General features: G+C 40.9%; 4 protein-coding genes across 6 annotated transcripts; 1 reads left to right on the plus strand and 3 right to left on the minus strand.

Moving 5' to 3' along the window:
* Positions 1-29,678: 29,678 nt before the first annotated feature.
* On the minus strand, positions 29,679-36,085 carry desi1a (desumoylating isopeptidase 1a). The gene is made up of 6 exons (XM_053337774.1): positions 35,446-36,085; positions 35,115-35,136; positions 34,527-34,596; positions 34,078-34,187; positions 33,648-33,770; positions 29,679-32,783 (listed from the first exon to the last, which is right to left on the minus strand). The coding sequence occupies exons 1-6, from the start codon at positions 35,534-35,536 to the stop codon at positions 32,693-32,695; spliced, it is 507 nt and encodes a 168-aa protein (XP_053193749.1). The 5' UTR covers positions 35,537-36,085; the 3' UTR covers positions 29,679-32,692.
* Positions 36,086-36,662: 577 nt separating this feature from the next.
* Positions 36,663-49,897, plus strand: flii (FLII actin remodeling protein). The gene is made up of 31 exons (XM_053337773.1): positions 36,663-36,974; positions 38,306-38,416; positions 39,265-39,336; positions 39,897-39,977; positions 40,146-40,393; positions 40,573-40,676; positions 40,863-41,038; positions 41,275-41,432; positions 41,531-41,615; positions 41,773-41,920; positions 42,045-42,175; positions 42,314-42,421; positions 42,607-42,711; positions 42,879-43,058; positions 43,328-43,410; positions 43,525-43,599; positions 43,716-43,799; positions 43,957-44,128; positions 44,276-44,383; positions 44,505-44,696; positions 44,791-44,889; positions 45,098-45,187; positions 45,328-45,467; positions 45,671-45,908; positions 46,005-46,159; positions 46,271-46,331; positions 46,456-46,584; positions 47,637-47,743; positions 47,858-47,963; positions 48,100-48,165; positions 48,280-49,897. The coding sequence occupies exons 1-31, from the start codon at positions 36,912-36,914 to the stop codon at positions 48,412-48,414; spliced, it is 3,810 nt and encodes a 1,269-aa protein (XP_053193748.1). The 5' UTR covers positions 36,663-36,911; the 3' UTR covers positions 48,415-49,897.
* A 285-nt stretch (positions 49,898-50,182) lies between these two features.
* On the minus strand, positions 50,183-83,547 carry llgl1 (LLGL scribble cell polarity complex component 1). 3 transcript variants are annotated; one of them, XM_053337856.1, is made up of 24 exons: positions 83,267-83,547; positions 79,391-79,488; positions 67,900-67,981; positions 67,594-67,754; positions 67,361-67,507; positions 64,420-64,582; positions 64,030-64,165; positions 63,533-63,587; positions 63,185-63,339; positions 62,786-63,006; positions 61,507-61,574; positions 59,751-59,925; positions 58,249-58,353; positions 57,430-57,722; positions 57,109-57,259; positions 56,882-57,020; positions 56,452-56,765; positions 56,161-56,352; positions 55,942-56,014; positions 55,698-55,812; positions 55,132-55,196; positions 54,174-54,309; positions 53,995-54,077; positions 50,183-52,496 (listed from the first exon to the last, which is right to left on the minus strand). In XM_053337856.1, exons 1-23 carry the CDS (start codon positions 83,345-83,347, stop codon positions 53,999-54,001), a joined length of 3,204 nt encoding a protein of 1,067 aa, XP_053193831.1. In that variant the 5' UTR covers positions 83,348-83,547; the 3' UTR covers positions 50,183-52,496; positions 53,995-53,998. The 3 variants fall into 3 exon arrangements, with proteins under 3 accessions (XP_053193831.1, XP_053193830.1, XP_053193832.1); XM_053337855.1 differs by having other exon boundaries at positions 50,183-52,504; XM_053337857.1 differs by lacking the exons at positions 67,361-67,507; positions 67,594-67,754; positions 67,900-67,981; positions 79,391-79,488; positions 83,267-83,547 and adding an exon at positions 78,814-78,892 and having other exon boundaries at positions 50,183-52,504.
* A 1,910-nt stretch (positions 83,548-85,457) lies between these two features.
* myo15aa (myosin XVAa) lies at positions 85,458-117,353 on the minus strand. The gene is made up of 64 exons (XM_053337967.1): positions 117,271-117,353; positions 116,967-117,030; positions 116,660-116,769; positions 116,104-116,178; positions 114,279-114,369; positions 113,979-113,984; positions 113,608-113,711; positions 113,451-113,514; positions 113,259-113,372; positions 112,974-113,135; positions 112,384-112,497; positions 109,234-109,292; positions 108,878-109,001; positions 108,590-108,685; positions 108,367-108,498; positions 108,134-108,259; positions 107,778-107,855; positions 107,486-107,643; positions 107,259-107,304; positions 107,004-107,128; positions 106,507-106,624; positions 106,244-106,419; positions 105,863-105,947; positions 105,655-105,708; positions 105,450-105,531; positions 104,918-105,054; positions 104,294-104,389; positions 103,692-103,927; positions 103,264-103,454; positions 102,780-102,852; positions 102,351-102,542; positions 102,120-102,235; positions 101,503-101,597; positions 99,901-100,036; positions 97,221-97,285; positions 96,474-96,605; positions 96,261-96,321; positions 95,639-95,786; positions 95,444-95,537; positions 95,214-95,334; positions 94,972-95,087; positions 94,599-94,658; positions 94,083-94,158; positions 93,820-93,935; positions 93,500-93,618; positions 93,035-93,176; positions 91,798-91,909; positions 91,579-91,653; positions 90,680-90,882; positions 90,322-90,428; positions 90,113-90,176; positions 89,844-89,916; positions 89,585-89,658; positions 89,344-89,426; positions 89,097-89,227; positions 88,920-89,014; positions 87,906-87,983; positions 87,599-87,695; positions 87,331-87,491; positions 86,949-87,082; positions 86,529-86,662; positions 86,266-86,399; positions 85,700-85,840; positions 85,458-85,559 (listed from the first exon to the last, which is right to left on the minus strand). The coding sequence occupies exons 1-64, from the start codon at positions 117,351-117,353 to the stop codon at positions 85,458-85,460; spliced, it is 6,966 nt and encodes a 2,321-aa protein (XP_053193942.1).
* Between the last annotated feature and the right edge of the window lie 15,551 nt (positions 117,354-132,904).

Below are 132,904 nucleotides of genomic sequence, written 5' to 3' on the forward strand. Positions count from 1 at the left end.
CTTCCCATCAGCAGAGACAATGCCATTGTGTTGTCAGTTCCCATTGCCCTCCAGCCCTCCGGAGAGTGAGATATCAGCCTGGCAATTCATACCAGAGAGGAGGGCAGGGGGGTTATTCATCTCATTCCAGGGGCAAATGAGATGAGAAGGATCTGAACCATGTACACATACACACACACACTCACTCACTACACACTTGTCAAAAACTACAGAAGGTTCCCAGCAGTGTCAGAGACCACAGGCAGCTCCCCACTGACACACAAAGAGTCACACACTCTCGTCTCACCACACACACACACACACACACACACTGATCCTCGGAAACTGGGGGAAATGAATAAGCAAGCTCTCCTGTTGGTATTTGTGGTGGTTATTCAGCTGCTAATTTCAGCCCCAGTCTCATGTGTTGCTGTGGATGTGTTACTTTGGCTGTATCCAGGAAGGTCATTACAAAGTCATTGCACTCGCTTTTCCTCTCTGCTCCACACTGGGTTTGTGTCAGAGAAATGGAAGCCAACACAGGCGAAGTACGATCTTGAATTCAAATCATGTATAGCCCCCAAGGTGTACTTAATTGCATTTGAGCAGCAGATCCATAAGTTTGCAAGAAAATGAATTCATAATCAAACTCTAATCGAAGAGAAAGCAGTGATGCATACATACAACACTTTTTCCCCATATGGCTAGTCCTAAAGACAGCGGCAGAGCAGTTATATGCATGTGCTTACTGTCGCAATGCTAACCTAATGTGAGAGGCTGAAACCACTTATCACGGCACTGCAATTTACTACACTCCCTGTTAATGTTTTCTTTTGGCATGCAAATTGTCCATAAGTTATAATATTGGCAGAAAAGAACAGTTATTGATGATTTCAGCTAACAAATGTAATATTGTTTTCATCCTTCAAAAACCCCTACTGTAACTCTGCACCGCATATTCTCACATCCACTTTCACCACAGAGAACGGTCCAACAGACAGTCTGGCTCACTGATTGAATTCACCTTCATTTGTTATCGTGAGGACACCAGTTATGCCGCAGTGCATATGCCTGGCAACATGCTACAGTACATCAGACAGGTGGTGGAACCTAATCAAACTGCAGCGTTTACCACAGTCACACACTATTTAGCACTTTTTCTGGCTCCCTCTCTCTCTGTCTGTCTTTCACTGTCTTTCTATTCCCTTGCAGCCTCTCTAACAGACTGTCTTCATTCCCTACCACCCCCTCCTCACCCACCCCAAAACTCCCTCTGTGCATCCATGTCGACGGAGGGTTGAGCGATGGGTACCAAGCACTTGTTTAGTGTTTGGTACCCAATGCTCCAAGCTGTTGTAAACCGTGATATTCTCAGTGGGTTCTCTTTGCATGTGTCTTGGTGTATGTGTGTGTATGGGGAGAAAACTATAATTAATGACAGAGCTCAGCAAGGCAAGCTCCAGATTTACTCCCTGATACACGACACACTCAAGCACATGCAAGCACTCAGACAAACTCTGGGGACATTACATAGACTTACATTCATTTCCTGGAGACTTACCCTGACTTTAACTTTAACCACTGACCCAAAAATCATGTTTTTTCCCAATTCGTTATACAGCTGTTGTCCCCAGTTGACCAAGACATCCCTAATTAACTGATCTTGTCCCTGAACTGTGTCCCTGAAAGTAGGCTAATGCCGGGATCAGACTACACAATATTTCTTTCTTTCACAATGGTCACCATGTGGGATTAAACAATCATAATGCCATTAATGCTTGCCATGTTTTGGGCAGGAGACTAGCAACATTACAAGTATGACCCCGACCAATCATTGTTCACAACCTTGTGTAAGTTCCTTGTAATTGTACACTTAAATGAAGATACAATGATATGTTTTAATTTTAGGTGTCACAATCACTATAACTGAAATGCTTTCTGGGGCACATATGTAAACATCAATACGGAAAGTCAAAGCTCCAGTGGCTGTTAGATGGTGAGGAGAGCAGTGGCTCGTCTCCGCCTCCTCCACAGACTGATTCGGGCAGGAAAACCTGCCGTCAATCATCAGTGACCGTTAACCGAAATCAAGAAAATGGTCACTGATGACTAATGGCAGGTTTTCCCTTTTTAGCCAGCCTGTGGAGGAGACGGAAATGAACCGCTGCTCTCCCTACTGTTAATGCGGCTCAACTCAGCGAGACAACCACTGGAGCACAACGTTGACTCTGTTTTGGTGTTTACATATGTGCATCAGAGAGCATTCTGTGATCATATTGGTCAATGTCAAGTAACAAGTCGTAGGAGATGTCAAACTAGACAGAAGATATAAACAAGTCTGACATGTTAGACTTTTCATCCGGGCGTTGTAGGGTGTCCCAGATGCCTCACAACTGTTCTTTGATTATGTCACACTACACAAGACCCGTTTGTCATTCTTGACGTAATAATCATAATTGAGCCCAAAGCTGGTAATTTGCTGGCAACAACAAATCATGTCAAAATCAGGCTGGATTCATATAGTCTAATCCTGGCATAAGTCAGACCCACACACACAAGGAAACAAACACAAACTAGGGTACACAAATACAGACTGGGACATAAATGATCACACGCCTTTGCAATATATTATTCACATCTGTAGTTGGCAGTGGCAGTCTGCTACCTTCAGAATGAAGCAAGTGGATTTTTATGTAAAACAGATTTAAATTTTTGAATTCATTGATTTTTCTTGCAAGTTGAAATTTGCCCAATTTGCATCTCAAATTCTACAGAGCTGTGAATGTAAACAAGCAAACAAAGTGAGCGAGAGAGTAAAACTTTAACGAGAGAATAAATTAGCAATATAATGCATGTTTGTAATGCCGCAATGGCTTCCTCCACTTTACCTCTCCAAGATGTGAAAAACCTCTTAGGCAAGCTGTTGGAGTGGTGCTCCGAGCTGCTGGCATGCTTTTGTAATAAGGGATCAGCCTGAGAATGGGGATCATGAATACAAAAGCATTAATGGGATATGCATGGTGTGAATATGCATCAAACACATCTGCGCTTATGCTCTTGCCAGCAATGCACAGCATGTAATGCACCATGTTGCAGGTTTCTTCTCCATGGCTTCCCCTGTCTCTGTCTGACTTTGATTCCCATGAGGCGCCACACTTTTAGTGGGTCACTTCATATGAAATGCGAAAAGCTCTTCGGCCTTTAAAAGCCCAACCAAAATATTCTGTGGGGTCTGTCCTTAATCACTCGGATTGCATTAGAAGCTGAGAACAAACGAGGAATGACAGCGAATAAACAAGCAATATGTGTCAGTAAAGCAATAAGCACCCCACCATCTTCACCCTATCTTTATCTCTTTGTCTGTCTGTCCGTCCTGAGCCCTTTGGAGTCTTCAGAGTTTAGGGGGCGGGTGGTAATGAGGGTGCAGGCGTTAAAACTGAGGGGAGATTTGAGTAAAAGACTCAACTCTGCAGAGGGCTTTGGAGAAGATGAAGGAGATGAGACAGAAAAGAGACATGGGGTTTCCATGGACACTGCTGATAATGACGAGGGTTGGTTCTCCTTCTGATATGTCTGGATCGTCTAAAAACATTACGGCTTTCTCTCTGATGTACTCAAACAACCATCTTTTCAAAAATATTCTGTGGCTGTAGCTGCAAGGGGAAGTTGGTCTGTACTCGCACAATTTCAGCATCTTACACAAGTTTCTATCAAATTATTGTTGTGGTTGGGTCTTACAGGATTATTTCATACTCCAACAACACTGGCTGACCTCTGGGCTTGTAATGCTAGAAAGGGTAAACCTGGAGGTTTAACACAACAGCAACACTGGTTCCAGAATTCACAATTAAGGAGCCGACAGTAAGCCCTTCAGGACACACAGAGCCTGAGGACAAGCTACCAGCAAGTTAAAGAAACATATTTTCAACTTTCCTCAAATATGTTGGTTGATACGGCTCACAACGATTGGCTGGCAGAGTTTGAATGGGCACGGTGAATGACTGATTCTTTTGAATATCCTCTTGCTCTTTGGGAGAATCACATCGGAGGTGCCACAGTCACAAAAATGCTGATGTACTTGTGAGCAGTGATACATTTCAGTGTTAATTTCCCTGTGGTCAGACATCCTGGATCTAGGAAGCACTGCAGGATTTTTTTTTTTCTTCTTCAGTGCTGGATGGACTTCTATGAATCCCTTCAGGCAAAGGATTGCCTAATAAAAACAGAGCATTGCCTCTGTCATGGACAATGTAAATACTTGAGCACACGCACAAACATACACGCACATACACACGAAACAAGACACGGGAGCCACAGAGGTGTAACACTAATTATATCTTCCATACACTGTCCACAACTTTGTGGTACAAAACAGGACCAAAAGCCTTGAATCAGAGGAAACTGAGTACACCTAACTGATGTTAAGACATCCAAAACAGTGAGAATGCTGAGACTGTTTTGGATCATCAGTTTAGAGTGCATTTACTCAATCTCTCCTGATTAATGACAGACTATGGCGTCACTTGCTCGTCTCAGAGCTAATTGACTGTTGTTTGTAAAACTTCCTCCCTATAAAAGGAACAATGCAAGTATTCTACCGCAGGTTATCTGAATGCAACCTGGTAGACATACTTGGGCTCCATGATCCCTAGCAATATATAGATTATGGTGTATGGTTCTTTGTTTTCTGTCAGTTTGTTTTTTGTACTGTGTTTTTTTCAAGGATTGAGCTCCTGTCAAAAACAACAAAAAAAGTTCATTTGACCAACGGAAAGTTGAAAGTGCTTCCAGATTTTAGACTCCATGCTGTGCACTTTTCAGCCCCCAAACCGACCCCCAACTTGTCCCTAGCCCCCCCACCCCACCCCACCCCCAACTCACCCTCCCTTACCACCAGATGATGTCATATGTTTAAAGCTTGTGATCTTTTGAGTTACATTGTATGGTATACATACACTCATGTGATTAATGTGAAAAAATTTTGCATCGTATCCAAGTGCTTTGCCAACACATTAGCGGAAAGATGAAAGGAAGATTCTTGTACAGCTTTTGCATCAGCAAAAAAAAAAAACAAAAGGGAAAAAAAAAGAAAAAAAATCATGCGTTGTTTCATGATAATTTGTAATAGGCAGCAATAGGCTGCCTTGGATTGCTATATATTACTTGTGTATATATGTATGCTGTACCACTTGTCTGCTGTGAAATTTGTTGACTACTCAGCTTATATAAGGGCTTTTTATAGATATTAAAGCAGACTGGGCAATCTGACGTCACTCTCTGTAACTCCAGACCAATTTCTCCAGAGGTTTTTTTTTTTTTTTTAGGGATGGAGGAATATGAACAGAATTTTCATGCATACAAAATGCTATATGAATAAAGTTTTGACTGACTGACTTACCGACTGAAATGTCTATAGGCACTCAAACGCCGTTGGCCCATGTGTTCTGTTTGAATAAATCTTTCAAGAAATATAACAATCATTTGTTCATTATACCTGTGTGTACTGACTGTTTCTGTTAAGGAGTAGTGTTATGTTAAGAGCTCAAAAGACATTGTACATTTTGTGGTTGCCAAATGTCCAGTTCACAACATTTACTACTATAAATCTTCATTCTTAAGATGCTGCATCGTTTGAATCCCTCATGCATGTGAAGGCAGGCATCACCATTAATAACAAAAAATACTATATAGGGAGTTAATGAAATTATGTTAGTATAGTGAATGATACATTGTATCAAAAACAGATATTCAATTTATTATAACTTTAAAGGGAAAAATGCATCTCTTTTACAACAGCAGTCACTGGCCTTGTATCATTCTAATATTGGATTTGATGGTGCGTTTGGATTGTCGGTTAAGCAGACATGAAGTGACATCATACTGAGACATTTTCAGGACATGTTTAAGTAAGAGTGACAGCAGAAAATATCTTAAAACATCATTAGTAATTCTTCTGTGATGTAGAACCATCGTACATGACGAAATCCATCAAAGAAGAGGCAGAGATAAGAAAGGAAGGCTGAACTGACTCTTCATGTTAATCCTTCAGCTGAAATTCATCAAGTTCAGGCTTTCTGGGTTTGTCAAAATAGATCCTGGGAAATACAACAATTCACTAATGAATGAAGAAATGCTTCATCGCAAAAATAACCACTTAAGGTGTTGGCAGATATGAACATTTCCCTTAAAATGATCACATAAATGAAATGGTTGTGACAACAACAGTGATGGAGGTGTTAGGAAGGAAACTGCCTCCTCCTACAGCAGCTTTAAAGATCTGCTGTAAGCTTTCATTTGACCCAGTTTGGAGATCTCAAGTTTGATTCCCTGCAGAATAGGTTCATCAAGGAAAGAAAGTCACAAAATCTACCAAAAAGATGGATGAAATGTAACAATATATTTAAAAATGTGGCAGACTGGCTGGAGATAGAGAGAAGGGAGCGCCAACTTCACAAGATCATGGAAAGAAAACAACACTCGCTCTCTTTCTTTCCCTCCTCTTTGTACCTCTTTTCTCTTCCCCTCCCCTTCTCTCTTTGTCATACACAGCCCGAAGTACGGGACTCTGAAAGAGGCGTGTTGCCGCTTAATTTGTTCTGACATCATCTGGGATTTAACAGGATGTGTTTCCTGTGGGTTGTGAGCTGGCAACGCGTGTTTTAGAGCCCCTAAGTGCGTGATGTCATCTGACAGCACGTAAAACCTTTCACGTTGCCTTGTTTCTTGCGGCCTGTCCAAAGACCAATCCCCTCTGCACACAAACACACACACACACACAAGAAGTAAACCTCCATGCATTAGACAACTAAATGGTCAGTTTAATCAAGTAGCCGGAAGTAAGACAAACGGGACCGCAGGAGTCAATATAAGACCTTTATCATTTAGGGAAATCATAATGAACACTGCCCATTGTATTTAACTGATTTACTGTAAGTAATTGTTATAGTGGAGTGACATCACCACTGGGTCAATAGACTAATCCGGTTAACAATGTTGAGACAGTCATCTGACTTTTAGCTGGCTGAGTTATTGGTTTTGACATTAATAATATGATCGCCCATTCTTCCTGGAATAAAGACATACAACATCATTGTTCCTGAGAAGACAGTACAGATGAAGGGTGAGTAAGAGAACTTGACCTCCAACAGCAACGTGTTGTCGTTATGTTGTACACACAAACATTAGAATGGCTAATGCTGTCCCTTATGCAGATGGCCAAAAGAAATAGAGCAAAATAAGCATATCTAATGTGCAAAAAGTAGTAATGTGTAAAAGATGTGAGTAAAATGGGCACAGATGTTCACACATGAGCACCCAGTGCAGCGGAGCACAGAGCAAACGAAACAAAACAGTGTCATGTTTGTATTACATCCACACAAACAATGTCAAGCCTTGCAGATCCACAAACAGGCAGTCGACAAGCAAACCGAGAGGTACAACAGGATGTGTGTCCAAGGGCGTCAGTTTGGTTTTAGAAGTGGTGGGGACAAAAAACGTAACGCCCCCCCCCCCCCCCCCCCCCCCCCCCCCTATCCACAATGAGTCTTGAATTAGTGCAGCGGTTCCAAAACTGTTGCCCCACGACCACCCACCATCCGACACAAAAGTAACGCATTCTATTGATGTAGCTATTCCAGCGTCATGTTTAATAAGCTGCCCTTTTTTTGATGAACACCTACACAGTTTATAAGTGATATCCTTTAATTTCATGTTTCCATATCGTTATGATCCGATTCGAAATTATGTATTTATTCATGAATTAATTACAAAAGATTTAAAAAGTTAATTTTAACACCTGTAACAATTAATTAAACTGTAACCGCAAACAGTTTGGCTACAACGTGGTCTTGCCTAGCTAGCCTTTGCTCTGAGGAAACATTGTTACACAAACTGATAGCAGCTAATATGATTCACGTTCGCTCACTCCAAATTAGTCAACTGTAGCCTAACCGGCGCCGCAAACAATTTGGCTACAACGTGGTCTTGCCTAGCTTGCCTTTGCTCTGAGGAAACATTGTTACAAACAAACTGTTAGGAATAATTACCTTGTACATTTTTGAGGAGTCGACTTTCTTGTCGTCTTCAATGCTGCTGCGAAGTGGGTGGAAAGTGTCTGTAAAACAACTAGCTGCTAGGCATTAGGCTGCCATCCAGAAAATAGACGGCCTGCCAACTGTCAAGTGTAGTAGGCCTGCTGGAATGAATGCCCACAGGTGCGCGCGCGGCGCACCACGCCACTGGATGAGGTACTGATGATCACAATCCCCTCCCGCTCATTTGCTCCACACACAGCCAGGCAGGTGTGCATGCATTGAGGATGTCATAGTGCGCGCCTATCGCATGATTTAGACTCGACGATTTCGGTTGAGTATGTGGGGATTTTTTTTCGGTCGCAATTGGTTTGCACATTTTAAAAGTGGTGGGGACAAAATTCAAATTATAAATAGTGGTGGGGACATATCCCACCCGTCCCCCCCGTAATCTACGCGTATGTGTGTGTCACTGGCCAACAACACTGCCACATCTAGCATCTAGCCCTATAGAAGACAAAATGGATATGCACTTTTGATTTTTTTTTCATATAGCACTCTTTATGATGATACTGCTTCCTGCAGTTACTCCCTGAGGCATCAAAGACAAAATCACAACGATTCTGCATATTTAAATTCAAAGTACTCACAAAAATCACAAAAAGATGAAAGTAGAAGAGAATAAAGCTCCACTATAGCCTCAACACATATGCTATGGTTGGGAAAACCTTACCCATACAAATGCAAGTATTTCAACCCATTAAAAGAGTTGTTAACTTTGAATTAATTTTTGCAAGAGAGTGACAAAATACTAATAGTAATAATATTATTAATAATGGATATGCTTGAGAATAAATATAAGAAAGAACATTTAGGTGTTCATCAAACCTGCAGCCTAAAGGACAAGATATTTACAGATTTACAAACTGGAAACAGCTGTCCATGGAAGCAATGTACTGGATTTGTGTGTGTGTGTGTGTGTGTGTGTGTGTGTGTGTGTGCGTGCGTGCGTGCGTGCGTGCGTGCGTGCGTGTGTGTGTGTGTGCAGGCAGGGCAGTAGGCAATGGGCATCATCTCCAGCTGTCATAGATGTCACAGTTCATTTATGTGTCTCAAGGGTTTGGACCAAATCCATCACGGAGAGCAAAAAGCCAAATGCCACAAACCATGTCCACAATAATTTTCTCTCTCTCTTTCTCTCACTCTCTCTCTTTCTCTTGCTCTTTCTCTCTGACTCCCTCTCTTTCTCGCCCATGGCGAGCATCCTGGGCGTAAGTACCAGTGTATAAATGTTCTTATTCAGGTCAGAGGATACTGGAATATTGCATTACCATTACTTATTCAACCATCTTGCTAATACTAATGCAGGGTCTCTGCATTCTAGCAGCAAAGCAAACAAAGTCAGCAACCTTTTAGCACAGAGAGGAAACAATATTAATGTTATCTAGGAATTTAAAACACAAAAAACTATTCTGCATCCAATCTGTGGGCATTTTTATGCAGCAGACATTTGACTCATACCACAAAAAGTGTGAGTCCAGTAATGTCTTTAAAGTGTGACAATGAGCCTGCATGAACAATACCAGGACCCTGAAACTGAAGAAGCTAAATGGAATTCAGCCATCATTCATTTTATTATTTACACCTGTGCTTCTCTTACTGTGACATGCCAAAATGTGTGCTGTGGAAAAGGAGGACAGAGAGGTGAATATTTCAAGTTTTATCAGACTATATTAAGAGTGTGTTAAAATATAAAACAATAGATGAGTTTATTTCATCTATGATTAAAAAAAAAGCAGTCTCATTTATTTAAAACTTCTACAAGCTACTTCAAAAGCAAAGATAGCCAAGTAATTACCTCCAATCCAGTAGTTTGATGGATGACTTTTAAACTAGAATTATGAATATGATAAATCATTTAATATTGCCAAAATGTCATATAATAATATTTTACAGCTGGCCTAATCTATTTCTTTGCAGTATACTATCATCAAAATTCACTCATTATTCTACTTTATGTTTATTATTGAGATCATAGTAGATGGTGGTAGTGTACTGAAGTGCATCATATTGTAGTGTTTCTAGTATTATGTCAACTCCATCAATATACATGAGGGTGACAAAATATTAGGAACATTTGTATTGCTTTGGTTCTCGCTCCCTCGCTCTTATCAACCTTGTTTCCAGTAGCAACAAACATTATTTTCATCAAAAAAGCTCTGATCCCCATTGAACACTACCTGCCAAGCAATAAACAGTTAGTTAGTTCACAAAGCTAGCGCGACTAATGTGGTGGTGAATATAGTGAAGCATTTATTATGATATGATAAGAGACAGATATACTTCTATTAATGTTGGATTTGTATTGGATTATAGTCCAAGTTTCTGTTTATAAGAAAATAAAATACTAGTGAAAACTGGTGTGTGTGCTGTGAATGTCAATTTTACAGGACATTATAGTGTAGCAGATTGAATTGGACAGTTAGAGTATAAGTAAAGTGAACACATTCTTGAGGTAAAAGAAATCGTACAGGCACAGACGCATGGCTTCTTTCACTGTTGATAGACAGGTAGATCAGATGAAGATAAACTGAGCGAGAGAGCGGGAGTGAATCAAGTCACATTTAGTGCCAAGTGGTACAGTGTGTCCATCCAAAAACTATGCCTCCCAGATGGAGGCAGCACTGGCATTTTACCAGCACACCTTTGTGCATCCTACCAATGAATGGATTTTAACCGGCACCTGAAAGAACCAGATAAGGCAGAAGCGGCCACACAGAGCTACTCACTGCAGTTGATAATGACAGGATAGAAACAAATGAATGAAGGGGAGAAAATACCAAAAAGCCAGAGGAGGAGGGTGAGTGAGGGGTTGGGAAGAGGGGAGGAAATATCCTCCCTCTGAAGAATTATTGTCAAAAAGAGATCGCAAGAATGAGACCGCGCTAGATAATAGCAGGAGAAGAAAGGAAGGACAAAAGGAATCGGGGAGAAAAGGGAGATGACATTTCCAGCTGCACAGGGAGAAGGAAGGCGAGAGGCGTACGCTTGATGCAGAACTAACAGAATGTAACATAAGCTGTGGAAAGCCAAAGAGAGCTGGACTGGCAGAGGCAGGGACCAAACCAAAGGAAAGCTTTACGTCTGCTGCTGCAGGAGAGAGACAGACAACCAGAGTGAGCAGCAGGAGTATGGAGATTAATCCAGCTAATGCTGCGGTTGACTGGGGAGTTCACAGCTGGAAAATGGGGCCATGGAGAGCTGAGGAAGTGCCGAACCCGGTAGTTTTGGGGGGTTAAGTGATACAGAGGGCAAATATTCCACTTTAACACTCTAATTATATATTATTATTATTATGAGGATTGTTTTTCTTCCTTTCCTACCAATTTTTCTCTTTATATATGTGTGGATTTATATCCTGATCTTCACTGTTTTGCCAGATTAGGAATATTCTGCAATCTGCATTAATTTTCTTTCATTAATAATGAAAAAGAAGCTCAACACAACTAGTAGGGTTAAATCAGAGTTAATAAGATGTACTAAGGCGCTGAGCTATGTGCAGGAAATTATAATCACAGGGGCAACAGTGTGACACTGAATATCATCTGCAACAGAAGGAAACTGTCAATCTATGTGCACATGAAAAGGCACACGCTGGTGCACACTCACACAGCCTTTTCACTACATTCACACATATATTCACTCTCCTATTTTATTCATACAATATGCATTCATTAGCATATAATTTACCATCTTTCTCATTGCTGGGCATCCCACAGATATTGCCCTCTTTCTTACTTGCTCTCTAATCTTCAATCGATAAATTTGCTCTTGTACAAGCACACATGCACAAACACACACACACACACTCACACACACACACACACACACACACACACAGAAACCAGCGCAACCAGGCACATTCACACGCATGTGAATCTGCAACTCTGCAGGCCTGGGCAGCGACAGCTCCATCAATCTGGTCAACTCTCTGTCTGCAACCAGCTGTCGAAGCACAGTCAGGAACGTAGCAGGCTGACAAAAGAAGAGGTTTAATTGTAAGTGTGTGCAATTGTGTAGCTTACTGTACATGGATATGGTTGTGCGTATTTAAACCAGAATATTTCTATGCATGCATTCGAGCAAATTTAGTAGTAAGCACTGCAATAAACTTTCTCTGCTGACAAAAATGCCCAATTTAGATGGAAACGAGGATGGAGGTGTGTCATTAGAATAAAGGGCTCATCGCGTATAGAATCTGAGAAAGGGAAAATGAAGAGATGAAATGAGGTGGAAAAAAAAGGCAGGTGAAAAAGGGAGAGAACAAAGCTTAGGGTGGACACAGAGAATAGAAATGCATCATGTAGAAGAGATCGGCCATACGGAAAATAAGAAGAGATGGTGCAAAGTGTAAAAGTGGGGATGTTATGTGAAGTACCCATCCAGAGAGTATTAAAGAGAGTGTGAGGGTGTACAGAGGATAGGAGGAGGATAAAAGAGGGATCTTGGAACACGGACAATAAGTGAGATGACTAGAGGAGGAATAAAGGAGGAAAAAGGGAGAAAAAGATCAGGTGAGAGATGGAGAGCGAGAAGGACAGAGATCTGCAGAGATCATGGTGCTATTAGATGGATGTCCTCCATCAATCTGCTCCATCCACTGTTTCATAAACTCAATTAAACCACAGGCCTCTTGAGGACGAACACTCTCCTTCTCCATCTATCTATCTAAATCTCACTCTCCATCCCACCTCCCCTTGAGTCTGGCGGGAAATCTACCAGTTTGTGTCACAAATACTCCACCCTTTCCCTCGTCAACAGCACACCCTGCTTCAACTGTGAGAGGCAATATAACGAAGGAAATTAAAAAATACCACTGACTGTTCATAGATCATCTTCTGGACACCTTTTGTTGACCTCATTTATCATGACTTGAAGTAAAAGCAGAGCCAATTTTTGCAGGACTTATCTGATTCTTCTTCGCTTACTTTCATTGAAAAAAAAAAAGACATTTAAGTCCAAATTTGATGGATTTTGATGGAAGGGACATTTGTGGTTATTACCTCAGCGACAAGTCAAAAATTCCACTTGCTATCAGCGCTACACAACAACTGGAGATATAAAAGATTAAAAAAAAACACAGACAGGCACTCCGGACTACTTCATAAAACCACAAGCCCCAATCAATACATCTGCTTTAAAGGGGAAATGATAGGAGATGGAGAGGTGGGTGGAAGACAGCACATAAAACCTGATGGATAGATAGAGCCAAGACCTGCCGCACAAAATTAATTAAACTTAAGGAAATTCATGGTGATTGGACACATCCATAATTACTCTGGCTTGATCTGTGTCTGCATGTGTGTGTGTGTGTGCATGTGTGTGTGCGTGTGTAATGGATGGCCGTCTTATCACAGCTACAGATTAAGAGAGGTTGTGTGTAGCTGGAAATTGAGTGTGGTGTGTATATGTGTGTGTGTGTTTGTGTGTCCACCTGACATGTGCTCTTTTAAATTAACTCTTCAGAAGTGGAGTACCTCACTCCCAGTCAGTAACTCCACCAGTAAACCAGTCAGTCATTGGATAGTACTCCAGTCACTCTGACCTGACCTGAAACATCCACCACAATCTATCAGCGACTGTCGGCTGGGAGTGTTTCTTCCCATATGTTAGATTTTATTTCTCCAGGAAAGATTTGCTGAGTATGTTCCTGTGGCACCATCTTTCTTCACTTTTTTTTTTACTGTCACACTACCTGCTGTCACCCCGTTGACCAGCTGGGAGTTTGGCACATTGCTTAAGGAGACAACAGCTTTATAGTAATTGCTGAGAGAGAGAGAAGCTGCAGACTTCATTCAGTTTTCTAGCCTGCATGGGGATCTAACCGCCAATCTTCCAGACCAAAACCTGCCTTGAGGTTACTGGCAAATATCCAGTTGCTGATTTCCAGTTGACTTCCATGACTTATCCTAGCAGTGTAGCCCTCTGTGTAGCAAAGTTTATCTATCGGTCAGATGGTTGATCCACCACTATGGTCCAGACTTAAATATCTCAACAACTATTAGATGGATTGCCATCAAATCTGACACAGACATTTGTGGTTCCCAGTGGGTCAAATCAAATATATTGCTTGTCATTGGTATACTTCCAATTAAAGTGCGAGGGGAACAAAATCCACAGTCTCCAGTGCCTGCAAAAATCTATTCTTAATTTTATCTTGACAAGTTAAGTTGGTCAAATCAAGTGGATATCTTCCCAAAGTTACTGTCTTCTTAGTTTAAAACTTTCTCTTAATGCTTCCCTGGACAGTGTTTCCTTGTTGAGCTACAGTCAAAGCATAGTAACACCAGGAAAATCTGAAATTCAGATTCAGCAGAACAGTTGCCTCAAGGTGAGAGATCTTACAACCACAAAGGCACTGGAGTGGCATTTAACATTTTACATTTGCATTTGTGTAATTACAGTAGCTGGACAGACAATCGTTTCCATGTCAAGTAATTAAAAGAGTGAGACAAGTGTAGAATAAGTTCAAAGTTTTTGTAGTGGCACCAGTGCTTACCTGCAGATGCTTCAGAAGCCTCACAGACCATTTCAATTAAAGAGACATTCCACCAATTTTATACATTTCCCACCTCCTTTGTGGTTCTGGGGAAGCTGTCCAAAGTTTTTGGATACGGCTTGACCCATGGGCTGAGTAAAAGTCAGAACATCCCGGTCTTGGTTGATCTTTTTTCTTTTAATCTTTCTTCTGTTAGTCTCACAACAAATAGAAAACTGGAAATAAAAAAAAAAAATGGATATAATACATCAAACGTATCTGCTAAAATGGCTTAATGTGGCATGCAAATGATTCAGAATTAATATCGTACATGAGTCAATACACACTTTGCTGAGCAGTCACCACCAAACATAGATTTTAAGAATAATCCTGCCTCCCTCAACTTGTCTTCCTACCTTCCTACCCAGTGCTCATAGCTCCAACCCACAGAGCTACTAAATACAATATACAGCAGCACAAAACAGATCATTAGTGAGTAATCGCTCAGTGATTATGACTGAGTCCTGTCACTCTGCATCACTACCCCCTTACTGTCACTTTGAACTAATATACTAGGGCACCACTACAGTAAGACATGATTGCAGGAGCTGCAATTTTTCCACTCAATTACCGCCATTAATCTGCTTCATCTGAAGCTTTTATGTTCCATCTCCACAATAAATAACCTGTCTCCCACAGCGATTCAGTCAAGCAGCTCTATTATAGTAAAAAGCTTAAGTTTTAAACAGGCCAAATGGTATCAGTCAAAAATAACACAACGGTAAAAATTTAACTTGTTTACATTATTCTTATTTTATTAACAATGTCCTTGTTAATATGTCATTGCAAACATATTATGTCCTTTATCTTAATAAAAAATATTACATTTTATTTTTAGACCATACAGCCTAACAATCAATGACATTTTCTAGGTCAATACTTTTGACCTTTCCGCCCACTTCACCAAGTGGAGTTGACTGAATCTATCAGTTTGCAATCATAACATGAAATAGCAGTGTCTCAGTTGAAAAAGCGATTGATCCAATGAGCACTGCAGGGGGGCTAACGATTAGCCAATCAGCACCATGGAAAGGACTAACACTGTTGTCCAGATATGTGCCAGAAAGAAAGAGAAGCAAAATGAGGCAATGGTCATCAAATATGAATGGATAGTCTGTTACTGCATTACCTATTTCTCACCTCACATGTTTTCAGAAATATATTCTAATGTGCTGTTTAGCTGTAATATGAGACCATTTGTGACCCATGTTGAAAATGACTAAACCAAAATCAGGCAAAATTAGGCTTTAAATTCCTATTTCAAATCATGTTGAGTGATTTACAGTTAAATACAATTTGTTTTAAGATTAGATCAATAAAAGAACTTCTCGTTGTTACTATAGAGGGACGAAAGCAACACCTGTTTGAATCCAGAGCCTAACGTTAAACCTAACGTGCTTTTATACTGAAAATCTCTGATATGGCAAAATTCACCTGCGTGTGTTAAAGTACAAAATAATCTGTCACATGATCATGGCTATGATGCATTGAACAATAAACACAACTTGTCATTCAAAAAAATTTACCACTTGAGTGAATTTAGGGTATTGCTGTCATTAAAAACAGCTATTTGGATGAAACGAAAGTATGACGTATCCATCCAATTTATTTATAGTTCTTGTAAGTGTTGTTCATTGTTAAATGGTCCTGGAAAAAAATCAAATACATTTTGATTTTGTTCCTTACATGTCACAATTCAAATTCATAAAGTATTACGTTTGACTGAGAAAAACACACAAGGCCACAGATCTTTTCAAATACTACTGCTGATTATACTGACTGTGAATGGTGGATCTTTAAAAGCAGAGATGCTACTCAAGTCACACTCAAGGTGAAAATAAATTGGCTTTTGACTAAAAAATGAGAAAACATTTATTTCTCCAACTGCTGTTTACCACTACCATACAAAATATTACCTGTGTATTTATGCATTTTCATATCTTCCATATTCATATGCATCTTATCACCCTCAATCTGAATTTAAGAAGAAAAAAAAGCTAGACATTTTAAAGGTGAAACATGGTCACAACTTAAGAGGACGTCATTCATCTGCAGTAAAATGTCAAGAAAAAGACATTTATCATTAAATAGGAACCATTATGAAGACTTAATGAGCCTAAGTACTGGAAGAAAGGTACACTAAAGGAAGTTCAGTAATAGTAATGTGTCCACTAACAGCTTGCCTCACAGCAGATGTGTCTTTAGTTTTGACATTGGAATGAAACTGCACTCTTACTTTTTCTCACCTGAAGAACAAACAGTTGCTTTGACTTCTGCTGTTTCCACTTACACTCATTTACCACAAGGCTTGTCAAAACATTACTGTTAGAAATGTGAAAAATCTGTCATTTGAGAAGAAATACACTGTAGTTTTAGCTCATCAGATAGATAAAAATACAGCTCTTAGAACATCTAAAAATAACTCAGCAAGTATTGCAGAACAAGAAACAAAAATACCTCATCTTTTGTCTACAATTACACATAATTCAGAGACACACAGTTCCTTCAAGATTACAAAACATTAGTTCAAATTCAATTACTGAAGGCACGCCAATTATAAGTCAACTTCCACATTTCTCACACATTTCCCATTCCCAAGTGGTCTCTTTTATTTAAATGGAACGTCAGATTAGATTTACATTTAGATTTACAAAATACTATTGTTCTGATTCCCCATGCAGGTCCCACCTTTTAATCAGCCACACTTGGCAATACATCTGGCACCTGCGAGCAGCTGAATTAATTTATTACACTCTGCTTTTCAGTCAGTTGGCCTGGCTCTCCCTCTGTACCACAATGAACATTTCGATCCCTTTCACTTGAGTTTTAAATCAATTCGATCCAACTGTCTTTGTGATTGCTGAATGAGAAACAATAATTCCAAGGCATCCAAGCACATAATCAACGTTGTTTTAGAGACCAAATGAATCCTATCCCCAGCTCTTGTAGTGGAGGATTAGAGATTAAAGAATGCAATCATGTAGATTATTATTGTCACACTTTGACATCCTAGTGTTCATAACTTGTAAATAACATGGTAAGCTTATGTTAGATAATTATTATCAGAGCATGCAACTAAAACATGGAGCACTAGCAGAGAGTGGAGCAGAGTTCAGTCTCTTGTCAGCTGGTTACCCAAATTAACCAGAACAAAATATGCATAATTAATGTGTTGCAACTACACTTAAATGATGAGTTCACACTTTTTCATATCTGTCTTAAAGGGGACATAATATCCTTTTAATGATTTTCTGTCATTTATATACTGTTATCATGTCGGATGTCTTTGTTAAGAAAACTTACAAAATTTGAGGTCCTTAGGTCATAATCACAGGTTTCTAAGCTACTCTGAATGCATCTATTTACCCATCAATGAGCGCACCCACACAAAGGCTGTCTACTTCATAGTCTTTGTTACTAAGGTTTTTTTCGTAGGCTGTTTGTATTGTCCACTGGCATAACTAGGATCAGATTTGGGCTTGAAAATGTATAGATGCATTTCAGAGGTTTATATCCTTCGTAACGAATAGGTGAAAAGAAAAAAGAAAAACCTGACGACTATTGTTTGTTTACCTAGCGGAGAAGTCTGCTGAGGGACAAGGTGGGCTCACGAGGAGAGGACCTTAAAGAGACAGGAGCTAAACAGTCTGTTTCAGACAGAGGCTGAACTGAGTGGCTGCAAAAAGAGCAAGTATAAGACAAATAAGTTTCTTTAAACTGTAAATTATGCAAAGATTTTACATTAGAGAGCTAAATATAGACCTGGGAATGTGCATGATATGTCCTATTTAAAATAATCTTCAAGTCTATATAAATATACAAGTTGTGAAAAGCTGCAAATGTTCCTCCTGTCCATACTGACCCTGAAGGGATCATTTATAGCATAATTCCAATGTACTGTAAGCAATGTGGAATAAAACTCTGCAGTCATTGTTTTGAGCAAAAAAGCATTCAAAAGTTCAACCAAACCCAGAATGAGACTTCAGCAGTATGAATCAGTTGAATCAAGTAGAGAGCAAACACTGAAGTTGCAGCACATAGAAAAAAATTCATATTAAGATAGTGGTCATTTTGGGAGAAGCCCAGCTGATGTAAATTAGACTGACTTCTTTTATCCTGTTAACCTGGTTATAATTCATTCTCTCTCTCTCTCTAGAATATTTCATCACTCAGCCCCAGTCAGTCCTTCTCATTACATTTTCTTTCTGTCCTCTCTGCCGTCCATTGTCTATTATTGTGCGCCTCTATCTCCTTGTGTGTGTGTGGGTGTGTGTTTGGGGCGGGTATGTATCTGTTCTTTTGGGGTCATGTTGAGAGAATTTGACTGCTGTGTTGAGTTGAGTTTTGCTCCAATTAAAACAACAACACTTGACAGCAGCAGAATACTAAGTCGGAGATGCTGCAGCTCAGTGCTCTTTATTTCCCTGCTATCCAATTCTCTCTCTCTTCTCTCTTTTTTCCTCGCTCTATCTCTCTGTGATAAGATCAATCTTTCATGATCTGGGTTGGGGGAAAATGCCACATTGCAGCAGCAAATAGTGAAAGGCTATGGCAGAGAAGATGATTGTGACAATAGGAATAGACTAAATTTGGGTATATGAATGACAACAATGTCTCACTGGATACAATGTATGAAGTGGTGAATGGCATACAGAATACAACATATACAGAAAAATGTGCAGAATAATGACAACACACCCAAAATATGTGCAGTAAGGAAAGTATACACATAGATATCAAATGGAGAATGCACCATACTGCATATAGAACATAGAGATTTGAATTTGTCTAATACTAGCTGTTTATATATTTATGTATGTATCCCTCCCCTTAGGTCTGTTTCTTTGTGTTCCTCTATCTAATTCTCTTTGTGTCCTCCTCTTTCTTTCTTTCTTTCTCATTCTCTTGACTCAGCTCTCTGATTCTTCATTGTGCCTCTGTATCTTTTGCTTGCTGCGATGTCACTTAGTAGCTCAGGGCTACTTGTTTCAGCTTATAAGTAAAGTCAACTATACAGTACATGGCTCAGGCTGTCTGTATGTAGCTCTCTGGTTCTTTGCTCTCATCTGAGTAAACATCCAAAAGTTTTCATGGACCCAGCTGCTAAATTTATCTACCACATAAGCAACCGTACCACACTTTCAAAGATCTTTTTTTTTTTTTTTGCTTATCATTTAGATGTAAATTGTTGATAACTTACAGATTGAGGTGCAGGAAATGTATTTTGGCTGCATAAGAAATTGTTTTCCATCTATTTGTCTTATTTTTAATAATTTTTCGATTTGCCTCTATCGCAGGACGACACTATTTTCTATTTTCTTCACCTTCAAAAACTGTATTAAACCACTGTTGAAAAAGAAAGGCTAAAGTCAAGTTTTTGTTAAGTCTGGGCACAAAAACGATTTTGATAGGGCAGGGAAGAGGATGATTTCAGTTAAAAGTATTACAGGTACCCTTGTTGTCATGGTTACAGCAATAACCACAATGTTAGCCCAAACTTTTGCAAGATTTGTACACAAACCATTAACATAACCTAACCTTAACCCTAACCTTAATCTTAAACCTATTCTTGTCTTTCCACCAACCAATGTTTAGGAAAAGCGATCTCCCAACAGTCCCACAGCAGTTCCTCCATCCCATCCATTTGTGTATGTGGACACGCATTTCCTTTTTTTTCATGACACTCAGCACGACTTTCAAACTAACATATTTCAATCAGAAGTATCTTCCGTGCTTTCACCACAGTTTTCCCAGTCAGTTGGGACTTAGAAACCATTACAAATCACTCTTGAAGCTCAAAACCACTTGGTTAGTGTTAATAGTCTTAAATTATAAAGTTGCCAACATTACTTCCTTAAAGTTGGGCGACCTTCGTTGTCATTGCAACATAAGCACCACAACAAGGTGATCTCCTACAGCAAAGTCCACTATTGCCACTTATCTATCCAACCTCACCTCCAATCATGTAAATTTAAATTTGTATCTAGACGTCATACCTGATGTAGACACGAAATATACTTCCAGCTGAAATACATTAGTTTCAAAGTCATGCCGGGAAAAAAAAGGAATTGTTAAAGTTGTGTCCATGTACCCAAATCTATAGATTAAATGACATGACTATTTCACTTCAAACTGCTGTGAGACTGGACTGGATCTCCTGTGCTTCACTAGATTAATGCATCAGTGTTCAAGTGTCAGTTACATGTTCTCAAATTGTAAAAACAAAGCCAAAAGCAGTTGGAAAATGAAAATGAGCTGTAGGCTGCATGTTTGTACATGAAAGACATGATCAATATACATTTTAGCTCTAATCTCAGAAAAGTTTAGTCAGAGAAAAAAGCAGCATTTTTTGGCTCCTCTGTGTGCATGTGGCTGTATCCAGATGTGCTGTCAGTAAATGGAATAATAAATAATAATAAATAATAATAATAAATTGAAGCTACAAATTGATTTCACCCATAAAGTCCGACTTTAAACATAAACATGTTCTGGGGCAGTGATTCTGTTGTTATTCCTGAGAGGACAGTCTCTTGACAGTATGAAAGTGCACATGATTGTTTTCTCGTGTCAGACTGTGTGTGAGCTCATCACTCATTCATGATTATATTAAATCTTTCTGCAACTCTTTCAGCAGATATTCTTCATGTGGTTTACTGTGTAGCAAGAAGAACAAAATATTTTTGGTAGCAGTTCATATTTTTTACTTTTGTAACATCGCCCTATTTTTAGAGGGGGAACTATCCTCAGTTTACATTAAAGGAATTCAGCATTCAAAAGAAGGTAGATTATCCAAAAGGGACAGATGTTCTCAAAAAAAGCTATTTAACATTACAACTTGTCTGTTCGCTCTTTGTTATGCATCCTTTTTGCCTCCAACATCTAGAACTTCTCTCCCACTTTCTTGCTTCTGATCTTGTTTCCTTCTTTATCTTGTCATCTAGGGACACCATTTACCTTTTTTTAAACTTAGTTTTTCTACATGCACTTCTTCTTACCTTACCCAGCTTTGTGGAGGTAGTTGTCTATCACTATTGCCATGTGTTTATCCTCTCTACCCTATCTCCTTTTATGTTAAAATTTAAGGTATCCGATACAAAGATGGTTTTATTCTTTAACCTTTTCAGTTAACAAATAGACACAAACAGAACCTAAACAAACATAGCAAAAGGGTTGATATCAATTATTGTCATCACGGTCTAAACAAAAGATTTCTGCAGCATACTATTCTAATGCATTTGTATCACTGCTATCGCTGTGACTATGCCCTCTAAACAGCTTAAGTTCTCTGCTGACCTGGTGAAACCATGTCTGTCAGGATGTTGTTGCGTGTCGTGCCCTCGTCTCTCCGATGGACGGGCTCCAAAACGCTTCACTACCCAACTGCCCATGCAAATCATTAGTCCAAACTCTACCCACATGTCATTGAATTCATGTGTGTGTGTGTGTGTGTGTGTGTGTGTGTGTGTGTGTGAAGACATTTTGGTCGCCTGGTCCAGCTGGATCTCTGTGACTACCTGTTGTAGTGGAAAGTACAGCTATTAATAATGGCTCAATGACAGAACCTCAGTGTGAAAGGACACTTACTGTAATACATAGCTGATGTTGCAGCACATACAGTATATGTATATAAGAATACCTCTGTAAATGTATTCTTTTTATGAAGGGATGTAGATCTGAAAGTAAGTGGTACTATTTCTCATTTATCCCTGTTTCTTAGTCTGTTACTCTGTATTCTGTGTGATTTGTCAGATATTGCCAGTGAAAACATATTTTGCCAAAAGAAAACAAATTGGTGTGTGTTTGTGTGTGTGTGTGTGTGTGTGTGTGTGTACGTGTGTGTGTGTGCATGTGTATTTTACTCATGCTGGTGCCTTTCACAAAGAACTGTTGTAATTACAGGTAGCATATTTGGCAGCTCTTAATGATGTCTTAGTGTATTTGTAGCCAATGTTTCTTGATCTTGCAGGACAGAAGAGAATAAAGAGAGCCCATTGTCCATGCTCCATCTATTTTCAGTGACAGATTTTTCTCTCTCTCTGAGGAGATATTACTGTGTGGGTTGCAGAGATTTGCCTTCATGACGACTGCCAGCTGGCTCAACCTAAAGCATCTTTCCCTAAAATGCCCCGGAATCTGTCCACGCTCTCCCTGTCAGAGATTTGGTGGCCCACTAGCTCCTCTCTTAGCCTGTCTGCACAAAGCATTAGCTCAGACATCCATGGCCTTGTAACTGTAAAAAAAAAAAAAAAAAAAAGTTAAATACACACTGCAGCTGTCAGTTGTAGGCTGTGTGATTGTTCTGTTATATATAGAGAAAAATGTAGATCTGCTATTAGATGTATCTATGTATGTATAGCCTATGAGTATAGAGCACTCACTGTTCAGCTTTCATCCTACAATTTATAATTTGCACTCAAAGCACAAAAAAGACTTGATGTACATGTTTACAAATGAGGGTGACCAAAATACCAATACCAATGCCCCATACAACTAACTGGACTCAAAAATCACCATACAGTTTCAAACCAAAAAGCATTGGTTCATAAGGCCAGACAGAAGTTGAGTTGGTCAATTGACCATTAATAATGCTAGTTTTATTATGAATTATGGACAAAAATAAGTACTAGGAAAGTACCTCCCAGGGAATAAATCTCACTCCAAGCTGAAGTCAAAACTTGGCAGCCCTGCTCATTACTCTGCATTTATGTGTAGCTCTACATCTTTTTAACAGGGCATTGTATTTTAATAGGAGATTACTTCTACTTTCAGTGTGCCTTAGTGTGAGCTCTTCACAGCGCAGACTTATCTAATGCATTGGAGTGAAGGAAGCAGTGTCACATCTTTTCAGATAGTCTACAATGACACCCTCAGTTACAGGTTGCATGAGTGCAGAACCACTCCTCTCAGTGTCTGCATGAGTGAGCACAGGGTGTATATGTGCCATAGCTGATTCTAATTGTACTAAAAGCTTGTGTACTTTTCCTCTATACATTGAGGAACATGTTGACAGTTTAGTGTCAAATGAGGACATACTGTACTGTATGTATAGTAGCTGGATAGAGCTCCACCACTCAGCCCACAGAGCACCATTGTGAAAGAGATGTATGTAAAACAGGACACCTGGAACTGCAGACACTGTCAATGATTTCTCTGTCTATTACCATTTTTTATCATGGAAATTTTATATTAGTAAAACTTTCGTCGAGCTAAGAAAATCAATATAAAAATCTATAACATCATCACAATTTAAAGTCTATGTGCCGAGCAGGAACTCACAGCAGGTAATACACCACTGCACATTTTCAGTTGCCCACACACGCAGAAGCACCATGGAAGCTAGAAACATTTTTTGGCATGTGCGCCAGGTGAGTAATTATTAGTGGACTGAACGGGCAATATTTTCAGTCCAGTGTCAAGCTCCTATAATACATTCATTATGCAGCTCCCTGTCCAATGCATCTCCTAATAGAATCATTAGCCTTTTAGTTTAGCTTAGCACAACAACTGTGCCTGGTCGAAAAATAGACTTTATGTTATCTTGATGTTATGTTAGGATTAGCTTCATATTCATTGTACACCCAGAGTGGTATCAGGAGAAAATAATACATTAAGAGAAGTCAACCTAGTAACAAACCTGCAGCATTTTCATTCATAATCAGAATCCAAAATGAGCCTAAAGCCCCAAGTGATCATTATTTGCTATATTATGATTCACTTCCAAGAGTCCAAGAGTGTTAAAACTTCAAACAGTGTTGCTATTTACCCAGTCTGCAGCGTTATTATAAACTTGCAGTGTGGGTGAGGTTTTTCTCTTACATATTCCTGTGATGTCTTTCAGTTTGGTGGAATTCATATTAAGAAAACCCAAACAAATTTTGAAAATACAATCCCAGTAGTATATTATACCTTCCAGACAAACACAATCAACATTCAACTGAAATTACAACCATAACAGCTGCATATTACTTCTGTATCCAAAATATTGTTTGTGGTAAGCACTGCTCTGCGCTGGTGGCATCAAGTGGAATGTGTGAGTAATGTAAAACAGGTACTGCTGCTACTGGGGAATTTAAAGCTCTTGTTCTAATTTTAGCATATCACAGTCTAAATCAAAAAAGCCTCTACTATGCCAACATGACTGAAACTGTCTTGATATGATGTCTAGAAGTTCCTTTTGAATTCAGAAAATATGCATATATAGTATTTGATGAGAGACGGGGGTGGCCCAGTGAGTCACATTGTTGCAACCAAGAGATCCATTACTGTCCATTCAGTCCTCTGCAATCATGTTATCATTCTGGTTCTGAGGCCAGAAAGAACCTGACATGGTTTCATTTAGCTCTTTTTTTTCTCATCCATCTATTTCCTCTCTCACCTCCTATTTTTCTCTTTCTTTTCTTGACCTCCTCCTCATCTCCATACCTCTCCAAAACCCTTTTTTTTCTGCCCTTCCTCTCAGCCTTCCAGGTCCACAGGCACCAAATAAGGTCCCTGTAGACTCAGTCATGACAGTTGTGCAACTACACGCTTCCCCTAATGAGGAACAAAATGGGTTTGCAGTCCTGATTCAACCATAACACCATAGCTCTGTAGCGGATACCACCGTAGATCAATTTGTGACTGTGTGTGTGTGTATGTGTGTTGTAGAAAGATACACAAAGGCAATTTCCTGGACAGGAGCTGCAATGTGCACAATGCATTTAGATTGTTTTAACCTGCATGTGTGTTTGGAAAACTTGCTCACCGTTGACTGATCTTATGATGATAAAAAGGCCAGTTGAGGTCACTTGATATTGCACACAGGTACACATCCAAATAAATCGCACACATGCAAGCAGATACACATTTACTCATCAGCGTGCACACACACACACACACACACAGGCACACAATGTCCAGATGGGACAACCCAAGGGCATCCCAGGAAACGGCTGTAAATGGTGAGTGATGCGGCAGAAGGTCTCGAGGACAGTTCACATGTATTTATGCATCTATGTATTTATGCAAGGACACGGCAGTTATCCTGGCCTTGGCTTGACACAGACATGGAACACACAGCAGCTGTTGACCCGAGTGATTCCAAAAAACAGCGACCTTGCCAGCTGGTTGGCAGTCCAGTACCGGTTACCCATGGAGGGAAACTGACAAGTTAGAAGTGGAAGTAAAGGAAGTGGAGGTAGAGGTGGTCAGAGGGAAGAGATAGAAAGGCAGATTAGAAAGCTGGAACAGAGGAAAAGCAAGTCTGTCACACCCTTGTTTCCTCTGTAACTTAGAGATGACTTCAGAATGAAAAATGTCCCTTAACCCTTATAAGATGCAGATTGTCTAACTATTTAAATCTGTTTCTGCATGAGATGAAAACAAGAGTAGAAGCAACTCGTAACTCGTAAATGAATATTCTGGCTGTGAGTGTGCTTGTGTGCATGTGTGTGACAAAACAAAAAAACATGAGAGACAAAAAAAGAAAAGAAGAAAACAGCGATGTGGTGCATGCCTGGTTGTTTATGTGCTTTTACTTTTGCGGCGAGTTCCTTTCTAAAGTTGTCTTCAAAAACTTTACAGAGTGCTTTGTGACAGTCTGTGAAAGTCTAAACCCTTTACAGCCACAGAGCAAAATGGATGATAAAAAATGATAAAGGTTGAGGAACAAGGTCAAGAGAGTCAGGAAGAGAGGAGGCGAAGAGAGAAATGAGAGGACGTCTGGAAAAGCGGAGGAGGCGCAGCCAAGCAAAAACTCCCTGGGTAATTAAGGATTTCAAGAACAAATCAGGGGGGAGGGATGAAAAGGGACTGAAATGCGGGTGCGAGAGGATGAAAGATGAGCAGAAAGATAGGAGATAGAGGTCTGAAAAGTGGAAGAGAAGGTTAGTATGTTTGGTAGCTGTAGATAAGCAGAGGGATAAGAAAATGGCAAGAAAGGGAAAAATAAAGATGGAGGAGAAGCAACAGGACTGGGATGCAAGATGATAGAGGGAAGCAATAAAAGAGCAAGGGGAGGCAAAGAGAAGAAGAAAGTGAGTTAAAGGGTGAAGAGAAGGATTTTCTGTTTTCATACATGCCAAACGTGGCCGCTGCGATAAATTGACCGTCATTCAAACTGCAGCAGCTGTCCGAGCAAGCATGACTGGACAAGAATAATCATCACACTTACTGATGTGGCTTGCAACATTTAGCTCCTTTAGACTCCTTTGAGAAATATGTGGAGACAAGTGTCGTGACAACATAAGAAAGTATCTGTGATTGCGAACAATGCATATTTTAAGATTGTTTCAGCATTAGGAAAGTTTGTTGGACTGCCTCTGGCTAAAAGTGCACAGAAAATCTGGTTAGATATCGGACGTGTACAAGCTTATGCAGCACATAGTGTTTTTGAGGCGTGCTGATTTGTAAATGAGATTTGGGATTATCTTCAGTCTCTCCTCCCTGCAAAACACCAAATGCAGGGAACGTGACAAATTGTAGACTTATAGTTCCCCAAAACTGAGACACTCTGATACTGTGCACTGTATTCATTAATTATTCCTTGCTCAAAGTGGAAAAGTAACCTTCAAAAATGGTACATGAATCCCTTAATTATGCATATCAGCGCTAAATGAAACATTAAGCAGGGATGTAGTTCTCCCGGCAAAACCTTCAGGAGAGCTCATGAAAATGCAGCTTTTAAACACTTACCTGTTAAAAGTATTCCACTTTTCTCATTCTCTCTCACCTCTTTCTCTCTCTCACACACATACTTTGAGAACACTGTTATGTAGAATATTGAGAGAATCAAATCTGGACTTCTGGATAGAACTGCAGCTGCTGTTAAATCGGTGTCTCCATTCATTTTCACTTCCCACAATCCATTTGGTTTGTGTGGTTAACTTCTAAACTGATTCGGATTGTTGTCATTATGAAGCTGTTAAATAATTACATATAACTATATTCTAAGTGGAAAGAGTTAGTAACCCTTTCATACTGTTCAGGGTCAGATGTGACACATTTTCACAATTGAGAGCTATAAAAACACCCTATACAAATTTCTTTAAGCTGGATGTTTCCTAATGTGACCCACCATATACAAAAATGGACATAAAATGCATCGTTTTTTTTATTTTTGTGTAGCTGATACACATTGTTACATATGCAAATGTACTGTTTATTAAAAACGCGTTAAACAATGTTATATTTTTCATATTCTATAAAATGTCCTCCTGGACTATAAAATAATGATTGTGAATATCTTTTATCCATAAGATTAATCAAACAGAAGGATTCATCAAACATTTATTAATGACTGATGGGGAATCTATGAATGTGAATTGGTGTAGAGACTAATTATTAGTACATAAGGGTTAAAGAGTTGGTGGGGACCTACACAAAGCTAAAAGGAGAGAATACAATGGACTTACACTGGTGCACACAAGCACAACTCTAAAAGAATGATAATGTTGCTTGGTCTCTGCTGAATGTGTAAATAGGCTAGTTGCTGATACATTCATAATAACTACTTATAGAAATACATCAATTTTGTCACAGCTTGTTAGTGGCCAAACATTTTTTCAAAATTGTGTGTGTTATGTAACTTAGCCATAGAAACTGCTTATAGCATGAAAATGATGAAAATCACAGAGAATGTGGTATATTTTTAAAAATGACTTATTTTCCCATGTCGGGCCCTTCCAAAATGTAGTTGCTTTTTAAGGACATATTAGCTGAACCGTAGGGCACCTGGCTTTTAAATATTCAAATGTTTTGCAGTAGTAATTGTAAAATGCACTTTGAAGTACGGCTGCGCCTATAGGAAGAAAAGCCAAGTCACCCCTATGTGTCATGGAAGGATTTGTCACCACAGCAGGAGGGTCAGCGTGACTCATTGAGTTTTGTTACAGAGGTACTGCCATGCTAACAACTTTGGTCCAGCCTGACAGCACCCTTGAAGTTGAAGAGAAGGTTAACATTTACCAAAGTCACATGGACACTCATAATTGTGCTACTAAGTGAGCTGATTCAGCTTCTCACCCGCAGGGAGCAAAGACAGTCTAGGTCTGTACGCATTTATTATCCACTCTCTCTTAGGAGGGGTGCTGATCTAAAGGCCACGGACCAAGTCTGCTTCACATCTGTTTGCAGAACAGTTTTGCTCCACGGTGAGATATCTGCCATCTGGAGAAGTGATACCATCTTTGAAAACATGACTGATACCACAGAGTTTAGTCAACATACTGATAGCACAGACGTGATCTGGTGTATTTTTGCGATAGATGTTAAATTACTGATAAAAAGACTAATTATTGTTGTCAACTCCTGCAAAGCTGCTTACTGCTTGTTCAGGTTAGAAAATTGGTTTAAAGAACAAATAAAAATGAGCAAAGGAGAAATAATTAGGCCCACAGGGCACTGCCAACATTTCTAAGCAAAGCAATAAGTCACGTGTTAAATATTTCTTTCCATTATGTTGTCAAAATTTTAATGATCACTTATTAATTCAGCCGTATCAAAACCAGACATTTTAATTTTCGGAGCATTTCCTTTTCTCATCAACCTTTTGCTTTTCCAAGGGCGAGTTTAGCTGAGATTGCATTCTGCGTCTTCAAAACACACTTACTCACTGAGATTTGATTCATGAGAACATCATTCATTTAGTGCTGGTTATTGGTCATCTAGACCGATTAGCATTTAAGTGCCTTGCTCATTAGGTCTTGATAGCAATTATTAATACTCGGAGGGACATAGCAGCAATATAGACTTACTTTTTGGCTCAAATTTGAATGGTTAATCCATCTCCATCCTGAAGCTGCATCTCAAGCTACAGACAGAGCAACAGTGTCTCTTAGTGGACGCTCAAAGAACTGCAGCCCAGCCACACTCCATTAGATTCCTTTTGCCTTCTTGTGACTTTAAACATAAATTATTAAAGGCTCATCTCTCATGCAAATTATAGTTTAATTACATGTATTTCTATCTTAAGTGTAATCTTTGGCATTAATTTAAACAAAATGTAAAACATGCATGTGAAAAACTCCAAAGCTACACTGAAAATAGCCAGAAGCTATTCAAAACAGTCAAAAAAAACACCAGGGATTCTCAAATTTGCAGTCAATGGCTTTATGTGTAGGTAGATTTACAAAAACAATTACACAAACAATATGCATTAACATATCTACCATACTTAGATTACTTAAATAGGGAATAATATCCATAAATATCTGTTGCAATGTCACATTACAGGTAGCGGCCGGCAGCAACATACATCAGAGCAACAAAGGATGACTTGTGCAGTAATACATTTCTGTGGTCAGGTTAGCATGTCAGTTAGTTGGTTAGCAGAAGGCAAAACACAACCCAGATTCACCTGAGCTTTCCAGCCTTTTCAGGGGGAATTAACTTCAATGTGTTATTCTCTAAAAATAGCCTAATACTGGGTTAACCCTTTTTAAAAAAAAATGTGCATCCAATCTTTCTGTGCATGTGCACTGGAGAGATAATTAAGCCTTGAGTGACAAGTGATGGTGACTGCTTGGAAGGTATAGTGTGTAGAAGGTTCATTTATTGCAGGAGAACACAATAAAAGTTAATGCTGGTTTAATCATTTGTTGAGATTTCTTGTTTTGCTGTGCTTCTTTCATTATTCAGTGTGTGTAAGCAGGTAAAAGGGTTGTGAGGTTCAGTGTGGTTCATGTGTATACCATTATCTTAATCTGATAAACCCGATACTGCATGTGACCCGTGTGTTCTGTTAATTAAAGAACTACTGTATGTGTTCTTTCTGATGGCAGGGTACAGAGTATAATGCACAGAGATTATAGGCTGTGAGTGTTACTGGATCCAGATGTTGTGTAATTCAACTGTTTCCTACAGTTAAGAATTGAATGGATGGTTTTGATTGTTGAGGGATATTACTTCTAACACTTTTCACATAAATGCTTTATTGTAGGTTTATTAATAAAAGGTTTTCTGGAGTTTCATACTCTAAAACTAACCATCCGGTTCTTAACACAGACTGCAGTGGAAGATACCGTCTGTGCTCTATTATAAACAAGCCAACTCTCAAACAGTATGCCTGTAGCCAAGCAGAGGGAAATGAAGGCACAGAGGTGTATTGTATATCAAACACACTCTGGTAGCTGTTAAAGGACTCAAGCAGATTGATATTAAGTAGACTGTACACAAAGCAGTGTTTAGATTCTAAATATGGTCACCTTTACATTAAAAAACATCTGTAGATTTGTGGTTTAGAGTTAATTAAATGGCAACTATGCAACAAAAAAAACAAAAAAAACGTATAAATCAATAATAACCGTCTCCCTCTGGAGCTGGTAACACAAGCCAAGAGGCACCTATGACAACGTGTGTCATATAACAGGGCTGTGATGCAGTTCACTTTCACTTATATCAGAGGGTAGATTTAATACCAAAACCCCTAATTCATTCATCTTATTCAAGCTTTCATAAATAATGAAAAATGCTGTTTTTTTGTTTCCAAAAGCTAAAAATGTGATGAGGATTGCCTGGGAAATTATTTATAGCGCTGTGGAGCTGCGGGGGCTTGTTTTTTCTTGCCCTGCTTGCTATAAACGCATTTGTAATCAACTCATCCATTAAGAAATAATACACAGGGATTACCTTTATATAAGTAGAAATAACAAGAATTAACAGTGAACTGAACCCAGTGCTCCTGTACACTCCACAAGTTCTAATATCCCCTCTAATCGTATAACCCTCAGTGTAAATTAGGCATCAATCACCTGCTGCATGTCACATCACAAGCTGTGTGACAAATGGAATGATAATGTAAGGTAAAGAGGCGACCACAGTTGGGCTGAATCAAACAGAAACAGAAAAGACAAATTTTACAAGTACAAAATGATTGCGGATAAGAAATCAACTAGAAGCTACAAAATAAAAACATATAAGTGCATAATTGAAATATGATTGACATTAAAAGACTTTCCAAAATTAACTTATCCTGGTCTTGCTTTCCATAAACCTGCATTCATTCAAAATCAATATATTAAACATATCTATGCAAACTCAGATTAATTCCATTGTAGTCAGCAGAGGATGACTCTCGCAAGGACATCTGTGAAAACTGATATGTCAGTATAATAATGTCAGTGGTCAAAACTATTATTTTATTAAATAAATGTTGTAATACCTAAAAAAGGGAAAATACTTCATTTCGGACTTAAGCAATATCATTAAAGGAGTGTTTTGCACATTTCAAAGTACTAAATTAGCTTTATGCACCAATGTACAAGAGGTATTTTAATGTTGCATGTTTAATCACAGTTATTAGATAAATGTAGTGAAGTAAAAAAGTGCATGATGTGAAGCCATTGACTGTATATAACTACGGATGACTTCATCTCCTGCCACTATGCAAAAAGTGAAGCCAAAATATCTCCTTTTCGGAAGCTGCCATCTTGCTTGTGTGATGTCATTTGGAGCCAGAGTCTACTCAGTAGTCTGGTCATCCCGCCACCAGCTGTCTATCATGATGTCACAACCACTTTTTTAGTCTGGCTCGTGTCCAATCTGCTAACATGGAGGGGGCGGAGTTTGTGACCTACGTTGCAGCCAGCCAACAGGAAGCAACTGAGATGTTTTGGCTTCACTTTTGTGGAGCCGTCATAACATCCATATTTATATACAGTCAATGAGTAAACCTAAGCTTTGCATAGTCAACTTTATTTACACTTTATAGTCTAAATAAAGTTGCAGCGCCTCGATTTGTTGATTAAATATATTTTGTTACTTCTGAAAAAGTGTAATACTCAGATATCTGACTTTCCACAGATGTACTTTGAAGGAGGCAACATTCCTCAAACTCAACTTTTAGTGCAGGACTGTGACTGTTAGCATATCTGGCTATTATAACCTGAAATTCCATTAGCTTTTTGTTACTGTCTGAGTACTTATCACCACATTGCATTTGAACTCATCAAACTTCATGAGGTGGACAGTGAGTTCTTCACAAGTAGCATTCATGATACAAGTGTTATAGAGGAAATATGATAAATGATAATGAATTTGAGACTTCTCACAGACTGACTACAATGGAAATGACCTTAAAAACACTTAATGACATCACTGCTCTCCCAGGTTAGATGTTTCTTCCCCCGTTGATGACATTACCTCCTGGAGGGGCGATGTGGATGGAGTCCAGAATGGGCCTCAGTATCTGGCCAAATGGTCTAAAGGTGAAAGAAGATTTCATGCATGTTTTGAACTGAATCAGTATACAATTAGTGAAAATATTTTTAGGGCTATCCCATAAAAATTGAACTTTATTCATATGTCACTGCATATTAATAGACTCTAGCTGCATCTACACCAGACACAAACATATTTTTGTTTTCCGGTGGGATTATAAGATCTTTCTACTTAAGAAATGTCATGTGAATTGGCTTCTACAGTGAATTTTTGAATGACAAATGATTAGCTGTTCTTTAAAGGTCTCGCCAAAGAAAATATTGGAGAAAACCACCGTACTTAATGTGACATTTACAGGCTGTAGTCCACTCTATGCTGCCTTGCACTGGTGCATCTGAACAGAGTTATCACATGAAAATGAGATGCCAGCAGCTCCCAAAATAACATGTGGGTCTAGTTTATTTATTATTTATTGTATTGTTGTTGCAGGTGTAGCTCAGATCATCTATTGTAATCTGCACTACTACAGCAGTAATTGGTACTGCCTGTCATCTGATCAATGTAACAAAAGATTAAAGTGAGCCTTGAAAACAGTTCAACTGATGCACCAAACCAAAAACTTCTCCGAGGGCTACATCATGTTTACTTTTTGGCTCATGAGTTTGATATTTGTGCAACTTTGTTCAAGATTGCATGACAGCATATTGAAATGGATACACAGACTACATTCTTCACATGTTATAATACTCCATATTATGTATGATGTAGTTATATGTAATTATAAATCTCAGTGTATTTGAGAGCAGAGAGGCAGAAGGACAATAGTAGCTGTTACTGAGCTGTTGTCTTGCCTAGACTTTATCAGCATACAGAAACTCATTTTGACACACTGGATTTACACTCACGTGGAGAGGACTTCAGATGGGAGATCAGTAATGTAGGAAGGGATGGTCCTCCCTGTCAGGAACTGAGCCACCTCATTGGTGAAGGTGTTGCAGTTGTGCTCAAACAGACGATACCTGTCACCCCTGAGACAAGAAAGAAGAATAGAAGAGATGATGCTAAGTTCACAAAACAGCTTTCATGTATTGACAAGTGAGTAACAAGTATAAAATCCTAACTAGATTTGATTGATTCTTCTAACTGAACTGATTAGATTTGTAAATGTAGCTACACAGTATAAACTTTGAAAATGTATTGAGATTTCAACTCTCTTAAAGATTACTACAAGGATCTTTTCCCTGCAAGAGCTGACCATGCTCATTTTTATTCACCACTAAAGTTTGGTGGCCTGAACCAAAGCAACTACTAGCTACTAGATGAAGGTTTGTTAACCTGTATGTGCTTTCTCCCAGGGAAGAGAGATAATCCATGAAGATTTCCTCAGACACCTCAGTCTCACCCAGCTCCACCACTGTGTCTGGAGGACCCAACATTGTCCCACCCTGATGAACACAAACACAAAGTTTGTTGAAAATAAGAACACACGTAATATAACACACAGAAATTGAGTGATAGCAATCAAACCCAGAATTCTATAAGCTTCTACTTCCACTGTAACTATTGGTTTGCGGCCATAAATGGGTTCACTTAGAAACTTTGTGTATCTTATTTGTGTAACTGTATGATTTTACATCAAATAGAAAGACGCTTAACTTCCGTAGGCTGTTATCTTCTGTGTGTGTGCAGCAGCCTGAGGTAGATGGCCTAATTTTTGTTTTTTGTGAGCTTGTTTGATGAGGCCTGTGATGAAACAGGAGTCTCTTCCCTTGTTACAGACTCACCGGCGAACAGCTGGAGATCCCCTCCCCTCCAAAGAAGAACTCATCACCGTATGCCACTATAGCTGTGTGCCTGGAAGAAAAGCACATTTTCACAGGGGTAAATCTGGGGCAGAACAACTCAATATTACCCAGCATTATGTAACATAACAACTTAGTTTCAAACCATTTAGCAAACCAAATACCTCCAGGTCTACAGTGATAACAGAATTTGGTGTGAATACTACACTTAACAGAAACAATGTAGCTTTGGATAGATTCATGCTTGACTGAGGTGTGATGTGTTATTTTGTTACAATGTGTTGTGAGTTATTTTTGTATAGTGGGTCCCTCTATCCTACAACCCTAACTATGCTTCACTCCTAAATTTCCCAACATAAAAAGAACACAACTAAAAATAGACACACCGCCAGAAGCTGTTTTTAACAGTCATGTGTTTTGCAGTTTCTAAATGCCTTGTCTTATCAGCTCTGGGGCCAAAAATTGATCACAGGCCTTTATGTGATGGATCCACTCATTACATGACAAGCAAAGTTTTCATGACTCAGAAGAGCTGACTTAATGCCAAAGCAGCAGAAAGGAGACACATACCATATACCATCCAGTTGCTTTCCTGTAACAGAAAGGAAAATGTAGTGTGAAGAAGGAGGCGATTGATGAATACTAACAGACAGTGTACAGCTTTGAAGAGCTGTAACTAACAAGTGATTACATTATTGCCCCGGTAACAACCTTTTACCTCATTCTTACATAAATCAGTCAGGTTTCACAACTGAGTTTCACATAACATAAGTAATAGAGCTCGATCACATACAGTGCATAATGACAGCAGCATAAAAGGCATCTCCACCCTGTTATTTGTTATCACTTCAATGTCCCAAAGGCCAGTCTGCATCACATCTTTTTCTTTATCTGTACTCACCTAACATGATAGGACTGAGGCTGCGCGCCATTCCTCTCGACAGATCATAAATATACAGCTGTACATTGTATCTCGTAGGATTCTTATCCATATTTTAAGCCCTGAAACAGCCTTTTTCTTCTCTCGTTAGCAGGCTAAAGCTAGGGACCTGTAATGGCACAGCTGACTGGGAGGTCCGCTAATAGTGATGTCATTAGGTGTGAAAAAATACACTTCCGATCCCATCGTCTTCAAAATCAAAGTTTTTACGGAGAAACCTCAACAACATATTGCGTTACTGCTTGAGAAATAACTTTATTTTGAAGGGAGTTCGTTTATTTCCGGAAATAGCATAGCTACCGCTGAATGACTTGACACAATTTGATTGTAACAGCTCAACAAATAAATAGTTTAATATCTCGTCTTCTTTCATTGTAAAGAAAGTATTAAGTGCCACATTTTGTCAGTCTAGTGCTTCACAGTTAAGGAGCTTTTGTTATTGCTTTTGATTAAAGGTCATTTTATATGAGTTTGACTCTTTTCAAAGTGGGACATGGTCATGTATGTTTTGTCATGAACTCCTGTTGACCACTGGAGGGCGGTGACAATAAACTGCTTTCTGGTCAAAATGAACTATGATTTTTGTAAAAGTTGAGCCACAGTTCAACTATTGTCAGTAAACGGAGAAGAAAATTGAGGACATCCAAAAATCAAAGCTCTTAAGGTCACGCGTCTATCGTTTGAACTCATGGTTAAATTTAGGAAGTTTCTTTTCTAATCTATCCAATGTTTAAGCAACAACAATAATAATATTGTATTTAATTTGTAGTGCACTTTTTGTTAAATTGTTTAAAACAACACACACACACACACACACACACACACACACACACACACACACACACACACACACACACACAATTCATTAATACTAATCAATTCACATCACTTTAACCCTGTGTACTGTTAGCTGTTGATTATATCAAATTGAAAGTCCAATGTTATCTTTACCTCATTATAATACCTAATTGTTCTCTGTCGTTGTATTAATGTCACACATTGTAAGTAACGCTTTCTACAGTCAAAATGATTATACACTAAATATATACTATAAAAACATTTTTTTAAAGCAGTTGGTGGCGGTATTGCACCGAAAACACCGTTAAATATATAAATGAACCGCCGTGTGTGAGCCCGCTGATAAACCTAACCAACCGCGATTTTTTTTTCCTTTTTTTTTGTCCTAGGACGGCGAAGTCATGACCCGCTCTATTCTGCCTCTGATAGGCTTACCCTGATATTTTTACCCGAGCCCTGACCAATCTCACTCTTCATATGTAAATCTAAGCCAATCAAGGAAGGCAATAAGTACTATCCAATCAGAGGCCGAGTAGGGCGGGTTATGACTTTGCCGTCCTAGGGAAACAAATTTGGCCCATCAGACCAAAATAGACTGGCGAGGGCTGAGCAGCTGACATCAACCAGAAATGGCTGCCACCGGAGTTCTTCCCTTTATAAGGGGGGTAGACCTCAGTGGAAACGACTTTAAAGTAAGGATTTTTAGCAATATTCTTGGTATATATGTCCATAACTGTCTAGTAACTAGTATAGTTAGAGAGCTATCTAAAGTGAATCCAAGTTTAGAGACTCGGAACAACAAACTGCTAAAGGCTACAACACTAGCTTAGCTTTACGTTACTAGCATTGGGCGTTAGCCAGTTGTCACATTTTATAGACATGGACAAGTGTAGTCAAACATGTCTCGGCCACCGGCGTGCTGCTTGGTGGATAACGAACTTTTGTTTAAGGGGAAAGTTTGTTAACTTTATGTAGCCGGTTATTGTAGTTGGCTCTCATTTCCAGCTTCATGTTAGCTAACACATATTAGCTGTACTGTTGGCTCTTTCTGTCTGAGCTCAGTGTCTGAACATGTTATCAGATAGATAATGCAATGGCCAAAGACAATACGTAACGTTACAGAGTTTTTGAATGGCTTACAGCTACCCAATGTTGCCATACTTAGGTTTTGGTTTTGACACAACACGCAGGCTTAAAATAGGAAGTACGGAAAGAAAAGCAGCCCTGGTTGGCAGCAGTGACAGTTGAGATCACCTGGCATATTTTTGAACCATGGATGTATAATAAGACTTTATCCATGACTCGCACTGGCTGAACTATTTGTGTAGTTTAGCAACTCAACGTTTCCTGTCACGTCAGTAATGACAGGAAGCTGGCAAAATAACTTCTGTAATCATCTGTATCAGTGTGTGGCTGATGATTCATACCTTAATTTCAGTAAGTGTTCGATGACCTCAGTATTACCAGTTTTTGCCACAATGTGTTTGATTTAATAACGACTGTAACCTGAAATTGTCAGATTTCCTATCCAGACTGTAAATGATTATGTACACTTAACATCACAGCTAGCCAGCTTTTTACTAATTAAACCAACAAGGGTGATGCCATCTCCTAAACATGTATATGGACACATACACTAAGTTTATTACTTTATATCATCTACATTTACAAGATAAAAGTGAAACATTTGGACACATTTTGTAATAGCTATGATGTTGAACATTTCAGAAAAGTTTACAATCAAGACAGTCTTTTTACGTTATTAGCTGTATGAAATAGTTTCTGCCAGTTACAATTAAACAAATCTCCATTTACCATGGAAACACTAAGTCCTGGATCTTACCTAAATAGTTTAGGTTAATATAAATAAATATCAGTAGTACATTTTAAAGGTCTTCATCACAAATTAACACTGCTGCACTGAAAAAATAGCATTGGTAAATAAAGCTTGCTACATTCTCCATATCTTCTCATATGTCTTCTCCTGTGTCTCTCACCTCTTCCTTTCTCTCCATCTCTACAGGGGGGGTACTTTCCTGAACATGTCAAGTGTATGAGCAGTCTACGATGGCTGAAGCTGAACAGGACAGGACTGTGTTACCTCCCAGAGGAGCTGGCCTCTCTGCAGAAGCTGGTGAGACATTCAGCTATTGACTAGTTATTAGCTTGGTGTCACACCTCTATAAATGGAGGCATTAAATCATAACATCAGTGTTGTTGTTCTGTCATCTGATCTAATCAGATGTTGTTATTATAGTGAATCAACACTTTCCTTTTGATATAATTGTGTTTTTGTTCACTTGTTCTTTTTTCACTGTATGCATTTCCACAACGAATTAGTTTGAAGCCAGAGAGACTTCAAAAAGATTTCTAAAAATACTTTTGGTCGGTAACCCACTCAAGATTTTGTGATGGAGGAACAGTATATCCCATTCAGCAAAGACAACACACATGTGAAGTGCTTCATATTTATGTGACGTTTTATGGCTTTTCCTAATACAGTAATACCACAGCATCTTCATAATCAGTAGTAGCTGCATTGTTGACAGCAGCGGTGTTCATGTCATGATAAGTGAGGTTAACAGAGGACGCCGCATCAGCACATTTTTCCATTGCTTTAGTGAAACGTCACCTGATTAAGAACAAGCATAGCCCAACTTTAATCCTTAATGTCTGTGATGGGATTATCTGAACCTCCAAAGCTGTGTTCATTAGGTGAAACGATGATCTGTGCTAACATGCTTTATCTTAGGTGCAGCTAAATAAGATCAATCTGTTATCATGGTGAGCAGTCACAGTGTCCCCAGTGTGTTTAATTGAACGTTTGCCTTGATTTGATCTTGTTTGCGGTTACATAATTCTATTTACAGACAACTGGGCATTAGTGCACTGTGCAGCTTATGGGGCATTTTTGTGTCATTGAGGTGTTATTGTTTTATTTGTACACACACAAAATCACTGACTCTGTTTTTCCTTCTTTAGGAGCATCTTTCAGTGAGTCACAACAGTCTGACCACCTTACATGGAGAACTGTCCAGTTTACCGAACCTACGGGTAACTGACACACACACACACACACACTCACACACTCACACTCACACTCAACTTTATTTGTATAGCACTTTAAAACAACCACAGCTGAAACAAAGTGCTGTACATAAATAGATAAAACAACACAGGAATGTAAAACAATTAACAGGAAATAAATACTAAAATAATTGTTTATTGTTTTTAAAACAAATACAACAAACAATAAAACAATAATTAAAAACAAACAAACAAACCATAAAACACTAAAACAGGGGCAGAGTCTCAAGCTGGGTTGAAAGCCAAGGAATAAAAATTGGTTTTAAGACGAGTTTTAAAAAACACACACACATACACATAAGAAAAATACACAAAAATTACACATATAGCGGATTTCTTTGTTCAGAATATGCTAGCTGTTATCAGTTGTCAGTTGTTGACTTCATTCTAATGCTTTGAAAAGTTCACATGGGTTTTCTGGCCTGACCACCATGACTTATTTTTAACTTGTGCTGTCATTCTTCACAAATATAAAGTGTGCTATGTAGTTATAATTGTGTCCTAAATATGTTTGACTGTGTGTGCAGGCGGTGGTAGCCAGAGCCAACAACCTGAAAAACTCTGGAGTCCCAGATGACATCTTTCAGCTTGATGACCTGTCTGTGCTGGTATGAAAGAACATCATTTTCTCCTTCATCACTTAACAGACCCTGAATGACATTTTTGCAATTGATTATGAAACTTTACTCTCCCCTAACAATTAAATCTGGCTTGCAGACAATATTAACAACTAAAACAACATTATGTTTTTCCACGTTTCTCTTCTTTTTCTTTAGGACTTGAGTTACAATCAGCTGACAGAGATCCCTCGGGACCTGGAGAACAGCAGGAACATGCTTGTGCTTAATCTGAGCCACAACAGCATCGACTCCATCCCCAACCAGCTGTTCATCAACCTAACAGATCTGCTGTATCTGGACCTGAGCGATAACAAGCTGGACAGCCTGCCACCACAGATGAGACGCCTGGTCCACCTGCAGACTCTCACACTGAACAACAACCCGCTGATGCATGCTCAGCTGCGGTAAAGACATCACTTTGTTTCTTTAGTGCCGCCTCTGTTCTGACCTCACCTCACACCTTTACCCAAACAACCAGACATTACAGGGTTTCATGTTAGTTCTAAAACAAAGTGATTCACTTCATTTGAAAACAGAAATATAAATTTACTTTGTGCTGCTCTGTGTTTGTGTGTCTGAGCAGCCAGCTGCCCGCCATGGTGGCATTACAAACTCTCCACCTGAGGAACACCCAGAGGACCCAGAGCAACATGCCCACCAGCCTGGAGGGACTGACACATTTAGCAGGTAACGCACACATTGTCTTTGTTACTGATAGGCCACTGATTTAGTGATATGGTACATTTTCCCTACTGCTCTCACGTCTTGGCTTTTGTAACATATATATATATATATATATACTCACACACACACACACACACAGGGTTTTCTACTTGTTACAAACATGTCTTCCCTTTGTTTCTGTCCTTCCAGATGTTGACCTGTCATGTAACGACCTGACTCGGGTACCAGAGTGCCTCTATTCACTGGGCAGTCTGAAGAGACTCAACCTGAGCAGTAATCAGATCTCAGAACTGTCCCTGTGCATCGATCAGTGGACTCAGCTGGAGACGCTCAACCTTAGCCGCAACCAGCTCACGTCACTGCCTGTAAGGACAATAATCACGCTACTGTGTTGTCTTTTTTCTACCAGTGTTTTATATTTGGGTGGTGGAACAAATCTAAGAGATGCATATTTTATAATTTGAACAAATGAAACTTAAATATCTATGAGGCTTATTAGGTGAAAGTAATGCTGAACAAGTACTTACCTTGAGGAATTTCACTTTATAATTAAAAAATAAAAAGTCTAACCTTCAGAGTTTGCTTGTGTGTCTCCATCCAGTCTGCAATCTGTAAGCTTTCCAAACTGAAGAAGCTGTACGTAAACTCAAACAAACTGGATTTCGACGGGGTTCCACCAGGCGTGGGCAAACTGTGCAGCCTCACTGAGTTCATGGCTGCTAACAACAACCTGGAACTTATCCCTGAGGGACTCTGCAGGTGAGCTTAACACATACACACACTAGAGGATGGATACCTGAAAACCACTTGAGACAACGTGAGGTTATATGAATATTTGGTTGTGTGTTGTTGTGTAGGTGTGGCAAGCTGAAGAAGTTGGTGCTGAATAAAAACCGCCTGGTAACACTTCCTGAGGCCATCCACTTCTTGACTGACTTGGAGGTACAACATTAAACACACAAATAAATATAATATTCGACTTAAGGCGCCTACAAACAGCATGTATATTGGGTGGATTAAACGGTGGATTAATGTGATTACTTTGAATCGCGATCTGCTACCCACACAAGCTCTTTAACGTGAATGTACCTCTTCGTAGATACTGGATGTGCGTGAGAACCCCAACTTGGTGATGCCTCCCAAACCAGTGGACAGAGCAGCAGAGTGGTACAACATCGACTTCTCCCTTCAGAACCAGCTCCGTCTGGCCGGGGCCTCGCCTGCTACTGTAGCTGCTGCTGGAGGAGGTGTGTGTGTGTGTGTGTCACTGTGTATAAAGTGGACATGGATGCATTTAGGCATTTAAATCCATTGTGTTTGATTGTACGGTACCACAAAGCCAACTTGAGTGTGTTTTGTACATGCGTGTAGGAGCCAGCCCCAGAGACCCCCTGGCGAGGAAGATGAGGTTACGGAGGAGGAAGGACTGTTCTCAGGACGATCAGGCCAAGCAGGTGCTGAAGGGCATGAGTGACGTTGCACAGGAGAAAAAGAACATGGAGGTAAGGGAAGAAGATAATAGAGGATGAAAGGACTGGAGAGAGAGTGACTTCAGTAGAGGCTGTGACTGGAGGAAGAATAAGTGGACACAAAAAGGTTGATTTGCATTGAATTGACCAAGACATCTACTTACTGTGCAGGAAAACGGGGACTTGAAATACGCAGATTTAAAAGTCCGGCGCTGGGACAAGAGTCTGGAGAAGCCTCAACTGGACTACTCTGAGTTCTTTATGGATGACGCAGGACAGGTAACGTGTGTCTTCTCTTTGTCTTCAGCAACCTATCAGGGCTTTTAAACAGGGCACCAAGCTAATTAAGTCCCTTACTTGAGCTGTGACAACTGGCAGCTCCCAGGCATGTGTAATAAAAAAGGTGTAGATTAGATTTTGCTGCTGTATACACACTCTATCTCTTCTTGTCCTCCTCTCTTCAGGTTCCAGGGGTATCCGTGTGGCAGATAGAGAACTTTGTGCCCATGCAAGTTGAAGAAGCTTTCCACGGCAAGTTTTACGAGGGCGACTGCTACATCATCCTGAAGGTAACAATCTTTTCAATCTGCCATCATTTACATATTATAACATTAGTCACATTTGCATCAGATAAATTGGATTCAACCCAGTTAAATAGACTAGTTAGAACTAGTTGGAACGCCTGCATGTTGTCTCCCCTGCATCCCTCTCATTCTTCTTTTCTTTGCAATCGTAGACCTACCTGGATGACAACGGATCGCTGACCTGGCAGATCTTCTACTGGATCGGTCAGGAAGCAACAATTGACAAAAAGGCCGGCTCGGCCATTCACGCCGTCAACCTCAGAAATTTCCTCGGAGCCGAGTGCAGGACGATAAGGGAAGAGATGGGAGACGAGAGCGAGGAATTCAGTGCTGTACGTATCAACACACAGTTCACACAAGCAAATAAATCAATAATATACACATTACTTCAGCAAGACTTCATCAATGCAACTTCATTTTTGTAGCATGTTACAAATAGAAGATAAATATTGCTTCACATAAAATACGAGGAAAATAAAGTCAAATAAAATAGAATGTATTTAAAAATGCAAATTCTTATATTGGACCCAGGCAGGAAACAAACTAACCTTCAACTGTTACATGCTGTTGTTAATGATGGATGTTTTTGTCTTGTGTGCAGGTGTTCAACAATGAGATCTCCTACATTGAGGGAGGAACATCTAGCGGCTTCTACACCGTGGAGGACACAAACTATTCTGTCAAGTAGGCTTGAAGCGACTTATCTTTTTTAGAAAACACCTTTCTTTATAAGACGAGTCAAATTGTTTAATATATCATCATCGAAATATCTTATTCTAAATTGTCTCGTTTAATCAGGTTGTACAGAGTTTACGGCAAGAAAAACATCCGACTGGAGTCTGTCCCTGTTAAAGCCTCCTCTCTTGATCCTCGGTAACTCTCACACCTTTTTTTTTTTATTTCTGCCATTTTGTATGGTTGCTATGTTTCATTCAGTGTGGAACTTGGATCATTGTGTTCATGACATCCTGTCTTTCTTTTCCTGGCAGCTTTGTTTTCCTGTTGGACACAGGGCTGGAAATCTTTATCTGGAGAGGAGCCAACGCTACACTGAGTGGCACCACGAAGGCACGGTAAGACTTAAATCAAGCCCTGACGCACTTGAATTGTCTCTTGAAGCAAATCTTTCATCAAGCAATTCAACAAAAGATTCATAAACACTCAAAACTGGAGTTTAAATAAAATGCAGTGATGCAAACCCATGTATGTGTGTTGTTTTTCATCTTCCAGGTTATTTTCAGAAAAGATCAATAAGAATGAGCGAAAGAGCAAGGCGGAGATCACCACCCTCATGCAGAACCAGGAGCCTCCAGAGTTCTGGGAGGCGGTGGGAGGACAACCAGAGGAGATCAAGAAACACGTACCTGATGACTTCTCTCCCGTCAGACCTAAACTATACAAGGTAACTACCACAGACAATACTACTACTCTGTAACCGACTGAATCTGGTGAGTGTTGTAGGAGGTGAAGGGTGTAGAGGTGTAGAGGTGTAGAGGTAGAGCTTTCCTCTTCACAGGCTTGAAGTCACATGTCTGTCGTTGTCCTGTAGGTGGGCTTGGGTCTGGGCTATCTGGAGCTGCCTCAGATTAACTACAAGCTGTCAGTCGAGCACAAAGACACCAAGATCAAACTGGACACCCTGCCAGAGCTGAGACTGGTATGTTTATCACTACCAGTCACCTGAATAGAATCATTTTTATCAAATCCATTTTCATTAAATTGACCAAACCTCCATCCTCACCTCCCTCTCCTCTACTTCTTCCCATCTCGTTCCTCAGCTGCAGTCCCTGCTGGACACGAAGGGCGTGTACATCCTCGACTGCTGGTCCGACGTCTTCATCTGGATCGGGAGGAAGTCTCCGCGTCTCGTCCGAGCCGCCGCTTTGAAACTGGGTCAGGAGATCTGCTCCATGCTGCACCGGCCCAAACACGCCTGCGTCACCCGCAACCTGGAGGGCACCGAGTGTCAGGTGTGAAGAGATCACACTACACTTGATTCTGAATTATATGGAGGTAGTCGTCATCTTGTCATTCTTTTAATATACTCACTCTCTTCTCCCTCAGGTGTTCAAGTCCAAGTTTAAGAACTGGGACGATGTGTTGAAGGTGGACTACACCAGAGCGGCTGAGACTGTACAGCAGGGCGGTAACCTACAGGGCAAGGTCAGTGATACCAGTGTGTTTGTTTGCAAAGCTAAATGTGGACTCTGATAGCATGCTGCCAGTCACATGCTACTTATAAACTGAAATTAATTAAGTTTGTTGAGTCCAGTTGTTTTTAAATATGGGAATATCTGTGTGAAAAGTTGTTGTTTTTTTTAAAGTCAGGCAGCATTTTTTCATGTGTGTGTTTGTGTGTTTTCTCTCTCAGGTGAAGAAGGACGCAGAGAAGAAAGATCAGATGAAAGCCGACCTCACAGCTCTGTTCCTACCAAGGCAGCCGGCCATGCCTCTCACTGAGGTAACACACACACACACACACAAACAGACAGTTATTCCTTTTTTCTCTGCCACTTTCTATTTTAAACACACAAAAAACTAAATGATTCACTTCTTGGATATACATATACATATATATACATATCTGTGATTTCTGTGTAGGCTGAACAGCTGATGGAGGAGTGGAATGAAGATCTGGACGGTATGGAAGGATTCGTGTTGGAGGGAAAGAAGTTTGCTCGCCTGCCAGAGGAGGAGTTCGGACACTTCTTCACTCAAGACTGCTACGTCTTCCTCTGCAGGTAAATATATATATATATATGTGTGTGTGTGTGTGTGTGTGTGTGGATATTCGGAAGCAGTCAGAGGTGTGTATGCTCTGATTTTATGCATTTGAAATGAAAACGCATGAATCATAGCTTTTTATGTGTTTTAATACAGAAAATGATGAACCATAATTCAGTTATTTATCATGTGTTTCTGTTATCTCACTGTTCTCTTGTAGATACTGGGTGCCTGTGGAGTATGAGGATGACGAGGAGGGGAAGGGGAAGGGAAAGAAGACGGGTGAAAGCGGTGAAGGAGGAGGCGGAGAGGAGGAGGAGGAGGAAAAACAGCCGGAGGAGGACTTCCAGTGCGTGGTGTACTTCTGGCAGGGCAGGCAGGCCTCCAACATGGGCTGGCTCACCTTCACTTTCTCCCTGCAGAAGAAGTTTGAGAGTCTCTTCCCAGGAAAACTGAAGGTGTGGTGAAATATTTGTGCACATAATCTCTGCTGGGTGTGTTTTTGTTTTTTTTTACAATATTGAGCTGAGCTGACTTCCTGTTTCTGCATTCAGGTGGTGCGTATGACTCAGCAGCAGGAGAACCTCAAGTTCCTGTCCCACTTCAAGAGGAAGTTCATCATCCACAAAGGGAAAAGGAAACAGAAGACGGATGGCGCCCAGCCCTCCCTCTATCACATACGCACCAATGGCAGCGCACTTTGCACCAGGTAAACACAGCATGTCGTCTTAGTATCAGATTCATCTACAGCAGCACAGACACACAGTGGATATAAGCATCCGTTTCTGTCCTCACATCACATCTTGTATCCATCTCTTAGGACCATCCAGATTGGAACAGATTCCAGTAATCTTAACGCAGAGTTCTGCTTCATCCTCAAGGTTGGGATTGTTTTCTCTTGTGTCCTCTTCCACTTTTATACTGTTTTAACACAAAGATGGTTATGTTCTTTACTTGGAAAAAGACTCGTCTGTAGGTCTCTGTGTAACAGTGAGTTTTCTGCAGGTACCATTTGAGAGCACAGACAATCAGGGCATCGTTTACACCTGGGTGGGCAGAGCTGCTGACCCTGATGAAGCCAAACTGGCCGAGGACATCATGAACAGCATGTTTGATGACACGTACAGCAAACAGGTGAGAGTGTGTGTGAGCACATACTTAGCCGGAATTTGTTCCCATATAGATTCATATACATTTCTGTCATTTTCATTCTGTGTGCAACTGGAATTACTCAAAACTACCCCCAAAAAAATACAGCTTTCATCAGCTGTTATTTCAGGCTCAGTTTAACTGATTCTTCAGGTGATGATTTCAGTGTTTTTGCTCATCAGCTGACTTTTGATTCATCGTTCATTTGATAGTTTCTCTGTTTTCAGTGATCACACTTAAACCGACACTTCCAGCTCATTTTCAAGATGTGAGTCCCTTGTAGGGCGGGGCAATTCATCAAAAATAATTGAAACCGACATTTAGAAACTCTAATCGACTTCATCTTGCTCATGTCAATTAATCGTGGTGTTCACTGTTGCCATGACAGCAAAGGTTGCATATCTTTAAGGAATTAGAAAACTTGTCTCCAGTGATCATTTGAACCCAAACCATGATCTTTACATAGTTCTGATCAAGTAAACTAGACATTAACCACAGCGTCACACCTTAAAACATCTTTATTTTCACTCCCTAAAGATACTCATGTGAGGGCAGCAGTGTAAAATACAAAACAAAAGAAACTGTGAAAATACATAATAGTTCATCAAGGGTGGAAATTAATCGTTATCGAGGTTAAAAGTTCAATTAATCGTGATTTAGATTTTTGCCATGATCGCCCAGCTCTAGTCCCTTGTAGTTAACTTTGAGTGAATATCGTCAACTTCTTTCAGCACTTCCATTTTCAATACTGTTTCAACTCCTTACAGTATATCAATTATTCTAAATCGTTTTAATTTTCATGCTGTGTGCATGCATGAAATGAATCAAAAATACTCCAAATTCCCCTCAAATAAATTTGAAGGCAGACAGGATAGATTGAACCTTTCAGAAACACCTTTGTACCAGCACTAAAGCATCATGTCTGTCTGCATGTACTGTGATGAGTATCTAGAATCTAAATGTAATCGTGTCTCTTACAGAACACCAGTAGCAGTTTGTTTGCTTCAAAGTATATTTGATCAATTTTGTCTCCTTAGGTTATTAATGAGGGGGAGGAGCCAGAGAACTTCTTCTGGGTGGGGATTGGTTCTCAGAAGCAGTATGATGAAGATGCAGATTATATGAAATATGCGCGGCTCTTCAGGTGAGTCGCCATGACCTGCCTGACAAGCAGCCCTCATCAGGTCATCATAAATACATGAATATATAAGACTGTTGTCTTCTTTCTCTGTGGATTGATTTATTTTCCTTCCTCCAGGTGTTCGAATGAGAAAGGTTACTTCTCCGTGTCAGAGAAATGCTCAGACTTCTGCCAGGACGACTTGGCTGATGATGACATCATGTTGCTGGACAACGGCAATGAGGTAATTATAATTTGCAAACAGAAGTGATGTACGTGTTTATTTGCATATAGAGCAGGGAACTGATCATGAGTGGTCACTTGAGACGTATGTGGATATGGAAGTACATCATCATTACTCTCTCCTTGTCTTCTATCAGGTGTACATGTGGGTCGGTACTCAGACCAGCCAGGTGGAGATCAAACTGAGTCTCAAAGCCTGCCAGGTGAGTGATAAATTGAAGTTTGTGTAAAGATGTTTTGTGCTTTCATAAATCCATCCTCACATCTTCCTTAACCCCCTATCATCATCATCATCCTCCTCTTCGTCTCCTCTCCAGGTTTACATCCAGCACATGCGCTCCAAGGACACCGAACACCCGAGGAAGCTGCGGCTGGTGCGGAAGGGAAACGAGCCTCACTGCTTCACACGCTGCTTCCACGCCTGGGGGGCTTTCAAAACTCCTCTCGCATAAACGAACATTTCACACGCGCACAAAAAAAAAACAAAAAACGCTCTCACGTACATTTAAATTGATTTGCTGCCATGTAATTTTTCTTCCAGTAAGATAAAGATGATGATGTCTATATGCCTAAACCCAGCTTTACCCCCAAACCCCTGACTTCCTCATCCCGCTCGGCACTGCTGCTCAACAGCCTCATAGAGAGTTCTCACTCTCAGGCTCACGTCTTCTTATTCACATGAACGGCTCACACCCCAAAACATCTGCACAGGTTTAAATTTAGCACATCTTTCAGTAAAAATTCATCCACTCAAGAAGCTGTTGGGGGGGAACTACAGAATATCTAAATTTTTCTACAATCCTTATAAGCCACAGCTAAACAGTTAAAAGAAGAGAATTATGTTTTGAGATAAAGTAAAAGGTGTACAGAGGCTTTATAAAAACCCAAAGGGAGGCCAATCCCCGAACATATCGATCTGTTCCACTGCTTTCTCGTGGCTCATGCTGCATGGTCGATAGTTTTCCAGGGGAGGAGGGTTTTAGAGGCGCTCCTCCGTGCCATTTTTGCGTAGCTCACTTGAAGCAGTTTAAAAGGCAGATAAAAGTTGATTTTACAGTTTGTACTGCTTTTTTCATGACAGAGGAGCTGAACAGAAAACAGCACTATAATTGTTTCTCTGAGGAATGTTGGTTGATATATATATTTTTCTGTTTGTATGACTCTAAAAAGGTGTGTGTGTATGTGTGCGTTTACCCCCCCCATGCGCCTTCACTGAAATATGGGGTCTTCTCACCCTTGAAAAAGACACGTTTGACTTTCTGAGAGGAGGTCAGGGTGCAAGTTACAGTTTTAAGGCAGCCTCGTTTAAACGTTTAAGGTCAGATGTTGTAATGTGCAATCATAGCCGGGAGATACTGAAACTAATTAACTACGACACTGCGTTCAACTTGACGGGCTTCAGCTTTTTTTTTTTTTCCCCTTCTTGCTTTTCTGGAGCTTTGCTAGCGAAGACGCTCAGAAGAGGACGAGGAAGTGCTAAAAGGTTTCCAAAAGTGTTTTTTTTGTTTTTTCAATATATTTCTCATCTTGGAACAACTTTTTTTTAATGCAATTTAAAATGGGAGATCTAATGCATCATATCAGAGACATATCTTAAAAGGGACGGTAGTTTGTTATACGGTTAACAGATTTCTGATCGTTTTGTTCTACAGCAGATCATTTGGAGCACATAACGCAGGTTCTTGTGATCATGTGACCTGTGTATCATGCAGGCAATCGGTCCAAGCAGTATATCTATGTTCACAAATTGCTGCAACTACAGAACCATCTTTTTTTGTTTCTGTATACTCTATTTTGTGGGGTGAATTGTATGCTATTAAGTGTGTTTGAGTCCTACACACGTGTATGTGTGTATATGAATCTGTGTACATGCTCCTGATGCCACCTGCAGATGCTTTATTTATGTATTTTATATTAAAATAAAATCTCACATCACATATTGTCATCTGGCTTTTTTTGGTTACCGTCTAGTGATCAGAATTAATTTGCTTGTCAATTCCCTTGAATGTTTAAACAGCTTGGACACAAACAGTGCAATTTTACAGATGTGATTTTTCATATAAACGTGTCACTTTAAGATTTTACATATGAACGCATGTGTGTGATGCACTGTTACAGATTTTAAAAAGCATCTAAAATTAGCTACACCTTCTGTATGAAATATTTTCCATCTTTTTTTTTTTTTTAAGCACAAACCAAACACAGTAGACCAAATCCCTTAGAGAGAGTAAATAATTTTATTAACATTCACAATTCTTCAGCCAAAAATGCTAAATGACCCAGTTAAAATCCTACGCACAAAACTGAATGACAAAAGTAGAAACAAATTCATCATAATTGTGGAATTAAAAAAAAAAAAAGCTAAGTCGTGCCAGCTGTAGCATGAAAGGATTAATTATCTGAGTGTCAACCAGAACACAGACAAAAGCTAACGCAAAAGTAAAAAGGCATTAACATGATTCCTACCTGTTGAGCTACATAAGTTAGTAGTGAGGTCCCTTTTTTTTTTAAAACTTCTTATTTTATTTAACGTGATGTGATCAAAAAGCTTGAATACGTGTTACTCTATCATCGGCTTGCCGTTATAAACCTGTCTGTAAACCTAGATATAGATACTGTATATATTTTTTTAATTTTTTACACAGTAAAACCTTTAAAAAAAAAAAAAAAAAAAAAGGGGGGGGGGGGGGGGGTGGGGTGGGGTTTGTTTAAAATACTGGTGATCAAAGCTCTGAAGCCAGCCAATATTACCCACAATGCACCAATTCACAGAAACCCCAAAGAAGAAATCTCCTGGGTGCATCATAGTACACAGTACATTACACTTAGCATTCACACTGACTTCGCCTCCCTCGCCACACTTCCCTGAGTCCCGTCAAAAAGATTTCTGCATGAGATGATGTAACGTTACAAGAGGAGGGAGGATTGAACCAAAGAGTCCTCCTGTCACCACATTCTTTACCTTCATCCCTCGTCTCTTTATGTTTGAGTCACTGAAAATAAGCAGAGTAGAGACAATGTCTTTTTTTTTTCCTGATTTGACCAAACCAGAGCAGAAAATGAGAATAAAAAACAGAAACTTTACTCTCAAACGCTGATGATCCTGTTAACTTCTCGTCAATACTGTAACTTCACATCGCATGGTCCCGCTGAATGTAGCTTCCTTATTGGGAAACCTTTAAGAGGGCAGTGATATCACATGTGAGAGGGGCTTCAAATTAGAAAAAGCAGCCAAATGTTTTCACTGATGTCTCTGAGTGTGAGGCTGCAGGTGTGTCGTACCGTGTCTATATATCACTCATGTGACATCACTGTCCACCTTCTAATTACATGACATGGCCCCAAAATAAAATAAGTTATTTCCAGTTGAGGCCATGCATTAAGAAATTAAAGTATTTCCAAAAGCTGTCAAAAATACTATCTAATCTGAATCTGCTTTAGAACAGCTGCTGCAGCACCACCTTCATGATGGAGGCTTAAAGCTCGACTACTCTTTCTCCTTGCATCTGCCACTCTACAGTATCCACCATTATAAAATACCTTTACTTTTCCCAGAAGCCATAGAAAACATATTTAGCATCAATCTTTGCAATACAAAAACGCCTTCATTAACCCAGAACCCCCCCCCCGCCCCACCTCCAATACAAAGAGCGTAAGTAGACAGAGAGCTTGTTTAAACCTTGCTGATCATATTTCTTCACTGCACTTATTGGCACATAAAAGGGGGGAGAATAGAAATGCTACAAATCTCAATACTCAAATATTCAAAATACTTCATTTGTTAGTCTTGCTCTTTTTCCAACGCTACAACGCTTCCCCTTTTCCTTTCAGTCTCTGCTGGATATCAGTTCATAAAACAGGGCTGTGGTGTTTGTGACACGTGCAAAACAATCCGACACATCCGCTAGTGTGTACAAGGAATCTACTGGTGCATTCGGCGACGGAGCACCAGTTCCAGTTCCAACTGTGGGGAAACCTCAACCGACCCTAGCACGCCACAAAACTGTGGGTAGAAAAAAAAATAACAAAAAACAAACCAACGTCACAATTAATTCTCCTGTGTGGGATGTAACAGCCCTTTCCTCGCTGAGCTGAGCCCCCCCCCGTCGTCACGCCCGACCGCCCTGACTGAGGAGGGTAACCAGGGGGAAGGGGCTCAGGAGGTGCGACGCAGCCGTGACGGTAAAAAATTTCAGCCTTTAAGTTCTTGAAATCGGAAAAACCATCACCTCCGAGTCTGTCCCTGCGCCCACGCCGTGCTGAGTGAGAGTTCGGTGTCTCCGTGTGAGGGGAGGTGATGTCATGTTTCCAAAAGTGGTTATAAAAGAAGAAGATTGAGTTCTTCCAGCGGGAGGAGCCGCAGCCAGAGTCTCTAACCTTGTTTTCTTTGTCCGTATGAAGGCTTTCTCCCGGTGTGTGCCAGGCTAACAGGAGAGTGCAGAGTGCTGGCCGGGGGGGCTCGGCAGTGGGCTGATGGGAGATGTTTGTGGTCCAGCACTGAAATCCGGTCCATCCAGACCACTTGAGCCCCTCCCTGTAAAACTTGAACAACGAGGAGGACAACATGAGTTATAATCATCATAACGTTACATGAAGACACAGCTTGATTCAAAAGACAGAAAGTAGTTTTGTGGACAATGATCTAAATAATGTTAACATGGACAACAAAAATCAGATCCATGTGTTGATGCAGGTCTGACAAAAGAAAACAGCAGGTACTCATTAAAACTTTGTATTTCTTTAAACTTTTAAGATCTAAATAAGAGACATTAGCAAAGCTCATATCACATCTGAATTTCTCTGCTGCTCTTTTCGTGCAGACAAAACAAGAGTTCAATGGAATTCTTTGAGGTTAAAACAATTAGTGGATGGTTCAGCAACATAAAAGTGCTTCACAAGCAAGAATGGCACACATGTGGCTGTTTTCATCTTACTGTTTGCTGCTGCTGCTCTTCTGTTTTTATGACTCTACATTTCATAGCTTTAAGACTGTTGCTTGGACAAAACTTGATGTTATTTTGAGTTTGGGTTTGGACTAAAAAAAGATAACCAACAGATGAAATAATAATGACTAACCTATATAAAAAGTACATTACTGAAAATATATATTATTAATAAATAAATTATATTTTATAAAATAAATATAAAGTACAGTGTGCACAGTATCTGTAGTTTCATATTCCACCACCAGAGGGCAACAGAGAGTTAAATAAATGAAGGGGAGATGTGTTGCCGATTAGGCCGAGCAGAGAGATGATGTCAGCAACCATCACCTCCAGATTTATGACTGCTGTGAGTGCACAGTGTAATGTTATTGAACGGATGAGTGCAATTAGTGCAGAGAGGGTAAAAAATTCCACTAAATACTCTTTCACCTCATACTGAGTACAGCTCCCCTGTTTCACTTTATTTAAATCATAAATTTACTTTCAGTATCAACATACAGTGAATATAGTTATATGCTCCAACTGTGATGATAATGTCTTACATTTTGTCAAATCTAGCATTGTATACACCAAATTTGAATTTTCAGAGGTAACAGAGGTAACGGCAGGGTCGGTTACAGCTACTAAGAAAACTTTTGAAAATTGAAAAAACACGAGTTCTAAATGTAAAAGAATTTAATCTGGGCAAACTGGTAAAGAGAATAAAAGCTGCGCAAATGAGCCCTGGGCCAACTCCAAGTACAGTACAAAGAAAGTCGGAGCTACAGTATGAGAGCACACAGTCCTTTCAGACCGCCTCGCTGGAAATCATTTCTGCTCCACTGGCTTTTCAAAGACGCAGAGTGGAGGGGAAAACATAGCGCAGAGGGCTTGTTATTGGAATGCAGCGCTCAGACAGAACAAATCTTTGAAGTTTCCACACTCTGGCCCAGCTCCATTAGAAACAGGTGTCTGTCTGTCTGAGAGTGTGTGTGTGTGTGTGTGTGTGAGGGCCAGTTTGTCTACACGTTTGCTCTAATATACACAGTGTTGTTCCAGCAAGTGTGAGCTCATGCATCTGCTCATACAGGTGTGTTTGTTTCTCACCTCTTCAATTGATGAGGATGCCGGTCGAGCGTCCCTCCTCCTCTTTGATGTTCTTCAGGTTATTCTCTGCCTCGTCCACAGTGCTGCGCGGCAGATAAGCAAAAATGCAAATGAATTCTTGTCTTAGAATATGTTATGTAACGGTGTGTAAATGTGTGTGTGGGAGCGTGCATGCCTACGTTAAGAAATCCCTGACGTCCTCCACGGTGAGTTCTCCGGTGGAGTCGAGGGTGAGGTCGGCGCAGCTGAGTGGGGAGTCCAGCGGGGTGTCCAGGATGGGAGACGACAGGGTGCTCGAAGGCTCTTCTGTTTGTCCTGTGAGGGAGAAGGCCAGATGGTGAGAGGCTGAAGGCTTCTGATTGACAGTAGATATAGATATACAGTAGATAGTATAGTTTCACAGAGTTGCATTGCTGTAGATTGTTGGATTAATATTACAAGTATATTTATTTCTTTTTAGATGAATTGTTGCTGAAATTCACATTTTTTCTAAAACCCAATAGCATGCCTGTGTTACTCAAATCTCACTCCTCTAATGCTGCCACAGCTCCTTCTTCCTCATCTTTCTAAATTAACAGTATTCAATCTTTTAACAACACATTCTCAAAGTCAGCACCTATCTGGGCACGATTGGTTATGGATTCCTCTTCTGTAAAACCTAACAAGGTGGGGCGATTCAAAAAGTGGAGGTAGGCCAGAAAGAGAAGATTAACCACTTTCAGAGTCCAAATAACCTGCTTTTCCTCCTGTAAACACTAACTTTGTAATGGTGTATTAATGCTTAGTTGTAGAAGTAGCAGGTGATAGGCCCACTAGGATATAAACAAACCCTACTCTGGTCTCCACGACAACCTTCACTTCCTGCCAGGGAGGGAGGTGCTGGGCAGGAGAGGCAACTGGGGCATACTGAATGGTTACCATGGGGACCAGAGAGGAACCCCTGCAAGGGCTGCTCGGAGTTTAAGAGGTTCACAGAGAGAAGAGAGAGGAGAATAAAGAGGGGGGGAGATAATAAGAGGAAAGAAAAGGAGAGAGAGGGAGAGAGAGAAGTAAGGGTGTGTGTGTGTGTGTGTGTGTGTGTGTGTGTGTGTGTGTGTGTGTGTTCGTGTTCGTGTTCGTGTTCGTGTTCAGACCTACCCTCAGCCTGACCCATCTGGTTCTTGTGGGTTCCGTTGGCCTGCGGCTGCGTCGTCGTACCATCGCTGAGGAGACACATGAGCACACATCATTTGCTTTGGCGATAGATGGAGTAATAATAAAGCAGTTACAGTAAAAAGTATCATTTCTTTGGTTTCACAAGCAGCTGAGTGCATGAGAGAGAGCTGGTGGTAACCCACAAGAAAGCATTATGAACAGCAGGCTTAGGAGGTTCCAAATGTGGGGCCCAGGGACCACCAAGGGTCACTGATAGGCTTAAAGGGGACCATGGCGAATGTGGTGAATTTGACTAATTCTGCTCAGATTCTGATAATATGCAAGTTAGTTAGATGATGCATAAAGTCTTGACAAATAATTTACAAAAACATTTATGTACATTGGACGACACCGATATGGAAACATTTGAGAGTCCGTGTGGTAGAGAATACATACTTTACAGATGTTATGGTGTTTTTACGAACAGAAGTTGTGCGTCCTAAGGCGAGATACACCCCTGCTATATAATTGTGTGTGTGTGTATGTGTGTGTGTGTGTGTGTGTATTACCTGGCCAGTGTGGACTCCAGTGGCCGGTCCAGCTGAACAGAGCAGAGCGGTTCAGTGAGGACCTTGGCAGACAAGGAGAACCTCTCGTACTCTGAGGGAGAGATCAGGTAGAACCCTGCGTAGAACCACACACAGAGACAACAATTAGATACATAGACTTGTGATTAACTGTAAAAACTCCACATGATGTGTGCAGTTTATGCAGGGACAGGCACCTTCATTAAAAATCAAGTTTTGTCCTCACCTTGTCCGTACTTGGTGAAGACGCAGGATGCGATGCCACTGATGTCCTCTTTACGGATGCAGTCATAGCGAACCTGAAAATACACAAAATATCATCATTAAATAAAGACGAAGTGAAGTGAAGTGAAAGTACTGTAGTAAGTGTTCTTATGTACTAATCAAGTGGCACAATTGCAGTAAATACCACTACAATGCACAGAATCATACCCCTGAACCCTACCTGCGGTCTGAGGCCAGGTATGTTAAACAGGTGCATGTCCCCCAGGTTGGTCAGACAGACCAGTGTGTGTTCGCTGTAGTCTTCCTGAGCTGCCGAGTTGAAGACCACCAGAGCCACCTTCCTCACTCGACAGCCTTCGTGCGCTGTCAGCTTGAACTTGGTCTTAGCGCTCACCTTGGGGAGAGAGAACACCTGCAGAGAGAGCAGAGGAGAAAAGTCAGTCATTAAAAAAAAAAAAGAAAAAATTTATTATACATTATACATTATAATCCATCTTTTTTCAGCTTTTACCTTGAGCTGTTCCTCTGAGGCGATGAGCACAGAGTGAGCGTTGGTCATGTCCGGGGCGATGGAGAGGTCCTGCGAGGCTTCGTACGGGTCGGGTAACGGTTTCCCCCGGCCGTCCAACACGCAGATCGACACCACTGGGGCCCTGTGCATCAGCTGGATCTCTTTACCCAGAACTGCCTCCACGCACACACTGCTCTCTCCCGCGCCGCCCCGCTCACACACACGCCCCGAGCCCACGCCGGGCACCTCCAGAGCATAGGCGTACACGCTGCCGGAGTTGGTGCCCGCCCATAGTGTGGGGCCGTGATGCGTACCTGTTATAGACACAAAGAGAAATCAGAGAGAGATTGAAGTGAATCATATTTTTTTTTAAAAGGCAGAGAATTTGTAAAAAAGGAAATTCCAAGTCTTGATGAGGAAATTAACACACCATCACGCAGGAAGGTGTCGGCGAAACAGAGACATCGGACCACTCCAGACAGCGAGTCGTCTGCTGACCGGGGTTCAATCCTTCTCTGTACCGGAGCCATGTCCTCCTGCTCTGCTAGAGCAGCGTTTGCCTCTTGGACCTGCACATAACACACATACAAACACACACAGTCACAAATACAGAAATGGAATGAACTGTACTTGCTCACCAGAGATTGACTGACAGACCTTGCTGGTAGGCGTGGTGATGGTGCGTTTCTTCCCAGACACTCTGCTCTTGCGGATGCGTCTGAAGCTCTGTCGTAAGGACTTTTTCAAGGATTTGACTCTAGACAGGGGACCCTCCATCGCCAAGGAGTCATTAGGGTGCAGGGTACACCTAGGGGAACAATTTGGTGACTTTGATTAATTTATCTAATAACCTATTCAAGCAGGGAAAGTAAAGACTGAGGAAGCTGAGATTGAGTATAAATCCTGAAACATCCCTTTTTTGCCTCATGAACACCCAAAAATAAGAGTTAATAGAACGAGCTGTGACTGTGTTCCTACCTGGCCAGCACAGCGTTTCGTCTGTGGTAGTCAAAAAGGCCAAATCCATGACTCGTCCCGAAGGAGATCAGGTTCCACTCGGCGTGCAGTGCCACCGCTGTGACAGAGGCCGGGGGCAGGCACTGCACCAGCACCAGCGGCTGAAAGCCTGGAGGGAAGGGGGCGGGTTTAAGCCGCGGCTCCAGCCTGTCATGGCCCTTCCAGGTGAAGCCCTCCCTGTCCTGCAGCAGGTCGACCACCGACACGTCCACCAAGTGGTCCGAACGCTCGTCACTCAAACCCAGCACGATCACCTGGAGAGATGAAAGGAGGAAGGAAACATAATGACTCATTGAGTACAGCCATAAACTGACATCACACAAATGGAAGCTGACCACCAAAAAGTTCAAATTACCAGCACACCTACAAAAAGTGGAATGTTTTCAGAGAACTGCAAAAGTCAGGAAAAAATCCAGTGACGATGCATAAAAGTGCCAGAGTTACTTAAAATGTCAGCTTTATCCTGGAGGGTAACACAGTGGGAAAACCCTGTGTCAAATTCACAGAGTTCTCCCACTGTGGGATTGTGAACTGTGAAGCACAATTATCTCTGTTAAAATGATTGGATAATATAGATAATTACTGAACAAAATTCTCCCTTTTCTACATTTAAATATATTTGTTTGACTAAAACTCTTTAAGCTTTTTGCTTTTAAACAAAATGTTTTTAAAAACAGGAAAACAGTTATTAAGAATAATAACTTGTATTGCATCTTCAAGAAATGATGTGAGACAGTGTGACAGAGGTCAGTGTGTTTGCATTAGTAGACTGTATGTTACCTGTCCAGCAGTCCCAGCCACCACCAGCTTGTTACTGTATTTGCACAGACCGATCTTCTGGATGCCCAATCTGGGGTCATCGCTGTATGGGTCAAAACAGCCCACCTACACACACACACACACACACACACACGGAGGATGAGATTGGGTTGTTACTGCATATATATCTTACTTTGCATTTTTTATTTGGAGCTGGTGGTTTAATTACATGAAGTCCATCACAGTCACCAGTTAATGCAGTGACACCACAACACTTCAGATTAATGTTCCAGCAGCTGTAGCAGCAAGCTGAGCATGCAAACAACTTCAAGGGACATTTTCTTCTAAACTCTCCACCTCCAACATCACGGTTTTTCTGAATCTTTAATCTGAACCAGTCACAAAACTAATTCAGTTCAGGAAGACTAATGTCAAAATGCTCTCCTGAAGCACTCCTCCTCTTCCTCGCTCTACGGCAGCCTCTTTGCTCTTATTCTCTACCAAATGCCAGGCCTGCTCCCCTCCCTTTCCCCCTCATCCACACTCAGCAAAACATGTGCGTTAATCTGTCACACACACACACAGAGACACACACACACACACACACACACACACACACAGTAGGAATTCCAACAGAATCCCCTCACATGGGAGTTGTGTCTTGGCAAAACAAGGAGTAGGAAAAGTTGGTCACTAATACACACATACACAGAAAGAGTGGGCTGATGGGTCTGGTTTTCATTACAGAGGAGAAAAAAGGGAAAGGCTCTTCATCCCATATGAGGGCCACATTCCTGAACATGCAGCTCTGTTACCACAGGATACATGAGGAAAGGTTGGGGGGTGGGGGGTGGGGGGTGAGTGGGAGAGCAAAGAGAGGAAGAAAAGAAGAGTAAAAGGAATGAGAAAACAAGCTTAAGAGGTGAGTGTGTGTGTGTGTGTGTGTGTGTGAAGACTGATATAAGTCACCAAACGAGACAGTTATGCATCTTCCCTTTACTGTAATCCCTGCTGTCTAGAGAAGAGACTGCAGGTCATATACGCTCATCTTGGACGTCCACCCACACATTGAGAAACATCTCCGATTCAACTTGATTTAAATATTCATTGAGCGCTTCTCCATTTCCTGTTAACATCTAGCTAAAACCCGTCCTGTTCAGCCAGATTTCTTCGATACGAGATTCTGCTTCCCGATGCTGAATCACTTCATTTTAATGTAACGCTGTACAGAAAACAGGCCATTAAAACTGAATCAGACTGCGGTTCCTTCAGAGTCAAGTTTTAATAACGGGAACAATGGGGAGGGCCTGTCTGAAAACCAAAACGCATGAAAACAATCAGATGGGAAAATTAGGCCACAGATGTAGTGTTACAGGACTGACTGTGTGTGCGTGTGTGTAAAAAAAACACAGATTGTTTTTTTTCCAAAGCCTGTAAAATAAGATCTTGTGCCTGACTTCTAGAGGGGAGATTTTATAACTCCCTTTTCTCATTTCACCTACTCAAGCCTCCTCAGCTCTCACCTTCCTGAAGGGCGGCCATTCCTCCTCCTGCTGCATGTCTGGGTCGTCGCTAGGGTCCTGAGGGTCGTCGCTAGGGTCGCAGTCAGTGTGGAAGACGTTGGCTGTGCTGAGTTTGTAAAGTGGTGTAAGAGCAACACCTGACGCATCCCAGAAACGCACAGTGCCATCCTCGTGTCTGTGAACACACAGATTTAAAAGGAATGTTGCAACAAAAATACAATCTGAATTCTCAGTGTATTTTGGTGGAAAAAATCTAAATTGTGCACATCTGATCATGTGATTTCTTTGGACTGGTCAAAAATACAGTTTTCAGTTTATTATTAGGTACAGCATATGTAGCCACATTTAATGCAATCTGATTCAATAACCCTGCAATACATTATATCTTTGTAATAAGTTTTGTTTTAAGTTTTGTTGGTTAATTTTGAGGCTGTGGTTTGGTGGTTTTGAATTACATTCCCTTATACTGAAATGTGTTTCTGATGTCCAGATTTATTCTATTAGATGTAGCTAAGTGCACCTAATAAACTAGAAACTGCATTTTGGAACATAAACCTCATTTACATTTTAAAAAACTGAGCAATATGGAACTACTACTGTGAGAAGCTACAATAACAAAAAGGTGATAGCTACCTTTTGAAGTACCTATCCAGCTGTTACACTTTGTTTAAACATTGTAGCTGTGTATCATTGTGCTTCATGCCAATACAGGCTCTGCCAAACATCTGTAGTTGTCCCAGGATTTGTTTATTGCCCTGACAAATTCTGCTTCAGTGTTTCAGCACATGTCACATGTTGATCATGCTTTATGCATGTGGTTCAGATCTGATTTTTTTTTTTAATGCAGCATTTAATCACTTAAATTTACTAGAGCAAATCAGATTTGTGCCAGATTATGTAATGAAAGAACTGTTGAAAACTGGATCCACCTGCAGGGTGGACACAGCTGGTGGCCTGTCATTACTCACTTTTGGGGAATTTCAGACTTGAGACCAGTTAATTGGGGACAGATTATCCAATTGGGGACAAAAACCATGTCCTCACTTGGAAAAAAGATTATTTTTGGCAAAGTAATTAAGATTAGGGTCAAGGTTAGGCATGTAGTGGTAATGGTTAGGGTAAAACTTGTAAAACTCCAGGAAATTAATTTAAGGCTATGTTCAGACAAAATTGAGTGATGTGGCGGACCACCAAAGGATTGAGCGGAGGTGAGTGGAGGTGTTTGTGCTCTAGAATGTTTTTACTGCATTTTATTGATCTGATTCACCAGTTTTCTCACTACTACCACTCCCTCTACTCATTCATTCACAACTCATTCAACCACAGCTGTTCTCAGCTCTCTCTGTTTCTCTCATCTTTTTTAAAATGCATCAGGAAGCTGACCAGCAAAGCCTGATTTTACTTTTAACATTACCAAACGAAGAGAAATGTCCTACATTCCTCATTGTAATGTCTTTGTCCTCCCTCATGGTAGAGTTTCACAGCTCTGATCAATGTGATCGCCGGCTGTGATTGGCCACCAGGGTGATGTTGGGTTGCGGTTCCCCAGAAGTTTACTCTGGCTCAACTTTCTCACAGCCAAATTGTCCACAGCCAAAATGCACAACCACCATTCAAACCAATGGGAGGACTGATGATTTCGCTACACTGCTTGATTTGATCTGAATACGGACTAAGTCTATGTCATGTGGTCTTATGTGTGTGTGTGTGTGTGTGTGTGTGTGTGTGTGTGTGTGTGTGTGTGTGTGCAGCATACCCTGTCAATAGCAGCTCTTGTTGTTTGGGTGGAGGTGCCAGGTTTTTCCCTCCACATATGGGCCAACTCTACACAGACAGAGATTGGAGAAAAGTTAACACTCAAAAGGCTGCAGGACAGAAAAAGCAAATTCACATATTGAACTTTGACCAACAACATATTTCCTGACATTTTCCATTTCATCATGACCCCAGAGCAAAATGTACCGGCCCTGACACCCAGGCACGGCCCCACATGGATGAGCATGTGTAAACAGAAACTCTTGCTGGCCTCTGCAGCTTGGTGCTTTTGTTGGGTTTGCTCTGTTATAGTGCCAGTCTCTCTGGTTCAGCCTCACACAGACAGACAGACAGACAGACAGAGATGATTTACAAGCATACCAGCTGTGAGTGTGTGTGTGTGGTAGTGGATGTTAGTCTAATCTGCCACTGATCAAACAGCTGATCTAAGCTACAAAGCCTTTGCACCGCCCTTAATTGCCCACACCTGCTCTTAAAGTTAACACAATACCAGCAAACTGATGGTCAGACTTCCGCTGGCTTCCTCACAGCTGTCGAGCGGTCAGCGTATGAGCTCTAACTAACTAGTAGCATGAGTAATTATGTTACTAACTATTATGTAACTATCTTAGAATTAAGTAACTAACTCTGGTTGTTGCTGTAACTTTAAGTGCCATAATCATCTATTGATCCTGCTCTCTATTTGTGGACAGATGCAGCAGCTGAGTCTTGAGATGATACTTGGTAGGAAGCCAAAAAACAACCTGTATGTTGAATCTGTGAGCATGCAGGTGTGTGTAGTAAGTATACACACTGACTAGTGTTGATGGCTACATTTATAGTGAATGCAGGAGTAGCCTTGGCGATTGGCTACACTCTGTTTAAGGTATTCTCAGGTTAAGCTGCTTACATGCGTCTTTACTGTAATTGAATATACCTGCTGCCATGAATAAACCAATTTACAGAGTAATCCTGTCCTCCTGTAGTATCCTGCCAACAGCTTGAGCTATGTTCTGTGATTGAGCATAAATCAATTATTAAAAACTATTCATTTGTGGAAAAGAAATAATGATCCCAACAGTGATGTTATTTGAGAAAGAACGAAAGAATGAAAAAATGAGAGAAAGAAACTCTTGGTCTTAGTTATTCTAAACAAGTTGACATGTATTAATTGACTCACTCTTGATTAAATTCTTTTTTGTTACATGGAGTAAATTGATCAAATGCATATCTAATAAATCACTTAAAAATCAGCTGAATTGACACACTGTGCTTCTCACCCCATGTGTGTGTTGGCGACCCTGCTGTGCTTTGCCAGCGTTGACCAGCCTCTCCCAGAGTTTGGGCGGGACGCTGGAGATGTGACAGGAGCAGGTGATGGCTGAGGAGTGGAGAGGAGCCAGGTAGGGAGTGGGCACAGAAGGCCACCCGGGGGTCTTGAGGTCGATAACGACCAGCTCCTCTTCTAGTAGCACTACCAACGCTGACGGGTCGTCAAACTCTGAGGGGAGGCAAGACAGAATATGAAGTGCTGATGCTCCTGGAACGACACTTTTTATACAAAATGATAGTTTAGTTGAGCTGAAGGAGCAGAGAAAGTAAAAAGGAGAGAAAACTATAATGAATCCATATAAACCAAAGCACATGCCAACCATCTTTAATGCTGGCCAGCTCCTCACCTTTCTCTTGCTCTATGCTGTGGACAGTGAAGAAGTCGATGACTCGGGACGTGAAGTCCAGAGTGACGTGGTCTTTGTCCTGTTGGATGGTCAGACAGTGGCGGTCACCGTAGCTGGCTCTGGGCATCCCTCCACTGTATAACAGCACTGATGAGCTAGAGAGAGGCACACAGAAGTAAGGAAAGTATTTTTACCATCACATCCATGTTTCAAAGGATAGAACAGGAGAAAAAAAAACATGCATGCTGCACAAAATTCTATTCATTTGTTCTTTTTTTTTTTTACTGGAATTACCAGCTTAACATTTTTTAAATAAAACAGGGCAAAAATTACTCTGTAATTTCTCACCCTGTCTCTGTTGTCCTCCTCAGGATTTTGTTGATGGCTTTACAGGGAAATGGTCCTGCAACAGACAACAACCAATAGTGATGTTAAGAAAATATGAACTGTCCCATATTCCAGAAAGCCTTTTAGTCCAGAGAGGGCAAAGAAAAAGAAAAATAAGAGCTGAGATAGGGGAAAAAAATCATTATTGTCTAGACTGTCTCATAGTCACTCCCAAAAGGAAGCTGACTGGACAGATGCCCCTAAAGCTAACACTAAGACTAACTATAACCACAAGTTTCTACTATGAGTCACAATACATGACCAGTTATGGTTAATTGAGCCATAGTCTTTTAGATTAGATTAGGTTACATTAGGCCAGCTGATACCAGAATACATATTCATCACTAGACCTGGATGACAATATATTCCATGCCTCAAACATGCATGAGCTGGGAAACACATATGTGTATGTGTGTGTGTGTGTGTGTGTGTGTGTGTGTTATGTGTGCATTTCTCACCATATGGGATGGTGGAGGACTCTGGCTGGTGATTGTAGGTGTTGCCGCTGGTAACAGCCCACACAGAGTAGCCACCATCGTTATGGGAGCTGACAAATAAGTTTCCAGAACGTTCCCACACCAGGCTCTCCAGCTGCTGCAGGGGGGTGGGTACATATGTGCAAACACACACACACACACACACAAACATCAGACAGGTCACATAGTACAATCATACATACTATATTTCTCAAATAATGACAACCTGTTGACTACTGAAGGAGTTGCCACTGAACAAATATCAGAGAGCAGAGCATCTTTGAGCAGCTGGGACTTTACTTTAATTAGTCAATGACTTGGAGAACTGTTGGGAGTAATTATGTCACTAACTTTATTCTATATACCAGATACCTGTTTGCCCAGGAACAGCTGATCGGCATGACGGGTGCTCAGATCCCATAGGACAACCAGGCCTCGGCTGTAGCCAATCAGAATCACCCCTGGTTGCTGAGGATGTTCCTGAAGAGATTCCACCGGCCCCAAAGATTTCCCACATCTGTAGTCCTCTGGCAGGCTTGAAGAAACAAAAACATTTCCCCATCATCCTCCCACATCTGTCTCATTTACCAGAAAGGATTTGCTTACCCTTCATGCTATAAATTACAAGTACATACAGGGTCAAAACAAGGTCAAATAATTGTCAGTAAAGAGGTGCTTAAATTGTTCATCCTGCGTGCTCATCAAAAGAGATGGGTCATAACCTTCCCGCCATTTACAACCACCTGTTATCATGTGACCAAAGTGAAAATGTGGGTTGAGTGATGACGCCTGAGCCAAAAAAAAAAAAAAACAACAACTCAGCATATAGCCTCCTAAGATCAAAAATGAACCTTCATGCTCAAGTATGTTTCATGTTTGTTATGAGTCACAGTTAATTTTAAAACAAATTATCGAGTTATAACTTTCAAGGCCGTTTTTTGTAAGAGAGGAGAGCCAAATTCTGACTTCATGATGTAATGTACAATCAGAAAAGACTGGACTGATTTGTGGGAGCGTGGAGACTTCAGAGCAAAAGACGAGCTCAAAAGCTTCCACTTCCTTTGCACCAAAACAATCCAAAACAACATTCAGTGTTAAAACAAATGTCTAACAGAATGTATAATAAACACTAATACTGCAGCACAGACTGCTCATCCAACAGCAACAACAACATCAAGCTGGAGCTGAGCTTGTGAACTAGACATTCCTCTGAGGCAGCAGAGGAATGTAGAGCAGGACACACCCTCAAGATGTCAGAGGATTCCCTGAGCGAAGGACAGAGGGGAAAAAGAGGGAGAGAAGAGAGAGAGAGAGGAGGAAAATGATAGAGGAAGAGAGCAGCAGACATGAAATCCAACAAACAAACAAACAAACACGGGGGAGTAGACAAGAAAGCGCAGCAACTTTCTGAGCTCTTTACTGCGGATGAGGCAGAACCATCGCAAAAGAGGTTGTCAGCTTGTCAGCTTGTCACACACACACACACACTTCGGACTGCTTTGGTAGGGTTCACTGAGGAAGATCCTCTCCGGAAGCACAGAGGCAGAAACATTCCCAACAAAGCATTCCATTGTCTCCGTCTCTCCGTTCACAAGTATTTTTAGGGAATCCAGCATCCTGCTACAGAGTCCTGGTGATGAGCCTGTGTGTGTGTGTGTGTGTGTGTGTGTGTGTGTGTGTGTGTGTGTGTGTGTGTGTGTGTTTGTGTGTGTGTGTGTGTGTTTGCGCGTGTTGGAGATTCAGCTGAAACACTTCCCCGACCGGAACACCGCATTTTGGCAGCTGGTACAAAGCCTCACTGTCTAAAACCTCCCCTTTACACACACACACACACACACACACACACACACACACACACACACACACACACAAACTACAAATTATACACACGAGCACACACAAACACGCACACGCACACACACACACAAACACAAAGCCTTATCAGGGCCCTCGTTAGGCCTCAGTTCTGCCCACTTCCCTAAACAAGCCTGGTTAATGAGGGGTTTGGTCAACCAGTAAGACAGTCAGTCACAGAGCATAAAAAGACACCCAACAGAGGCTCTGTGATACACTGCCACTGCATCAACAAGGAATGCAAAACCAACTAACCCAACATCATATGATATCGGCCTTGAGTGCACCAATCTGACTAAAAAATCTACATCTGATTCATCGCTCCTCACTCACACCACATACTGTAAACATCCAGTGGAGTATATTATTTTTTACTTTTACATGATGTCGCCTCCTCCTTTTCCTCTACTCTTCATACAGCATAAAGGAAATCTGAATGTTCTCATGGCCCCGAACAACACGACTCTGACCTGCCCGCTGCCGCTGCCGCTGTTAGGGTCAGGAGGGATATTTGTCTCTGCGTGCATGTGTGTGCCGACTTGCTCAGCTGGAACTGTGAGTGAAGGAAGTGTTCGGTGTTAAAAAACATTTCCAGAATCGGAGGCTTTATTTCCCCCTGTCTGACTCAGAGAAAGTCATGCAGGCATCTGTCGTGAGTGGTTCTCAGTTTATGGGTTCTCCAAATAAAACAATCCATAGATTACAACTCATCCAGAACTAGACCGCACAAGTTCTAACCGGGACAAAAAGATCAGACTATGTAAATCCAGTCCTCCGAAACCTTCACTGGCAACCTGTTGTCTTCAGAATACATTTAAAAGCCTCCTTTTGGTTTACAAAGCACTCTGGCTCCACAGTACATCTCAGACATGTGGTCAATTTACAATGCCAACAGATCTCTCTGGTCACAAGGTGGAAATCTCCTCCATGTGCCAAAAGCACTTTCAAAGTCTGGTGAGATTTGGTTGTTGGCCTTTTAGTGTGTTTTTTTATGTAAAGCACTTTGAACTGCTTTTGTAGGAGATGGTGCTATACAGATATACTTGAATTGAACTGAATATATCTGGTGTCAACTTTGACGTACTCACACTCGCGGCATGAATGTATACTGTGCATGCTCTACGGGCAGAACATGCACACCAGAAACTGATACCAACCTAGCCGGCTAATTTCCGGTTAGCTCTCTGTTAGCTTGAATGGGGATACAATAATTTCATTGTGTTGCTCTCCTAGACTGTCCAAACATTATTGGACCAAACTGAAACAAGTCATGTGACGCTCAATTCATCTACCATTTTACAGCTGAAACAGTAGCAACTTTAACAGAGCCTGTTACGTAAGTGCGTCAGTGTTTTTGTAATTACCGTCACTGCCAGAGAGGAGACATTAAAGTACTCCACTCCAGCTTTAACATTTTTTAAATCCTTTTTTTGGCGTGTCATTTACGCGACCGTCTCACCTCTGTGTGACCTGATCCTGGAGCAGCGTCTGGTTGTCCTTCAGCAAGAGGTGGGGCAGATCCAGGAAGTACACGCCCCCTCCCTCTGTTCCAATGCAGAGCAGGTCGCACGACCTCAGCAAGAGGAGGACTGTCACCCGAGTGGCGCTGGGAGGAAGAGGAGAGGGAAGATGAGGCATGAGTCATGAATTAAACTGAAAGTTCTTAATTTAGAGTATAAACAGGATCAGTACCTGCAGCTCTCAATGCCAGGTCTTCCTGGGAGGCTGTAGCTGCCCACTTCCTGTAGAGAGACCACGCCCTCTCTCTTAACACCTCCCACTTCCCTGGGGGCCACAGCCACCAGCTCCCAAAGGTGAATCGTGTTGTCATCCAGCAGTGACAGCAGACGACCCTATCGCAGAGCAAACAAGTCACACATTAACATTCCACATCAGTTTGGACGCCATTTTCATTATCGCTCTCTCTCTCTCTCTCTCTCTCTCTTTTTTTTTTTTTTTTTTTTTTTAATATTCAGAAAATCCTGGCACGGAGCTCACCTGTCCAGGCAGGAAGTGGATCTGTGTGACAGCAGTGGTGTCTTGGTGTAGTCCTGTGAACTCAACGCCAGGCTCCCCATAGCTGTGAGGATGCCGTCAAGGAAATACACAACAGAGCAAACCCTTACACAGCACAGTGTGAAGAGTGCCTGAGCAGAGTTATCCACTAAAGTCCACAGCCAGCAGAAACACCATAATCCCAGTTTGAGCTGCTGGAGCAGCACATGTGAGAGACTAAGTCAAATGTGAGAATTAAACACAGTGGGAACTTCGAATTTATACAAGGTTTTTTTGCCATAAATTTGGAAGGTGCAACCACTTTTATAGTGGAGAGGTGCTGTCATCTTAATAGTACAAGGAAGTGTCATTTTTAAATGTGTGTATTTTTAAATAAAGTGTATGAAGGAACAAGGTTGTGAATATGTAAAAACTTTCTAAGATGCCTGATGGGTTTCTTACTGCAGAGCTGGGCAACGCTCACAGTGTATATTTTAAGTAACAAAAAATAAGAAGAAAGAAAAACAAGATAAAGAACACCTGTATGAAAAAACAACAACAAAAGACACAAAATTGGTCATCTATAATAAATAAAAAGTTATGTAGTAACATGTAAACATAGGTACGTACATATTGATATGTGAAGACTACACAGCAATAAAAGACTAAGATTATGTTTTGTAGTAAGTTGAATGAGGCCTGAGAGTGTGTCAGTCTGGGATGGCATAAAAAAAAGTATTTTATTCATACAAAACTTAAGAGCAGATCAATTGATTGTGATGTCAGAGAGGGTAGAGGTATTAGTCATTCATGTCACAAATTAAAGGAGCAGTGTGTAAGATTGATTAGCATCTAGGGTTAACACACCCTAACCCTCCTCTACTCTTCCAAGTGTGTAGAAGAACCTACATTGGCTGCAAAACGCATGAAAATACAAAAGGCCCTCTCCTTCCCAGTGTTTGATTTGTCTGTTCTGGGCTGAAGTAGAAGCATGGCGGTGCAACATGGTGACCTCCTTAGAAGAGGACCCGCTCCCTGTGTAGATATAAAAGGCTAATTCTAAATTTAATGCTCTATTCTAGTACTTAATCATATGTTTTAATGTTTCCATGTGTTTACTATTATTGGGTTTTATTTTTATTTCTCAAATTGCATGTTTTTTTTTTAAATTTCCAATTCTTACTGTTAAGTGTGTTTCATGTAAAGCACATTGAGTTGCCATTGTGTATGAAATGCGCTATATAAATAAAACTGCCTTGCCTAAAAAAGGTAATAAAAAACACAATTCTTATTTTGATTTTACACCAATTAAAACACTTAATATTAGGTTCCATTTCCTCCAAGTCTGTTTCACTAGATGACACTAAAATCTTCCTTTAAGAAATCACACTATACCACACCAACAGAAAACAATGATACTGTATATAGACACATACTTTATATCAATACTTTAATCTGCCAGCTCTGTTGTTGGATAATATCCAAAAAGAGACACACTGCATTAGCCCAGTTTACCATTCCTCCCTTTCTCGCTCTCCCTGTTTAATCTCTTTCATTGGAACTCTAATAGCTGCAGCCCAGTATAGCACTACATGTCAAGCATGGCAGCAACACCGCCAGGGTTAGACTTCCAATCATGGTTTAAAAATATGTATTACTGGTACGGTGGGACTGTTTGCTCAAAAAGTGTCAACCAAATGGGCAGACCTAATTTCTGGCTGTGTGAAAGGTCATGTTCTCCAAAAAAAAAAGGGACAGATCATAGAAAACTAAAACCAAAGATTTGACACATTTGTACACAGCATGAACACCACATGCACTCGTGACAGCTTAGCATCACCGTCCCATCACCACATTAACACGCATGCCACCACACAGCGAGGAACATCTTAAGGCATCCTTTCCATCTTCAGAACATTTTTAAAAATAGATTCAAATGTGACCGGGGAGGATAGAGCGTGACAACACACACACACTCAAAACTGTTAATTCTCAGCTGTAAACAAACAGAAACATACTGGTTGAGTCTAATAATAGGGGAGAAATTAGAGTGCTATAAGAAAGCTCATAGCAATTACCAACAACAGATGACGCAGATGCTCAAAACCACCACTCTGTCTGTGTGTGTGTGTGTGTGTGTGTGTGTTTGTGTGTATATAATCAACAGCAATCTTTACAGAGTCCTCGCCTTTGTTAGACCAGTAAATGAAGCCGAGCTGATAAAATAAAAGGCTACACTTAAGAATTGTGACGCCATCTACACAACTGGGCTAAACTGTGAGTTAGCGCACACCCGCTAGCTTGTGAGCAATACTGACACACTTAAGCACACTGCTTACATAAGGCTGTAGGAATGTGGATTAAATATGCAGAAAAATAAGGAAATGTGGAGAGTTCAGGCGCTTGTATGGGACTGTGTGGAGTTGGTTTCTGCATTTCTATCGCTATCTTTTTTATTATTATCTACAGTTTTTCCCCTAAGAAAAAGAGAAATAATATACGTAGATACATTATTTATCTCTTCGTGTCATTCCCATTTATATCTTCAATTTACTGTTTTTTTTCTTTCCCTGGAAGACTCCAAATCAATTTATCTTCTTCTCTACTCTCTTTTTTTTTTTGTTTTGTTTTTTTTAAAAATCGCTCTAACTCTAAATCCTGAGGGAAATGAGTGACTACATTCCCTCCACCCTCCTTCTACCTCCTCTCATTCTCAAGCTCTGACAAACATACCTGCAACTCCTCTCACCCCTTCATTCCTCCCTCCCTCCCTCCCTCCCTCTGCTGAATCCCCAGAGGCCCATCTTAGTGTTATACTAGCATTCCTTGGTGTTGTCACTTCCTGTCCCCTGGTTTTATTCCCTGCAATAACACATGCCTCAAACAGCTGGAGGTGTGAGACAAAAAGTCTCTGATGGGTCATGAACCACTGGACCAGATAGAAGGGGAGGGGGGGGGGGGTGGGTTTAGACACCAAAACAGAGAGTAGAAGGGAAACCACAATATAATAAAAACGAGTTTTGCAGATTTCGACTCAATTCATGTAACCAGAGAGAGGAAACTGAAGTGAGAGCAAGAAAAAAATGTGTCAAACAGCTGTGTTACGAGGAGATGAGATGTGCGAAGAGAGGTCGACAAACTGTGAGGAAATAACTATGCTGGAAAGAGATAGTGGGACATTGAGGAAAGTTTTTTTTTTCTGCTGTGTTGCAAAAGATAGGAGTAAGAAAACTGACAGGAAAGTAAATGTGTGGAGAAATCAGAGATCCACAGCTGAAGACAGATGGACTGAAGTGGTTTGTGCATGTGACCGCAGCTCATTCATCACAAATCTATAAAGCATTTGCCCCGAATAATAGCTAGCAGTGCAAAAAAAAAAAAAACAGTGCAAAGAAAGCTGTCAGTGCATGGAGAAAAATAAAACCACTAATGACTATTTAAGACTATGTCAGAAGCTTGACACTTGGCTGGTCCTTAGTACCTCTGACAGAAACCAGGCCACTAGCATCTCCAATTTCAAACTTTGTCCTTCCACATAAACCCCAAATAATTATGTCGCACACGCAGCAGAAGAGTTGTAAGGCAGGGCAGAGGTCTTCAGTACTAAACAAATGCAGGGTGTGACGAGGACAACTGCAAACTAACAGCTCAACTGTGGCATTGTTCACACACACACACACACACACACACACACACACACTTCCTGGTCCTGGTGATGTCAGAAGACAGCTGGTAGAGGGATTCCCCAGTGATGATGTCATCACCTCCTCACTAGCGACAGCTGTGCAGTAGATGGAGTCCCTTTTTTTGCTTTAACCTCATTACAAGTTTGTGTGTATGTTTGTCTCCTCTAAAATTAAGCTCCCTCCCCCAAGGGGTCTGCTGATTGGCCAACAACTCCTCAATAGAAGTGGGCAGATAATAAATGTGTAAATGTGTCACATTCCTGTGCTCCCTTTTAAAAACACTGATACATAACTCTGCTGGCATGTAGAGAATAAATAATTAAAATTCACACAAATAAACACTGCAGCCTCATCAATCTGCTTCCACTCACGTTAATCTCTGCTTAAACATGAACTTGACTGACAGAAATAAAAAAGCATTAACAAGCATCACCATTGTTTTCACACTAAGAGGACATTTTGAGCTATTGGCTAATAGCTTTGTTCACATTAGCAGTTTAACAGAAAATAATAACGTACATTTTCAATTTAATGTCAGCAGCTTGTATTGTCTGAATTCTAAGCATGCCATCACCTCTAGCTGATTATCTAAATATCTTTGTTGCTCTCATTGTGTCCGCATGAGTCTAGGTTTTTTTCCTTATAAAAACCATAATCCTATTACCTGTACTCTGTGTAGTGTCAATCTGTTATGCCCAGTCAGCATAATGAAGAGGTCATCATGAACAGCAATTCCAACATGAAAAAGGACAGAGCAGTGTAATTACACATAAACTGATTAGAGAGGGATTAACTGGAATTAATATGAATAGACAGAAAGGCTAAAAGTCTGTAGTATTACTAGTGGCTCATAGAGGCTGCAGTGTGGAGCATGAATGATTCATTCAATAGCAATCTCCTTTTTAGATTTTTGTTTGTTTTGTTTTTTGATAGATGGTGTAGTATAACAGGTCAGAGAGACACAATGAAACAGGATTCGTCCTCTGGAGATCATGAATATCCACAGAAAAGTTCTGGGAAATGAAAGAATAACTTTTTTTGTCATGAACCAAATCTTTAGTCAAGGGGAGATTCTGGTTGGATTGAGGGCGTGAAAAATGGACACATAAAAAAAAATGTAGTAACAGTCCCTTTCACTTCAAACATGCCACATACAGTAAAGATGTGGCTAAATTGAAAAGATCAGGATAAAAAGACAGAAATGGCGGATGAAAGGAGCTGCTGCAAATTCTCAAGATGCCTAGCCAGGAAGGAACATCAGAGGCTTCTTCTCCACACACACACACACACACAAACGCGCAAGACCATAACACCAAAAAGCTAAAAGTCAGGTCAATGCTCGGTAAAGAGCTGGAAACACTGACTCAAAGCAGTAATTCGACAGCCTCCTCTTCAATCTAATTTGGACATGAAAATTGAAAGTGCCAATAAAAAGCTATGAAATAAACCTCAGAAACTCAACAGCTCATCTCATAAAAAGCAGTGAAAGACCCAACGGAGACAGCAGACATCCTTAAAAAATAAAATAAAAAAAAGGTTCAGAAACAAGAAACAGAGATGTTGGATTAGGCCAGCCCTGCCGCCCCCTGAATCTTATTCAACATGGGAGACGTGAATCGTTGTGCGACCTGTTGAATGACTCGCTGGTTTGAACGGTGGTGCTCCGTGCAAAGAAACTATTCAAATCAACCTGCACGTTCTGACTGTGGAACAGGCAAAGATTTGCTGCATTGCTCACCAGAGAATCCTGAAATGCACACAATGGAGGCCTACAGTAACTCATAATCACTGAATCACTGTCTCTTCCTCTCACACACACACACACACACACACACACACACACACAGAGAGAGGGAGCGCGATTGCCCGGTGATGCAGAGAGAGAGCGTTAGCAAGGATAAAGCGATTTCACGGTCTGAATACAGACAAACAGAAGGCATTGTCCTCCATGCGGACACACAGACAACGGCCAGCACACTCGCTAACTAACACACACACACACACACACACACACACACACACGACAGAAGATAGGGATGGGCAGAAAGGAAGAATGAACTGACCCAAGGATGAACATATAAGATGACCACACACAGAATGTCAGAAAGAGAGAGAGAGAGAGAGAGGTGACAACATTTTATAAGCAAACTTTTATTGCCAGACATCACACAAAACGAGTCAAAATAGGTTTCGTTTTAAACTCCTGAGGCATCATCTGCAAGCATTTTCCCCTCCAACTCCTTTTCCTTCTTACACTCACACACACACACACACACACACACACACACACACACACACATATATAATCTCAAACTCTTCAGACGTCTGGCAACAGGCAGCCTTACAACAAGACAAGCCAAACAACTCCACCCACCCACTACAGAAACAATCCCAGTCTCATTTGCATCCTCTCCCTCTGCTAGTACCTCTCCACCTACCACACTCCCCCCCTCTCTCTCTGTCCCACTCGTTTAGCACGTACACTCCCCCCCCCCCCCCCCCCCCCGACAGCTCAGCAGGAAGAGGATATACTTGACTTTTTAAAAAATCAACAGCAAAGCAAGACAGAATGTTTAACTGTAATGCAAACAACTCCAGAGGATGACTTCTAATGATTTTTTCCTGATTGGCGTGACCACCTGAAAACTTCCACTTACCACCTGTCATCTACGTTTTATACAACGGTGTAATTAAGGCAATGTTTAGACATGTTTAAAAGATGGAAGCTAGAAAGTATGCGGATGCTATTACTCTCCAAGCGCTCAAGATGGACTTTCTCTTCCTTCACTTCATCGATCCTGACTCATTTCAGCCCTTCGGGGGGGGACTGATTATTTTCGCACAACTTTGATCTGTCAGTTCAGATAAACGTTCGCTTTGTTGTGCTCCTCTCGTCCACCTCCTCGCCGTTTTGTTCCTTAACTCTCCCATTCAATAACTGATCCGCTCTGTCCAACTCGGCGAGCCCACACACCCTTTCATCCCCCCCCCTCTCTCTCTCTCTCTCTCTCCAAAAACTGGGCGAGCAAAAGTGTGTGTGTGTGTGTCTATTCAACTGTAAGTGTGTGTAGGTGTGGGGGGTGAGGCTGAGGAGGAGGAGGAGGAGGAGGAGGAGGAGGAGGAGGAGGGAGAAGAGGGAATTTTAAAGGTCCTGCCATTCTTCAGGAATATCAATGAGAGTTCAAGTTATAGTCGGGGGACTGAATGACAGAGAAAGGCAAAATGAGGAGGCAGAGAAAAAAAAAAAAAAAAAGAAAAGACATGACAAAAGAAAACAAAAAAGAGGAGGAGTGAGAGTTAGAGTAGGTAGTGTGTGGGCATGAGGAGAACGGCGGAGAAAGAGGTGAAGGATGGGAGGAATGTGAAAAACGAGTGAATCAGACTCGAGCTAAACTGAAAGAAATAATGCAGGTTACATAACGTGTATGATTTTTTTTTTTCTTCTTCTTCCACAAATGAGCCTCCGATACAAACCACAGTCTGTGCAGCTCAGCATCAAAACAAATTAATTTGACTGGGGGACTAATCAAAAGCTGGAAATTGTTGGGGAGAGGGCAGGAAAACGCAGGAAATCACTATTGAGATGAAATTGTGCGGTACTAACACATACAAAAACAAGCACATGGAGAATTTAATGCTTTTGCCACAAACAACTTAAAAATGTCTTGACTTTGTTGTTGAAAAAAAAAAAAAAAAAATGCTAGATTCCTTCATATTAAGCTAAAGCAGCTGTCACGGTCAGTTTCTCAGGTCACCATGAGAAGGAAGATGGAAATATATTCATTCTCCATCATTTCAATACTCGTCACGCATGATTCATAGTGTGAAGAAACACATTTCCCCAGAATTTCAGACGAGCGTCAGTGGTTGATTAAAACGCAACAGGAAGAAATGTTGGTTGACAAAAAAGTAATAAAACTTCAGATTTTTACAGGCGGATACTTTCGAGTTGAGACTAAATCTGATGAATCAACACGAAACAGGGTGACCATGCAGTGTGGAGTGTGTGTGACCAACAGGATGCCAGACAGACAGAGAGAGAGAGAGAAAGAGAGCTGACAGCTGAAGCACACCCACAAACACACAGGATCAAAGCTCTGCTGTATGTGTGTGTATGGGTGTGTGTGTTTGTGTGTGTGTGTGTGTGTGTTAGCAGTGATTCCTCAACTTTTTACCCATACCAAATGCATTTTTACCAACAAACCCTGATGTCAGATGTGCTGAGCTGTAGACTTTTAAAGCTCTCCAGTCTGCGAGCACTTCTCATCCCAGGCAACTGCACTGGTTGTCTTGGAAACCAATTCAAAAGCTCCCTTTATTAAGACTAGACTCACCAACAAAGCTCTCGCCCAATCTGCGCGCACACACACACACACACACACACACACACAGAGGGAGGGTTAACCCAGGGCAGCGCAACATGCATTCCACGACAGGAGACAGACTCCTCAAGATCGGCCCACCACCCCCACACATTATCTCTGTCGACATACACACACGCACGCACGCATGAAAAAAAAAAAAAAAAACCCACACCACATTGTCCCCTTCCCTTCGCTGAGCCCCAGTCTGTGGTCGAAGCAGAAACTCTCAGGGCGTAATATGACTCTGGCTTTATAAACACGCAGAGAGAGCGAGGGAAGCAGAAAAGAGAAAAAAAAAAGAACAAGTGAAAAAGCGAGAGAGGCTGAGAGAGGAGGAGGAGAGATCACGCCGAGACAGAGAACGACAAAAACACGCACAAGTACCGCTCATTTTGCAACTCTCTGCTCCTTCTTTGTAACAGTCAATAACCTCCACGTCTCTGCTCAGCCAAACTTCCTTTTGGGTTTTTTCTGATCTACTCCTACTGCTCCACACACACACACACACACACACACACACTGTACACTACACACAGGCATCGTGTTGTGTGTGAGCGTTGAACCACACATCCGACACTACAGGCAGTAACTGTGTGGCTTAGGTCAAACCCAAGTCAGTGAGTCTGCGAGATTATCAGGGAATGTGAACACACACACACACACACACACACACACACACAAAAGAAGACTATTTTTTCAACAGAGTGTGATTTGCAGACAAAATCAAGGTGCACGCTGCTCATGGATTCTTCGCAACAAACCATTTACTACTACTACTACAAAAAAAAAAAAAAGTCACTCTTCCTGCCTGTTTTGTGTTGTGGTTTCAAAGATGGCTTCCACTCCAATTTGGCTCGCTATGACGTATATAACAACGGCTACAAAGTGATTGAACGCAATTGTTCCCAATCTTTTTTGGCATGAAAACAAAGCAATGTTTACTAGCCAACTTCATCAAGAGTCATGAGCGCTTCAAAAAAAAAAGTGATGATTTTTCCAACTCAAGCTGAACGATTTCTGAATGATTTAAGAGGCCCTGAGAAGTGAGTGAAAATGGTCCACTATTTTACAAGAAAACAGGCAAAACTTTTAAATAATTTTGTGTAACTTTTCCAAATGGATTTACTTCAGGGCCCTATGGGGGGTCCTGACCCTCATGTTAGGTGTTGGGAATCATTGATTCTAATGCAATAAATGTGTGAAACAAGATATGTAATTCTGTAATATTCCTGTAAAATGACTGATTTGTAAAAATTTCCAGATATTCCCAGAGAGGGTGTACATTTCTTTACTCTGCAGCGCTCCACAGTCTACACGGACTTTAGAGAAATTCCAGCAGCAGCAGCTGGGATTTTTGCGCTAGGTAACACCGTGTAGCCGTGTGGTGAAGTTATTCTGCCTCCCCCTCCATCTCATTCACACTCCCTTGCCTTCATGGCCTCCCTTTATCTCCATCTCTCCCCTCCCTGCTCCATTTCTCCCTCCATCTATCTTTCTCTCTCTCTCTCTCTCTCTCTCTCTCTCTCTCTCTCTCAGTAGTGGAAGTGCCTGGTACCACCAGTCTCTCTCTTTCCACCCCTCCCTCTCTCTCTCTCTCTCTCTCCCTGAAAGCTGCATCTCAAAGAGTTGATTCTCCAGTGCATCTCCATGTAACACACACACACACACACACACACACACAGCCTCCCTTCCCACACACAGCTAAATGTGTACATACTGACTAAATAACAATACGCCGTTGCTATGGGCAAACATTCAGATGCACACACTGGCATGTTTGTGCTCATAAATCCTGTTACATGCTCCTCGCTGCAGGTCACACACACACACACACACACTCAGATGAAACATGCGAGACGAACAGGAAACATGTGAGGCAAACATGCAAAACAAACTCACTTAATATACGCTTTAAAACATCAAAGTTCTTCTATTGCTAAAGATGATGATGATGATGATCTGAAACTAAAACTCAGCAGCTTTATCAGTAAACCAAAGATAAAGTAAAACCTAACACAGACCAACATCACGTACTAACAGCACTGCAGCAGCAGACTGACAACGGAGATCAACAAACATGTCAGAGTTGTGTCATGTGGACAGAGCATGAGCCTCTGAGTTGCTGGAATTTTGACACAAGTGTCACTGACACGCTGACTCGTTTCGGGCATCAAAGTTCCAACTGACACAGGTTTTGCACCGTCACTGCTGGCAGTTGGCGGTGTGATTCCCAATGGCCAAACACTAGTCTCAAAAAACATTTGCCAAATGGCGCCACGGTCCTATCAACTATGTAATATGTTACTAAGTTAATTGTAGGGCTGTAGTGATGACACAACAGCAGGGCAAGAACACAAGCAGTCAGATATCAGGTGGTCTATGCACTTTGCCACTGGCTGCACTTTACTGCTTGATGTTCTGTATTTGCAATTTTGTAATGTGAAATTCAGCAAACAAACCCCATTTTTTATGTTAGGACATTTCATTACTTTAAAAGTGAGCCACACCTGAAATGTCCAAACTGAAGGACAGTTTGAGTAATCATTTAAAAATGTTTCAATTCCTTCAATCTCTCCATCTCCTCTGCTACCGTCAGATTATTAGTGAATGATGAAGACGCTGAAACATCCCACAGAGACAGAAAGCACACATAGCAACGCTCAACGGATATTATATAAACAGCACTGCTGCAGATACTACTGATCAGTTAATCTTCACCATCAGGCATCATCAGAGCAAGAAAACCAACAGTGCCAAAATAACATAACTCAATACATTTCAAACTGGACCAAATGGCGTGGACTCCTTGTGGTTTGTCAAATCTCAATGGCAGCAGTTTAAAGATTCAGTAGTATTCACCCACCCACCTGCACGGGAGATGAGATCGAAAGTATGACGGATGCATGAAACGCTGACCCCCTGTTACGGAAGGCGGCGCGGTAGCTGCACTGCAGAGCTGATGTGGAGATAAACAGAGCTGCACTGTGCTCCACTGTTCAGAGGTGTTCTTAGATCATTTCTCACCTGCCAATCATAGTTGGCTGAATTGTGGGATACGTAGTCAGCTGTGACTTAGCTGAACAATATTATAATAAATACATCTCTTCAATTGGTTTGATATCTATACATGTAACAGTTTTCAAAGCGTAAGTGTGTATTTCATTTCTCATAATTGTTCATTTCTAAATTGTGTATCCTGATTACTGCAGTACAACCACCACTGGATTGTGGGCTGATTGACTGGTTAAACATCTGGTTACATGTCATTGGTTGTTAAAGCTATTCTCAGTTTAAATTATATGTAATTCAGACTATTTATTTATTGAAAACTCTGATGATACGAGTACACTTGATTTGGTCCTTCCAGCCTTACGGTGACTGATGGCTCCAACCAAAAAAATGAATCTGTTAGATGCATCAGCTCCACAATGATAAAAAGGATACACTTTGATGGCTCCTGACTTTGTGCCGATGGCCATAAGCTGCAGCTTGGGGTCAAAGGCCAAAGCACTGGGTTGATGGGGGAATCCATGCTCCACGGTCTAGAGAAAAACAGACAGACGAGAGAGATTAATAGACGACACAAGAAATAAGACAATGAAGTGAACACTCCCAGATTTATTCTTCTTACATCTTTCCCCTAAAATACACCCTGTCATGTCTGTCTGTGTGTCTGTGAGTGTGTGTGTTTACATCTGTATAGTCAGTGAGGCGTCTAAGAGGGAGGACTCCCTTAATAAAGTTAGAGGAAAGTTCTTAAAAAGCAGTGATGGCAGCAGCATTGCTTTATTGCAGCGCCATGCAGAACTTGTTAAATGGGATTAACATAAATTCACAGCTTTTCCTCCTGCCACTGTCAGCAGAGGACGAGACAGCTGGGAAAGCATTCAGATCTACAGAGAGAGGAAAAAAAAGAGCAGAAACCTTCTTGTAGGAAGAGACTTAAAGCTACTTTAAAGAGGTCAAGGGGGTCTTTCAAGTTTTGCGGTCAAGGACCCCCTGACTAGGCTCTGTGATCAACAGATCTGGAAATGACTTATTTAGCTTGGGACTCAAGCTGCAACCATTTCTCAACTGACTGAACAGTTGATTGACAGAAAATGACTTGCCAACTATTTTGATTATCAATTCATGGTTCCAACTTCATTTTGAATATATTGTGGTTTCTTTAGTCCTTTGTGAACTGAATATTTTTGGTTTGTTGACTTGGGTTGGAACAAAAAAAAAAAAAAAAAAAAAGACGATTCAGATCTTGGCCTTTGGGAAACAGTGATAAAAAATTCTTTAAAAAAAACCCCAACATTTTCAGACATTTAAACCAAAAAGCTAATAATTTAAATCAAATTATTTTTTTTACTTGCAGGCCTACTTGGGACTTGAGTTAAAACATCAACCTCAACTCTGTCTTTTAAGTACCGGTCTGATGACACACACACGCACACACACACACACACACACACAGTCACATCAAAGACTCACTCCTGTTGAGAGACCACCTCTGTGATAGTTGTGGCAGCTGGCGTCTGACCTTAAAAAAGTGTGTGTGTGTGTGTGTGTGTGTGTGTGTGTGTGTGTGTGTGTTGTCACAGTGCAACAAACAGTCCATGGACTTTAGACATGATACACTGTTCAGCCAACCTGAATACACTACTTCAACCACATTGACTTTCTCTTATATCTATGAGTTTCACCCATTGATGACTCATTGTTTTGCCCTTTCTGCCACTGCTGTCATTTGTCACCTCTCCGTACATTCTGACATGAAGCAACTAAACAGTTAACTCTTCAAAACCCAAACAACAAATAAAACTATGTGTCCTGATTACATAAAATGTTTTAAGGCTGCACAACTTAACATGCAATAATCATCATCATCATCTCAGTTTCCAAAATGATATTAAGTTGAAATCTGTAACTTTGAACTTAAAGTCATGCTCTGCTAAAAAACTGAAATCCTGGTTTAAAAATCAACATTTTGGAGCTTTGGTAGTAGGCTTGTGGGGGAGCCTGCTGTTTCATTTGAATGACCCAATGTAGAGCTGGAACTAACAATTATTTTCAATTATTCATTAATCGATTTGTCTATAAAATGTATGAAAATACTGAAAAATGTCCAGTATGGTTTCTTAAAGCCAAAGTTCACGTCTCCTCAATGTCTTGTTTTGTTCCATCAACAGTCTGTCGTCATGTACGGCATATAAAAGCATGACATTTTTGATAGGCTGCGACCAGAACATCTTTGGCACTGATGTTCTGACGATTGACTAATCAAAGAAAACGACTAATCGTTGCAGATCTAAATAGGACAGTGCACCATATTATGAAGTGTGGTTTTTGCCAAGTCTTATGAGCCATATTTGATACTTAAAATGCAAACATAGTGTAAAAACATATCACTCTCTAAAAATCTGGCTCCGTTCTGACCTCATTCAGATGGTCAACCAGGACAAGTACTCCCTCACACAAGCTGTGACGAGCTGCTCGACATTTGTGAGCAGCAGAATAAATACGCTTGAGTGTGTTTGCTTGTTGTTACAATACTCTTCCTCACAAGAACAATTGATTAATCAAAAACATCAGCTTTCCTGGCTTAACTGTATACTACACTGATGCTTTATGTTTTACAGTGCCTGTCAACCTCAAGTGTTTATTTGAAGTCAAGATTTGTACTTTTGGACGCCTTATGAAGGATTAGGCTGTTAGCCAAAAGATTTAAAGAGAAAGCAGGTTTCCCTAATGCATTACAAATATTTATTTGTCATCAATTATCAACCTCTCCTCACTTGTATCCCACTTTATGTGCACTCTAATCTAGTGGAGTCTGGTTCCTTTGGACCCGTCAGCCCTTGTGCGTGATGAACTGTGGTTTTCAAAAGTTTGGGCAGCCCTGCTCTCTGAAACACTCTGCTCTACTTTTTGAGTGACACACTGTATAGATAAACAGCGGCCTCACCTAACCCGAGTTCAAGGCTGCAGCAGTGCATAACCGCTTTGTCTTTACACTAGCATGAGCGTGGACACCATTGACTTGAAAAGATTACCTGCAAGCTGATATTTGATATGCAAGTTTATCAATACATTCCACGGACTTGACAAATGGGCACCACAAGCTACTTTTAGTCTCCCACCAGTTTAGCAACAGTAGTCAAGGTGACAACATGCAGCAAACTGAAAGTGGATCTGAAATCTGCTCAGTCCAGGAACTCTTAAATAGACCTCCTAGCTGTCAGGGTAAGGAGGGCGGACAATGTGAACTCAGGCACAGGGAGGCTGACTATACATGAACTGGTTTATGTCCATGTGGATGTGATGCCAGAATGGAGCAGCACGAAATCTGACACTCATTTCTGTTTCCCCTCCAGACCCTAAAAACTGAAACTAGGAGAGGTCTGAGCTCCCGGCACCACCACCACTCCAGCTAGAGGAAGACATCTGCAAATCTTTGCATGATAAAATGTTGCAGTAGCTTCTGTTGGCAGATGTCGAACCGCACAGAGAAGTGTCCTGGAAAGCTTGAGCATGTCGGCCAGCTCGTCCCCCTCCATAAAAACCCTGACATCAATAAATAAGCACTGACATACATTAGCTGAAGTTAAAAGGATCTGAGAGTGTTCACCATCTTTATTTATATATACTTTTTAGATTTGTGTTAAGTAATTTGGTCAGATTGCACACAAAATATTGTTAATCTGATCTAAACCTATTAAAAAAAAGGAAGGGGGGGGCACAAGAGTTATAACTGTCACTGCAGTTGCAACCACTAATCAATATCTGAAATGTGGGTCACACAATTTACATGAAGAATAAAACTGCTGCAACACAACTTGAACTAATCTTGATAATCTGCAGCCCTGATTATCCTATCATCATCATCACCATCATCATCATCATCATCACCACCACCAGAATAATCCCTATCACTAGCACACAGTAATCAGTTGTTGATGGTATCACAGAGTTCACTTCAGACGCGGGCCTCGTTTGGATGGAAGCCAATTAACACGCCGTGAAAACAACTGAATCCCATCAACAAAAGCCAAGTCCAGTCTGTGCTACAACTACCCATCAGGACCAGTTCACAGATAAAATGTGCGTGTTTAGTAGCTGGACACCAGGACAGAAACAGACACAGAGAGGACAAATGCTGCAGAGAGTGTTCGACTTCAAATCTGGTCCCGTTTTGAGAAAAGAGGGGGGAAAAAGAGAGAATACTAGCTCTGGTTTTGGGGAGCAGCAGAGGAGGAGAGAAGAGGAGGAAACCCTCGCTCCCCTGCCTGCCCCTCTCTCTCTCCCTCTCTCTCCTCCGTCCCGTTACTTTACCTTGTTGAAGGCGAAAAGCTCCTGTTTTATCTTCTCTCTCTGCGGGTCGGTGCCCTGCCGACGAAACCTAAACTTCATCATCTTGGAGCCGAGCAGGAGGGGGGAGACGGGACTGGGGAGGAAAACACGGAGATAACAACCTCGGCGATGCTAATAAGCTAGCTAGACGACTAGCCCATGCAGGCTGAAAGCGGGGCTGGCAGGCTGCGACGCTGCTGCTGCTGCTGCTGCTGCTGCGGGCTGCGGCTCTCCTCCCTCCTCTCCCTCCTGGAGCTGTTTAGGTCGCGGTGGGTTTGACCACAGTCTTCCCCCCTTTCCCCAACTCTTCCCCTCCTCTTCCTCCCCCCGGTTCACACGGACCCCGTTGTTGTTAACCAATGAAAGCGAAGAAATCTGCGAGCAATTTACTCAGAAACGCCCACACAGCCGAGCGCTCCAGAGGGGTATGTTCGGTTTGTAGCATAGGACGCACCGAGTGCACGTCCCACCGGCGTCTTTCAATATGAGAGGATAAACGGTGAGTCCTGTAAATAAAATCAAACTATCACACAGTAAATGGCCAATAGGAGTGAACTTAATCAATTGTTGAAAAATTGTTAAAATGTTTTACGTTTGTAATTATAATAAAACTTTTTGGATTATGCTTTCTTATTGTGTTATTATGCTTGCTATGTTTAATGATAGATAGATAGATAGATAGATAGATAGATAGATAGATAGATAGATAGATAGGATGGTCGATTTTGCTACAATAGTAGGGATTTTTGGTATCATCATGGGGGACCACATAATATCGTAATTGGTTAGTAAAACATTTTTGCAGTAGAAGTAGATGTAGGAAAAGAAAACCATGTAATTTCCATCATTTATGCTACAAACTTTAATGTACAACATTATTCACATGCATTGATTATGTACAGTAGGTATTTACAATCAAAAAAACATTATATAAATAATCATTTGACTTAGTGCAAAGTGTTCAACAATGTGGCCAAAATGTGCATTCCCAAATATGTGTCCCCTGTTGTGTTGTTCCCTTGATTTCATGGCAAGGGATGAAAATTAGAACTGATTCATTTAGTGGTTTGTTCCTGTGGTTGCCTTCTCTTGTTTGAATTTTAAATGGTAAAGCAACTTAAAAAGTAATATCTCATGGCTTCAAATGGAATGTTTGTAAGTTACACCTAATGAAAGATGACACATTATGTCAAACCACAAGCATCAACTAATGTTAGAGCAAAAATAAGGTTATACTAAAGTGTACTTTCTATTCATTATGCAGACAAACTCTGCCTGGGAAACAATTGTTGGCAGCAGCAACAGCAGGGGATCTTACTCGTGTTCAGTGCAAGAGCATTTTAATTCAATGTTGCAGGAGGATCAAGGCTAATCAAATCACACTCAGATGTGGGGATGTGCCTTTAAAGCAGCCTAATCCATCATAGTCTCAGCACTATCAGGCAGTCATGACAGACAAGATCTTAAACAATTCTGTCTTAAAATGAAAAACTAAAAACACAAATTAGTCTAAACTGTAACATGTATTCAAGGCTGACTCTTGGTTTCTGAAAGATGATAATATGCCCGTGTGTACTTTATGTGTTTAATGCTGTGGATGTAACACCTACAGATCACTGAATCATTGAATGAGGAGCTGAAATGATTCATTTGATAATTAATTTGTCAATCAACATGAAATGAATAGCTGTGATTCTGATTAATCATATAAGTCATTTGTTAAAGAAAAAACACCCAAAACTTCACTGACTCCACTTTATCCAGTGTGAATATTTTCTTAGTCATCTAAAGTAGTAGTAAACATATTATCTTTGGGTTTTGTCCTCTTTGTACAAAAAATAAGCAAAACAAGCAATTCAAACATGTCAACTTGAGTTGTGTGGATTTGTGATCATCCTCTTTTACCTATCTTCTGACATTTTATCAACCAAACAAGTAATGGAGAAAACAAATATCAGATTGAAACATGAAAATCTCTGTTAGTTGTGGAATTAATTATATACACCAGTTCTTGCAAACTATGTCATCAAAATCATCATCATATATTCATCACATTGCAGATGTATGGGTTTTAAATATCAAAAATAGTCTATTTTTAAAATAGAGGTAGATACAGTACATTTATGAGGCATATGGTGTGATTTATCTGTGTGTGTGCATGTGCGTGTTTATGTTACAGCAGGGTGATTTCACTTGGAGGCAAAGTGAGTCTCTTTTCTCTGACAGACAGCATGTTCTCCATGTGCATGGCAATGACCCGGCACAGCTCCAAACCCTAGAAAACACACACATACACACACACCACAAACATATAGAAACACTTAAAATGAGTGAAATGCACAGAGAAACCATGCATAACATAAACACTATAAACACAACTCTCTAAATGCTTATCATGTCTTCGCACAAACCCACCTGCTCCAGCTGAAGCTGTGTGATGCGCTGGTTGAGCAGGTCTCCTATCATGATCTCCACGTACGGGTAACTGGAGCCTGAAGTCGGTCTTTGGGTGCGAGTTGACTGGACCTCCTTCAGAGGGAAACGCACCATGGCCTCCTAATCACACACACAAAACCAAATATATGCTTGAATACAAATTCAAACATACACTGGCAAACTATTATGCACACATATGTTTAAAGTTAAACACATCAAATAAAAGATTTATTATCTAAGCAAATGTTTGTCATGCTCTATTTCCTGTTATGCGTGGTTCATGGGTTGTGAAGTTTCAAAATGTGTACATGGATGACAAAAGACAGCAGCCAGTAGAGGGAGCCAAATTATCTTTTTTTTTTAAATAATTGAATTATTGCAGTAGTTTGATTTTAATTAAAATGTACCCAAGGGAAAGTCAAATGAGTAGAGTCCTCATACTGTTACACACATCCAGCTGCACACTACCATATTTTTCCAGCTGGTCCTGGAATGTGAAGCTTGCACAACATTACACAGACATGTTGTGTGTGATTGTGACATACATGAGTATCCTTGTGAAGAAAGTGCAGCCCATTCAGATTTACTGCCAGGATGCACGGGGCCTGGATGGAGGCCGAGCTAGAACTCTGGATGTAGAAAAAGGAGGAGCCGAACATGGGGAAGGCACTGACCAGACCTGCAGGAAAAACACAAAAGGGGTCACTACTATTTTGCCAATCCATTCAAGCCAAAGTGACTAAAGGAGGCTAAGTCTTTTTTGTCTTTTATTATTTTATTATAGGGAAAGAGAGATCTGCAGTCTTACCAAGAAACTGCGCACGGGCCTGGTTTGGGTTTAAAGGCTGGACCTGCTGCATGTGTTGAGTTGTCATATTCAGCCATTGCTGTGGGCCCTGTTTGCTGTAGAACTGTGAGGGGACACACTCCTGCAGCTCACGGCTAAACGCACACACAAGCACACACACACATAGAGCAAACCAGGGATACTGTATCTCAGAGGCAGCAGTTACATTATATACATGCATGCTAGTTGAAGTTTTCTGTGAAAGTAGCTGACATGCGAGTGCATTTGCAAGTTTGAATTACCATAACTGTATGAGGATGCACCTGTGATCGCCATATGTGTGACTTTGTGTGTGGTCTGTCTTTGAAAGTTCAGCTGTGCAACAACATTTAAGCATTCATGGCACATATGGCATGCCATAGATATATGGTGTATATTTACATGGTAGGCAGGTAGATGGTGTCCTTGGCACGGTGCTGTAGGGCAGCCAGTCTGGCGATCTGCTGCAGATGCTGTTCACTGGCCATACCCTGAGGGACCACACTCAGCAAGGCTTTAAGATAGTCTGGTAACACCTTGGACAGAAACACAGAGGGTGCAATGTAGTTCATTCATTTGATTATGGAAATGTAATCAAATGTAATCTATATTTTCGTGGTCAGTCGGGTGTTTTACCACATAAGGATTACAGAGGTAATATCTATAATGTGATAATGTAATTGTTGTAAAAACCAGCCACACAGCCAAAATATGAGCCAAAGATGGTCAGACTCTAAAATTCTGTTTGAAAATTGGAAATGCATTGCATACAGTAACCCTCTACCTGGTTATAGTGCATGGTGACGTATAGTTCATTGTCAAGTTTGAGAGCCAGACTCCATATGACTCTTCTGAACCACAGACTGTAGTTGGTATCTACTGGCTCTGCCTCTGTAGCAATGTCCAGGATGTATTCACGCTTGTTGAGGGGGCGCACATTCTGACCTACACAAAAAACAGTCATTTACATATGCGTTACTATAAGAAATGCTGGACCTTGTAAAGAGTGTTTGCATGTTACATATTCACTGTGACAGCTAGATCCTTGTTACCTCTGTGTGTGACCAAAAAGATGGCATATTCATCCAAAGCTTCCACCCTGTGCAGGCCCATTTCATAGCAAAGCTCCTCAATGACATCCAATGCAACCTTAAATGAATAAATCCACTCACAATAAGCAATTCTGACATAATGTTGATCCACAGACGCAGCATCTGTGTTATGTTATTTCAGTACAACAGTCAGTCCCTGTGCAGCTACTTATTGCTTAGTCTAAGAATGTTACACACTAGTATGACACTTTTCTTCAGAATCAGTACAATGTCATTTCACTGTGTTTTGTGTGTGTGTGCCACTCACAGAGCACGTCTTGATTTTCAAGTGCCTTTCGATCCCACCTGGCAGCAGGAACAGTTGTCTCTTGGAGCTCCGCCCAGCCTGTGCAGCCAATCAGAGGGAGCAGTCACATTAAGTGTACGGTTGTCATTGAGAGTAGGAAAGCAGCTGCCAAACAAACTCACACTTAAACATGACAAATGCCTTCAGAAGAAAAGTATCAATTCCGTTGGTTGAAAACATCTGCCGCACACAGCCGATGACAGGGAAAAAAATCATTTGTCGAGATTCGCCAAGTATTTCTGGTATGTAGAATACCCACATGCTAAGGATTGGTTTGAAAATAATATGAGATCCCTCTCATCCAGCACTTTTTGTCCCCTTCCCTTCAGGAAAAAGGTTTTGTAGTATTAAGAGCAGAACTTCTCATTTCCATAAGAGCACATATCCTGAGGAAACGAGGGCCCTTAACTCCTCATCATCAGTTCAGTCCATTAACTCAATTTAACTGTCTCTTGTCCCTTGTAGGTTTTTAGTGCTGGGTTACTATACATTAGTATTTAGTCACAGTTATTAGTAACTTCTGTCAAAAAGTAATTGATTTACTTTACCAATAACTGCATTTAAAAAGTAACTGATTACGAGGGAAAGTAACCTTTGCATTACCTTTAACGCAAAAGTGTTTTTGTCCCAAAATCTCATAAATCCACTCTGTAAAGAGGCCAAATCAATTCAATTCAATTCAGTTGCACAAACAAAAGAAAGAAAACTCAAAAGGCCACTCCAGGCTCCACAACTAAAACCAGGAATAACAGTGGCACTCCATTAACAGGTATTATTTACAATATATAACATTATGACTCCAGATACAATGACATGGTACGATCAGTCTGGTATCTGTCTGGTATCCTCTGCAGTTGTCCACACTTTTCTTAATGATTGAGGAAAACTGAAGAAAATGAAGGAAAAGTAAGCCATAATTTGAGGGTTTCCTGTGATACACTTGACCATTGCAAAAGGTTAAAGGCATGGACTCACCAACATAGCTTTCAGTTCCATACTGTTTGGATACTGTACACGCCCACCATATTGAAAAGTCCTCTTCAGATTCTGCTCACATGCCTTCGCAATACCTGTCAATTAAAAGCAGAAGCCAGTCAACACTCTGATCTCTGAGACTCAATAGATGAATGTATGTATGGATAGATCATATACCTTGGTACTGCACCCCAGTGCTGGTACAGGCATCCTGTAGAAACTTCAACAGGAATGGCTTCATCACATCAGAGCAACGATGGAAAGCTGTCAGGATGTACAGCAGCCTCCATCCTCTCTGACAGCTGTCCCTACACAAAATACGCACACACAACCAAAAATAAACAGCTCTATACGGACCACTTTGGTACAAACTCCCTAACTCCATGCAGTCTGTTCACCATGATAAAATGTAGAAGAGTCTTACGGTTTGGAGCTGGTGTTGGCAGTGACTTGCTTCATCACCTGGCAAAAGGCTTCATCCTTCATCAGACCATGATCAGCACTCAACTACATTTAGAGAATGAATGTGAGAAAGATGTACAGATACATATGTACACAGAGGCACATGTTGATGAGTTCAAACATCAATTACACAATAAAATAAAAAGATCATGAGTGGAGTTTGTTTCAGTCTTACTGTCTACATTTTGCTCATGTGTCTGTACCTTCAGTATCGTGGTGACGAGGTCCTGCTCAGTCAGACCTTTCAGTGGGAAGTCTCCCATGAACTTCATTATAGCTAGACAAAAAATACATGGGCACAAATTACATTTAAAATAAAGGATGTGTCGACTACGTTTATACTACATCCATATTTTGTTCTACATCAATCACCTAAAAGTCTTAAATAATATGTGTAGCCATTAATTACTTTTTTAATCTTCCACTCTACTACCATACATTCATGTTCTACTCTCTTCTCACCTAAGAAGATGTCAGCAGCCACTCTGTTCATCCCACTGTCTGAGAAGTCAATAAGAGACTCCTGGAGTGGAGACTGGAGAGACAAACACATGATGAGGAAGTAATATCTGAAATGTTTCAATCAGATCTCTAGTGTTTGGTAAATTATGAGAATGAGGCGTCAAAGAAAAATACTTTTATTTTTATACTTTTATTTTGTGCCATGGTGCAGTTCACAATAATTAAAATGAGATTATACAGGAATGTATAGTCATGATTCCACCTCTTACCTTGGAGAATTTGACCATGTCAACAGGGTCTCTGCCCTCCTTCCCCTTTTTGGCTTTCTGATCACTGTGGGGAAAAATACAAGCAGCAGTCTGCAGCTGTGAACTTGTGTCAGTGCACTCATGAGTATAAATGTTAATTTACTTTGTCAAATTTTAGGATCAATTTGAGCTTTGGACCAGGAGTGTATGTGTGTGTTTGTGTGTCTGACCTCTTGTTCCTCTGAGCCTCTCTGAAGTACTTCTTGGCAAACTCAGCCATATCATACTGGCTGCCGTGCAGAGGCAGATCGTCCATTTCGCCGATCTCATTCACCACCTGACACACACACATACACCAACAGCAAAAACAAGCTAAGTAGCTGTGTTGCTTATGGGCAAGGTGTAATTATTTTAAAAAATATTTAAATTCCTGCAAGCTTAAATATTCCAACATATATTATAAAAACAGTAGCTTATACTATAATGTAGGGGTATTGGAAGCTGAAGAAAAGGTATAGTTTTTCTTTTTTGGGCAATATTTTGGAAAAATGCAACCATAAAATGAGTAAAGAACGTCCTGGTCTGCACCTCTGTAGAGAGATCAAGCTCATGGGCAGCTATGGCTGAGCCCATCGCAACGGCAACAGCAGCTGAGGCGGCAACCCGTCCCTGTCTGTCGCGAGGCTCCAGCCGCTCAGCAGGGAGAACCAGGAAGTCTGGAGCTGCCACTGGTCGGCCGTACTCAGAGGGAAACACTCCTGATTTTCCGTACACAGCCCCAAACCGCCAGCCTGTGTGTAAACACACATACACATACACATACACACACACACACAATCACTGAGAGGTTCATATTCTGTATAAACGTAGACAAACATAAAGTGTCACACCCAAAACCACAAATGACACACGCATACAAAACACACAAACTGCAGTCATCTTGGCAAGTATTGTGACATAAAAAAATAAAAAATAAATAAATGGAAGTAGAAGAAGCTAAGAGACTATAGAAGCACACTTTAAAGCATCAAAATATCTTACCATATATGTCCCCTTGGGCAGAGCACTGCTAGTTTAAGGATATGTTCCTATGGTTACGTGATATCTTCCAAAAGTGTATCCTTAATATTGTTAATGATCTAATGATGTGTGATGACTGTTCTTGTGTGTATTTTCTCACACTCAAATGTATTTTAACTTGGTGTTATGTCTGGTCTTTGTGTTTTTATTCACGTCCTGAGTCCTGATTTTCATCTAAATGTGTGGTGTTGCTGTCAAATCAAATAAAAGAGTTTAAAATAAGTAGGAACACAACACAAACTAGGGCATATATCCCAAAGCTGCACTCACTGCACCCAAGCCATTGGGTTGAGTGACATACAGGTTTATTATCACAATAAACCCAATCCAACCAGCAAAACAGAAAACAGCAAAGCAAACACACACACACACACAAACAGCCGATCTCACCAGGCTGTCAAACCCACCAAACTCAGGAGTGTCTCTCTTTAGCTCTTCTAGAAGCATGACCTTCTTCTTCACTATGCAGCCATAATATTTGCCTGAACACACACATATATGCACAAGGACACATTCGCACACACAGTAAAAGTCACAGTATGAAGCACAGAGTAGCAGAGAGAGAGCAAGTGTACAGTGATACTGTTCGTGTCCTTAATGCCAGTAATTGTGTTTGTGTGTCTCACCCGCCTCCAGCCCGTCCATGTGCTGAAGTCTAATGATGTCTCCTTTGTGGAAGCTGAGCAGAGTCCTGTCCTCAGTAATGTAGTTCCTCACTGCCACAACGTACTCTGAGTCCTGATGGAGAAGAGACATGTTGACATCAACATGCTGCAAAATCTGCAGCGGTCCACTGTGACTGGCAGACAGCCAGAGGAGGTGTGAGCCAAGACAATGTCATCAGAGTGGACTGGGTTACATTTGTGTGAGGAGTTTGAGACAATTACCTCTGTTTCTGTCCCAATATGATAACAATTTAACAATTAATTTAAATGTTTTCTTTTAAACATCTTGTAGTTAATAAGTTCAGGACAGGTCTACTTTTTTATGAGAATATCACAAAAACCAAGTCAAGTGGCAGACTTCTTCTTCTTCGGTGGTAACAGTGAGACTAGCACTTGAACGCATTTGTGAATCTGAGGCCGTGAAAAAAGACTCAAAACCCAATCCTTACTTGCCAGGTGATCCATGTACACACATTCAGTAATCTGTAAATATTATGTAATATAATATGCAAAAACACCTTAAAAAGATTTCTAGACATTTATATGCACAGGAAGCTTTTCAATTTTTTTTTATTAGAATGAACTTGAAGTTTCAAATGTATGATTACAAAGCTGACATTTATTAAAGTTGGTTTGTTAACACCATAAATTGCTCATAAATCATAATCTATTTTTTAAATATGTGGATCAAATGTGTGATGAGACACACATTTATCACTAGTGTAGAGATTAAATTCCCTCCATAAATAATCATGCTTGTATATAAAGACAACAATATTGAATTTCCCATATTTAACACAGCTTAAACTTTGAAGGTGAAACAGGTTTCCAAATATTACTCAGTCTGCTCGCACTGTTCCACCTCAGTAGTTGCTCAATTGTTCTACTATTGTTATTAAAACTATATATTATATTTTACTAATTTGAAATTGGTATTTGTCTTTGTTGGCCGTATATGATTTCAAATGTTCTGATTGTATTCATTTTATCCATATAGATATCCTCATCTATAAGAGAAAATTGCATTTGATTGAAAATCTTTGTGCTCCTTGTGTGCTATACAAAGAAAATTACTCTTGTTATTATTGATTTACAGTTGTGTTACATAAAATATACACTTATACACATAAATATTTTCTCCATGTTGGACTTGCAGACCCTTTAAGACATACACACACTCACACAAAAGCCCTCTAACCTTCTTGAGCTCTGTGAGGAAGTAGTCGATCATGTGCTTGACCTGCGGGGCCTTGGCGGAGAACAGGATCAGCTTCTCGTTGATCAGGTTGAACTCTAGCATGTTCTTGGATGGTATTGACACAAACAGGATGTCCGAGTAGCTGTATAAGGAAGTAATATGCAAAAGCGGGAAGTCGCCATAAAATCACAGAGAAAAGAGAGAGGGGCCTGAGGTCAAATTACTTGACACGGGATGTTGTGAATGCTGAATAAGGTCACTTGACATTGTATGGCTTTTTATTTGAATGAGGAGACCACAGTCGATTGTATTGATTGTATTTTTTTGATTTTTTTAATAATGTCTTCATAATAATGTATGAAGTCTTGAAAAGGTGTAGGTATAATTTTAGCTTGATGACCTGTGGCTGACATCACAGAAACTTTGTCCATGTTGTTCTGCAGTCTATGAGTCTATGAGGCCCACCTGTAAGGCCTCAGCACCCTGAAGTAATCTGGAGTAGCGGAGCTGCTCTTCACCATCTTCAGCAGCTTGATGCCTTTATGAGACACAGACAGCACTTGAACTCCTGTCCCCACACTGCCCTGAACACACACACATACACACACACACCAGCAAAACTGAGTACAGGCACTTTTACAATTGTCAAATAAAAGCATACTAATAGTCCTACACATCAAGTGAAGGAAGAAGAAGACTGCTGTGTTTATATAATATTCACAGTGAGAACTTGGCTGGCTTTGGCTACATATTAAATTCAACACGTGAGAGAGACAAGAACTCACAGAGGCTGGAAAGAGGCGAGAGAAGTAGATCTCCCACGAGTCTCTTGCCATGGCGACCACTTTCTTCTTCACATTCTCATCATGAGTTCCTGATACCTGATCCACCTTGTTCTCTGCTGTTAAAAAAAAACAAGGAAAGTTTAAGCTACAGTATTGAACCCTGAGAGCAAAGTGACATTTGAGGGGCCAAACCCTTCATAAGTGGAGTTTTAAAAAATGTTCTTAAACAAAGCATAAAGTCCTTGAAAGATTTGCGTTCATACCAAACAGAGCTTTCATATTCTGTCTCTCCTCCTGAGTGATACGGATGCAGGCCTCAGAGGAAGTATCATGTACAACCTGCAGAACAAATGCACAGGAGTGTGAACTCTGGAAAACTGGAAAATATTTATTTATGAATCATCATCATCATCAATAAAGTTTATTTATATAGCACTTACCAAACCCAGACATTACAAAGTGCTCAAGAAGGACAAAACTAAACCAAGTACCTAGAAGAGTACTCTTTGATGTATTTGTTTTTACAATAGCTATGACGCTAAAATCTAGATTTAAATCACAAAGTTTAGCATTATACTGTCAATCATAACCACCATGTGGTTATTGTGCTATAAACCACTAGTTTATGCCATAATGGCCGTAAATACAAAGATGATCTGAGGCTTGAATGAAAAACTAGACCTGAAATATTTATATATAAATTAATGAATTAATAAATCTAACATGAATTACATTTAAAAAGAGATAAATGTAAATAAAGAATGAATACATAAATCAACCTGTCTGAAGATCAGGTCCAGAATCATGGGATTGTTGAAGGTCTCCTTAGGATAAAACACCTGGAAAACAAAATAGATCAACAATGGAAATATTTACATAGATAAATAATTATTTTAAAGCATTATAAAATAGTTCAATGTTAAGCAGCAGTAAATCCACGTAGAGGGTACTAATATTAATAATATAAAAAGTATGGTCTAGATGTGAAAAGTCTAGACCATACTTGTGTGGTCTATGTTAAAAGTGCCTTGAGATAACTGTTGTTGTGATTTGGCACTGAATAAATATAATGGAATTAAACTGAATGTTACATTTCAGGGCAATATATATTAGTTGCATCCATCTATGTGTGTGCACATTCATGAAACACACCTCTTTCCTCATGTAGAGTTTCCAGGGCACGTTGGTGTAGGTGTAATATTCATCACTAGTCCTGCTGTGGAGTTGAGTCTGTATGATCTCCTCCTCTACTGGCAACTCTCGAGAAACTGAACATAAACACACATGTTCGGCTATTTTAAACAGAGTTCTTATTCGTGTATGAAATTAGTATAGATATGTCTGTCATTGTACATTTTATTCCTGGGGATTTAAGAAGTATGTGAAAAGCTCACCTGGAGGAGGGGCAGGGTTCATGTTGGAGCTGGTTGGCCCCACGGAGCGAGGCTTGGTCGTCTTGCTAACCTTAATTCCTGCCACTTCTTTGGGTTGGGAGGATGGAGGTTTCCTTAGACTCTGAGACATGAGAAGGGGTATTTTAGCGTGTGTGTCTGTGTGTGTGTATGTGTGTGTGTGTGTGTGTGTGTGTGTGTGTGTGTGTGTGTGTGTGTGGTAGGTGGGTTACCGGTTGTGGCGGGTTTGCCATCTGGTCTTTAAGTATCTCCATGGCTTCATCATGAGGATCTGGCTTCTTGGCAAACATCTTTCCATCATCTTTCCTACACACACATGAAAAAATGAAAAGAAGTTGACAGCTCTTGAAATCTCTTCAATCTATTCAGCTGGGAAATCTTGTGCATATGTACTGCATGTGTGATACTTTTGTATGGGATGTCCAGTGGAAGTCGTTGTGCCAGCAGGCTGGTGCTGTTTGATGATGTCTTTGATGTCGTGGCTGGGCTCCATTCGCTCGGTGTTATTCACAGTGGATCGGACTGTGTCCTCAGGAGGGGGGCCACGCGTTGGACCTGAAATTTAACTTTCTATTAGATCAAGCACGTATAAATAATCCAGTGTCCAATCATTTAACTTAACAGCAGTAAGACTCCATTTCAATCCTTCTTCAGGGATTTAATGCATGACAAATTTGCAAACTGTCCACATACTGATTGGCTCAATTTGAATAATGCTGATAGTTGCAAAAAGTATAACAGCTCTGAAGATGTAGCTTATAAAAGCAACTGTAATTGATTTAGCCGAGGTGGACAGCTGTCGGTATTAGTATTTCAGTCAATCCCAACTTTTTAGTTTGATGCTGTAGGCTTCAAAGCACTGTGTCACAATGCATCAGTGTTTTCTTTCCACTTCTTTTTAAGTACTTGAGAAGATTTTCAGTTCAAAGAAGGTTACAAGAAAATCATGGGGCATTCTGAGGCATTAACAGTAACATTCACACCACACAGCACAACTGCCTAATTTAATCCAGATAGTGCAAAACATACTCATTTTTCGCTGAACAGCAGCAGGACCGGGCTTGTATGGTGAATCTTCTCTCTCTTTGGTCTGCAGTGAGACAGAAAATGATAAACCTGAGTGTGCATTTATTTGCAAGATATACATTAATGTCTAATTTGTATACACATGCTGGCAGGTGTCACCACATGTGTGTTCATTCATCCACAGTTCAATGTGGATGAATTTGTGTGTTCATTTACAGGGCTGGGTGTGTGGGAACGTGGCTCTGAGTAATGATGTGAAGGTGGGGACCGGGGGGCTGGGGCAACAGGGGGAAAAGAGGACAACATCTGCTGCTGGATTGCCATGGCTTGCATGGTCATCTGCTGGGCCTGCAATGCACACACAAACATACGCAGAGTCATGGTTTCATCACTTCAGATGACATTTCATGGACTTACATTAATGCTCTGGAGATTTTTCCTAACCTAACCATAACCACCAAATACTGAACCCTAATACTTACCCTAACCTTAACTGACCATAACTTTAAACCAAGTCTTCACCCTAAAACTAATTATTTTACGTTAAGGGGACTAGTGTTTGTCCCCAAAAAGTCCCCACAACATGTGTAAACAGATGCATGTCCCCAAAACATGAGGAATACCAGGCATGCACACACACACACACACACACACACACACACACATATATCAAATATCTTTTAGTTAGGATTTACAACTGACAAAAAGTCAATAATTCACTTAGTATCAACTCATCTAATGTTAATTCTCTACTGTATGTCAATTTGCTTCCCTGTTTGCGATCTTTGTAATCAGCTATGCTAACCGGCTGCTAGCTGAATCCTAGCAAGTATTACTCAAAGACAGTTCAAGTTTTAACTTTTGACAGCCCAAATATAGTGTTACTGTTTATTTTCATGTAACTCAGACAAAAACATCAACTGTAGCTTTATGCAGTTGTTCAGAGGAAGGATTGTGACAGACCAGAATGATAGCTTGCTGGTTGATGATGGCCTGTTGCTGTTGAGTCAGTACTGCCTGCTCCGATCCTAGAGAAGTATGATATATAAACATAGATACCATGTAAAATACATTTGGGGGTAAAAAAAACACAAAAAAAAACAAAAAAAAACAGCAGAAGCATACACAGTCCACCGCAAAACACCCAGTAGACCTCTGCTTCAAACAGACCACACAGCAGAACCTACTGCACAACAAAATGTAAGAAATGAAAAAGTTTGAGATGGCTTCTATATAACACAAAGGTGAATTCACAATAACTCCATCATGCCCAAATCTTTCAGGCCACACATGCTGGTAAAAACCTAACGCACACACAGTTTTTGTACCTGGCACACCTGTCATCACAGGCAAGCCTGGAACCACAGTTGTGGCAGGAAGTGAGGGCACCCCGGGCAAACCAGGGACACCAGTGACATGGGAAGCCACATCAGCATCTCTAACGACAGCAGGGGCAGCAGCAGGTGCATGAGTGGATGACGGTTTGGATGCAACACGTGTGGCAGGATTGGAGGTGGAAGAAGTTTGTTGGTAGGGGTACTGGGGCTGGTTGTATTGGTGATAATGTTGTGGCAGATGTTGTTGTTGTTGTTGTTGCTGCTGCTGCTGATGCTGATGTTGTTGTTGGTGCTGCTGATGTTGTTGTTGGTGCTGTTCATGGTGATGATGGTGGGAGGGGATTGGCATGGCAGGAATGGGTGGCATCATTCCTCCTGCTACTGGAAGCACTGGCACAGCTTGAGGAGCAGCAGGCAGGGAACAGGTTAAGAGTTAGGAACAGTGTCGCCTCCACGTCTCTGTCTCTGTTTTAAATGGATTTAATTGGCTTTGTCATCTGGGACAGGCAAAACCTGACAAGCTTATCAACACTTCACTGAGAGAGTGACACAGTCTTCAACTATAAGTCTACAGTGGATGGATATTTTAACAACATATTAATTATTAATATGCTGCTCACAGGCAAATAGAAATGTGATGAGAAAGAACATTTTTAAGGATTTACTTTTAATGTGAACATTTGTTGCCATAAATATGTATGTTTTCTACTGAAACCTGCAATTCATCTGAAATAAAATTGTAATTATATTATATATCACATGCAGATACACACATTTGGTTCATACATTTGGTATCTCCAGACACACTTAGATACTTTACAACAACCTTACAATGAAAAACAAGCACACACATGAAACACAGTCTCTTCATTTTTGTCACATATGTAATGATGTGGCGAGTATTACACCAGTATTACACCAATGCACAAACTGTCCACTATCAGAGAAGCACAGTGATGTATCCTTATCTCTGTACAGTAGCCTGAGGATGTGTTGCCATTTTAACCATATATTCACTCACTTCAATATATAGTTTGAACCATTTCTATTCACACATGCATTGTACACAATATGCACAGTTGCATAGTGCGCATAGAAATAAACTTCAGGCAGACTTTCCTTCATCCGTCTTTCTTCCTGTCATCACTGCTGTTACTCTCTTTGCTGCACATTGTCCAGTGTGGAGATATTGATGAATAACTCTACAGAGGATGTATGAGGTAATGAGGTATGAAGGCTGACATAAATCTTAATACCAGCACATTCAGAGGCTTGAAAACTCTCCCAAAGACAGTAAAACGGGCAGGAGACAATGACTGCTGGACTGGTGAAAAAAACAAGAGAGACGTATACTAAATATATTCTGATATTTCAAATGTGATATATTTGTGACATGAGGCTTACATACAAACTTTTACCTTTACACATACACACAAAACAGCCTATAGTAAAAACCGCAGTAACAAAACGAGCACAGAAAGTGAATGATAGCGCGAGTGTGCTTGTCTGAGAGAAGAACATAAAGAACATTTGTCGAGGGAGTGAATGAGAGTGACAGGTGCCTATAGACGGAGGGTAAAGGAGTCATCTGTGGTTACAGTGAATGGCTGTTTATGCATTATCTATGAGGTCAGACTGCTCATTACAGCCTAAGCAGCAGATTAAGGCTAGTGAACCATACGCCTGAACTTTACACTTCAGTCCTGTTCAGTGTCACAGAAACATTTTACCCTTCACCTTGACACAACATGGAAATAATTAAAATTCATATATATACATATTGCTAATGATTTTTAGTTTTTTTCATAATTTTCACTTATATTTATGATGTCTGAATTACTTGATTTTATCAGCTGTTTTCAAACTTTTAAAGCATTAGTTTTCATTTCTGTACCTGTCTGTCTATTAGCGTGTTCATTATTCATATTAGGAAGTGGAGGTTTAAAACTTTGTTTCCAGTACTCAGCAGAAGTTCAAAACAGGGCAAAACAATTTATCACCCTGAGACTATTGCAGACGATTTATGACCCACTTAGAAGAAGCTGAATAATTGATGTCAGTGTGGAGAGAAAGAGTTTGACAGAGGATGAATAGATGGATGGATGTCGGGACAGCAGAAGCACTGGAGGTGAAAAATGAAGGTGAAAAAAAAAGATAGGAGATAGGAGAGGGTAAAGTGCAAATATTTGAGTCTGCCTGCAGTTGAACACAGGAGAAAGACAAAAATACAAATCCAAGGAAACACTATCGGGCAGTCTGCTCTGAGATCTAACATTACTAACAGGAAACACACACAAGTGTTTTACCTCCGGGGTGTATTCCTGGTGGAAAAGGCCGACTGGGAGCCAAATGACTCTCCCCCTCTCCTCCTCCTCCTCCTGTGATACCTATACCTCCTCCTCCTTTCATTCTTGCTGACAAACTTCCAGTCTTTTCCATATCCTGATGGGCACAGACAAATAGGTAACAGAGATTCAGAAGAGCAAAAAGGATGGTTATTGACAAAGATAAAGAGTTTGAGAGACATGAAGAGTGGGGCAAAAAGTGTGTGAGAGAGAGTAAAGGAACAAGAGAGAGGGAGTGTATTGTATTGGTTGGCTCAGACCCTCTCTGAGTTAGTCAGTAAAACTGTAGGAACTGAATACTCCCCAGGAAGTACCGTACACACTGGAGAAGATGCTCCAATACAGACACACACACACACACACACACACACACACACACACACACACACACACACACACACACACAACTGGCGCAAACTTGTAAAAACTTTTCTTCAGCATAATGGATTTCATTCTTACAATTGTAACAAAACCAAATAGCTCTTGTCCTGGGAAAATACTTTTTACAAGTAGCAGCTGCCCAAAATGCAAATAGTTAGCATGAGCAGCAACAAGTCAAAGAATAAAGTGCCATTTGCAGAAATTTAAAACATTATTTCTTCAGTGACTTGCTCACAAAATACCAATTATGGATATTACATTGTTTTAGTATCTTTGAGAACTCAAATCCCTAAACATACCTGCACGGGTTGTACGCTCTTCCCATTTCCTCTCAGTGACAGAGCCTCTTGCCTTTTTTTCTTTTACTCATTAACAAAATCCCCACAGAGCTGTGAATGCTTGCTGCCTGCCGTAACAGTCAAATACGGTAGATCGCTTGGTAACCTAATCATCCCTCCTGCTGGGCATTCATGTCTGCCCCATTCATACACAAACAGAAGCCGTGGATCACATGTTCCATCCATCCGTCAACACTCCCCTCTATTCACACTCAGATAACAGATCAGGTAGAGAGGGAGCATGACCTGACTGTTTTATGTATTTCAGGGTTGTAACTAATGATCATTTTCATGACATATCAATCAGATTTTTTTTCCATTAAAGGTGCAGTAGTGTAGGATTTAGTGGCATCTACCAGTGAGGTTGCAGATTGCAACAAATTAAATAATCTCCACTTCCAAGGATGTAGGAGAATCTACATTGGCCAGTGTTTGGTTTGTCTGTTCTGGGCTACTGTAGAAACATGGTGTTGCAATGTGGAAGAGGACCCGCACCCTATGTAGATATAAAAAATCTTATTTTCAGGTGATTATACACTAATTAAAACATACTTATGAATATTATATTGCTTTTTCCGCCAAGTCTGTTCTGCTATAGGCCACTAAATTCTACATACTGCACCTTTAATTCAGAAAATGTGAAAAATAACAAGCAAATGTTTCCAGAGAATCTATCGAGCTAGAAACAGTCAGTGTTTGTCTCTTTTCCTATATAAATGATTTAAATCTTTAAAACTTCAGTTATCAAACTTGGTTGATTAATCATGAATTATGTGTTTTCAAAACAGAAATAAAAATGATAGTAGAAATGCATCATTTCCTGTAGATCAGTGTGAGTACTCACTATGCTGCTGTCTGACAACACAGGATCAAACAGACTGTCCAGGTAGCGGTCCATTCCCCTCTGAGTCTGACCGTCACTGAACGCATCTGACTCCACTGGACAAACACAGAAAGCAGAGTGCCTTCAAACATGTTGCACTTCACCCTCTATGTGCTTTTAGTAACCAGAAATAATAATTATCTAAATTAAATAACATCAGACTAGCTTTTCTGGTTTTGCATCAGGACATCTGCAGATAACCAGATATAGTCTAATAATGGGGAATACATTGGGTAATGAAGATGGAGAATACTATCATATATTCCTGATACAACATATTGAAGGGTTCATACATATTTTGGCCAATGGATTTCCCTTACTTTTCCATCACTTTTCCCTGATTTTAAACAAATTTAAACCACATTTATTCTAATAATAATCATTTTCAAAAATCTTAGGACTGAGCAATAATTCCATATCATTTATCAGTGTAAGCACATTGTCATTATGTGGTCATATCATTTTATCATTTTATAAATTCTGCTGCCCAAATCAAAAGGGTTAGGGTTAGAAATGATTATATATTGTGTCCAAACTTGACTTGGCGCGCGCGCCCAAGTGTGTGTGTGAGTGTGTACCATGGCTGTAGTAACCGTCAGAGTCAGGAAGACTGTAGGCCGGTCTGCTGCCGCTGCTGAGAAGAAAGGCAGGAGGAATTTCCTCATCTGAGTCAAAGCCACTGCCAAACAAAGCACTGAGAGAGGAGAGGAGAGTAATTATATGAAAAGTAATATCTGTATTTCTAATATGTATTAATACAAGTTCTGTGCTGTATGTGGTGACAGTATGTGTGCTCTTTGTGTACTGACAGGCTGGCATTAGCTCGGACTTTAGAAGGATTGTTGGTGCTGATGATGAAGTAGCTCTTCTGCTTTGGGAAGTCAGTCGGAAGCTCCAGGTCTGCTATCAGGTCCATCACATAGTCATGACCTGCTAACTCCACCCACTGGCCGTGCTCCTTCATCAGAATTGAACTCCCCCTCCACCAGTCAGACACTCCCCTGCAAGACCACACACTTCACATACCAGGCTATATGTGTTCTTATTGACGTCAAAGTTTTCTGTTCTGTACAATACAGTTTGATCTTTTATGAAGCTAAGAGCTACATTGACATTAGAATTACAAATATAACAGAGATAATTCATGTTGAATAAAAATTGGACATACCACTAGACAAAAATGTCTGAACAAAACCTTTAGCTGAAAACAACTCTGAATGAGTGTATGGTATTAGCACCTGTGTCGCAGAACGTCTCCTGCTAAATCCTCTCCACTGGTCCATGAATGGACCGGACACAGGAATGATCCTCCTACAGAGAGAGGTGAATCTATAAGATCAGCAAACATCTTCACCTATTTCTTTTCATTGTGGATTTGAAATCACATCAAACACTGAATGTTAAAGGGCAAAACACAATAAATTGTGCAACTCACACACAGAGAGCCCTGAAGTTCACCTGATCCTGACTGGCAATAAATAATCAATGATCATCGGCTGTAATTGATCCTACTTAATAAAAGTGACGCCAACAGTGCCTGAGTGCTTTTCTTTGAGGTATGTGTTTAATTTAACTGTTTTTTTTGTTCTCATTTGTATAAAATAAAGTGTGCGATATGAAAGCCAAGTTTCTGAAGATTTTTGCCATTATTGATTTGTTGTTTAGTTTTCGTGGTGAGTAGCTAAAAGTGGTGTGACATCATTGTCCTGTTCTGCATCTTACCATCAAAACAGTGCACATGCAACACCATGTTAGCTTTTTTCCTGCTGACTGTCCACTCCAGCAGTGACAGCGGATAGGTGCGTGCAACCTCAGGGGCGGAGCCTGAACCTATCTGCATCTTCTGATTGGCTTGGATGAGTCTGTGTTGGAGCAGCGCTTGGCAACCGGCAGGGGCGTGGTCAGATACAAATCTGTAGAGTAGGGCAAAATGAGGTTGTGTACTTTTTCTTATATTGAACAAAACCTGTCACCAAATTGTAACTAGTACCATGTTTAAAGGGATTACCTAAACCACGTAATGTATTTTGATCATTTTCATTCATGTTCAGATTATTTGAGGTATAAAAGTAAAGCTAGGAGAAAATTGTAAATTGTGTAAATGTTCATCAGTATGATTCTGTACTCGTCTGTAAGAGGTGATTTCTTACTTCAGCAGATATTTGTCCATTTTGGGTGATGGGGCAAAGCTGCAGACACACGCCAGCAGCAGCAGCCAGCCTCTCTCAGCATTGTCAGTGTTCACGTTCCTCCACACCTGGTTGACAACCTGAGCCAGGATTTCATCCCGTATCCCTGGAGACAACAGGCCCCTTTGGATGATGTAATTCCCAAACATGTTTTCCTGCGCTCCATTCAGGTGAGGGTCCCCCATGAATCGTAGTACCTGACAAAAAAAGGCAAAAACCACCATAATTAAGTCGTTAGATGTTGTCCTTTGAGAAAGTTGTTTAAAAAGTCCTTAAAGGAACAGTGTCAACGATTAAGTGGCATCTAGGGGTAAGTTTGCAAACTGCAACCAACTGTATACCCCTCCCCCCACCTTCACCCTTCCAAGCCTGTAGAGAACCTATGGTGGCCACGAAACTCTCTCTCACACTCACACACACACACACACACACACACACACACACACACACACACACACACACACACACACACACACACACACACACACACACTGAAAGAATATGAATTCTAGATCCATGGGTAAATGAAGATTAAGAGAAGAGTTTATACAAGGTCATCCTACCATGATGAAAAGCTCCAAGGCCTCCTCTCTTAGGTCCTCTTCTACGCGGGTCAGGGGTGACTCCAGAGGGGCCATCAACATCCCAAACTTTGGTTCCTGTGGTGACAAAAGACTTACAGTTTTTTTTAGGAAGCACACTAAATTCAACACATCTTACATGAATACTACACGATTTTGAAGACAAATCCACTTTCGGTTGCTTTAGCACAAGAGTGCAGCAAGTGCAGCCCTCCTTTACCAAAAAATAGATCATTTTAAAAATCCAAAAAGATCCCTTAAAATAAAAATGAAATAACTCTGTGGTTCTTGTTAGGTGTTATGTAGGGCTGGCATACCAACAGAGTCAGAATAAACTCTCAGTGAATATACATTGCCACCTCTTGGACTGGACTGCACACTAAAGACTTTGGTCAGAGTTTTTTTACGGTCCAGCAATTCATCAATTTAAGGAAAAAACAAAACCATTAGGCAAAAAGTTAAAGGGTAAGTCCAAGTCCAACAAGAACAGCATGAAGCTGCTGTTTCTGATCCACTTTAATGCTGTTAGTGCTGTGATTTTCTAATAACTGGTCAATCTGGACCATGCTGGCTGTAACACTGTAATTATATTGATATACATCTGACCCTGAAGTAGATCTGTACAAAGCGGTAGAATGGGTAATTGTTGATGTCCAGAGGTAGAGTGAGTTGATATGAGGAGGATTCCTGGATATGTGGAGCCTGAAGCAAAGCCAAGCAGTCTGAGTGCAGCTCCCTCCGGACTGCAGACAGAGAGAGAGAAGGAGGGGGAGAGAGAGAGAGCACGCGCAAGAGAGAGAGAGAGAGAGACAGAGAGAGCAGCAAGGTAAGCAGCAAGTAAACAAACAGCACAGAGGAGTTGTTATAAGTATGTTACAGCATGACAATTATCAAAAACTGGAGTTAATCAACTACAAATACTACTTTTTATTGGTAAGCTGACTAGACATGCCATCAGTGTTATTTTTCACTGTATGTTTTTTTGATTATCTGAAGCAGTTCCTGTCCAACTCTGTCTTTACCACGCAAATCATTTCTTGAGTTGATACTGTCAGTTTAAAGAAGTGAACATCATAGGCTTATGAATAATGTGTATAGTATGTACACCATGTGATGAATACTAATAACATCTACCCACCTCCTGCTGTCTGCAATAAAGTACCCAGCTCTGCAGGGATCACCAAGTGTGTGACATTCACAACCTCCCTCTTGGTCAGCTCCTGAAAAAGTAACTGTTTTTAATTTATCTGCAAAGTGACCGTGAACAATTTTGAAAATTATGTTGTTATGTTTCAAAAAAAGGACTGTGTCAGTAACATAAAAAATCAAAACCTCCATCTCACCATCTCTCTCCTCCTTCTGTCCTCCTCAGATTTCCTTCGAGCTTCAAACTTCATCTGCAAACAGATCACAAAAATCCCACACTGAATATTTTCAGTTCAATCAGATTTTGTGAGACAGCATGAGCATGAGTGATATACATGGATATCATCATGTTGTACCCTCTAAATACGAAAGACATATCATGTTTTAAAGCAGACTTCATTGTACCTTGATGTATCGCTTACGGCTGACATACATGTGGACGAGGGAGCGGAACCGCACCAGACTCTCCCTCATTTTCACATAGCGCTTCCTAGAGGACAGAATGGACATTAAGTTTTAATCTTGCTGTTAAAACATGTATTATACTCAACATAATCTGACTGCATTTTTATCAATCTGTCCATGTTCAAATCACTACATATGTGTTGTTTTCTATGCAATATGTTTTTAGCTTGTAAAGTGTCTTTGAGTGCCTTGAGAAGCACTGTATAAATAGAATGTATTATCATTATTACAGGTACCATCATTTATTTTGAATGCATATCACAATACATATCAGCTGTTTGTTATGCATGTGTAAGGTAGCCAAAGAAGCTGACGGTGCACCTTGTGAGGAAACCTCGGCACTGAGCCTGCAGCCCTATGATCTTTTTACGAAAGGCAACAAAACGTTTCCTGACGAAGAACATGCGGGTGTAACGCTGCAGGGTGAGAGCAGCAATATGACGGCAGTGCTCCCGTTTACACTCCAGCAGCTGGTAGATGTCCTCCTTCAGAAACAACTAAAACAACACAAACATACACACATGTCACATTCATATGCAGTACATTCATCATTTGAAAATGATACCACATAAATTAAACCTCACCTTTGTGACTCCAACATGGTAGGCTCCTGGAGTGAGAGGGCACAGTTTACTGAGCATTATCACACAGTTCTCTCCATTTGCAGCTGGAAGCTCTCGAATCCCCACTAAGGACTTATATCTGAGGATGACACATTCACATATTTGCATGCATGTATACACACAAACAAGAATGCATGGGCATTTAAAAAGTAAGAACAATTATATTTTGATATTTAGCTTCAAAATAGGCCTGACTGGCAATCCACATTGTTATATAATTTATATATTTTTTGATTTCTGTTCATGAAGGCTGCGGCAGCCTGTGGACCTCTATTTTTGTGTCTTCTAAGAAATGTTGGACTTCCAATGACAACTACCTAATGCTTCTCCTATTTGCTCTGAACAAATAGTTGATGCTTCTGTAGGTAAAGTAATCCAACAATAATCCAACTTTTTATGCGAAAGAGAGGCACCAAAATTGCTTACCACCACCCGGTGATTAAACAGGTATATGTTACCTGAACAGGAAGGCGTAGAATGGCATTCTGACAGGATATCCCTCTCTGCGGATTCTGATGGTCTCTAGGACACCAGAGTGTCGCAGCTGGCTGCTGACCAGGTCGTCCTCAAACACACCTGGTTGCTAAAACACAATGTATACATGCACATGGACGTATGCTCAAAAATCAATGACTACACTTGTCAACAGGATGCTTCATGCATGCAAATGATTAGTGTTAATGTCAGAAATACAGAATGTTTGAAAAAGATACCTTCATATTATTTGGCTTAACGCAGCGAACAAAAAAAGGGTTGCACCTGACATGGAAGAATAAAAGTAAAACAAATGAGCAATGATGTCAGGTTTTTTTTTTTTATTTCAATGCAACTAATTGCTAGGAAAAATCGTTTAAGGAAATTGTGCTTGTTTAATGATCATGATTGTGCACTATCAATTATTTCTAGAGTAATTATCTTAATTTCTCTCTCTCTATTTCACCTCTCCATCTTCTCCACTAGCTCGAGCAGAGACTGTTGGAACTTGTTGCTGACGGTGGGAGCTTGGTATTTCCGGGTGACTGTGCTGCTCTTCCTTATGTGACCTCCTCTCTGCTGACCCATGACCTCTGCATGAACCATGAAGAGGTTTGACACCATCTGGACACACACAAATAAGAAGCATCTGTTCACACACAGCATCCACACATTTGATGTTGTTTATGCGATTAGGATTAGGATTTAGAATTTAGGATTAGAAGTGACGTGAAATGAAGACGCTCCTCTCCTCTCACCTTGTTCTTGCTCTGAATGAACAGGTCCAGTACATCCTGTCTGACCTGGTCGTAGTTTTTATCGAGGAACTTGTAAACCTGAATCGATGACATCACAAATTATTGGAAAACCTCTCAGGGATCAGCAGGTTTCATGAGGTTGATTAGCATGTGTAGATAGTTATGAATTTGATCAAAAGTGTCATATACTCTACTTTTCATCAATATATTCTCTTTTAAAACACCCAAAACTCTCAACAGATCAAATACGATCAAAAACAAATATGGATGCCAGCCAATCAAATCCATTTCATTGCCAAGTGGCTGGCCAATAGCAGATTTTGTCACCTGAGATGAGCCAATGAGGAGCTGTGTACCTGATAGTTGACCCTGCCAGCAAAGTGCTTGATGGTGAACTCTGGGAGGGGCATCTTTGGCTTCACATACAATGGGTTGTTGCCATGGTGATAGTGACACTTTTGGAGAAAAGTGTGGTCCGTCGCCTGGCAACAAAACAGCAGACTCTAAATGACGTGCAATCATCATATCTGTCTGTTTGACAGATATGCAAGTGTGTTCATGTTTAAGTTTCCTCTCTCCCCTCCTCCACCTGTGGGAAACAGCTCTGGTCATCCAGAATCCTCAGTATCCCATGAGGCTTAGCGGCAATGAGGTCGATGCAGGGCTGGTTGTCACTGAATGGGATGTCCTGCCAGGGAATCTGTTCCCTGCTATACTCCTCCTATGTGGTGATCACATACAATACAATATGAGGAGTGTGTATGTGTGTATGCCAATTATTGAGTGTCCCCACAGGTGTGACGTTGACTCACCTGTTCTTCCCTGAATACGATCCTGTTGAAGAAGAATTGCAGGTATTCGTTTGCATAATTAATGCAAAGCTGCTCAAAGCTGTTGAAGGCCAGATCCTGTTGTTCCCACACACACACACATATATACACACACACACACACACACACACACACACACACACACACACACAAAGCTGGTGATTCTTTACGTCTTATCTACTCGACTAAAGAGTGATTATTCTGGAGTCTGTCTCTCTACTGTGCAACACAAGAAAGTGACAGAGAGTCGATAAGAGAAAACTGGTTTACCTCAAATCCGTAAATGTCCAGTATGGAGATGGAAAGAGTGTGTTGGCGAGGGTACACCTGAGCATTGATCCTCTCTGTTAACCAGTGGAAGAGCAGTGAGTACAGGATCTTGGCAACAGCATCTCTGGAGGACAAAGATTAGTGTGTAAAAGACAGATGTTGGACAGAAATATTAGATGGAAGAACTCACAGACAACACTTTCTTGTTAAATAAAGAATGGGACCGTCATTACAGATTAGGAAGGGATTGGGATGCAGTGGTATTTTCCTTTCAGGTTTCCATGGTATTATATGAGCCATACAACTGGAGGAAACAATGTTTTTTCATGTGTATTGGGTAAGTAAGTGTGTCACACCTGGCATCTACAGCACTTTCCACAGTCAATGGAGTGTAGATCTTGTCCCTCATTGTCTCCTGTGTAGAAGAGATAAGAGGACAGTCATTTATGCAACACATTTGATGTAGAGGAGCTAACTGGGTGAATAATTTCAGCAGCATGGCACTTACTTAATTAACTGAAGCAGCTCAAAGACATGTTAAGAGGGGTTTTTTTAGAGTTGCTATGCATATTACAAGTGTTTTATAGCTTAATGTTTAAATTTTCATCATACATTTAATTACACCTATGCGTGTTATTATTATTATTATGACTTGTTCGTGTATATAGTTTGGTGACATGGATCTTATCCAACCCATAGCTTCATTGAACTCCAATGGTCTTATCAGCCTGAGTAATTAAAAACATGTGTGGGTGTGCAGGTTCCTTTAATGCTGTATTTCTTGCTCTTTTTTTAAATATCAGGCTTTTTTAAAGAACCTCTCTGACACTTTAAGGCATTCTGTAAGTTTGTTTTTCAAATTGTACTGCTTGCATAATTAGTAATATTAAATAGTAGTTCTACATCCTGATTATTTTTCTCACATTATGGTAAGACCAATAAAATGTCTCCATGACTGCATAAAAAATGTATCCTTGAGATGATTTGACCTTCATTTTATCATTGCAGCCTGACACCAAAGCTACTGAATAGGTGCTGTGGGCTAAGCAGAGCTCATTTCCACATTTTGTTACAATCCAATTAAACCTTTTAAAATGATTAAAATAGACCTGTGTAGTTTAACTGGACACAATGACTGCTGTGTTTGGGGCTCCATTATAAAATGTATACTATACACTAATGTGGCAAATCTCAACATGGTGCAGTTCCGCTTATTTTGTCCTCACTACACCCCACCTTCTCTCATCTGCTTCACTGCTTTCATTTCCTCTCTACACCACTGTCTTCATCTCTGCTTCCTTCCTTCTACTTTACTCTCTTACTGTGTGGGACTCACCTCCAATCAGATAATGAATGCTTTGAGACTTGAGACCTTATCTTGCATCAATGCACTTCACACATGAACACACTTACACAGACACACACACAAAAAAAACAAAAACAACAGGCTGACTCCTCTCCTGTTACATATAAGAACCACCTAATTAGAAATTAAATTAAACAAAAGGCTCTTTGCATAGATTATGTGCATGTGGATGACATACCCTGTGCCATGATTAGATTTACTTTAGGTGCATTCCTCCTGTTTCCCTCTCTCCATCTCATCTCATCATCCTCACTCCTTGTCATAAGCTTCCAAAACCCATCAGGACAAGTGGATCTGTTCATTCTGTTCTTCTTTTAAAATGGACAGTAAAGCAAGATGTTGCTCAATCAGATGCTGCTCAATCAACCCCACACCATATTCCCCCTCCACCAAACTTTACACTTGGCACAATGCTGTCCGACAAGTACGTTCTCTCCAGACTCCATCAGATCGCCAGATGGTGAAGCACGATTCGTCACTCCAGAGAACGCACCTAAACTGGTCTAGAGCCCAGTGGCGGCGTGCTTTACACCACTGCATCCAACGCTTTGCATTGCACATGGTGATGTATGGCTTGGATGCAGCTGCTCGGCCATAGAAACTCATTCCATGAAGCTCTCTAGGCACTGTTCTTGAGCAAATCTGAAGGCCACATGAAGTTTGGGGGTCTGTAGCAATTGACTCTGCAGAAAGTTGGCGACCTCTGCGCACTATGCGCCTCAGCATCCACTGCCACCACTCCGTCATGTTACGTGGCCTACCACTTTGTGGCTGAGTTGCTGTTGTTCCCATTCGCTTCCACTTTGTCATAATACCACTGACAGTTGACTGTGGAATATTTAGGAGCGAGGAAATTTCACGACTGGACTTGTTGCACGGGTGGCATCCTATCACAGTACCACACTGGAATTGACTGAGCTCCTGAGAGCTACCCATTCTTTCACAAATGTTAAACAGTCTGCATGCCTTGGTGCTTGATTATATTAACCTGTGGCCATGGAAGTGATTGGAACACTTGATTTCAATTATTTGGATGGGTGAGTAAATACTTTTGGCAATATAGTGTATATGAGAGAATATAGCTTGAAAAAGGATTGCCAAGAGGAGAATTTCAGGAACTGAAAGATTTTATTCCACTTTCTGGGATGTCTACTTTGTCAGCTGCTGATGTATATTATGCAACAAGGAAAATCTAGTGGGTCGAGAACTTTAACACTAATTTGGTTGAAAACATTGATTGAATGACTTATTCTTGGAGAATAGTTCCTATTTTGCTTGCATGCTGGAGTTGGTATGGATGGAAAGCACCTGAATCAAAGGAGTACAATGCTGCAATTCATTTTATTCATCTGCACAAACAGAACTGGATTCTCAAAAACAAACAGACTTGACTCAACATCTCCCCGTGGCAGCATGTTAGATGAGGAAGGTCACGGTGCAAAGTAAAGTCTAAGGTAAAACCTGTACGTACTATATATTCAACAACTACTTTCTATTAATTAACTAGGTTAATGTATTCGTGCTTCAGTTACTCTGTCAGCAATACCGTACCTGGATATTCGATAGGAAACCTCTAAATGTCACTTTTTATTAAAGCCCATAATTATTACTGTACGTTCAAGTGTTCAAGACTTGGAGACTTGTTTATCCTATGTATGTGACCATGATATCCAAGGGTCCTTTGAAGTTTTCAATTGCCCTTTTCTTCAAAACGTACCATTAGAAAATATATCATTAGATTTTCTGGGGTACTGTCAAATTTGAATTTGGACTAGGCAAGGCTTCATACTGTGTTCCATTTGTTTTTTCCAGCTAATAAATCACTGTTACAGTCATCTGCAGGCATCTGTTTGCAAAAAACATTCAGGCAGAAATAAAAACCTTCTACTTCAGTGTGCTCAAAAGTCTATTACTCAATGCCAGTAGCACTTAGAATGACTCTGCCTGTTTGGGAAAATGCTTAAGTGTTACCTTTCAAAAGAGACAAAAAACATGTGTGTACTCCAATGGTTACAGCTTTTGTTTCGTAAATTTGGGTATGCCTTTGATAGGAATTTTAGGTTAATTTTACTGGATAAGGTGCTGATATAGATACTGAGATATTATTACACGTGCATATGGAACACAGTTTGATACTGACCATGACTTTGTAGGTGATGGCTTTCTGTAGTCCCTCTGGAGAGATCTGCAGCAGCTCTGCCACCACTCTGATCTCCTGAGCGCTAACCACTGACGCCACCTCCTGGCCATCAGTCTGTAGTGCAGCAAGGAAAGAAAGAGTTAGATTCAATCAATATATTAAATATTGATCTGTTGCATTTGATTAGAATAATTGTGTTCTAATTAATTCAGGCTTATGCATTTTTTTGGTTCATGGTCATTATGAACTAATTTTCACAGTGAGGTTTAGTTGATTATATTTCATATTAAGTCCCTTAACATAGCTGTCTTATGACATGGTTACCAAAATACACTAAAAAAGTTCTAAAAACATATACTGTGTATGACAAATGTACAGCATCTCAGTTCCAAATTATCTCCAATGTCAATAATAGAAATTTAATCTAAAAACTAAGAAAAATGCAGAGGGGGAATGCTGAGGTAGGAAAAGGTTGGTATATAACTTCAGATACAAGCATTACGCTCTAAATGTCATGTTGAAGGCTTAAGGAGAAAAATTCTTCTTCTTTAAAAAAAAAACTGATACAAAGAAAGATAAGAGAGCATTACCTCATATCTCTGAAAGTAGACATTGCCCAGGTGCAGTATGGAAGACAGAACTCTAAAGATGGCTGACTGGTCATCAGGGGTGAAGTGGAGGATATCCATGGCAGCACGAAGACGCAGGAAGTCCTCTGCATCATTCTTTCCTGTTATCCCACAATCCCCTCCCTGTATGGAAAGAGAGAAAATGCCCAAAATGTGTTTCAAAATCAACATTTCCGAGATAAGTCTTTCCCACAAATATTAACACTATGAGGAGAATTTCCTGATTGTGCTACACTGTCTTCATACTTGGTTGAGGTAATAGTATGTCTCTGCCTCTTGTAGATAGAAAGCCTGCCTTTGCTGCGAGGGGAGACCTGCCAGCATCTCGTAGAAGATATGATAGTTCCTCTCATCTTTGGCCTGGAGGGGAAACACACATTTACCTCAAGTACAGAAAAGTTCAAATTTTCATCTTGCATATGTGCCTGCTTGTGCCACCTGGAAGACAATCCGGGACTTTTCCAACAGGTACTGAGAGGTTATGGCACCGCTTATCACACCACTGGACAGAGAGAAGAAACACAAAAGCAAGATTAGTTAAATTAAAGAGACAGGAACAGAGACTGAAACCTTTGTGCATTTATTTGATACTCACTCCTCCAGAAAGACTTCAATGTATTTCCCGAAGCGACTGGAATTATCATTCCGTACAGTTTTGGCATTTCCAAAAGATTCCAGCAGAGGAGCTGCCTCAAGTATCTACCAGACATTCAAACACAAAGTAAATAGATTAGAGATTAAACATTAGCTAAATTAGACCATTATTCCTGGTCAGACAGGTAGTTGAAGGGATGCTAGAGATTTTATGAAGCCAATCTAAGAAAAACAGATTCACAATAAAACACAACATCTCCAATGAATATTGTCACACACCACAGCAAAACACAGCAACCTGCTATTCTTATGGCCCTATGTGAAGATGACTTGCAAAATGTAAAGCACAAGGCATGCAGGGAATCCCACTACCTCAATCTGTACCCAAGAAGAGCCAGCAGAGATACACCGACATAAAAAAAAGACACAGAGACAATAATCATCCTTCAAGGCAAGTGCGTGTGCACAGGTGTGTGTGTGTGTGTGTGTGTGTGTGTGTGTGTGTGTGTGTGTGTGTGTGTGTGTTACGATCACGCTGTTCATCTCTGTCTACTGACTCCCTCCAAACTACCGTACCTTACCTTGTGTTTAATACAGTGTGCTTGCAAGTATACAAATCTGCTGGCAGCAGTTTGTGCGTGTCAGGATGTGTGTGTGTGTGTGTGTGTGTACCTGTTGCGCAAGATTGCATTTGTGATGTATTGCTGCTAGATAGCGAAGGACTAGTTTGGTGGCCTCTGTTTTCCCAGACCCGCTCTCTCCACTGAAACACAGTAACACAAAGATAACATCCATCAATATGACTCAGTAATGGATACAATATATACAATGATGTCACAGTCCTTTGGTGACTGAATGAGATCACAGCTTTTATATTTACATGTTAGATGGAAATTGTGACAATTGGCACCTGATAAAATGTACTTTTTATAACTGCCCTGTGAAAACCATGTCCATCTCCAATCTGTCACGTGTTCATCAGTTTTTTCAACTCTATGACAATGTAGTTTTCAGTAATGCAAAGGGCTTACAATGTTTTTGTCTGTTTGTTAATTTGTCTCACTTAAGTGAAGTGACAGTGGCAGTGACGCCAGCATTTCAGACATTAGTGATAAGGTCAGTTTCAAGAATGCTGTTAACATTGTAATAATAAAGAAAAGACAATTGAAACAACAATGACAGACAGCTATCTCTATAGACTTTTTTGGATCTCCTCAGGACAAAATAAGTATTCTTTAATGGTCCTTAGTCCAAAATGCAGGATGAACTTTTTTCAGTATGCACACTGGACTAAACAAGTCTAATTAGCTAAAAGATAAAGTAGTGGAAAATCCACTTCTTCTAATAGCAAAGTGGAGTCTCCAAATTGAGAACATTATCCGCAGTTTGAGCACCACTAAGCCCAGCTTTTAATAATCACTTAGAGTCCATTATTTGATCCATCTCACCTTCCTACATGTGCTAGTGGAGTCTTTGCCTTAATTGGCTAGGTGATGTGAGACCAGGCTAATCTTGCATTAGGTAGGGACTCAATTCCACTTTTACGTTAAACCACCTGAAACGGTCACACACACACGCACCACTGCCAACAGCTTAATGCTAAATACCATCATTATGTGAGCTTGGCCAAAAGGGGGGGCAGAGGTGTGTATTTAGGGACACTGGCACCTTGACCACATTCCAGCATAAGGTTTCAACTCACAGGCTAGTTAGCTAAAAACTGGGCCATTATTGGTCACTGTACACCAGACCTCAGTTACCCCTTAACACGCACTCACTGACGCACACACAAACAGGGTCCAGACACACACATGCGCCGAAACATAATCTGCTTCTGGCCCAGACCTGGCTGGGCTTTCCTTACAGGTGTCTCCTTCCGAACACGGCTTGAGTGTTTTGGGTGTGTGTGTGAGCGTGTGAGCGTGTGCATGTGTGGATGTGTTTGTGTATTTCATATGATTGCTGTTGGTCATTTCTAAAAGTACACATCTGTGTGTAAGCATGTAGATATACTGTGTATGTGTGTGCTATTTCATATTTGAATGCAATTACTGTGTATGTTTGCTGTCTCTGAGTATATGTGTGTTTGGAGAATGAAGCAAAGGGCCTGTACTAATAGACAAAGAACAAGAGGAGCGATGGTTTTGTCTTAAGTTTGCTGGCCAGTAAACCACAGACAGACACTCATGAATTTACAAACACTAATCCAAGTGGAGATGGAAACCTGACTGTCTAAGAAGCTTCATGGACACTGTATACATCAAGTTTAAGCCGTTACATAACCTAGGAACAAATGCTATACAAAATGCACATATCTTGATGCTGCACTGTGCAATATTTTGCAGTATGTTAAGAAACATCTTTGTATCAATCCATATCAGGTGTAATGTATGATTCACAGTAAGGAATATTTGCAGGCACATATGAAGTGGTGAACGGAATTTAAAGAGTGAAAGCCAGGCTAAAATCTATGTGGACTTTGATGTTAGCCTCTTACCTGATTATTATGACCTGGTTGTGTTTGGCATCCATCATTTTGGAATAAGCAGCGTTTGCTATGGCAAACAAATGCCTGAAGGAAAAGAAGTAATTGCATCAGACATCTGAGTAAATGAAAGCACTTAACTCAAACTCAAGTAGTCTTCCTCACTTCTTAAAATTCTGTCATCACCAAACTGTTTTTATTTTCTTTATTTCCCTCATCCTCCCTTCCTAAGTAATTATTTCATTCCTTGATTTCTGAACTTATAACTTGTCAGCTTTCTTCCTCTCATATTGACTGTCTTTTGATTTTCTTATTTTTTTTCTCTAATCATTCTAAAAATTCATCCTTTTTTTTTTTTGTTAAACAAAACAAAGAGCCTCGGAATGGAACATGATAATTACAAATTGCTTGGAATGATGAAACTGAAGTAACAAAATCTATTCTGTTGTATTTAACATATAATGTGCTGACATTCAAACTTTCTGTTTGTAACTGGTTTTGCTATCCTTCTTTTTCAGGGTAACTGAAATGGATTTATGATCCCAATATGAAAGTGAACATGACTTACGGAGGGTGCTCTCCCAGAGCATGACCCTTGTACATCAGCACCATGTCTGTCCCATAGATGTTATACATCTTATATGGGTTCACAGAAACCAGAATACTACCTATGTATGTCTGAAAGAAAACAAGGAATGAAGAGTGAGAGAAGAAGAGAAAGAAATGGAAAAAGAGAAACTGAGAGATGAAGAGATACGTAAAATCAACACACAATTCAAAACAAACAAATCTAGATTCAAGAAATTTTCAAAGGTTTAATGGTTGTGTGTAAGTGGTTACTATCTGCTGGACACAAGCTTTACAAAGACACTTACATAAATAATCTCCTTTTCAAACCTTCTCCTCAGGTTCAGCAGAACAGCCCCTTCATGCATCTCCCTAGACAAAGCAATAAGACAGAAATATTTACGGATATTACAGAACTTCTTCACTCAACCATCCAAAACATTTGTGCATGTTTGCCCTGTCACAGATTCAAAACTGGCCTTTCTTCAAAAACTCATTCAGTTCAATCTTGTAACCCATCATGTCTTTAAAGCTTCAAAAACAAGTTCTTGGTGTGCAAGACATCTCCCTGAGCACATTGCATATGCAGTAGCATTTTCTCTTTTTACTTACTCTAGCTGTGTCATATCTTCCACTCCATCTTCCTCACGTTGCTCCCGCTGAGCGACGGTGGGCAAGCTTCTGATTGAGTACATCTAAAATACATACACACACAGAGGGATGAAGACATGCATGTACATAGATCTGCTCTTCGTGCATAAATACATGCACACATTCACTCACTTGAAAATATTTATTTTCTCTCTTTTTGATTATTCTAATGTGGATTTTGCCCTTCTCTTACCAAAGAGATATGTCTTGTCTTGTTTACTCATTGTGATAATATATTCTGTTATTTTAAACATCATCAATATAGAATTAAGATACCAGAATAACCTGCTCTCTGATTATTCATCTTCTACTGAAAATCTACTACTATCAGATTTTCATCATAGTATTACACTTTAAACTGTAAGATTACATCATAAATATAAGCATGTTTACAGTATAGTGCCAAACTTCTTCTACTGCACCTGCATAAAATGTGAGCTGTCGTATAATTCAAGAACTTTTTTTACCTTGTCAAACCATTGCCCTTGTGGTTCCCCCTCCCTGCTGAGATTCCACTCCCCTTGTTCATGCCCCACATGTCCCTGTCCCATCAGGTTGTGGGGGTCCAGCAGTTCCCCGTCTCTATACATGGACCACTTATTGAGGTTCTGCACTGTCCCATGAGGTAGAACCCTCTCTGCACCCCACACATCCGTATCTTGCTGCAAACCTAAAGCGTCAACTCCAGGGCCATGTGCCCAGTGCTGTTCAGGGCCAGATCCCTGGACCTGGGGTGACACTACAGCATAAGAGGAGGGTAGGCGGTAAGAGGCCCCCCTGAGGTGAGGGTTTTGCAGGGCACCAGAGAGATTAAGTGAGCGGGGTTCTGGTGTGGTAGGGGCACCTAGCCTTCTCATGATATTACCATCCGGGAGACGATAGTTTGCCCCTCTAAGGTTTGGATTTTTTGACAAAGCATTAGACAGGTCAATTGATTGGGATGCAGAAGCAGGCTGGGCACGGGTCATCAAAGTTCCATCTGGCAAACGGTAGGTGGCTGACTTGAGGTTCTGGTTGCGGAGGGCGTTGGACAGGTCTAGAGAGCGTGACTTGTTGGCATCAGCAGAACCAGGTTGCTTGAATAGTGACGTGTTTGGGAGTCTGTAAGAGGAACCACGGATGTTGGTGTTTAGCAAGGCACCAGAGAGAGCAGGCCCGGAGGAGGTAGAGGTGGGAGCTTGGGTCTGGTTACGTGAAAACAATGATGAACCATCTGGGAGCTGAAACTTTGCCTTCCGCAAGTTAGCATTCATCAAGGCACTAGATAGTCCTGGGGATGATACTGCACTCTCAGGATTCTGCGTCTCCTCTCCTGGGCGTGTTAGAATTGAACCATCTGGTAATCGATAAGAGGCGCCACGAATATTAGCATTGAGAAGAGCAGAGGAGAGCACAGAAGAGGAAGTTGTGACAGGCTCGGGTACTGGATCATTTCTTGTAACCAAAGTTCCATCTGGCAGTCTGTATGTAGCCTTACGTACATTAGCATTGAGGAGAGCAGAGGAGAGCACGGGGGTGGAAGTTGTGACAGGTTCAGGTACTGACTCATTTCTTGTAATCAAAGTTCCATCTGGCAGCCTGTATGTGGCCTTACGTACATTGGGGTTCAGCAGTGCAGAGGAAAGCATCGGTGAGGAAGGGGGCGGAGCAGGTGTGGGCTCTGTCCTAGTTACTAGACTACCATCAGGCAAACGATATGTGGCCTGTCGCAGACTGGGATTGAGCAAAGCAGAGGACAGCATAGAGGAGGAAAGGGGTGATTGACCTGAGGAAGGTTCTGCAGGTTCAGTTCTAGTGACCAATGAACCATCAGGTAGTCGATAGGTGGCCTGACGTAGACTTGGGTTCTGCAGGGCATTGGAGAGCACAGAGGGTGACAGCCTATCACCACCACTAACACCACTTCCGTCATTAGTGGCAACTGGGGGCTCAACAGGGATCTGGGACATTGTCAAAGTGCCACTCGGAAGTCTGAACATGGATCCCTGGATTTTAGAGGTCTGCAGTCCACCAGAGACAAGTGGGGAGGTACCTCTGATAGTCCCCTGTTGTGGTGTGGTGGAGGGAGGAGCAGGAGAGGCATGGGACATGGGGGAGAGGTGTCGCTGAAGGGGTGAGGCAAAGGAAGCATTACGTAGCTGGGAGTTAAACATAGCAGAGGACAAATGGGGGGAGGAAGGGACAGAGGGGGCAAGAGGGGTTGCTGCATTAGGCGGTGAAAGAACATTTGTATAGACATTGGCATTGCGTAGTAGTGGAGATGAGTAGGAGGCACTGCGCAGGTGGGAGTTCTGCATTAAAGCATTGGATAGACCAAGAGTGGCATGAAGGCTCCTCTCCTGGCTTGCTTGTGCATCAACTAATACTTCCGCATCCCTACCATGTATGGAGGAAGTGCCTCTTTGTAAAGGTGTGGGGTTGCTAACATTCTGCAGATAAGGGTTTTGAGGCATGTGTCCTAGATAAGGTGATGAGGGTGCAGTTGGAGGAAGGTTTTGGAGGTAGAGTTCATACTGTCTTTGAGGGGTTGAGGGTCTCTGTAAAGGAGAAGAGTAACCAGTGGTAGGATAAGGAAGAGGCGGGGGAGGAAAGGGAACCTGAGGGTGTGGTAAAGCATTTGTAAGCATTGGCGATGGGCCTGGCTCCATCATTGTGTAGCCATGCTGGGATATATTCTGAGATGGTGAGAAGGGAGCACCAGGGGAAAGACTATGGTGAGCTACTAGAGGTTGACTCATGGGACTCATAGCCCTGTGGGGCAAGGGAGAGGGTGGGTGAGATAGATTGTGCATGGGATAGGCTGAATGGGAGGGCTGAATGGGCGGACCACGCTGCAGTGGTTGTGGGGATTGAGGCCTACTCTGCAGCCTACGCATTGATGGTTGGTGAGAAAGTGGAACACTCTGTTTCAATGAAGACGGTGGAGAGACAGGGGGCCCTAGAGGAGGTGCTCTAAATGACTGTCTTGATGGAAGAGAAGGCTGATTTCTGGGCATACGGACTAATGGCTGCCCCCTACCTACAGGTCTGTGGAAACCCCCTTGGGGTGTACCAATTCGCTTTGAGTCCCTTAACCCTGTTGGTTGGGAGCCTGTCCTGGCTAGCATGGGTGCTCCAGCTACACCCCCCATCTGTCCTGGGGGAGGTGCTTGGCCACTATGTATAGAGGATCTGAATGGGGCTACATGTTGAGTGACAGGAGGTCCATGTCTACTGCGTCTCTGTAAATATGGGTTAGCTGGGGAGGGTTTTACAGCCCCCATGGGCACATGACTTCGAACTCCAGCACCACCTCTCAGCCTGCGAGTTGAGGATCGGGTTGGAAGAGGGCGACTGGTAATATGGGATGGGGAAGGAGAAGGAGGATGACGGGGAGAGGTGGGGCGAAAGGTTTGAGGGGGAGATTGGGCTCTTTCAGGCAGAGGAGGGCTCCGTCTTTGTGGGGATGATAAGGAAGGAGACGGGGAATGCCTCATCTTGGATGTTTGTTTTCTGCCTTTGAACAAATGAGGTCTGGTAGGTGGCAGAGGCACTGCCTCTGGAGGGGGTTGCTGCCTGAAAGAGAGTCTTGGGGAAGGTGGTGGGCTTGCTCTCTTCCTTAGTGATGCCCTCGGTGAAGCTACGGGGCTAGAAAGTGGCGATTGGGGTCGGACAGTTGATGGAGCCCTGCCCAACCCAATTCTCCCCCTCCCTCTTGCTAGAGATGGCTGAGCTCTAACTGACATCCCTTTCCTTTGGTATGTGGGAGAAGCAGGTGGGCTGGGCGGTCTCCGTCTGCCAATGGGGGAAGCTGGCCTTTGACATTCAACTGAGACTCGCTGGGTAAACCGTCTTCTATGTAAGTTAGGGGAAATGTAGGTGTCTGGCTGGATGGCTGTTTGGAAGTCCATATGATGTGTTGGGATGTAAGGTGAAGGAGGTGCCATTGCCCTAGTTGATCCTGGCCTTAGTGGTAGCTGTGGTGATGGAAGGGGACTCATTCGTCGTACTGGCCTTGGTGAGGCCATTGGTGATTGCATCATCGGAGGCATCTGTGGCTGGATTGGTATTGGTGGCATCATTGGTGACATTTGTCCTATCTGGAACATATACGGGTCTTGGGGAAGGAAAGGTTGGTATATTTGGGAGGCAAATTGTTGTGGAAGGAGCGATGGGGGCAAATGACTGGGGGAAACAGAGAAAGGAGGCTGATTAGGCTGAGGGAAGTTTTCCTGTTGAATAATCCCAGCTGTTGGCAAGGTGGCTTGTATTGGAAGAATGGGGGTTTGTTGTTGGTTCATGACAGTGGAGTAATGGGGCTTTGCAGGAGGGTATGTGGGAAGGGGATGCTCATATTGTATATCTGACAACATAGCAATATTATTGAGGGCAAGAGCTGGGGAGGGAGAAGTAAACACTGGGGTGGAGAGATGAGAATGATGATGAGGAGGAGGTGGCAGGGTTTCCACCTCTAGTTTGTCCTTTCCAAATAGCCTAACCTGGGGCCTGGGGACTCTGAACTGCTCTGCAAAAGACAGCTCATCAAGAGGGTAAGAGAGTTGCTCCTGTCCATGTAGCTGTCCTGTCTCCGCTGGACCCAGTCCAGCATCAATATAGAAATGTTGCTGGTATGGGCTATAAATAGCAACAGGGTCTGTATATCCCAGCACTGGGTCATTGTATAGCCCTGGAACAACATCATAACCGCCGCTCATCATTCCATATGGGTCTGACATTCCATAGTTATAACCCATATTGGGGTCAAAGTAATCTCCATACAGCTGGTCACACGGATTATAGAAACCATCCATTGCATTACCATAGTAACCATATGGCTCTGCCTCCATTGCATAAAGCATTCCATCTTCACCATAGTAATATTCCATCCCTTCATCGCCATAGTAATCTTCATACTCATCATCAAAATAGCCGTACGGGTAATTGTAGTAATCCATGTCATCATCATAGTAAAACTCATCATCATCATAAAAGTTGCCCTCATCATCATAGTAACCATATTCATCTTCCCACTCATCATCATCATAGTAATACATTTCCTCTCCATAAGGGTCATTGGTCTGGGGACGTCTCAGGAAGCCTCTAGGTCTCCAACTGTCATGGTATTCTTCCTCATATCCATACTCATCATCATACTCATAGGCATCATTGTAATATTGTGTTTCTCTCCCTCTAATGTTTCTGTTGGCAAATGACAGGCGTTTTCGCTCATGTCCTCCAGCCCGTACTCCCAGCTGACCTTGACCCTTAGAAGTTAGGAACCTCCCTGTCAACCAGTTAGTTGCTGTAGCTATCCTTCCTAACATCCAGCCTTTTGTGTTGAAAGCTTTCTTTTTCCCAAACATGCCTTTGAACTTCCCTCCCAGTCCCTTTGCCTCTGTTGCCATTTTCCCCTTCCCCCCTAAACTAGATAGATTTATTGTGGTTTCTTTTGAATCAAGTGATTTAGCCCCAAACCCAGAAAAAAGGTTGGTGGTGCCTAGAAGTGGTTTACCACTAGCAGCTGGCTTATTTTTCTTTGAGAGGCGAATGAATAGACGGGAGGTGCTCTTAAGGTTTCTCTTTGGTTTTGTTTTCTCTAGCTGCTGTTTCGTTCCCTGTTTCGTTCCCTCTGCTGCAAAGCCCATCATTGCTTTGGAGGCTCCTTTGATGTGGACATCACTCATCTTTTTCAGGTTTACTGCACCCATCCCTTTCTTCATCGGCTTCCCCTTGTCTTCCCCCTTCTTATCATCAGCTGAGGGTTGCTTAAAACCCTTCACAACAATGGCCTTAGATGCACCTTTCAGAGCAGCTTTCCCTTTCCCTTTCCCTTTCCCTTTCATGGGTACTACCTCTTCATCACCCTCTTCTTCAGTCTTCACCTCCACTTCCTCTTCTTCTTCCTCTGACTCACTGACAGGTTTCTTTCCCTTTCCTTTTTTCCCATCATCCTTTCCCTTTCCCCCTTTCTTGTCATCTTTCTTGTCACCTTTTTTAGGTGGCATGATGTCTCCTGCCTCAAATCATTTTAAACAAGAGGAAGGACAAGAATCCAAAATGTGCTAAAGCAGGCCAGTATCAATGTCAGTGTTGATTTGTACTCTTGAGAAGAAGAGTCCAAATAGTAGCAACATCCTGCCATTGCCAATTTACTTCACGTCTTTTCTCCTTTTTCGTTCATCTGATCCGTCTCTGTGACACTCCAGAAACACACAATGAAGCACACTCCCAAGTAAGTTGTTCTGTAATGCACACTGAGACAGACACAAACCACTGTGCTTCAAAACACGATCTGGAGTAATGGAGTCGGAATCTCAGCCATCAGTGCTCGCTCGCATTACAGTATGTCTTCAAGCCTCTACAAAAGAGCTGTTTTCTCTCTGTGTGTAAAAAGAGACGGAAACATATCTAGGGATGTTGAATTAAAACAATTCTGATACTCCTTGAATTCAAAATAGTATATGAGAAGAATAATTTTACTGATTGCAATGTCTTTCTGTTTTACCCACTTGTTGCCTCTTGCTCCCTGAGTATTTCAATGAAGTCCTTAAAAATGTAGCATCCAGCATTGCAAAAATATTAGTAAATTTCTGGTCTTGTTCCTCTTCATAGGTTTTTTGTAAGTAACTTCCCAGGGTCACACAATGAATAAAAGACCCTGCTATCCCAGTGACAGAGTCTGTGTAGTCCTTTGTGTGTCTCCCATTGTTACTGCGTCCTGTGAGTCCGGCAGTGAATCCTCATCTTGGCCGCTGCACCAACTTTGGCAGGATGTCCCCCCAACAAGGAGAGCCGATGTGCGTGCGTTGGTGTGAGTCTCAGCATTCAGGGGTGTCCTCCTCTTTGTCTGAGTATTTGTGTTGCATTTGTGGTTGTATCCTCCCACATCCACGTCAGCTTGCCTTTGTGACCTCCTGCAACCTTCTGCATCTCTCTCTGGTTACTGCGACTGCAGCCATGCCGTTTATCTCAACTTGAGACCTCGTCATATAGCCAGCGCATGTGTGTCCAGATATGAGTATATGGATTGTATCTGTGTGCGTGTGTGCGTGTATGCATCAGAGTGATTGTATCCCCAGTTATAGTTGCAAAGGGCACCTTAATATACCAGCTATACTGCCTCAGGGTAATCCTATCTGTAGGCTCGCTTCTGTATGAATAATGCAGGCTGGCTGAGCTGTTGCTAAACTGTGTCTGAGAGGCAAAGCCACGCAGAGCCAAAACACACACACCAGCTGAGAGTGATGTAAAATGCTCACTCACACATTCAACAGTATATGCACACATCTATGGTAATATGTACATTTGATGCAGGAAGATACAATTTAGGGCTTCACACTGTGACTTTAACATGGGTTATTCCATAATGCAAGGTTTTAAGATAAATTATTAGCTGATTCTAGTGTTGCACCCCAGCTAACTGAAGCTATTTATTTACAACTTGTCACTCAACTGCCCACCTAAAACTGAAACCAAAATATTGCAGATATTATAGATTCAGAGCTTAAAAAAGAAAATAATTGTGTTCATCTTGATATTATCATGATACTCTAAATGCTGAGGGTTTTTATAGCAACATATTGGCAATTTCATTATTTAAAAAGCTGGAAAAGCACTACTTAATAAGTACAACTTGGCAACTGACTCACAAAATAAGAAATGTGGAGGGTGTATTTGAAAAAAGATTTTTAATATTATAATTATATTATGCATAAAGTAAAAGGGCATATATCAGCTTGTCCACTCTTTGTTAGTAGACACCTTAGGTGCCTTGCTACTTCCTGTTATTGTAGTAGTATAAGGTACCAGTTAAATATATGCATCTATCTGAATGATGTAGCTATATTTAAAAAATATAATATAATATTTTTCTTTTTCTAGTTTCATGTTGCTTTAGGTTTTATGTTAGGAATACTTCTATATCATGTTTTGTTGAAATTGGAATCAGACTGTATGAAAACAAATTTGAAAAGTAAAGTATATTTAAAAAGCAGATAATCAGCTGCTGGTGGTAGCCTCAACTTTATGGTACAGATATAACAATTTAATAACAATCCTGTCCATTGAAATCAAACATATAGCACAACATGATAAAAGAAATACAAATCTGCTATACCTGGACCCAATTTAAACAATCAGACACACACACACACACATGCACACACACACACACACACACACACACACACACACACACACGCACGCACACGTACACACACACACACACACACACACACACACACACACACACACACACACACACACACACACACACACATGCCTGCCCACTCTTTAGAAGTGTGAGTTGTAACATGGAGTTATTGGTGTGAAGTGTGATGGTGTTACATAAATGCATTGATGTTAATTCAGTGCAGATGGTATGATGATAGTTCATTGATGATGGTCTGATGTTAATTCATTGATGACGGGCTGATATTCCAGGAGGTCATCTCAGTGGCAGATATGAATGTTTAATGACTGCCCTGTGTTCTGCCTACACAGCATGGATAAAACATTCATTGCAGGCTGCTCTAAATATATCACAAAGGGTCAACCCCACCCTGGCCTGCTCCCCAACCGATATATAATACATACAGGCTAGCGTCAGGGGTTAACAGCCAGACACCATAGAGCAGATGGAGGATAGAGGGCAAACAGCAAAAGAAAAAAGAACATTTTCTGGCTATTGTGAGAAAAAGATGCAAATATATAATCTTTTATATACATACATACCGTAGTTTAATATAATAATAATGAGATTTTGCATTATAAAAATCATCAGTAAAGATTTAAAATAGGTATGTATCCATTAGAAACTATGGATTATTTATTTTAATGTATCAAAAGATATTGATCACTTATGTCAGTTACAGTTAACAGGTCCACCTCTACGTTTTCTTTCTGCTAATAGAAGTTGGAAGGACTAACAGTCTTGACCTAAGATAGGATCTAAAATCTGTATCATATGTCCTAAGGGGCAGTGACCATGACAAAACTCTAAACTGTCTGCAGGCTGCACAGCAATAACAACAAGAGCAGATGCTGGTATCATCTATCTACCCACTGAGATAAGAGCAGTGGAGTGGGGTGGGGTGGTGGGTGGGGGGGAGGAAAAGTTCAAAAGTTCCTTCCCGCTCATCAGATACATACACAGTGAAGGTTGTTGGTCACCAAACAGGTAAAGAGACACACACAGAGATCTATTTGATATGTGTGATATGTATCTGCTGTCTGGCTGATGTGCTCTGTTGACTGAGTGAACTGGTAATGAATAGAGAGCAGATGACAGAGATGTAAGAGGTGGGGAAAGAGGAGAGGGAGCTGGGCAGAGGTAAAGAGGGAGAGTTACATCAATGAATTGCAGATTACACACAGAAAACTGACAGAGGGAGAGGAAGAGTGAGGGAGATTGTTAGAAGAAATGAGAACTCAAACGACAGCGCTAGAAAAGTGAGGAGAAACAGGATGGAGAGAGGTGAGAGAGAGAGAGAGAGAGAGAGAGAGAGAGAGAGAGAGAGAGTGATACGGAGGGAAGACTGGCAGCAAGTCAGTGAGTAAGAGATGAAGGGTCTGAAGAAAGTCTCGTCATCTGCGTGCCAATCGCTGACAACAAGCTTTCAGCAGACGCAGTCAACGACACGCAACTAATAAAGGAGATCACCTGAGCATAGCATAGCCAACAGGCTCATTTAATGCCTATGGCCACACACACACACACACACACACACACACACACACACACACACACACACACACACACACACACACACACACACAAGCACACAAACACACACACAAGGAGGCAGGCAAGTCTAATAATGGAGACTACATGTGATCACTGAATGCAGGATCTACTGTGAATCAGAGAGAGAGGGACTATCTAGAGATTGACATCTACACACACACACACACACATACACACACACACACACACACACACACACACACACACTCATACACTGAGCATGCCACATACACTTCCAGGTGCTGCAAATGAAATACTTTAACTCACACTGGGGGCTTGTAATATACCTTTCGCCAAATTAGAAACACACATACTCACGTAGACACACACACAAATTCACACCTTCATAATTAGTCGCCAAAAACAGCAGCCTGAGCCAGCTATGTAATCTGTGACCTGTGACAGCTATAATGATTATCCAATAGACTATAAGGTTCAGAGCACCCAGACAATATTTGGTTGACATTACTGTGGGTTTTTTTATGATTGAGCGACAGACTGAAAAGAGGAGTGACAGCAGGAGAGGGTGATATTCTTTTCAGACCGAGGAGGTGAGACGGGAGGATGAGGGGGCTTGCTTCAGGTTTCCTGTAAGCCTTTAAGCCCCATTCAAGTCTTAACCTTCGCTGCAAGATTACCCAGCAACTTGACAATGCAGAGACGCCGGCGGCTGCTTAAACAGTGGAGACCTGCCTCAGAGGGTCAAACACCAACACATTTGGCTGAGCCCACTGCCATGAATAGATATAAAAATACTCTGTCTGACCTTAATGTCTTTGTTATAAGTGAATTAAGAGCATGGTGGCAATTTCAGACTTAAATACAAAGACATGGGCATTTGTATTTTACATGCTCGAAAATAAGTGCAAAAAAACTACTAGAATCTACTGGAACAATTCCTACTACAATACAATACCTACAAGAATAATTGTGGCTCTTGTTGCTGTTTCACTGAATGACCTTTTATAACCATAATAACATTCAAAATATTTTTTTAAACTAGTGCCAGTCAGTCCACCTGGTGTCAGCACGGAGCCAACTGACACATTGCAGCTGTTTGTATCCTATAATTAATGCAATTTTTTTTGATTTCTCAGCACTACTACTGTTTAATTAAGTTCTCATGACTCAAGTGTTTTTCATCACATAAACTGGAAGAAAATATTATTTATCATTTCAGTTAATCACGACTGGTGATGAGTCTGTGTCATTTGGGAGAAGGGACAATGTGTTTGCTTATGGCTTCAGAGACTTATAGGTGCTGATTTACAGATTGTGTACACATGGCAAAATATCTAAGTTTTTGCTTATTAATTCTCAAATTGGCACAGCTGAAGTACACATTCTATGTATTTAACTTTCCCTTAATTTCTATTATCAAGTGGGTTTTATTTTCAAGCTTATGTTCATTTACATGTTTTTATGCTAATTTTGTCTATTTGTGATGTGAAGCATTTGTGCATGTAATTTCTTTTGTTGTAAAACATTATCATTATTATTATTAGTAGTAGTAGTAGTAGTAGTAGCAGTAGTGTTATTAGTTTTATTATTATTAACAATTGCAAATGAGTGGCAGTGGTAACAGATCTGTGCAGTTTAATTCAGTAGATTGATTCCTCTTAGCTTAACACTTTGTTCTCTCTTAGCAAATAAAAGTGATAACAACATAAATATTTTAACACCTGACAACATTAACTAACTTCCCGTTCTCCTGTTTCCACACAGGATACATCACTGCCAATACAGACCCACCACAAGATAAATCAAGCAGATCAAATATACAGCTCGGAGTAAAGCTGGACTGCACAGACCTTTGTGACAGTTTAATCTTTAATGAGACAAATTTTATACCATATCCTCTTTATGTAATATATACATACCTTAACTGTTCTGGTGAGTGACAGTGATCAATATTCAGAGCCTTTTTGTAAATCCAGAAATACCCATCAAAACATCTGATGAGCCCATTCACTGTGTAGAGGAAAGAAAACTACGCAATGGCCTCTGTGTAGCTGCACTGACTAATGAATCTCCCTCTGCTAATGTTTTTATAGCCCTGTACCCACGCATACACACAAAAGTACATTCACCACAGACCATCAAAACACACAATGGGCCCTCAATTGTAATCATACCCTCTGTTACTTCAGAGAGGCTTCAGTGATTACCTGTACATCAGCAGTACAACTGTACAATAGTGAGCAGAGAAAACAGCTGGTTCAGGTATGAGTACTCTTTACATCAATCCATGCATCATTAGTACAGCAATTATCTTTCTAAACATGTTCCACTACTATGTCCCTCTATCCTTAAGTGCCTGAGTAAACAATAAGGGATATCCATTGTTTGTTAATTGGTAGGATTACTTACACACTCACACACTTTATGCTATCATCATCCCACACTAGCTTCCCAACGTCAGAGCCTAAAGTGAAACCCCTACAGTGACAATAGATTGTAAGGCATGTGTGTGGTGTGTGTGTGTGTGTGTTGGGGGAGCCTTATCAGTACTCTTCACTCATATACACACACGCACGCACAGCATGTGGGTGGAGATTTGTTCAATGTTACCCTAATCGCAGCTGATTACTGATTACTGTCTTTTACTCAGAGGTTAAATGGGATTTTTTTTATATTCAAAGTAAATAAATGCATTTATAACTTGACTATGCTGTGGAAAATGGTGTAATTTGTGCTGTGTTCCTATAGCTGTCCAGTAACAGCACACACCACACCTTTCATTTTCACCAGCATTACCTCAGGGATTTTACAGGTCAGGTAATCATGTAAGTTAATGAAGAAAAGTAGTGTTTCTGTGAAGTAGTTTAAGGAGTTTGTGGGCACATTACTGACAAATGTGTTTAAAAGGTTCACTTTCAGGAATGAGAGACTGACTGAGTGCTGGATTAGTGTATTTCTCTGTGAGTGCTTCTTTTTGTGCATCACTGCATTGACTAGCTTATCCATACAGACAAACATCAGTGCACGAAATGTACAGAAAACAACCCGACCACTTGTTCAAGAGAGATTTGCTAATGACACAAAGGCAGATCTAGTCTAATAAGCATGAAAAACACTCAGTACAGACACACACACAAACAAGACTATCAACATGACTATCAATTGTTCACAAAATCCCTGTATGTCAATAGAAAACAGTTCCATAAAGGTCCATGCTGAGTCTTTTGTAATGTTGGTTGTACTGTTGAGTGATTTTCTGACAACATAAAAGACTAACTCTGAGTACATGTGGATGCTTTTTTGGAGAGGAAACAAAAAAAATCACTATGTGCACCAATCCCTGTTGAAAACCAAGACAAGGTTGAGAAGACACCTGCACTGTAATCAGTACACCTGTATTGTTTCTTAAGTCAAAATCTAAATCATCTAAAACATACCAACACTTATGACCTCAAACTAGTTGGTTTCAATTCAATCGAACTCCTCACTCATTTCATTATGAGTGCAATATTTATTTTAACTCTAACTCTAACAAAGAGATGTCAAACTCATTTTCGTTCAAGGGCCACATACAGCCAAATCTGATCTCATGTGGGCCGGACCAATAAAAAGATGGAAGGGAGGAAGGAAACAAGTATGGAAAGAAGGGAAAAGTGATAGGATGGAAAGAAAAGAGGGAAGGAAGGAAGGAAGGAAGGAAGGAAGGAAGGAAGGAAGGAAGGAAGGAAAAGAAGACAAGAAAGGAAGGAAGGAAAGGAAGAAAGGAAAATAAGATGAAGGAAAGATGGAAGAAGGAAGGACGGAGGGAAGGAAGGAAGAGAGGAAGGAAGGAAGGAAGGAAGGAAAAGGGATTAGGAAGCAAAGAAGGAAGGAAAGGAAGAAAGGAAAAGAAGATGAAAGAAAGATGGAAGGAAGGAAGGAAGGAAGGAAGGAAGGAAGGAAGGAAGGAAAGGAAGAAAGGAAGAGAAAATTAAGGAAAGATGAAAGGAAGGAAGGACGGAGAGAAGGAAACAAAGAAGGAAAGAAGTAAGAAAAGGAGGAAGGAAGGAAGGAAGGAAGGAAGGAAGGAAGGAAGGAAAAGGGATTAGGAAGCAAAGAAGGAAGGAAGGAAGGAAGGAAAGGAAGAAAGGAAAAGAAGATGAAGGAAAGATGGAAGGAAGGAAGGAAGGAAGGAAACAAAGAAGGAAAGAAGACAAGGAAGGAAGGAAGGAAGGAAGGAAGGAAGGAAGGAAGGAAGGAAGGAAAGGAAGAAAGGAAAAGAAAATTAAGGAAAGATGAAAGGAAGGAAGGACGGAGGAAAGGAAACAAAGAAGGAAGTAAGTAAGAAAGGGAGGAAGGAAAGAAGGACAGATGACAGGAGGGTAGGAAGGAAAAGAAGACAGGAAGGAAAGTGGGCCGGACTGGACACCTTGGCGGGCCGGTTCTAGCCCACGGGCTGCATGTTTGACATCCCTGCTCTAACCCATAAAATGAATATCAGAACATTTCAGCCTTCAGTGAGTATGTGATTAGTTTCTCTCCTCTGTGCTTTCATGTGTTCAAATCCACCACATGCTGTAATAACTTGGTTGCAGCAGCTTCATGTAATGAGCACACTGAAGCACAAGAGGGCAGAAGTGACAAAGTAATCAGAGTCTAGAGATGCACCTCTGAAATGCTGGCACACTTTGTCATCGGTTGCTACGGCAGTTTACCAGGCAAATCTTTCAGCCACACTTAAGACTCAATAATGTAGATGCAAGATAAACAGTAAACAGCAGGTGATCAGAGAGTACATTTTTACAATTAAAGTTGGATTAATACTAGTGGTGAATTGTGGCACCATCAAGAGAAGAGAAGAGAACCAGCAAAACAGAAATATAGTTACTGAGCCTTCTTGGCATGCAAATAAACAATTTTTAAATCTGAATTAGCTAAAAAAAAAATGCTGACTTCAGTAGGATGTAACTACGGATTACAGCAAATTCTCAATTCACCAAACACAAGCTCTTGCCTTCCTGTGGTGAAACAGACTGTGGTGAAGTCTCAATGCTGAAACATCAGCAACAGAAAAGACACATATAGTACTGACTTCCATTCTGATATATTTTCACTATTAAAATGAGATAATTCAAAAAAAGTTTTAAAACATTAACATCTACAGTTATTCTCATATCTAAAAACTACTGATTTACTTTAAAAAGCGATGCAAGATGTCCACTAATCCTTCTCCAAATCATGCCGAGGCAGTGGAGCAAGAACCTGCACAAGAACTACACAAGACGCCGCTGCTAATTAGCACAATTTGTAACATGATATGAAATCTGACATTTAATTACTGTTGTTAAACTGAGGAGAAATGAACTCTTAGGTTTCAGCCAATTAACCATGAGGTCATGGAGGTACTGCTGGATCATTAAAGCCTCATCAGCTCAGTCTCTCATCCATCAAGTCCCCTATACTTACATCTATTTCATATGGAGTCATTGACCATCCAACTAAGAATTTCATTACATTTATTTTTGTGTATGACAATAAAGCCTTTGAATCCTTGAATACTTTTAGTTTATAATACTGTGTACAAATCAATTATACAAAGACAGGCTTGTTATATTAAGTCTAGTCAGGAAATGATAAAAATAAATTACAGTCAAGGTTGCAAACTCATTTTTGTGGTCAGCAGCAGAGACTTTTTGCCTGGAATTCAGCTGCTGTTGTAACACTGACAATAGGAGCTCTAAAGTTTTAGTAAAGATTAGATTAGATTAGATTAGATTTCTTTATTTGTACCCGGCCCGCAGGTAAATTTGGCTTGCAGTGAGAGACATTCATTCAAACAGTAAAATAGCCACACAATTCATCATCATCCCCATCATCATTCCATGCTGCCTCATGAAGTGCATTTAATATGTAAGGTGGCGACCCTCAAAG

The sequence above is a fragment of the Scomber japonicus genome, chromosome 18 (assembly GCF_027409825.1).
Source record: "Scomber japonicus isolate fScoJap1 chromosome 18, fScoJap1.pri, whole genome shotgun sequence".
Taxonomy (NCBI): domain Eukaryota; kingdom Metazoa; phylum Chordata; class Actinopteri; order Scombriformes; family Scombridae; genus Scomber; species Scomber japonicus.

Excerpts from the sequence above, each read along its gene's own strand:
- desi1a (XM_053337774.1), bottom strand. The coding sequence starts at position 35,536 with ATGGATAAGAATCCTACGAGATACAATGTACAGCTGTATATTTATGAT. Across the intron at positions 33,771-34,077 it reads CTGGGAGAAAGCACATACAG|GGGTGACAGGTATCGTCTGT; the intron begins GTTAACAAACCT and ends TTCTTGTCTCAG. Across the intron at positions 32,784-33,647 it reads CCATCTGAAGTCCTCTCCAC|ACCATTTGGCCAGATACTGA; the intron begins GTGAGTGTAAAT and ends TTTCACCTTTAG.
- flii (XM_053337773.1), top strand. The coding sequence starts at position 36,912 with ATGGCTGCCACCGGAGTTCTTCCCTTTATAAGGGGGGTAGACCTCAGT. Across the intron at positions 38,417-39,264 it reads TGGCCTCTCTGCAGAAGCTG|GAGCATCTTTCAGTGAGTCA; the intron begins GTGAGACATTCA and ends TTCCTTCTTTAG. Across the intron at positions 46,332-46,455 it reads AGTTCTGCTTCATCCTCAAG|GTACCATTTGAGAGCACAGA; the intron begins GTTGGGATTGTT and ends AGTTTTCTGCAG.
- llgl1 (XM_053337856.1), bottom strand. The coding sequence starts at position 83,347 with ATGATGAAGTTTAGGTTTCGTCGGCAGGGCACCGACCCGCAGAGAGAG. Across the intron at positions 67,508-67,593 it reads CCTGGCATTGAGAGCTGCAG|CGCCACTCGGGTGACAGTCC; the intron begins GTACTGATCCTG and ends TCTTCCTCCCAG. Across the intron at positions 56,353-56,451 it reads CCTCAGAGGAACAGCTCAAG|GTGTTCTCTCTCCCCAAGGT; the intron begins GTAAAAGCTGAA and ends CTCTCTCTGCAG.
- myo15aa (XM_053337967.1), bottom strand. The coding sequence starts at position 117,353 with ATGTACTCAATCAGAAGCTTGCCCACCGTCGCTCAGCGGGAGCAACGT. Across the intron at positions 113,373-113,450 it reads AGTCCCGGATTGTCTTCCAG|GCCAAAGATGAGAGGAACTA; the intron begins GTGGCACAAGCA and ends TTTCCCCTCCAG. Across the intron at positions 105,055-105,449 it reads TTTATTGCAGACAGCAGGAG|TCCGGAGGGAGCTGCACTCA; the intron begins GTGGGTAGATGT and ends CTCTGTCTGCAG.